Source organism: Epinephelus fuscoguttatus, linkage group LG4 (genome assembly GCF_011397635.1).
Source record: "Epinephelus fuscoguttatus linkage group LG4, E.fuscoguttatus.final_Chr_v1".
Taxonomy (NCBI): domain Eukaryota; kingdom Metazoa; phylum Chordata; class Actinopteri; order Perciformes; family Serranidae; genus Epinephelus; species Epinephelus fuscoguttatus.
This window is the reverse complement of record NC_064755.1, coordinates 18,854,641-18,998,819: the sequence shown is the minus strand read 5'-3', so window position 1 is coordinate 18,998,819 and position 144,179 is coordinate 18,854,641. Positions and strand designations below refer to the sequence as shown.

Below are 144,179 nucleotides of genomic sequence, written 5' to 3'. Positions count from 1 at the left end.
TAAAATGTAAATTCAGTCGGCACGAAAACTGTCAAAACGACCTTTTGGCTGTAGGCTACTTTTGTTTAAAAGCATTGCAGATTTATTTAATCTAACTGCTAAAAATGTAATTCATTTTTTGGTCTACAAACGGCTTGGATGAGCAGCCTGTGAGCAGGCAAGACTTCTACGCAACAGGCATTTCAGTGCACATGCATTGCCCCCTCAAAAGAAGGGCATATCTAAGCTCATCTTCTCATCATGTCAAGTGAGGCAATTATCATAGGGGGTGAAGACTGATGACTCTTGTATGGAGGCAGTCAGATGTTCCTATGCTTCCTCTGGATGAGCCATTCTTTGAGCCAAATATCTGAGTCACACAGACATCTATAATACACAGAAGTTGTCTGACATAAAACAATATTGACCTATAAGAGGAGGAAATACTGTGAGGTGTGCAAGAAACCAACACAATCATGTTCAAATATTTGTTTTTTTATAAGACGTAAGGCCCGACTTTGTTAATTAAAAGCACGGATGCAGGCAGATGAACAAGCTTCTCGCTTTGGCTCATTCAGGCCTATTTTTGTTAATTTCCTGACATATTACTAAGCAGTGGAGGTGGACCATTGCCACATTTGTGAAAGGACTCTGATTATGAGCAATGTAGATACCAATTATCCAAAAATATTTACCCAAATTAAAAAAAAGAACAGTCAAGTTGCAGTTTCAGTTTACAGCCATGCCTCAAATATGAATGCTGCTGCAAAGAAGCTACATATTCTAAAACATGAATGCTTCACACATCTTCAAACCAGCAGCACAGATGATCTATATAATCGGCACAGTTTCCAGGTGGACACCTAAGATTAGTGCCACCAGTTCAGTGACTGACTAAATGTCTCCTCTTCTGTTCCTGAGTTATAATGTTAAATACTGACCAGAATCGTGTTTGCAGAATACTATGATGCCACAGGGAAGGTGACCTTTGACCTTTTGAATACAAAATGTCATCATGTCATTGTTTTATCCTCTTAGATATTTGTGTGAAATTTTGTTATATTTAGCGTAAAAATTCTTGAGTTATTAGTCATCGTTGAGTCCAAGTGGACGTTTGTGCCAAATTTGAAGAACATACCTCAGTGCACTCTTGAGATATCGCATTCACGAGAATATGACAGACAGACTGACAACCGAAAACATAATAGCTGTCTCTCCATTCAGGGTCTGCAGCCTCCGACAGCTGCATTGGACAACTGATTGCATCACATCGGTGTGACCAAGGCTGTCCTGTTTTGAAGCCTCCTTCAAATGTGACTGAGAAATGTGGCCTTCATTTGCAGAATTTGGAGGATGCAACAGATGAATCCTTCATGGCCCAGCCTATCCCAAGATGCATTGCACGCCAGTGACGTCTAACACACCACTGGCAGCAGTGGTGGCAAAAGATTACACGTTTACATGTAAGTACTTGGTTTCAACTCACTTGAATAGCTAACAATACAAATGTTATAAAACCCAAGAGGCCTTCAAACCTAAAACTTTTTTTCAAATAGCAGACTAATGTGACGTTAGTGATGCTTACTGATGTTGCTAGCTGGCTAGCTTGCTAATGTTAGCTACTTGAAGCCAGTTACAACCGTTGACTGTAAAGCCTTCACTTTCAAACTTAAAATGTTCAGAGATGACTCATTTTTGATGTTACCGAGGTTGTGACAATTTTGTAGATCAACTATACTTCATAAAACAGACATAAAGGTGAATAAATTTGGACCTGGTTGTTCACCCTGCTTGGTTTTCAGACAGTCGTGACTGTTGGCGGAGGCATAAAAAAGAAAAAAACAAACAAATATGTAGCACTGAATATGTAGTTCAAAGGTATACTATGCAGGATTCTCCGAATAAATGATAAATGGACTCATACAAAAGTTATTTCTCTCAACCATAATGACGTGTATGGCGGTGTATTTATCTGCAGAGACCATGCCCTTTGCCTGTAGTTTATTATTTTTTCTTATTTTCTTGTGTTTGTTTCCTGGGCACAGGTTAGGACTTTATGAAAAGGTAGAGAGGTGCCAAACCATCAGCAGCATACATCCAAAAAGAAGCTTTGAAAATTGTGAACACGAAGCTGGAAAAAAAGAGAGAGTGAATCTGGGGTTTGCTTTCACTCTACTTACTTTATTTTAACTTTACGATACTGTTGGTAGCTAACTGATAATTCCCACAGAGTATATCTTTAAGGATTTATATATGTCAACCTCAGAAGCAATCAGGATTTATAGATTTAAAGGAAAACTTCCATATCTTGCTTAGTTGGAGATTCGATACCACTCATGATGGTATGCTAAATATGAGGCTACATCCAGGAGCAAGCTAAGGTTAGCTTAGCAGAAAGGCAGCTAGGGGAAACAGCTAGCCTGGCTCTGTCTGAAGGAAACACACTCTAAAGCTCACTAACACATTTGGTTTGTCTGAACTGTGGAAAAAATGTGTAAAGATGACAAATGGCCATTTTATGTGGGCTGTGTGCAGAGCTATTTCTTGGTATGGACAAGATGACCTCCTGGAGGGGTGGTTTGTTATCTTCACACTGAGTGAGCTTTTGAGAAGGATGATAGAAGGATTTTTGTCACCTTTGGATGGAGCCAGGCTAGCTGTTTCCCCCAGCCTTTGTGCTAAGCTAACTTAGGTAGCTGCTGACTGTGGCTTCATGTTTACTGTACCATACATTCATGAGAATAGTCTTCTCATCTAACTCTCAGCACGAAAGTGAATTAATTTCCCAAACTTTTCAGTGATCGTTTCCTCTCACACCACTGGGATCTGCTCCCTATAGTGGATAAAACTAAAAATTTCTATTATCTTTCTGACTTTGAGAACCAAAATATCGTAATATTTGTGCTCTCCTTTTGTTTTCTTCAGGACTTAAAGACCACGTTGCAGTCACAGTTGTCTGAGCTCAGCTTGGAGGGCAACTGTTTGTTTGGACTGTTAATCATCATCGAGCTGTAAATGGCCACTCTGTTGTGTGAGGGGAATCTCAGAGAGTAATCTCACCATGCAGGACATAATCAGACACAAGGTTAATGAGAGTTTGATGGAAGCATATGCCACACACGCGGCAGTGGTATTGCACCATAATAACAGGGACGATGAGTTAATGGTGCAGGTCCAAAGGCAAACATAAACAAAACACAATCAAGAAAAATGTTGGGACAATATCAATTTACTTTAGCTCACTCAGTTGTCAATAACATCAGCCCCAAATGCCTGCCCAACTGTCTAATCCATCTGATGTGAGCGATACTTAAGGACGAGCACATGCTGTTGTGACGTCTCGTATCAAGCCTTGATTACTATTTTCTGTCACCTGGTCTGATACATGCATATTTGGTAGAATAAGTGGCATTACCTATCCCTACAACAGGATGACACTTGATGGTAAATCAAGCTTGACAGGAACGGGCCCTTCAGCTGAATGTGATGTGAGTCACTTCACTTCACTGCCTCCCAGTTTCCCATCATTCGGTGGGCTGTAGCCTACCTAAAGCCCAGCTGCGGGGATGCTCTGCTCATCCAGGCAGAAATTTAACAACATAATGACCAAACGCTCCAGACAGATTCCGTACTACTGTGTGCAACACTCAGAGGCACGCGATTGCATTTAAATTATTATTTACCAAAGGAGCAGTGTTGACTGTTATGGGTTTACTATCTATACAACATATTTGGCCTCGCTAATCACCGTGCATCAACAACTACACGACAACACCTGTGTCCTCCAGGGGGCAATACAGCAAGAGACACATCAAACCAGGCAGCCATGACACTTAGAGACAGCTCTGAAGCACAAATTAAAGAAGACAGCTTCATCTTGCTGCCTACCACACTGTGCTTAACAGTGACATTTATGATACAGTGAAACTGCAGTGCCATGCTCAGAATTTCACTTCTGAATGTAGCAAAGAGTAAAAATCAGCTTAGTGTAGCTTGAAGCAGTTCAGGGTATGTTTTAGGCTTCAGTCACAACACAGATCTACTGCACACTATCTACTACTGTACACAAACCATATTTTGAAAGACAAGTTGATTATATTCTTTATTTTGGAATTCTAATTTCAGTGTTTCTCCTAAATTTCTCCTAATTTAGTTTAATAGCCTCACAAAATCAAAGTACACCATCAGGTACCCAGTCCACTGGCACTTGAGTGATTTATACTTCTGCATCAAATCAACACCATATGTAGATGTAGAGCCCACACCGCAACCCACACAGTAGTCTGTCGTGCACCTGCCTATAAATACACCTTGCGGCGACGCAGACCTCCTGTCTGCTTTTTGTAAATTGAAACCATTTCCCTCAGTGGAAACAAAGCTTTTCTTTACTTTAATTTCACAGATAAGAAACAATCAATTGTGAAGACAGTAAAGCCTCACAGATTTATCCTGGCTTCATTTGAGCAGAGGAAATCTCTGCTGGTTGCTAGGCTGATTTATACAATAGGCTTATGCTAATAACATTGGTTTGTTATATTTGTTTGGAAAACGTGTTTATTATAAGACAGCTGATTTGTTGGTGAACCTTGTGAGTTGTAATTGAGCTGAATTTTGTAACGTTACCTTTGTTAAATGTTGCTGTTGTCTCTGGCTTCGTATGAGTAGAGGAAAAGTCCACTAGCTGCTAGGCTAATTTATACAATGTAAAATGCCATAGGCTTGTGCTAAAAACATTAGCATGTTGTATTTGTGGGGAAAATGTGTCCAGCAAGAGACAAGTGCTTTGTCTGTGAATGCTACAGGTTATAGTGGAGCTAATTTGTGTGCTTCTATTTAACATTGTCTCTATTAAGCCATGTTTAATGTAATCAACTAAATCAACTAATCTTTACTTAATCTTAATTAATCAACTAAACTTTACAGCACTTCACAGAAACCCCAATGCCGACTAGTGTTCTGGAGGTGTAACTGCAGAGTGTCACAGACTCACTAAGTGTAAATGCTCACGCCGTAGGCCACACGTGTAGGCTATGGCGTAGAGCTGACACACAAGTACAGATCCAGCTTAATGTGTACTTGACCCTTGGACTTTGAACAATGTCCAGACCAGATGCTTAACGTGTTCATTGACAGTTTTATTGGACTTGTTTGTTGATTTTAGTATTGTTTCATTTGTGTATCATCACATCAATAAAGCAAGGCATCTCCTGATCAATGAGATCAGTATTTAAGCTATCAGGAAAACAGAAGATATATATATATTTTTTTTTTTTAATAAATGAATACTGTACGGTATGTCTCTGCTTTGTTACTGCTGCAATCAATACATATTTTGGGGGGGGGGGGGTCACTTTTGATCCCCAGTGAACTGTGTGTAATTACATTTTCACTTCTGATTTATCCATTTATCGACTTGTACTTATGACAAGTCCAGAAGGAGTTTGCACTGACAACCAGTGTGGCCACAGTATAATGATGTATTTTCTATACAGCTCCTTAATGTGACTCTTGTTCTTGTTGTTTAACTGGAATGATCTTCTTTCTTTCCTTGTGTTATATAATTGTTGAGAAAGGAGAGGACCAATACCCCACAGGAACTCTTTCATGGCTTACCTTTAAAGCAATGTCAATAGTAATTACTGAGAAGGCTTATCTTTAGCCACTGCATCATTGTCCTTCACAGGAATCGGTGTCAGCTGCCCCTCTGCCAATTAATAGAAGCAAACACCAACATCAATTATTCAGCTGGCGCATCATGATCAAGAGTTCTGTTGTATTCATACTGCACCAAACTATCCTGGTCTTAATTGAGTTAAGAATCTGAGGCACATTCACGCTCAATGAACCGTCATACACTGAAGAATACAAGAAATGCGTGCTGTAGTTTGTTTGTGGCTTATAATAATTCATGAATGCAAATGTAGATATCCCAAAGGGGGAATACTTTAAGATTATTTGTAAACTGATACAAAGGAAGTGTATTTGTAAGCTCTTTCCTGAAGCCAGTCAGCCATTTGTAGTGACTCCAAAAACTCAAGCCAGTTTGCAAATGATCAAGAGTGCACTGTCAGAGGAGGCAAACCAGGAAAATGCTTGGGGCCTCAAAAATGTGGGTAAAGGGGCCTTCAATGCCCACTCTTATTGGAAAATTTTGCAATGACAACTATAACCCCCCTTCAACCTCCCATAAAGGTACTTTACATTACTGCATCTCTGCTGCCCCGATTACCCCCTAAATGGGGCTCCTTGTAGCTACGGTGTGACAGCCGGATATGGTTAGTTAGCTACCTGTAACTGTCATACATGAAACATTAGGTGTAACTGTCAAGGCAATGAAATGGAGCCTAGATGGGCTTCTTTGCCTGGGGCCCCCCAGAGTCTCGGATCTCCACTGCAAATGATCAAAATTATTCTCTATCCCCATGTAAGGATCTGAAGCCACAGAGTACCCACAGCTTCATTCCCCCCTCATAGGAAGGATGAGGGCACCTGCTCTGCACTGATTACAAACTCTCCTCCACTGATCTCTGCATTCACTCCGGACAAATCCAGCATTATAATATTTGGCTTGCTAGAAACCATCTCTTTGATCTCAGCGCTTGCTGTTGCAATGGGAGAGCAGTCGTGTGCCTTAAATCCTTCAGGCTGTGCTCGGAAAATGATGGTGAGCGTGACAAATTTATGTACTAATCCAGGTAGGTCTGCCTAAATAACAGTAATGTGAATTTCAAAGTGAGCTTATCAATATATCAGCAAACCGTTTCGACTATAAAACAGTGATTGGGTGTTGCGTCTTAGCTGCCAGAGTAGTGCTGAGTTTTCACCTGGGATCGTAAATTTGATAAGATCGCACACAAAGAGATTCCGTAAATCTTTTAGAAATATCTCAAATCATTTCTCTTGTGAAGAACAAACCGGTCATTTTAATCTTGCAAAGTAATATTATGATAAGTGAAGGGCAAAAATACTTTCTTTTCTTTTCCCACCTGAGTAGCTGTGCAACATTAAAGTGTGCGTGTCAGCACCTTTCCAGATAGTAGCCCCATGTAAATGTATAATTACAGAAATAGTATTTGACTGCCATCAAGTCCTCTGAGGCCAGCATTAATCCCAGAGATCAATGTTTCCTCGCCCAGATATGCAGAGCACAGCAATCCATCTGTCAGCTCGGCCACCTTATCAGTCTACAGGGAGAGGAACCATCGATAATTACCTCCTCCCACCAACATAATACAGACATTTTCAGGGGGAAATTCACACTCGGTTGTACTTAGCTTGACAACTGTTAGTGACTTGTCTGACAAAGAAAAAGCTGCTGTAATGAATTTCTTCATATGTTAAACTCAAGCTGAGATCATTTTTATGACCGTTGTCATGGTTCAGAACTCACTATATCGTGGCTATTACATTTATGTGTATTACTACTGTGTCCACCATCTGGTAGTGCTGCACCCTCCTATTTGAATGCTGAATTTCAGCTCTGCAGAGGCGAAAACTGAAAAAATGACATCAAGTTAGCAAAAAAAAAACGCAAAGCCTTATAAAGATTTACACTTTAACCATCCCATATTTTTGTGTCTATGCATTTAACATGCATATCACACACATCAGTTACTTTTTTTTCTTTGCATAGTGAGTCTTCAGGGTGCTGGGGACTTGTTAGAGGAATGAGACAATCATGGTTAACTAATGGGCAAGGGTGAACCAAAGCGTGAAGAGGCTCCATTTGGCACTGATTGCCCTCTGACAAACTAACTCCCTTCATATCCTGTGCCATTGTGAAACTGATGAGCTATGTCTGTAATCGGCTCCAGTGATTGGAGAAAACTGCGTTGAGGGAAAGTGTGGCCTTGATTTGGATAGGCAGCGACAGCTGGACAGAACTCAGCGTTGGTACACGCGCTAGGGATGGTGGTCTACTTGTGTTTCTCTTGGCAGCAGCAGCACTTTGTGCGTCGGGTTTACAGGGGTGTAACTGAGCCTTACACAAACATTAATGACCAAGCTGGAAGGACACTGAAACACATTTCTGCTGGAACCGAACGTTGCAACACCATGCCAAAACGGGACTAAAAATGTTCTTGCTCAGATGTCTCATAGGAGAGAGATTACCATAGTTAAATCCAAAATAATTGTTCTACAGCAACTGTAAGTACATAAGGACATGAACACAACTGGGGAAGGAGAAAATTATTTTTTTCCTCTGGCAAGTGACAGGAACAAAGTGTGGGAAACAAGAATCAGTTAATGAAACAGCTAATCATGTCAGAGACTCTGTGGATTCATGGCAAAATGGCAAAGAACAGTATTTGATATGTAATAAGCACAAAGCCAAACACATTTCAAAAATATCCCTGTGTGTGCACTATGTGGTATGTTAGGATTCAGAATGAGACTCTCAGAGCAAACCTCTATTTGCTTTGTAAAGATAGAGTGAAGTAATGGCATCCTGAGCAGAGAATGAAGCCATGTGGGTCATGTACAGTAATGTGAGTTTCTCTTTGGTTTGTTGTGATAAACAGGTCTTGACTCGCATGCATGTTAGTGCATGTGTGTATCCCACTGGCTAACTCATCGCCGCTGCTTTGAACTGCACTCATACAGCGATTACCACTGATATCAGGATGGGGTTGTCACAGAAGTGTAGCACCCACCATCATGGTTCCCCTCTTGGTAACACCGTTAGCTATGTCAGCACTGTTGCCATTGTTCAACACTGTTTATGGAGTTAGCTCTGTTAGCTGCTAGCTGCCAGTTCAGCAACTTCCAACTTGAGAACCATGTCCAGACCACTTATACGCTCTGAATTTCGCAGAGAGCCCCTTTGAAAGTAGGCTACTACCTTACTACACATTTCAAATATTTTGGTACCCTGTGGAGATTTTGAGGACTCGTGGCATTATGGAGCAATATCTAAAATAACTGTAAATCCCTGATAAGTTGTACCTTACGTTCTGTAGCCCCTCTCTAGTGGCTCTCTGTGGCTTTGAGAAAAAAATAAAAATAAAAATAAATAAAATACTGGTTAATTATTATTATTATTTTTTTTACATTTTAATTTGTATTTATGTAGTTTATTTATTTTTATTATTTAGTTTTTATTGCATTCTGTAACTGTAAAAATGTGTAGCCTTTGCACTTAAATTAAAAAAAAAAAGAGCTTTAAATAGTCTTGAGTAAAAGGAAAAAGGAAAATGCAGAATTTAATAGTGGGCAGACAGATTCTTTCACCACCAATGCTGCAAAGTTAAAGTAGCAAATAATCATTAACAGCCCACTACAGGAGCCATATTGTGGTAAAACATATTTTTGGATGCTTATTTAGACCTATTTTTATTGTCAATAGGCCAATTTAGATTTAATACATCATAAAGCTCAAATATGTTTTGTGGCTCCAGCCAGATTTTTTAGGATTATTTTTGGCCAAAAATGGCTCCTCTGGTAGTTCAGGTTGCTGACCCCTGTACTAAGGCAAGCATTACTTATACATTTTGTGGTCTGTGCAAGCTATACAAGACAAAATGAGGAAGAACAGAAGCACTGGAATTTGAGCCACAATAGGGACACAGACTCCAGTTTGTAGGTTTTAGTGACTATAAGGTTGTTTTGCTGTCAGCTAATATACCTCAAATGCATTTGTTTAAAGTGGTTTTATGATACTGTCAGATCTTAGTCAGACAGTTCTCAGTAATTCAGTGCATCTGTAAAGTTTGCTAATTTTGTCTAGCCTGTTGTCTACTTGGACAGTGACACAGACACGATTGCCAAGCTCTGTTTGTGCCTGACTGGACATACACCTACCTGTGGCTGCTCCTGTCCAGATCTTCACAGGCAGGTGAGGACTTCTCTACAGGCTCTGGGCACTATATTGTGTGGCGAGTGTCATATCCAATAATGGCATCCTGGCTCACACTCTGCTGAAGCATTGAAAGGAAACAGACTTTGGCTTTGTTCACCGTCGGTCAGAGCTGCCTCAGTTTGCCCATCGCGCTCTCCCAAAACCTTTGCATATTGTGTGCTGTCCTTTTATGAACAGCCAGTGCTGCCACTTGAGCAGACATTGGTCGAAGCAAACAGTTCAGTCCAGGGCCAGCACATTTTCTCCGCGAGACCAGACCTCCTCTCTGAACTGGGGAGTGGATGTGTTTGGTCAGGAAACACAAGTGTTCTATCACCCAGAATACCTGATTGTCCCAGTCTGTTCAAAGCCTGGGCCACATCCTTCACCGTTCAGGTGATGCCACAACTGACCCCAGTTCAGATTAGCTATAAACTGAAAGAGCAGTGTTTTCCATTGCAGCCAACTGTTTTGGCAGAGGAGCTGGACTTTGCTTCGGTTCAGGCAGGGCTTTTGCAGCCCAGACGGTTGGCATTTGTGCAGTCACTGTTGACAGTACAAGAGGGCAGAGCAGGTATATTTCTGTTGTCGCATACATTTTATTGGAATTTCCAAAAATGGGACAAGGGACAATACAGATTAACACGTGTTTCCATCAGAGAGTCTAACAAGGTTATGTAGGAATGAGTAATCAAATAAGCACCAGTAACTCGTCTTTGAACGTTGCGCCACTTTATTAATGCATTCTGTGAAATACAGCATTCATGATATATGAATTGGTGAGTAAGCAGTGGCACCTGTGAGGTGTGTAACAGGTGGATAAATGCTGTGTGTGCTGTGTCTACACTACAAGAAATCTAACCATGGCCTCATTTATTTAAAAAAAAATCTATTTCAATCTCACTTCAGCACATCTTCTCTTTATCACTATGCCAACTTTTCTATCTCAGTTAAGCATATGAACTTTATATGAACCTGATGTTTACCTTCAGATTTTTTTTTTCTGGCTCAAATTCAAGATGTGAATAAAAATAGTGGATGGGAACTCAGGTAGCGCTGACTATAACGCACCTCCTGCTACTACAGATGCCTGCAGTGTTTAACAACTTTTGCTCTGCTGACTTTACCCTTGATAGAAATGTGTTAAAAAAAAGTAATTCTGCAAAGCCTTGTGCACATCAGGGACATAATGGCTCTGATTGCAATACCCTTTGTACTTGCTGTCATTATTCAAATGGCAGCAGATAGCAGTCATTTTGATTGCCCAAAGTGCTACATGGTTATTACTTGAGAAGTTGGTGCCTTATCTAGCACGGTGTTATCTTTACAAGTATAGCAAACTGTGAAAGAATGACAATCTGAACCTTAAAATCAGAAAAAATGAGATAACCACATATGACTAAATGAAAATTCTGGTTTATCTGGTGATTGCAGTAACAACCTGTAAAACTGTAAGGCAGATATAATTCATTTACTTTGTCGACAGAGATTAGTAACTAGCCACTGAGTTCTGGTCCCATATTTTTGCACTAATGCTGAGGCAGCAGGTCTTCAGATTCTTTCAAGAAATGATTTCAACTGGGCTCACTTCCATTAATGAAGAGAACTTAGAAATGATAAGTGTACCTGTACATATATGCATATCTCACACAGTCAACTTATGCATCTGAATGAAAATTGTTTTTTTCAACTTTAGTTCAGCACCTTTTTTTATTGATGAATGCCAAGGTTGCTGAGATATTATGTAAAATAAAATTAAAGAAAGAAAGAAATGTCTAATACTACAGACTTACGCATGAATATTGGTGCCACATGTGCAACCACCACCCAATTCACCATCCTCACTTGCTGCTGTGCTACATTGTGTCTCAATCCAAATACCCGGACTTTACCGCACTTGCATACTCGCGGATTTTGTGGGCGCATTTCCGGGAAGTCCGGGAATGCTGAGGGCTGTCAAGATCCACAATTCATTCAGTCCACAAGGGGCCTCAATAAGATTTCTGCAGACTTCCAGAGCATCCACTTGGGGTGCAGATTTCACCAGACTTCACTGATTTAATAACCCATAATTCATTGCGATACGGATGTGACGTTGTGTTTTTTTCTCAATTGCCGAAAAATATATAAAATAGTTATTGATAGTTAAGGTGCTTGCACATGATTGCCGATTTGCCGACGCCGCAGCGCTTGCCATCGGCTTAAACCAACACTGATCTCTCCTCCATCTTGCAGTCGGATCTTTAAATTTTTCCGCGCCCTGTCTCCGCCCCCACTCCCCCGCCTGCGTTCTCCTGTAAAATCATTGACTCTACATGAAAAGGTCAGCATCAAATGGAGTCGAAGTTCAACAAAACTGAACTTTTGTCGCCCAGTCAAAAACGCCGGTGAAGCCCACAAAGTGACGCCGAAGTCGAAAAGTACCCCAACGTCAGCGTTAACGCCAGCTTCCATAGGAAAACAATGGCACAGTGGGCATCAAGAGATTTTTAAAGCTAGTCATGTGCAAGCGCCTTTAGGCCAATTAAAATGTTACTTGAATTGTGACACCAGAAATGTTATTCAACCTCATTACAAATATATGTTGTATGTAGAGGGAATGAAAATGCATTTAATTATTGTACCCTATCAGGCTGTGCAGTGTAATAGGCTGAAGAATTGACCGAAAAACAACAAAAGAAGGTCTTCTAATGTCAGTAATATCCAGTTCTCAAGTTACAGTATAGTCCTGTCCTGTTTGAACAGGTGTAGCCTATATGTTATATAGAGATGTATGAATACATTTTTGTTCAGTTTCAATGAAGGCTATACATGGGATTTATATCTGCAGGAACAGATGAGTATGTCGGTGAAGATTCTCAGTCATCCAGGTCATGGTAATCATAAGTGCTATATTGTGGGCAACAATTCAAGAAACACAAGTCCTGTTGCCTACGATATAGCACTTATGGCAGATGAGTGGGCACTATTCATCAACCTATATGACATATATGTATATTACAGCAGCAACAGTTGAACGTTTCCATGGCAACAAATAAAACAGTCTCAAGGGCTGTCCATCTTGCAGACTCTGCCCTCGTAGACTTAACATGAAGATGATAAATACATCACACTACGTACAACTGAAGTCTGCAAGGGCTCACTTCACAAGTCCAGAGGGTGGGCATTTGGATGCTGATTTTTTTGGCCATACAGTTGCTTATTTACACATCCAACAGATATGGAGCATCATCAGCATTCAGCTATGGTGAGGTCACTTTAAGGGAAATATCTTGCTTTTCAGCTGCAGAGTACGTCCACCAGCTAGTTGCTGCTGTCTGGTGCTGGACAAGAAGATAACAGCGAGTTTATCAGATTTTTGGGGGGCTGAAAACGGCTGTCTGCTGTATTAGAAGATTGATGAGAGCGGTGAGACCGAACCATGGATTGTGGGTCGTAAAACTAAAGTCAGGTGATAATTCTTTATGGCTTGTTCACTACGAGTGACCCCTTTCACATTACAGATAGACATTCAATTCGTTTTAAGAATAAAAAGTATTGATTAGGGCAGCGTTAAATTTCTAACTAAATGTGAATGAGAGAGAAATTCTAAATTATGGACATGTGATAACACACAGCAGGTTGAACCATGCTTTAGGTAGTGTTTTATTGAAGAAAGTCGTGTTATGAAAGTCATTACAGAAACTGCACCGGGACAGTTTGAACTGCACAAACCTTTATTTAATTCCAGGGGTGATGTGCATTTATGTGTTTCAGAGGCTACAGCAGTGCGCAGTGCTAGAGGGTCTCTGTCTGTGACCCAGTCCCTCCAGAGTGCACTGGCCTAGCCTCGTCCTCCTGTCCTTTATAACAATGGGAAGGGTAATGGCCTCCCCAAGGCCTCCTCATTCAGCCTGATTGCGCTGCCAGCATCAGGCCAGCCATGCCATAAAACAATTAGCTCCATTTATCAACCTTACATCCACTATCTACAGGAGGGGGAAGTGAAGGTAGGAAGCGGAGGTGGAGAGAGAAAAGGGGGACCAGTTGGGCGGAAGACATGTGGAAGCGGAGGAGATTTCAATGGGAAAGATAGGCATCGGCTCTCATTTCATTTGTTGATTGTTTCTAGCTGCTTAATTCCGCCTCGAAATGTCATTACGTCTGCTTTGATAAAAATATCTTCAAATGTTTATGAGGACGTATTGAATTATCCTGAATGACTGCCACGGCAACAAGCTTTCACCTTTTGAAAAATTAAGATTTGAACAAAACCTGAGTCGGTATTAACAACCACTCACTTCTTCCTCGAATAAAAGCCTTTCAAAGACTGTAGCTCCGCTGCTGGAGCTCCACGAAATTAAAATTGTAAAACCTGACAAGCAGATGACAAACTGAAACATCACTGAAATGAAAGAAAAAAATACTATAATTGTATGCCCAAAAGCATCACAGCAGGCTCCAGCAGCAGGGTGGAATTCAACACTTCCTCCAACATATTCTTTTATATTTTCCTATTACTACTACTACTGCTATTTATTATTAATGTGGCACCGTGTGATGCATAAACATGGCAGCAATTCATTTTCCAATCCAGGGTAAATATCATTAAAAATCAGTCCTGAGCTTTGATGATTTCACTCAGCATCTGTGGCCATGTGCAAAAAGGTCGCGCACGCCTGCCAATATCCGAGTCATTAGATGAGGTCAGATGATGATCATACACAGGCTCCACACACAGCATGGCCACTTGTGCGGTTGCCAATAAGATTATGCTTGAATAGAAGGACAGAGTAAGTGTAAATAAAAATAAACATGTCACGAAAGATGAATAGCAGCCCGAGCCACCTTTTCACGGCGTGCCCCCCCCTAGAGAGATGTACGATGTAGCTGTTAAAGCAGAGGGAGAGTAGCAGAGTTTTTATTTCCCTTTTCTTTCATTTCTCTTGTGTAATAGATTGTACCTGTAGTTTCTCTGAGCGATTGTCCGGTTCACCCCTACATCTGTCATGTGTAGTGCGTCTCTATTAAATAGCTACTGTACAACAAGAGGGATGCTCTGCTAAGAAAGATGCTGGTACTTACTTGCACATAATTAAACAGCAGCGGCTTTGCCTATAAAAACCCATGAATGTCTTTTCTGTTTAGCTCCTTTTAAGAGGGCCAGTGTTTTATCAACACAGGTCCGTGTGAGGTGAAATAAAGCTCATTGCCAACACATGTATTATTAGAAAGTGGACTCTTCTCCAGACACTTACATCATGTTAACACGTGGATGGTGGTAATTATCCCACAGCAGAAATAGCAACTCATTACAAGAGTCATAAGAGGGCACAAGGTCTCCCGAAACATACCCAGTTGCCGTGCCCCCATAATCCTTAGCTCATCGTTGATGTCAGCAGGAAAGTAGTATATCTCTGGCCTTAAATCATGCCCTCTACTCCTCAAAGTCTTTAATTAAGTCCTGATCGTCCTGTCCTCCGTTCCCAGTATTAGTGTGTTTAATTTCCTGCTGTCATATCGCCTTCCCTTTTGGATATATTATTCATCAAGCCTCTCCACTTCTCAGTGTTTCTCGGGGCAGCGAGGCTGCCGCTACAGGATGACTGCTGATTTCGATCCATCGGCTCGACCATTAAGGACGGCTTAAAACCATAATTCCTGGAGATATTACTCTCAGGTTCAAATGTCAACATTTAGATAAGAGCCCGGTTGATTCGGCTCCTGTGGTGGATGAGGGATGAAGTCCTAAATGCCTGCTGTCCTGTGTTTGTGTTTTCATTAGCGGTGGCTTCAGTGTATTCCCACAGCAAATAATGTCAGTGGGAAAAAAAAGAGGACGTGAGTTGCAAGAGCAGTGGGAGTTTTAAAATAGCAAAATATGAAGTCAGGATTTCACAGATGACTCAGCTGAAAGTACAAGCGACTATTCATCTTTAGTCCCTGTGCCCAGTAGTCTGCCTACAGTGGCCCACAAGTCCACATTCATCACTTTTGTGCTTGGGTGATGAGTCAAAGTAGAACTAGAGCAGGCTATCCGCTGAAGTCGCCCTCTTACATGGATTGCTGTTGGTGAATCTCACCGATTTTTCTTTTTCCATTTTCTCTCTGACAAACACTGCAGAAGCATCTCTGTCCGCTCAGAGAACCAATCAAGTGTGGCAACCGGCCACCCACTACAGTGACAAGCACAGAATGAAAAACACTGTAGACCATGACACATAGAGTTAGGTGCCACACGTCAACAGGTTGTCTTATCGCTGCGCTTTGGACCATGAGCACTTGAGTGAAATGGGCAGAGAGGCTCTCCACTGTGAGATGAGTGGAGGAGACGGTGTTGCTTCTGATCTGGTTGGGTGGCTGAATACTGAGGAGCCACGGCCGAAGTGGAAGCTCGTGGGTCAACACGCCCGCCCAATTTTACAGTTGAGGTGCGTTCGTCGCCATCGATGCTGGTGGCCACGGCAATGCTCCAAATAGAGCGTCACTTGAGTGGCACTCCAAGCCACAGAATGTGGCGGAATGTGGGCGCTGGAGTAAGTGGTGTTTTTTTTTTTCTTCTTGTCTAGTTTTGGTCCCTATCCTTTGTTGTTATCGCCGAGGCGTTTGTTCAGCCATCACAGCAACATGACTTGACACAGGAATTCTATTGTAATGTCTCACTGTGACAGGTTTATAGATGAAAAGTGGGATGAAGAAAATGAGGCCGATCCAGACCTAAAAAGTAGAAAATCTACAGAGAGAGAAAGAACTATTGGAAAAATAATCATAAATGGTAAATTAGTTTGGCTTACATCACATTCATTTGCTTATATACTAATAACATATCTGGGCAGAATTTACTCCCATTTTAAATCTACTGTATCACTGTATCTTCTGAAGGATGTAAATAAAATCACATTATGGTAAAACTTGATCAATCCGAATGCTTAAGATTACTTGTATATATTTTGTCTTCTCCTTGTGGTCCATTACAAAGCAAATTTAACCCTTTCACGTATAGTGGTCACTACAGTGGACAGCTATTTAAAAGCTAAAGTTGCATTTAAGTCACTACAGTGGACCTTAGAGCGTCATGCCATACACTGCCACCCACTGGCCAGGTGTTGTCAGTGCAACACAAATCTCTCAAAACCAAGATGGCAAAAAATGTTGTGCCCCTCGAGAATATCTTGCCAGTCCTTCTATAATAAGAGACCCTGGCAGGTAAATAGAATCTGGAGAAATCAAGTAACATCTAAGGGGTAATTCAGTTGTTAAACTCTCCGAATATTGATTGTATGATCTGAGGAAATTGCAATTAATTATCTGTTTGTTAAACTGGGCATCATGCATCACCGGCTATATTTCAACTACAATTAATAGTATGACTGCAACTTTGTTGTTCTTGAAAATACCTCATCTGCAGTGACTTTTTTTTTTGACAGGCAGAGGGGAGAAGCTCAGGAGTCAGGAGCAAAATTGAATGCTTTTGCATGGCATTCAGCAGTATTAGAATTGTTTAAAAAATGTGAACACACTAGTTTATAAGCATTAAAATATATATTTTTAGAGTGATGTATATCATTTCTTTTATAGTTTATATTTTTTTAGTTTAAAACTTAGACGCATGCTGTCTAGCTGTCTACCCGAGTGGACATGTGAAAAACTCCTCTTGAAACTCTTGAAAAGTGCATGGTTAAAAAAATTAACTTCAATTTTTTTTTTCATGCCTAAGGAGGAATAAGAATGCTTGACTAAGGTCGTAATAATTCATCCATGAAAGGAATTGGAAAGTGGTATAAAATTATGAGAAAAAAAGAAACTTTAAGTTGCTGGCACATTTTGATAAGCAGCTAATAGCGCCCATAACACCTGATATATATCATGTCAAGCCAGAATCCTATGTGAAAAGGGTTATCTAGACAAATTTTGCTGGCAAACCAAACTTGAGTGCAGTCCAAACTCCACACAGCAGACACTTTAGTATTAAGACATCAGCCTGAAGTCTAATATTATGCCCCTCTACTGCAGCTGGACATGTGGGAGAGGCAGATGTGATTCAAGATGGTTCTGTAGTTGCTTTTGTTTTAAACTTGCAATCAGACCTGTATAATTATGTAATAATAGCCAATAATATTGAACATGTGGGTATTAATTTTGGATGGAATTTAGTTGATTCATAATGAGTTAGTCAGACTGTCCCTTTTTCATTCAGTGGCTATTATTTTGAATTGCAAATCTCATTCATGCTCCAGCCTGCAAAAAAATGCATAAATTATTGAACACTTGCACACACCTGCACACTTCAACTGACAGATTTATTTTCTCTACGCTTAAATCTAAATTAAAGTCATTTTTACAAATAATAAAAAATAATAATCAGCCCTATTAATCATGCAGGGTTTTAGCCCAAGGCCTGTGATGGAATGGCAGCAAAAAACCTCACATGACTAAAGATTTTGATGGTGACAAATGTGAGGGTAAAAATCATTATTGCTGCGTCTGTATTGAATTTGTTGGCTGCATGGGCTGACAGTGTCAGCAGTGATTCTCATAATAAGTAGATGTTGGGTCATGGTGTATTTCCATTTGTACACAAGATCAAAGTAGCCTGCATGCTGTTGTGCAACACTGAACCAAACCACTCAGGCAAATACATACTGTAGGCTTTTGAATTGATTAAAATCCTCTATAAGCCATGATCTTGAATTTTGAGGCAGTGCAGAAAACACGTCCAACTCCATTTCTGGAAAGGAAACATGCCACATTATTACATGCACCATCTTAAATAATATTTAAGAGGCTGAAATGCCTAATAGTACTATTGGTTACAGTGATATTTTATGAAACAACAAAACATGAAAAGAAACCTACATCTTTTGCTTTTATGTTTGAACCTCTTGAGATTAAAACTTGATTTCAACATTTTGGATGTGACATCAGATCAAAGCACTGAGCATTAAAGCAATACTTCCGCATTTCGGGAAATATGTTATTCACTTTGTGGTGTTAGAGTTAGATGACAGCATCAATACTTCTCTCATTTTCTGTACAGTAAGTAAGGCTACAGCCAGACAATTTGCTGTTTTACTTCAGGTTACTATTTTGTAACCCTAGTTCTACCAGCACAGGCGGAGCCCTTTACTGAACTCTATATGTAATACTTTCCTCCAATCATGAGCACGTACTCACCCACTGAAATTTGGATAAAGATAGCTGGTCAGAGAGGACATGCCTACCTTGAATAAAATTACTGGAGCCCATATATAAGCTGGCATATGGCGCTGTGAGCCACCCTATACCCTACACCCAGTGTAGGCGCGACAGGTCCCTAGGTAGAGAGCTCTCCTTGTACTAATAGAACTAGGGTTACAATATCATAACCTTCATTCTGTTTCACACAGGCTCCGCCTTCTTTTGGACTTTATGGACATAACATCAACCTTACAGATCCTGACCAGTTAAAGGTTAGTAGCCAAATCGTTGTCGCTGAAGAGAACAGGATGGCTGATAGCATCATGTGCTGCCTTTTATGTGAGCTACACGTATATTTAGTTCGGTCAGTCCAGATTGGCAGGCTTTATTTATGCAAGTTTTAGTAAGTGAATGCCTGCTTGTGATTGGTTGAGAGTATTGCCATACAGTCTAGTAAAGGGGCGGAGCCTGTGTGAGATAGAACTTCCAGAAATGTCCACTGGTTGCCTGGGAAGTGGTCACAACCAAGAAAGAGTAGGACATGTAGCCATATTTACTCATTTTTCTTACTCTTAAGTTTTTGTATGGATTTAAAAAATGACCATTTTTAATTCTGTATGTTAATTAATGAGCTTTGGCGGTACTGTTGGGAGGATTTTGTTGCCTTCACAGAGAGTCAGGCTGGCTAGCTGTTTCTCCCTGTTTCAAGTCTTTATGCTAAGCTAATAACCAACCATCAGCTGTAGCTCCATATTTACCATCCAGGCATGCGTAGGTCTTCTCCCTCTTATCTGACTCTCAAAAAAGGTGAATAGGTGCATCTCCCAAAGTGTCAAATTCTGCTTTAAGGTGCCATGTGACTATGACTAACTAGAACTTAGACTTACAATCATAATATGCGCATAAAATGCAAGCCAAAATGCAAAATAAATGAATTCAATTGAAGCGATACCATGCAATACATCTGTATATAACTGTTACCAAACAGTACACAGGTATTGTGCTGAGAGTGCTGAATACAGGATTTTCAATGAGCTTACCTTGTGTAAGGACGTTGGTAATGTCCCAGTGCTTCGGGTCAGTGATGTGGACTCTTCACCCCCAGCCCCTGCTCAGTCAGCATTACTCTCCACACCTGACAGCTCGCAGGATCCGTGCCCTGGAAGTCCTGGCACCTGCCCCACGAGTGGCCTGTGGATGACAGCGAATGCTTGGAAAGGCCAGATTGAAATCACAGTGCACGGTGCCAGGCCTACTCTCTGTAAAGTCTACCCTGTTTTGTAGTGCCAACTTATTGTCACGCACCCAGGGGTCAGTGTTTCCTTTGTTGCCTCTGTGGTCCCCAACCTCATGCCGCCTACAGAGGCTACAGCTCTGTTAGCGGAAGCCCTGGTGACATCAGCTGGTATTTTTTGCCCACCCCGAGGCGCCCTCAGGTCGCCCTGCAATCCTTCACATTCCTGCAGGTTTGACACTTTCTTATATAAAGGCAATACATCAAGGGGAAGGATTTTCTGTCCAGTAAAAAGTTGGGCAGAGTGGCGAAGTGGAATACAAGATGGTGTGGAATGTGAAGAGAAATATAATGCTGATGGACAGATAAGGAGATTTTTTCTTTGTAGCGTTACAAAAAGGTCAGAATCTTCCATCAGTTATGTGTAATTAAGTGAGTATAAACACAGCTCTTGTGTGCAGTAAATTCAGTTCTAATTTTAAAAGCTAATTTTGCTACGCCATCGTATAACCATAATATCTATGGCAGATGTAAAATTTCCTTTCGTCAGATGATCTTAATTGATGCAATTGATTAAGTTTAATTGGTATATTAAGAATTAATATCTCACAGGGGAGAGAGACAGGACACATCTTACATATCATCTCTGTTTAAACCTTAACAGAGAGAGAAATTCTGCTCCATTCACGACACTGAGAAATCCAGAAATGAACCAAAAATGAAATTGCTCAAAACTTGGAAATGCTTGACAGTGATTGAGCTGGCTGAAATGGGCTTACACGGCACATTTGGTAATTTGCACACCTACCTGCTCTTCAGAGCAGCACAATTACAGAGTGTCTCGGGGGCCGTCAGTGCCCCGGCTGCACCCAAACCGCTTCCCTCTCCCAGTGCCCTGCTCGGCGACCGAGGTGCTAGCGTGAAATGGCTGTTAATTCCTTCTGCTATCTGTCCCGCACAGAGCCTGTTTTAAGCCTTCATATGAATCTTTTGCCTGCCGAAAAAATATAAGGAATAAGGAAATCAGAAAGTGAAAAAAAAAAAAAAAACAGAGTGAGCCACTAGAAATGAAAACATCAAACAAGTATGAAATGCAAAATAGCATGAACCTTGCATTTTCCCCCCATCAATGAGATTTAATGAGTATTCCACCTCCTGGCACCGACCACAGAGAAACAAACAGAATGAAGAAATAACAATTCAGAAAGAACTGATAAAAGACAATCACAACTGAGAAAGAGTTTGTCAGTAATGCTGCATGTTTGACTTCTCTCACTTTGCCAACGCTGCTTTTGTTCCAAGGTTTCATCAGGATCCTTGAGCTACGTCTTGTCAACTTGTAAAGACTATATGATGTGAGTGTTTGTGTAGATTCAGCCGTGAACATAGTCCGACCAGATCCACCTTGATCATTGCAAAGCTGTCTTGAATTTTATGACACTGAACGCAACTTTGATGTTGCCATTACCAGAAAGCTGTTCCAAGTTTTAACAGTCTTCTGTATGTGCCTTTGTAACCGAGCCACGCTGTATATTCTGCTGAAAAAGCAGTCAACTCTGAGTGATTGGTCAGCTGTAGAGGGGCTGCGATGGAAGCCCAGGCCTGACATGTTGGCTTACAGCAGCAGCATGCATATCAACACAGTGATATGATGGACATTGGCACCTGTCGTAACGTATTAGTCCACCTCCTGAAACTCTTCACTACTCTTTCTGGGTTTTTAGGTGCAAAGTACTCTGACTTCTTCTGAAATTCGGGTCGAGATGCTTATTTTAAATTCTGCACTTCGCTTTTGAGCCAGATAGCATGAGCATCAAATAAATAAAGATGTTCATGCACACAGGGTGGACACAATAAAGGGAATACCATAAACCCTGTGATTACTTTCAATAAGCTTTCACCCTTTGGTGTGTCTTCTTAGAAGCGACGGGTGTTCTTGCTCTGCGCTAGATTCTATTATAATGCTGTTTATTTTGTTCTCTCCCTCCAAGCTCACATCACCTATTACTTTCTGTGCATCTACCTAATTGTTATTGTTGTCACCCTCTGCTCAGCTGGAAGTGAATGAAAGCAAGGGATCGAAATGAGCAAAGTAAGAGCAGCCATTCCCCAGATGATGTTCCATAAAAGATGATTAGCAAGTTGATTGTATGAATAATGTATTCCGATGATGTGCAGTATTCAAATGAAGTCGGGGACCAGGGGGAACATTAAGCAAGCTCCTTCTTCTTCCTCTATTGCTGCCCAAATCACAAGGTCACAGGTCAAGACACTTCAACACACAATGTTCCATTTCACTTAACTCGCAAAGTATGTTCAGCGGGGAATAAAAAGAAGAAGAAGAAGAAATAGTGGAGGAAAATGATAAGGGTGAAAGAAAAATCTTTTTTCTAGTATTGTGCAGATAACTATAATGAATGGGTCTCTCCATCTCACACATTCTGGTCTGATTCATTTTAAATGCATTGCAGAATAAGCTTTTGCACTGGAGAATGATCACCTGTACCTCTATACTGCTTAGTGGGCAGGAGTGACTGATGTGGATGAGGAGTAGAGCCTCCTCCCTCCACATCATCTGTAGTTTGAAACTGCTGGGCAGCCTAATACACCTTCATTGAGTTTAATATTGTTAAAGGTATGTCACCTTTATTTGGAGCATGATTTTCTCTGTCATAGAAATATACTGGGAAGGTAAAAACAGGGTATTTTAAATTAAAAGACTGTGTTTTGTGTGTCGGTTGTCGCTTATTTTGCTTGAAATTATTAACAAGCTCCCAAAACATACCTCTGTGGGTGGAGGATGATAAGGGACTTTGAATGGTACGCTTGTTGCATGCGTGACAACAGCAGCTGAGGGCCACCATGACAGCAGCTGCATTGGGGGGAAATGACAGCGCTTTGTTTCCCTCTACTGGTTACAGGCGTAACCACCATCTGCACCATGCAGGCAACTTGGTATTTGCATGTCTATGTACATGTTTGGGCACACACTGTGATGTGAATGTGCGTTAGTGTATAATGGGTGAGGAATGCTACAGAAGATAAAGAATGAGACTGACAGAGAGATAGAAAATGAATGGCAGCGGAGGCGGGGGGAGGGACAGCAGCAAAGGTAAAGAAGCAAATGGTTTGTAAATGTTGTACTCACCAGCAGTTCATCTCAGCGGGTGATGGATGTATGACACTTGCCTTAAATAGAGTTGTTGGCAACAGAGCATAAGAGCTCGGCACAATGGATCAGTTGTGACAGAAATCATCTGCTGCTGGGTCACATTATCCAGGTAAGATACGTCAATAGTAAAAGGGGAAAAAAAAGAGTGGAGGAAGGAGTGTTTTCTCAGGGTAACACTACAGTCAGGCTTTGAAGGCTTGCTATGAAGCTCCTGCAGGGCTGTCGACTTTCATGGGACGGTTATGATGTTAATTGATAGGCTGATAGAGACAGACCAAAAGATAGAAGTCGACTTCCTGCTGAGTGCTCTGAGGTGCGATTCCCCATTTCCTATTGTCTCCCTTGAAATTTCGGCTCATCCCGGGGAGAGTGTCAGCGTCTCAGCGTGCAGTGAGCTGAGCTTTTTTTTTATTATTTTCAGATCTCAGTTGTTCTCCTGTTTGACTTGACGCCAAAGAGAGCACACAGGTCTTGGAGAATAGGTGGTCCTTGCTGTAAGGGTTGCCCTTGAAGGAAGTGTTTATGTGTGAACCCTTCTCTCCATTTTTTTTTTCCCCCTTACGGCTCAGAGAGCAGCACGTGCATTCCCAACATAAACACACACACACACACAACACACAGAGCTGCAGACAAATGTGCCACCCCAATGCGATGCGTGGATGCTGGAGTGGCTGTGTGAGGCCAAGGTCACGCAGTCTCATTCCTTTATTCCCATAATCCCCTGTGTTGGCTGGGTGAGAGGCCTGCTAATGGCTAGCACTCTCCGAAAGGGAACTACTGCGTTAACATAGACTCTAGAGACTCCCACAGCCCACAGCTCACCACCCTGCGTAAGGAGCATAACACACGGTCTATACAATCCATCAACATGGCTAATTAGGCCCCAACAAAATCCCTGAGAGAAGCATTAAGAGGGGAACCAGAGGTGTGGTAGTAGCACCACAGTTGAGATAATAAGAATACAATAAAGTCAGACTGCTGGGAAATTATCTGGCTTGTTTGAATCTATTATAGAAGCAGCATGGGTAACACACTTAATCCTGCAGAACTGCTGAAGTAACACGTCTTGACGAGGAATCCTTTCGAAGAGCTTCTTCAGTTTCATGTTTAAGGTTGCAAAAGCATTAGTCCTGAGAAAGATGAGCAATATAGACTGATGGTGGTGGTGGGGGATAAAGATTCAAGAGAAACTGCATGGACATTTGCATCCAATTAATCACACGCTATAATTGTCTGCTGAGAGCCTCTTCAGAAATCTTCATTTTATTTCTTTTCCGAAAGAGGAGACATTCAAAAAGTGAGAGAAACACATTGTTGCATATGAAAAGAACATGAGGATCAAACGGCAGAAGTCTGAAAACGACAAGACTTGTGGTCAGGATGGTGATGGTGAATAGGGCTTTGCCTTTAGTTCCGATGACCACAAGCCTGTACCTAATGTTAATCAGGTTACAAAAGCCTGTGTTTGAATGAGGCCAGTCCACAGAGACAGCAGGAGGGCGCCGGCAAAAACACTGCACTCAACTTTTGCCAGACACAGTTTGATCATCCTTAAAACTCAGCGGTCTGTTGCTCAAACTGGACTTCCTGGATCGTATTTCATGTTTCGCTGGTACTTGAAGCAACACCCTCCCACTCCCCAACCCCCGCTGTTTTAACCCAAGCTGTTTTTGGTCTGGACGCCGCTACATCTAACCAGTTGCCCAAATTTTTCATAAGCTGCTTGTGTATTTCACATAATGGACAGATAAGCATGACTTGTACTTTGATTTTGCAGGGCTGAATTACGCCATTATACACTCTTCTTTCTTAGGATTTGTAATTTCAAAAAAGTAGCTGTGTCATCCCACTGAATGTAACAGCATATTGTGCGACGGCGCTCAGTGTGGATGGATATACAAATAGCAAAGCAAAAGACATTTCTCAGATGCAGATTAACTACAGATTTGTCAATGTGATCTCAGCTGCGATACGATCAACAGTCATCTACATCTTAATCATCAACACTGGAGCATTGTGAGCCAAGTTTTTCCGAGTGCAGATCCTTATGTCCCCGCACGCTCATTGACAGCTCATCTCTCAGATTTCGCTGCGTTTTCTGATAAAAGACATGATCCGCATCAGTTGATGGATGTCCTTAAATTGAGGTGAGAGAGGAATTTAAGACTCTCTCGAATGGGACTGTCTCTCTGTTCCCTATTTTCAATCCCTCAGATCAACAATCTGTCCCCTAGGTAGGCGAGACCCAGGCAGGCAGCCGAGAAAATGGTTCAGATTAAAACGAGGTAATGGCACATTTGCTAGGCCCTTTGTGTGAGCCGCGCATGCAATTTAAGGGGCTGCCATACAGGACGAGTTAATATTTCATTGCACGCCAGGGAATGGGAATAGAGAGGGGGGAAAAAAATGCATATGTCTCATTTTCCAATCTGATTCGTCTCAGCAAATCAGCCTGAGTCAATGTCATTCCATAATGAACTCTCCTCCACTATTCGGAGCATTCTGCTGCCGTGCGGCTCCCTCCTTTCACACCCACTGAACGTGGAAAATATTTTGAGCTACTGCAAGGAGTTCTCTCTTTCTCTCTCCGTTGTCAGATTATAGGCGATTGTCCACCCCCCCCCCCCCCCCTTCTCTCTGTCGTCTTCCTTCCTTTCCTCTGTCACCACCCGTGAAAAAACCTGTTACTCCTCCCCTCCACCACACCCTTACTTCCTCCTCCACCCTGTGCTGGGTTAGAGATCGAGATGATGGAGGGAATGGGAGGTTTTGATTGACTAAGATGCTGAGATGTAATCTTGCGCAAGCTGAAATGTGAAGTGTGTGCTCGTGTGTGTGTGTGTGTGTGTGTGTGTGTGTGTGTGAGAAAGAGGGAGAGGCAAAAGGGCTGGGGCAATGTGTGATGCTCGGTTTATTGCATCGCAAGCTCATTTGTTTGTATTTTATACCTCATTTCGGCTCAGACGAGCCGGCTCCACATTCCGGCTGCGGGTGACCCAGTTTCACAACACTGTGCGACTCTCTCTGTCTCCCTCTCTCTCTCTAATAATATAACATTCCCCCTTTTAATACATTACTTTTAGTAAATACGCTGCACTTTGTGGATATGATTTAATGCAGTATACCTACAAACTAGTTCACTGAGAGGAAAATACAAACTCTGGCTATTCCACTGCGATAGTTTTTCCTCCGTCCCCTCAGGCAGAGCTATGCAGTGCGTTAGCATGTTAGTGCAGTGCGTGACACCACTCTGACAGCACTCTAAACATCAGAAGGACTAAAGCTCATCTGGGCTGTTAGGGATATAAACATGGGGTACTTAAACTTAGAGGATGACCTGTTTATGGGCACGAGGAGCATATACTGTAAGGGAGATAACATATGGGTAACACAACATTAACATAAACTCACCCTGTTTCTGTAGAAGATGGGTGTTTTCACTCATTTTTGCAGCATGGTGACACTGACAGTGAAAAACTGAGGCTACAAAGAACAGATCGACTTGTCTAATGCTAGTCAAAAAAACAGCACAGTAACAAGGATGTGTCTCTGAGGGGGAGCTGTAAAACACAGCTTAGTAAAGAGACTATCAGTAACATTAACTCACTAGCTTTATTCGGGTATTATCCGCTGTGTCGAGCCACAAAACCCGCGGTTCTGCATTACCTGCTGTGCCGCAGCTTTGTTCATCCTCCCCTAGGAGGTCCTGAAGATTTCCCCGTCCTCCAGGTGGACTGAGATAGTGTGAGAGTGAGCCTGCTGTTCCAGTCCAGGTGTAAGGAGGGCAGGTGGACAGGGGCGGGACTGCCGGGGGACTGCGGGGGGGGGGCAGAGAGGCTTAGTGGGTCACAGTGGGAAGGGTGGTGCAGCTCAATCATTCGCCTACCCTGAGGGCACCTCACAGCTACGCAGCTGTGAAAAGATTCAGGTGGGGAAATTCATCCCATATACATAAAGCCTTGTGATAGAGCGTGCAGAGCACACACCGCACATATACAGTATCCATGCATGGAACCAAGACATGCACACAACAAGGACTGACATATTTTATAAACTAAACACAAATCCTCACTGCGGTGCTCTCTCCTCCACACGTGCGTCGCTTTGTCCACGGTCCATACATGTCCTCCATATCCTCGCCCCCATTCATTTCCCAACTGCTCCCAGCGCCTGCAGCGGGGCTGGGTAGTGGCTGGCCCGTGCCATCCATTATTCCTAGGCAGGAGTGCATTAAAGATTCATCTCTGCAGCTCAACCTCAAAGGAAAGACTATGACCCCTGGTATAGCTGCTGAATTATGGAGACCGCCAATAAAGTTGTTTGCCTTTGATCTCATTCTGAGCTTTCTCCCTCCCAGGTGAACGTGGACAGGTGAACACATGGACACACGCAGACACACACAAACAAAGTGCTGTCATACACTCTATATTCCATTTCTGCTCACTCTCGCCTCTTCTCTTTCTCTCTCTTACAAAACACAAATTTGCACTCATATGTTCTTGATATTCCATTTTCACTCGGTACTCCCCACCTTCCCTGCCATTCAGCCTCGGTTTTTTTGTCCCTCGCAAGCACACAAAGATACACACAGAAGCACACAAGAGAGAAAAAAAAGAAGCCTGCAAACAAAAGCATATCTCTGAGAAGATGATGATGAAACAATTATGTGTAAACAGTCTTGCTTGTCCCTTCCCTGCATACCAAGTGACTGTCTGGTGCTATAAATTTCGCCCCCTTGCCATCAACCACAATCTCTGCCTCCCCTCCTACCAAAGCTAAAAGTGGCTTGCAGCTCCAGTGGCAGTGGCGGAAACACATTCGCTCACACATGCTCATTGTTTATATTTAATCGATGTCGAGTGGAGGGTCCTGTGCAAAATGGCTGTCATTTGTCAAGTATTAATAATTCAGTCACACAAGCACAAACACGCAGGAGAGGAACCGCACGCAGGAAAGCGCACACGCGCTCCCACGCTGGATTGTGTGAAGTGCCACCTCACCTGAAGGTGAATACTCACACTCAGCTCTCATTCTCGTCTTCAGACAGCTCCTGTTGTTTACAGCCTTGTGGTTATGGTAGAGTCAGGAATAGAGGACTCTGCAGCAAGCCGCAGAGAGACGGGGATATAAGACAGTTGTATGTAGCAGTTTCAGTGGAAGCCAAACATGAACACAGAGGGATCCTTGAACTGTGTCGTCAGTCAAGGCGTGGTCAGAGGTCATTTTTATCATGGTTAATAGGTGGTTGTCCTGGTGAGCATAATGGGACATTAGCTTTCTTCTTAATAGGTTCACGAGACACACACACACACACGGGGAAAGACTGTGTGTAGCCTTGAAGAGAGAGAATGATAGGTGAAGGTGGGGTTGTGTGTGTGTGTGTGTGTGTGTGTGTTGGAGATGTCCCATTATCTACGTACCTTGTGTCCCACCCTGGACCCAATTATAAATCTGGGCTGACCTGGACTGTAGTCACAAGGAGAACACGGGGAAGGACAGAGACGTGGAAGCTGTGGTTAAATCAAGCTTGTTTCACCTTACTCCTGCACACCCATGTGTATGTGTGCATGTGTGTGTGTGTGTGTGTGTGTCTCTATAGACACACACCAGACAGGCCAGTCTTTGTATCTTCCTTATGTGTTGATGGATTTTGTAAAGATTGTTACAAAGGATACAGGTGTACAGCAGCAAAAAAAAAAAAAAAAACAAGGATTCCAGGTTGATTAATGAGGTGTGACCAGCCCTCAGTGTTGTGTTCTTATGGAGTGAATGTTTTTTCTCAGGGGATTTACAGGTGAAAAAAGCACACACACGTGCACACACACACATTGAGAGTGTATAACTCCCTGCGGTGTTCTTTGCCAGCCTTTTGAAAGTGCACATGTTGACTGGAGACCACTAATGGTGTGTTGTTGCCATACAGAGGTGTCGCACCTCTGATTTAGGAAGTGGAAGACTACATTCCCGACATAAGACAAATTCCGAGTGGCAGCTTCTCCGGTCAAGGGCAGGTACGTTTTGGAGGACACCAGGTGGAAGACGAGGGGCATTAGGTGTCTGCAGTGGGAGCGACAGGGAAGGGGCAGCGAATAAGGAATGTGGAGAGCGACAAAGACAGAGTGCAGAGGAAGTGATGGCCAAGTAATGTTGCGTTTGCACATCAGGAAAAAAAACAAGGTGATAAAAAGAGCAGTGTTTCTCAAAGAGAGGTAACTTCCCAGCGCCGGGGGAATTAGAAGTTGTTTCCATGCGGGTGTTGACTTTTTCCTCTTGAAGGTCGCCGAAAAGGTGCATATTAGAAAAAGCACACACTCTCAAAGTTAACTTCTATAATCGCATAATGAGCAACAGCACGGCCTCAAATAAAGTCTGGTATATTCAATAAAACATGATTTATTCATTGTATTCCCCCGGGGAGTGCCACAAAGACGACGTGTTATAATCACTTATCTCAGCCTAACGCACATTACTTATAGAAACCAACACAGATGCATTTTTCTAGAGCATGTAGATGGGATGCCGGGTCTGAAATGACATACTATTCTCTGCTCTTGATATCATAATAGGTGAATCATATTTCATGTGCAGCCAATTGTGCGCTGCGCCTTTATCTGCGAGTATTATAATATATCAACCATCCAAAAAGCATTCACGTCATGCCTGTAATACTGAAGGCGCAGGGACCGCTGATGTGTGAAATAAAGGACAGCTTGACAGCACTTGAGCCGTCCCGTACGACCCATGCGGAATCGTCCACATTAGAAGACAATGGAATTCTCAGTGAGAGTGAAACGCTGTACATCACAGTCCTCAATGTCACAATGAGAGAGAGACGAAGGGTAATAAATCATTCCAGACTTGTGTGACCCTTTGACATAATCACTGTCTTAAGTTCATCATCTCAGCCACTTTTGTAACCCTAAGTTACCCCTTATATTTACCTGTGGAGGCAGCCGGCTGTCAGACACGAGCTATACGGGAAGAAATGCTACCTTAATAACTGATTTTAGCACAGTCACAACTTGAACTTTAATAGCTGACATATTATATGTCATGCGTTGCAGGATAGAATAAATTACCAGTCTAGTGTGTTCATCTCAGATGACTGATTATTACATGCAGCAGACATGAAACATACATCCAAGCTTTCAGATGCAAATTATTCGCTCAAACAGTCACAGATCATCATTACTGAGACAACTGAAACAGACATGTGGCATGATTTAATTTTAATCAGAGAGTAGCTGCATCACACCAGCATATCATGCAGAAATCCTTCCCATTGCTACTCCGGGCTCAGTCGGGGTTATTACCACTATTCTTAATAGTCTGTTAAAAGTCTGTTGTTTGAATCAGCAGTTTACCTAATGTAATTGGGGTCATGCTGAAGTGCAGGTAAATAGGAACCCAAAGCTAGCCAAGCAGTGTTTAATGTTTCATATAAATGTACCCTTGGAATGGTTTACAAGAAGTCTGTTGAATATGGTTTGATGGATTGAGATTTTACAGTACTTCGCATTTGTGTGCGTGAGGGGAATCGAGTGAGGTGAGGCAGCAATGTCACGGTCAAGGTCATAAACAAAGCTTCCAATGCATATTCTTATTGGAGGCCGTTTTCTTTCCTGCCACCTTCCCCCCCCTTCTGTTTCCTCTAACATCCAATTCTGCACAGCCATATGGCTGTCATAATCATATTAAATATATATAGAGAGAGTTAGATATTTGTACTTTATTTTGCATGTGAATGTGTTAACGTGTGTGTGAGTACATGCAGAATAGTGTAGAATGCATGTACTGTGAGTGCATATACGTGTGTGTTTGTGCAGAGCATTTGTGCATTCATGTGCATGAACATATGTGTGTTTGAGTTGTCAAGGCCTACAAGAGATGTTCCTCCAGGGTGCCATTTTATCTCACACCTGTTCTATCTCCCTCATAGTTCTCTCTTTATTCAGCCGCCTAATCTGCAGAGATGCTACTAAGCACACATATCTTATTTGATTCCTGCAGGGCACAGCTACCCCGATCGGTGCCTTTGATAGAAGCATCTCCTTGGCAATCAGATAAGGCAAATGTTGCTGTATAGTCAGCTGAGCCAAACTCAGCCAATCACCAACAACCTGCACTCTCTGCCTAATGACCATCACGCCAAACGCAGAAACAGGCCATACAGAGAAAGAACCGCGCTGGAGATCCTTGTCACCACCTTACCCCTGCTAATTATGTTTGTTTTGTTATGATACAAATTAATTGTTGTTATTTCCAGATTCTTAACACAGTCCAAGATAATGACTTGCTATTAGGCGAGGAGACAAAAACAACCGCGTAATTAAACATTTTCAGGTCAGTGTGCCAACACTGCCCCATGATGCCTCGCTTCTGAACTCATTCGCTTATGAACACCATCTCTGAGGCTGTGAGTTATTGCTTTCACACTGGCGAATTTCATAGTATCCATAATATATATCCTCTAACTGCTCTCCTAAATTATATTTTTAGCATTTTCCCAAAGGATCTAACCTTTGACTATTCCTTCTCACCCAGAGTCAGACCCCTGCTTACAGGCATAGATTTAAATAGGAGTTAAAACATGACAGAGACTGATATGCAGCTATGTATTCATCTAGTCCACACACACCCAAGCACACACCAGAAATCAATACATAACTGCATTAGGCTTGGCATCAGTGCTAAGAGGAATGAAAGCAAGAGTTTAGTGGCAGTAAACAGAAAAAAATCACAAAAATAATGATATCCCCAAAAGATCCAGGCCACATGGAAACATTACTTTACTCATACTATTACTTTTAAATTGCAGACACTCAAAATGGATAACTGTTAAAACCCCAACTATCTACATGTTAACATAATGTATTGAACTGAGCTCTGATGTAATAAGAGCTCCGTCCCGCACTGAGTGAACAGGCATGCAGGGCATTCTATGTCATTTATATTCAAATTCCAGTCTGAATCTGCAGTAACATGAAATTGAACCAATCCTGAATGCACATGCTGTAATCACACATCACTATAACTCACGCCTACGCTTGTGGATTGCATCCTTTCCCTTCTCTGTGCTCTCAGACAAAGAAAAGGATAGGGATTTCTATAACTAATTTATTGTGTGAAAGGATGACATTTTGATTTTTAATGAGATTTTCATTACTACAGTATGTGCATCATCATCACATGAATGCAGTTAATGATACAGACCCATGAAATACTGAAATATCAGTGAAAAGATTCACATATTTTAGTCAAATACCAAGTTGAAATTGTCTTTGTAAAGCTCTGCAAAGGTATTCTGCAAGTGCATGAAAGAATTCGGACATTAAATGAGATTAATTAAACACATACTCATTGCTTAAGTGGATTCAAACAGATATAGCCAACAATGGCTACATCTCAACACCAGACACAGTCACTTGTTTCAGCACTGAACTATAAAACCAAGAGATGAGCTGAGAAAAGAAAGCCTCCTCTCTTAAATGCTCCTGACACCAGTTCACTTCTGTGCCTCAGTAGGACCCTCAAACCAATGAGACTGAACCAAATTGCCACAGTTCAACAAAACTTCAACACTTATTTGAACACTGAGGGAAAAGCACAGAGTGAAAACGCTGTGCTATGCGGCCCTAAAAAAGACAGAACAGAGTGGCAGATTACCTGACTATAGAGAATGGCATTAAATACAGAACCACTTTGACAAAGCACAGAGTCAGCATGCACAGCCTGGCTGTGCAGCCCGGCTGATATAAGAAAACATGGCTCCCTACAGCACAGCAACTTAGCCAGCTGCAAAGAGAAAACAAGACAAAATATTTTAGCTAATTCATACACAAACATCTCCAGCTGTACTCTCAAGTGTGGTATAATTCCTGCAGTCTTTTCTCCTGTGAATTTTCATTCATATGCAACCAGTTTGCATCAGCCAAATGCATTTGGGTGAGACATAATGCCTCTCAGATTACATTTTTTATCAACTTATCAAACAAAATGGTCTCTCTTAGAATCATCTATCTGCAAAATCTTTCCCGCTGACGTTTATTGCTACAGAATCTGCACAGGGCTAATAAAACTTGATTAGCGTTAGGTTAATTTAATGCAACTAAAGCCTCTTGGTCAAGATTAGGGGCATGTCATAGTCAGTGTTACATCCTAAAAATATTAATGCCGACTTCCAGCATCAAAATGGATACAAACCTGTCCTATCAATTTAACACTTTTCCCTCATCTACCTCCCTGAACACCACACACAGCACTAAACTGTATGACCTTCACATTACTTTAAATGAATTCCTGGCATTGAATGTGTGAGAGAATTTAGTAAATTTGGAATGCAGATGAGTGACATATGTACACAATTAGTTCAATCAAGAAAGACTCATTCTGAGAGAAAGAATTTTTGGTAACACTTTACTTGAAGGTATCTACATAATGGTGACATGACACTGTCATTAAATTGTCATAAAAATTATGTACATGTCATAAACGTTTATGACTGCTGTCATGAAGTGTCATTCAGTTTTTTGTAATGACAAGTTGACATTGTTTGGGTTGTCTTGATTATGACAACTTGACATTAATCAAAGTGACATTACCAGAAGTTGTCTTTGTCATGACAAGTTGACATTAAAATTGTTTGGGATGTCCTTATAATGACAACTCGACATTAACCAGGATGGCATTACCAGTAGATGTCTTTGTCATACCAATTATAATCATTATGTTAACTTGTTATAAACAAAAGAGGTGCATTTCTTGTTAATATCAACTTGTCATGACAAAGACAACTTCTGATAATGTCACTTTGATTAATGTCATGTCATGTCACCCTTATGTAGATACCATCAAGTAAAGTGTTTCCGAATATTTATTTACATGTTCACATAAGTATGAGAAATGTGAAGGCGGTTAGACCCCATCGTGATGCCATCTATTCCAGGTGGGTGGTAAAGACATAGTAGATTAGGTAACCCTCCAGTGGAGTCTAGACACTGGTGGTGGTAATATTGGTTATGAGGATCTGGATGTGAAAAGGAGTGGGCTTTTGATAAGCTCATCCTGGGCTCTGGATAAGGCGACTGGAGATGAATGGGGTGGAGGAGGGTGTGAATGACAGCTCCTAAAATGAACGCCTAAAATGACAGCTGACAGGAGCAGAGAGGAGAACAGATTTAAAGTTTGGCAGCAACGACATGAATGGTTGAAGTAGATTGTGGCAAAGTTTGATTGGCTAACTGGGAGCAGGAAAACCCATAGTCAGCTGACTGAGCTTCATTTGGAGATATGGTTTAATTTTGTGGGTTAAATGTGAGAAAGGGACAGTTAACCCCCAAATCAAATATTTTCCTCTTACCTGTAGTGCTGTTTATCAGTCAAGATTGTTTTGGTCTCAGTTGCCAAGTGTTGGAGATATTGGCCGTAGAGATGTTTGCCTTCTCTTGAATGTAATGGAACTAGATGACACTCGGCTTGTGGTGCCAACAGCTCCAAAAAATACATTTGAAAAACTCAATGGCAATGTCTCTGTCCAGAAATCATGACCTGGTTTCTTAAAATAATCCACAGACCTTGCTATGAGCAGTTTCATGTTGGAAATGTTTTCGTTCTATCAAACTACACCCACCAATTGTATCACTGTGCAGAAGGATGCATGGATCTACAGCTAACTCACTGAGCACCACTGAGCTAGCTAACATTACAGCTTAAGACTACTTCACATTACACGATTTTCACCGCGATTCTGACGTCGCAGAGGATCTTGAGAGCCACCTTGGGTTGGAGGTGAGTCAGCAGATAGTCTGCCACGACGAGTCCTCATGTGTGAACAAGCCTACGAGCAAGCAGTCTGTGACTGGGACTGGATATCTGGCATGCTAGAAAACTGGAGATGCCAGACACGACTGAGAAAGAGCATCAGCCAATGAGAGGTGGGATTCGTCCCACGTCAGAACGCATGATGAGGGAAGAAATGTGAGGAGGACAAGCCGCAGGGTTGCCAGGTATGAGCCACGACTTTGGGCTTGTTGTTAAAGTGGAGTTGCTTATTTGGGCTTGCTCTCTAAACATCGCCTTTCTCTATATATATCCGTCTCATAAGTTATTCAAACGCATGATAGTATGTTGGACTGTAGTCGCTTCTTTTGGGCTTGTTTCCATAGCCCTGGTTGCTTGTTTCTCTCCCAAGATCTGGCAACACTGAACAAGCAACAACAATGCCTTTACAATGTGTCATCTCCAAATTAAAAAACGTAGTTTGGTGACATCACCGCCTTATCTGGGGCTCTGTCGGCGAGGGCTCAGTGGAGAAATCTTGTGGTGTGCACACACAGGACACTCAAAAGATTACGATAGTCTCCGCGACGCAAAATCAGGGTGAAAATCGTATAATGTGAACTAGCCTTTAGCCAAAAAAGACAGCATTAATGCTTACATCTCGCATTGTCACGAGCACGAGCCTCTGGTCCATGAGCAGATGCACGCTTCCTTCTGTGCAAGGATACCGTTTGTAGTATTGTAGGCAGGTGTAGTTTGGCAGAAAGTAGTTCCATGGTCTGTTGCTTACCTTAAGTAACCTGGTCGTGATTTCTAGAAAGAGACATCGCTACTGAGTTTCGGAAATCTATTTTTGGCTCTGTGAGCACTACAAGCCGATTGGCATCTAGTTCCACTACATTTGAGATAAGACATCTCTACATCTGATATCTCCAACACTCAAAGTCACACCAAAACTTTACTTAGATTGATAAACAGTGCTACAGGTCAGAGGGAAAATATGTATTTTTGATTTGAGGGTGAACTGTGCCTTTAACATTAAAATAAGTAAACAAACTGCATATCCTACGCGTAAATACTCTTTCTGTTTATACTTTGTGAGCATTCTGATGGATTTAAAGTTATTTAAAAATGAAGTAAACATCGCATTGCAGTCTCATATTGTGTTCTGTAACAGTTGACACACAACACTGTAAATAAGCACTTTCCAATTAAATACATTTGCAGGTTTTGAATGTGGGTGCTCTTTGATTCCTGCAGAGAAAAACAGACATTTTCACAATGAGAAAAAAAGCCTGCTGATGCATACAAAGCCCAAAACAAAGCCTTGCGTGAAGCACACAGCCCTTGGGTGAAGTAATGGCTTTAGCCCCTTCACAATAGAAACATCATATCCAAATGTCATGGAACATGTGGCGTGTGAGGAGGCTTTCCTCTAAACCCCAGTGACCTGGATGTTATCTTGTACACAACTGGTAGGCTGCCCTTCAAGGAGCACATCAATGAGTAAATATGTGGCTTCCCAGAAAAGAAAACATAATCCCTGAGTTTGAAGCTGAAGAGGCCTGATTACTTTTGTTGCTCTGTGGATTCTTTGTACGAGCGTTGGCTGTGAGTCTCCCCCCTGGAGACATGAGGGGGACATCAGAAAGCACAGCGCCTGTCATCTTACATCCGTCCTCTTCATCCCCTTCCCCCTGTCATTGACGATTGCATCAGGGATAATGACTCTCACAGGGACCCTTTACAGGAACGTGGTCATTACGCAGATATGGTGGAAGAAGCCCAAATACAGCAACCCATACGGTGGTTAACAATACGCCACAGAGAGGCAGCTGAAAGAGAACAAGATCTGCCACCAGTTGTGTAACGCAGTGCATCATTCCCTCACCCTTTTCCCCTTTGCCATCACTATTACACATCATGGAGAAAGGAGATTTGAAGGGAAAAATAACTGCATCAGTCATTCATCCTCCGCAGATACACAGAACACATAGCTCGTTAAATCCCTCCACCAGCCCTTTTACAGCATTTGCATTCATAAATCAGCGGGAGGACTGCGAATAGCCTCCATTCCCTTATTTATTATTTTCCCAGCTACTTGAATGCTTCCATCTGGATGCGAGGGTCAAGACATCAACAACATTATGTAAAAAAAAAAAAAAAAAAGAGTCAACATATGCATAAAAGCACAGCAGCTGCTTATGATGTTCTGGTTCTAGCAGATGGCTCTTGGCCATTCTTCTCCCTGGATCAAACTGCTGTACACACTTATAGCTGCTGGAAGACAAGCCTTTTTTAAATAAAAAGAAACAAAGCTTAAGACGGGCTATCTCTCCGCAGCACTGTGAACACAGCAAACATCATTATTGGCCAGACTGTGCAAACTGCCAAGTACTCTGACTGCAGTGGAACACAACCTTAAACAAAGTAAAGCTCAGAGAGCGAAAATCACTGTTTGGAGACTTATGACTAAGAATTCTGAGGGTTTTGGTGGACAGAATCAATCAGTGTTGTGTTTACATTAAATTTTCAGTCACATTTTTAAATCTTTTTAAATGTACATAATGCAAATATCATAAGGCACTATTATAATCTACCATGCAGCACAGCCACAGGTGGACAATCTTACAATAATGACAAAATCCCAGCTTGCATGAAGAATGCATCAGTCTGGCATTAACGCTGATTTACCGCCGCCATCTCTTAATGTCATAAAGCCTCTCTTTCATTACGTCTCTCTCTTACCCCACCCTCCGCCTCCCTTTTTCTCTCATACGACTAACACAGTCCGCATTCTGCTGCTGCTGCTCAAAAGTTGCAGCATGCACCACAGGCAAGGCTGTGCCACTTACATTCAGGTTTATAGTCTTGGTTTTATTATACACCTCCCCATAAGGCAGCCCTCAGAGACGATGACACCCCAGACACCTATTTAAAGGGCTTGGTGAGCTGCAGATGACGGAGCCTGGGCAGTGGCAGGTTGTCATCTGCAGGCCTTGTCTCTGTTTATGGGCTGTTAGAGCGTTTTGAACCGCAGGGTCAGCCTTGTTGCCGAGGCACCATAACACTCCATAGGCAGACCACAAAATGAACAAAAATAAATCCTAATGAACCTCTTTAAGCCCTCTTGTCCGTCCGTAGGCTAGGAGCACCATGTGTAAAGAGATAATGCAAGGGGACAGGGGGAGAAGTGCGCTGCCAGCAGGGACAATGAGAACGGGCAGAGGGGCTGTCACTGCTTTGCAAAGCCTGGTGATCATCCACAGAGGTGACAGATACTGAGGAGGTGATAGTTTACTGATGCTCGCATCACAGGGAAATGCTGTTTGTTTGTATAAGCATCGAATGTGTGTGGGTGGGTGAGTGGACTTATCCATCTATGCTCAAACTTGTGTCAAACAAACACCCTTAGCTGTTACATAATGGCCAGTCAATAAACTACAAAGGATTCATAAACACCACAAACGATCGTTTGAAGTCAGCTTCATTTTTCTTGAGCTCGGACTCCTCCTGTCAGCATAGAAACTTCAAATTAGCAAACTCCCACCAACTTCTTTTATCTAACCTCTCTGTGATCAGCATTCAGACCTTAAATTCAGCCCTTTATCCAGTTTTTACCGCTCCGGTCTCACTCTGCTTATTATTCCCCGAGCATCAGAAAGCCTCTGCTGAGAGGGAAGACGGGCAACATGCAACTCAAGGGAATGAGGAAACGCATCTCAGCGGCAGGAATGAGGAAGTTAAGATTTGCTGTAACTGCTGATATGATGGATGCGATTAAGGGGAAATCTTGCAGTGTTTTTACTGTAGGCACGTAGGAGGTTGCTGACTCCACCTGGCACCAAATCTCGATTTAGGAAATCTGCCAGGGCACAGGCTCAATTATTTCCGACCTGTCATCCTTCTTCTACCTCTGGACATCCACCCCCAACGCAGAGGAGGCTGTGATCCCTTTTCAGCTCTGCACAGACAGACACCCACATAAGCTTAATTGCGGATTGAAGCCACTATGAAGCCGACCATGTTGTGTTTTATCATTATGTGAGGAGATGTTGTACTAGATTACTGTTTAAGGTAAATTCTGTGAACTCATCAGCGTGTTGTTTAGAGGGGCTTCGGCACCATCTGGACAACAAAAGAGAAAAATTGAATATATTAAGTCTTAATCACCCTCTATTGTAACCTTCATTTCTTTTCATTCTCGCTTCATTGTATTAGAGAGTCATTTCATCGCCCCCTTGAGTTAAGAGCGCAATAGTCGCAGCTCTATGACTACACCTCAGCTGCACCTCCGCCACCATCATCTCCCTCCACCTTTATCTCTCAGCCTCTATCAGAGAACATGTGGACAGAGGCTCAGTGAAAGAGGGCACAGAGAACAGGCAGGCTGAGGAGGGAGGTAATTTCTGCTGTCTCACCTCAGCGCTTTCCTCATTCGACTCTGATTAGCTCCAATAATGTATCTCAGACTTTTCAGCTGTTCAAAAGGATGGGGGCTGAAAGGAAGTGAGCGAGAGGGCCAAGATGGTGAAGAATACGTCCCCTCCCTCACAGCTCTTCCACACCATTAATCTTTCTCTTCTCGCTGTCGTCTCGAGAAAGTGATTATGGTGACTTAATTGTATTTGAGGAGCTTCTCTACATTGTATATATTTTTCCTTTTAAGAGGACTTGTCAAACTTTGGAAATGTAGATTAGCAGCATTCCTCCTCGGGGATGACATTTATAAGAAAATGGATATGTTTTTGGGATAGATTTGGTGACTGCGTGGATTCAATTAACTATATGAAGAGAAGTGAGGACATTTGCTTTCAGATGCTTTTGATTAATGTGTCAGATGTTTTTAGGTTTTATCATTTACACTAAAACATTAAGGTTTTCTTATTATTTCTTATTCCAAGCAAAGCACTGTTGTATCTGTGAGCATAAAATAAATTGCCTCCTGTAAAATCGTCAAAGCCTGGGGGAACTGCAGATTTGGGTGATAATTCTCTGTAGGTTCATCACTACCAGTGATATAATTCTAACTACAAAAATTCAAGTATAGGTTCCTTTTTTGAAAAGTTTGAATGGGCTTAGGTGGATGTGACATTTACATAATAGGGTACTGTAAACAAGCCAAGTTAGCCGCCCAAGCTAATGGCTAACCACGCTAACAACTGAAATAAGTAACATCTTTGCCAACACTGGATATAAAACAAAAGCCACATACTATATTTTATTAAGATGCTGTGTGTTGTAAATTTACCACTTATACGCAGAAGGCAAGATGTAGTGTAATCTCAGAACTTGTATGCGCAAAGCCACTCTTCCTCTGAGCAGCTGCCTCTGACTACTCAAACTCACACTGGGTCTGGGTCTGCAGCTGCCTGTGCCAATGAGCAGCGTAAACACGAAGAGGGCTCCTTCTACAGCTAAATCTGGGGACCCAAATGTCCCCAGAAAGACACTGCACACTCGACTTGAGCACTTGGTGGACTGATGATTTGAATGTTCGACTTACAGGAGTCAGTCTTAAAGCAAACTATGGGCAAATTGAGATTTGACCTGATGATGACGCTGCATAAAAGTCAGAGTTATGATTGGGGCATGGTATGTGTGTCGTGGCAATCTATCCAATACTGATACCTAAAAATGTCAATCACTGTTGTGGCACTAGAGGGAATCATTGACTGGGAACAGTGATTGCCTTCACAAATTTCCAGCAGATAAGTAAAAACTGTGACCTACTGCTGGTGCTGGGTCTCAGGAAAACTTGAATGTCTGTGAAAAAAAATCATGGCAATCCAACAGTTGCTGAGATATTTAACCCATTTAAGCCCACCGGCAACAATAGTTGCCAAAGTGTATGCTTGTCATTTTCCACTTAAAAATACATTTCTAAATACTATACATGTTTTATATATCAATGATATGTGAGTAGACACCTTAGAAAATCATATTAAGAAAAAAAAACAAGTTTCCACATACTTCCTGTCACATGGTGTTGTTGAGTTCCTGACCCATCTTACTGAGGGCATGGCGACAACAAACCCCCACAAGTAAAGGTGATTTTCATATTATAATAATAGTTTTTTTTGTTGACATATATATATCTACTTAATCATGGAAGTCTCTAGAATCATCCAAACAACAAAAATATTACATTGGATGTATAGTTTTTTCTGTATGCAATCATTTGTCCAAGCGGCAACTATTGTTGCCGGTGGGCACATACCTTGTCAGTAGATAATAATGTTAGCTAACATTACCAACATTACAAAGGGCTAATATTTGGTAACAATACAGTTTTTGATAGTGTTAGCTTTAACATTTGGTAACCAACATTACTAGTGTTTGGTAGCTAGTGCTAACTAACTACCTAGCTAACTAACTAGCTAGCTATTAGCGCTGCCAATGTTAGCGCTGACTGTGTTGCACTGTGTGGTAGATTAGAAGGACTGAATGATGTCAAATACAGGGAGAACATCTTTAACACTGTTGTACATGAACAGGGATATAGAATTGGAATTGTTTGGTAAAAAATATCCATTTCAAATTGCGTTAATTTCACAAAATGGTGGCCCCCAGTGGCCATGGGAGCAAACTCTTTCATGTTTTCCACAGAGATAAACCAGGAGGATTAGAGAGGTATACTTTGGCAGAGGTTTTGGACATCCTTGATGCAGATGATCCCTCTGCAAAAATCACAAGCATTTCAGTTGTGCCAGAGTCTGAGAATAATGCCCGCGAAACAGACTGTGACAGCGATTTTTCTGATGATAATGATAACCTCTGATCCCAAACACCTACCATCTAGGCTGGTCAAAGGAGACTGCTTTGTGTCTGATGGTGACATGCAACTACCCATCATTGATGATGGACAAGAACCTGAGTAGCTATGTTTCCATCCAAAAGTGATTTGAACAGGGGCGTTTCTTGGGACTGAGAACATTGGGGGCTGAGCCCAGAACCTTATAGGGAAGTCTAGGGGATCCTACCTGGGAAAAAAGCTCTATGCTTTCTTGAGCCTTATTGCGTCTTGTCTACAGCCAAATACTGCCAACATGTACTTCAAAATGTGTCAAAATAAAATTATATTATATTGATAGAAACAGGATGATGCACTTATAGATAACACAGGAATTAAAGCCAAAAAAATAAATATTTTGTAAATATTTTGACTGAAGCCAAGTCATATTCCCCCTCAATTTCTAAAAAAATGTTAGAGGTTACATGATTTGCGATTTTTAGTTTGCTTTTTTTTTTTAACACCAGACCATGTGAAAAAGTTGAGTGATGATGCCTACAGACTATATCAGGAGCCATATTTTCCCCAAAAAATGCACATTACATGAGTCAGTTTAAGGCAAAATGAGATAGAGGTGCTCGGCAGCGCTCGTCAGCCCTTCGGAAGTCGTCGGGAGTTTTATTGTGAAAGCTCAGCTTTCACGATAAAAAGAAAAAGGCCAACACTTCAACCCACACAGCAACGTTAGAAGGACATAACAACAGTTACGTAGTTGTGTGCGGTATCTTTGGTAACTTATGTGAGAAAAATATCACTGAATTTATGTGTGGGAAAAGTCGCCAGCCGTACCGAGCCTTCAGGGATTTTTAGCCCGCCTAAGAGCGTCTATCACCGGGGAGGACTGTCCCGCAGCTCCGCCGGCACGCCCCCCTAACACTACACGTTTCACATAATTTTGAAGGAATAAACAGAATTTAAATTATTCATTTACCTGTTTCTGGTAACGGCTCCCCGGAGACGTGAGCCTCAGCCGAGTCAGCCTCCTTGTTTTTGAAAAAACGTCTTATATCCATGATCTTTCGTGTTGTTGCTAAAACGTCTCCCTCCAGCGCGCCAACTGTTTAGATACCGGAAGAGCCTGGTGACGCGAGGCTATCAGCCAATAAAACACGGATGCTTCACGCAACCGCTCTCTCTGATTAACCAGTCTCGACGTCATCCTGTGTTGCATTCACTGAAAATGGAAAACTACAACTTCTTTAGTGGCTCGTTAATGTACAGTTATCATTATTTCTTCTGAAGCTGAATTATCCGGGGCTTAAGAAAAAACGTTTGGGGCTAAAGCCCCGGATGCCCAGGCCAGGCAACGCCACTGGATTTGAATCATTGGGAAATGCGCATTAAAAGAAATATGAATCCTGTGTGTTTCCATTAAATGTACGGATTTTGGTGAAAACTACAACTCGCACGAGTTTTCCGCAGAACCAAAAACAAAACAAGTCTTGCATTCTTCTTCTTCTACGTTTTTTGGTGGTTGGCAACCAGCTTGTAAATGCATTACTGCCTTATGAAGGCTAGAAATGTTCTCATTTTGTCCTCTGTCCACACAAGTCTTGTGTTGTTGTTTTCCGCAATGTTTTTGCCTTGTGAGTGAACCAGAAACACCAGAAGTAGTTGGGGTGAAAGTGCACTACGTCAGACTTAATTCGAACATAACTTTTTCCATCCTCCGTTTTGCGAATCAAAATTTTTTTCTCATCAACCAAAACCCAGCTATAGTGAGTGTATTTTAGTTTGTGCAAATCAGAGGATTTTGATTCAAATTTTGGCATTTCCAAGTTTTTTTGATGACAAAATTCATGAATTAAATTGTTCTCAGACTTGTTTTAAATAAAAAAAAGTCTTTCTCAATAAAGACAGCTGAATTACATGTTGTTTTTTGTGCTCTAATTCACTTTTCACCATTAGAGGGGTAGATACAAGGTATGTGCCCACCAGCAACTATAGTTGCCGAACATTCAAATGAGATTTTCTAGAACAGAGAGCACAAAATGGAGGAAATAACTTTAGAACATGTTCATATGGGACTCAGTTAACATGACTATATGCATAAAAACATTGAGAAAAATTTGGGCACAAATGGGTTAAGTCTTAACCAAAGAGCTGGACTGACCAATGACACCTATGAAAGAAGCTGCGCTTTCACTTCGGCATGATTCATGGCCGGTTGCCATTGACCAGCAGTGTCAGGGGGATACGCGGCAGCACAAGAGTGAAAGTTAAGGCAGCAAAGGTCTGAGTAGCGTGGGCGGGAGAGGTCGTGGATGGGTCCAACAACCGCCAACTTTCACCCGTGTTCACTTCCCGTAAGATTGTAAAGCCAAACCCTGTTCTTTTTTCCTGAACCCAACCATGTGCTTTCGTTGCCTACACCCAGTGGTGTAGTGGAGGGTATACTCAGGTATACAGGGTATACCCACTTCTTTTTCTATCCAGTTACAGTATCCCCACCTACAGTATCAGCTAAAAAGCCATTGTATTAGCCTATAGGAGAGTATGCCCACTTCCTCATCAGTAATCTACCTAGTAGTACACCCACCTCATCAACTACCACTATACCACTGCCTACACCCAACCACGTGTGTGTTATTAAAGGAAAAAGACGTCAACTCGCAGTGTTGTACCGACATAGTGTGTTTATTTTGACAGAGACTGCATGCGTGGTAAATTTCCTGTGAAAATGGAATTGTATTTTGGAAAAACACAATGCATGTATCAAGCAGAACACGACATCCCAAAGTGTCAACAACCAACACACCCAGGGTACCTTGCATGTCATATCTGGACATGGAAAGTCCATGACCAAATATCGTTATGTGAGGAAGTCGGAGTGAGAATGTGTTGCCATTCCCATACCTAGAACCATGCCATTAGCTACCAGTTTACAACTTTTAACACCTCTGTTTTTTTGTTTTTTTTCTTGATTTAACCATGAAATGTCATGTAGGAGATCCCAAATACCAAATACCCACTGACTTCCCATACAATGTTATTGTGCATGCAAACACTGCAACCTTTATCGATCAAGACAAAGTCGGCGAGCGGGCCTTTTGGAACAACAATGATTAACAATCATTATTTATAAAGGCAAAGATTAGAAGTCTAAAAGTCTCTGTAGACTTCAAGATTTAGATCCATACACAGCTCGTTACCTTCTCCTTTTCTATAGACGTCTCTCTCACAGGCTGAGCAGTGTGCACACTCTCTCATGTAATTAGTTCACTCCACCATTAAAAAGTTTTTAGTGATTCTTTTTAACATTTTAGTGGTTACCATGCAAGGCTGATTATCAAGAGAACTGATTTACAGAGAAACATGAATCTACAGGGCTAAATTTTTCTAATTCACAGTATGAAAATATAAAAGCCCTAATGCAACAGTAGGTAGAGCCTCCTGAATGTAGCTATGGAACACTCAAACAGTATGTTGAATGTCAATGTTAATGCAAGAGAAAAAGACTGTTCTCTCCTGGACAATTTGCAGTCACATACCACTCCCCTTAGCAAATGGTCTCGGAGCGGACGCAACGTACAAAAACACATGCAACCCGCACAACGTCCGTAGGATACCCACTGGTCATCAAGCACTGTCTCTTTCCTTCAGCTTAGACAAAAGCTTGTGACATGTTCATTAAGCAGCAGGGATCCCATTACTGCACTCAACAGCCTCCCTGTCACAATGCTCACACGTAATTAGTTACACATGCAGCCTCAGGAATGCTAATTGTTGCTCTCCTCCCCTCACTCACTCATTTCTTTCTATACCGTTTCTCACATCCTCCTTCTTTCCCCTCGTTTGTTCGCTCCGCAGGTGGCATAGTGTGCCACTTTTCGACTGTCAAAGTTGTTCAGAAAAGCTTTCAAATTACAGTTTAAATTTCCCTGCTGAGAACCTATTAACTTCATAATGGAGACAGAAAGAGAGAAAGAGTGAGACAAAAAGAAAGGGAAAGGTAGGGATGGCAGGCTGGAGGGCTTTAGACATTATTCACTTTTAGAAACCAAATGTGTTATTCACATGTCCTGGAACAACACTCCTTTTATCCCTCTCCTCATCACTTTCTGTTTGCCTCTCGCTCTATCATCCATCGCTGGCTGCTTGCGTGGGGGAATAGGTTAGCAAATAGTGTAGGCTATACTGAGGAGGTGATGGTCAGTAGGAGGGGTCACTGTAATTGCAGCTCTTCAGTCTTTTAAGTATCGGCAGTTATTGACAGATACTAAATCCAGTCCTGTGTTAAAATTATCTTTTCTGTTTTGTCTATTTGTTTTTGCCTGGAAACACATCATTAAGTTATAGTGTGCAAACTGGACTCATTTATGAATTTATTGTTTGTCTGTTTGTCTCCGTAAAATCCCACTTGGTGCTGTCTGCAGCCACTGCTTTCATCTCTGCTAATTGATTCTTAATGAACAGTGATGAACTATAGCAGTGTAACACAGATCAGGGAAAAAACTCAATAGACACAAAAATAGCTCTATTACTGGGGGAATAAGTGCTACTTTTACTTAGGAGCTCATTTTTATTGCCGTATTTATAGACCGTTTCAACCTTGACAACACAAACATTCTTAATGGGTCCCTTCGTATTTCTTGTTGTTAGAATGTTTGACTGACATCAGCTGACAGGGAATAAAGCATGGACTCAAGCTGTTGTCGCAATGGTATTATATCACCACTTTCAGCGGACTTTCACATGTAAATATGACATGCTAGGTAACCTTCTGCATGTGTTGTTGACATTCTGGGATGGCATGTCAATTTACACTTGTTACATGCGTTGTGTTTTGTCAAAATACACTTTCATCTTCACAGAAAATGTACAGTGTTAGTTTGATACATGCAGACTATTTTTATTTTTTCAAAATAATCTTACAACATCAGTAAAACACCTTGTTTTTATGTTTATTTCCTTGTGTGACAAAAGCACATGAATAGGGTGAGAAAAAAAACCCATCATGGTTTAGATTAAAACTCACATGGGAACTGAACAGCGGGCTCCTGGGTGAAAGTCTGGGGTTTTTGGACCCATCCACTTCCTCTCCCATCTGCCCTATAGGGACTTTCCAGCTCTTTATATAGTTGAAGAAGGAGTCTTTCTGACAAGAGATCAATCTGCAGCCTTTGCAGGACTTTATTGAAGACACAAATACAAACTTCACATACCACAACAATGAGATAGCCCCATAGAGCAGTTCACCGAACATTCTCATACTCCTTCTCAGATAAACATCGTACCTAAGTTTCCGTGTGTGTGTATGTGTGTGGGTGTAATTTACTGCCGTTTCTAGAACTTGCACTTATTTTATCTTAATACTTGGCGCTTTACCACATCTTGTTCCTAGCAACGACATCTGTTTCCCATCACAGTGTTCACCAGGTCACCTTGTTCTAAGATTTCTCCCCAGAGTTAGACTAATCAGGGTTGCTTAATTTTAGTAACATGTTTTGCTTCTAACTTGACCTTAAGGGTCAAGTATATGTAGGCCTTTTCACCAACACAATATTATGTTGTTGCCAGGGCGTTACAAGCTGGCAAACTTTGTGTGTTGATGTATGACGGCAAAATCACTTAGTAGTGATGGGATTTCTCGTTCACTTGTGAGAGCCGGTTATTTGGCTCTCATTCACTTTGAAGAGCCGGTTCAAAGACGCTGTTCATTTGTTCGTTTTTGTTTTGTGTGTGTGTGTGTGTGTGTGTGTGTGTGTGTGTGTGTGCGTGTGTGTGTGTGTGTGTGTGTGTGTGTGTGTGTGGGGGGGGGGGGTGTTAGTCGCATTGCTGATTTATCGCATCACGTGATCTGGTTATTGTAACGTGGACCCAGAATAGACTCCGCAGATATAAAGTTTGGTGTAGCCATAGCAACGCCCTTTATAAACAACAAGCACAAGCAAGTGCTAATGGATAGTGGGTTAGCTTTAGTGATGTGATGTTCACGAACGAGCCGAGTCTTTCAGCCGGCTCTTTGTAGTGAACGAGTGAGAAGCCGCACTGTCTTTCTCCCTCACAAACTAGTACTACTACTACTCTCTCTCAACTTGTTACGGATCAAATAATCTGAAATGAATGGATACAGAGTAAATTAAAGCAAAAAACTAAGAAATTAGGAACTGGCTCGTTCACTCTAAAGAGCCAGTTCACTCGTTCACTTCAAAGAGCCGGTTCAAAGATTTGGCTCGTTCGCGAACGTCACATCACTATCACTTACAAAGCGTCATTATTTGAAGAGTTCAGAATGGATACGGACTGAACAGTCTGTAGAGCAGTGGTTCTGACATGGTGGGCCATGATGCCCATCCGGGTGCGCCTTGGGATTTTGTGATAACCACACATTATTGATGCAATATTCAACTGGGCCTGTACAAAAAGTTATGAATTAATTTTTAATTGGGTGTATCAGTACGGTATGCAAATCCATTTCCTAATAAAGAGGCAAACTCTTGCTAAAAATTTTATTTAATTTAAAAAACCTTCAAGGGAAAACAATGTGAGGCCATACACGCATGTGTCTTTTAACTGTGTAACACATCAAAAGCCCTGATTGGCAGCCAGTGTGAGGGATGATAACAGTTAAAAGGAGAAAGCCATGATTTGGACAATGGATCGCTTTATTGTACGGAGCAAATTACAACAAAACACCAGCAAAGACGACCTACCACCGAAAGAAAAGAGAAAAAAACCTGTCTGTAGACAGTGCTATCCTCATGTAGGTCTACTGTGTTTTAGCTAGCATTAGTATCCAACCTGTTACTGTCAGCAAATGTATGTGTAGCACATTGCAACATTACAGCTGCTGAAAACATTAAAGACATAATCAACAGGCTGTACAGGTATATATTTTAGTGACAGGCAGTGTGAGAGGCGAGGGAAAATGTAGTCCTAGTCCGGGTGTATAACATAAAGAGACAATTTCATACCAAAGAGACCAACTTTGGAAGATATTTGATTTGGCTAACCCAGACTATTGAAAACTCATCAGCTTCAGTTTCACTACAGAATGCAATGGATTTTGTCCCCCATCTGTCACACTGGAGTCACACTAGGAAGGGATCACTTGAGAGCCATATGGGCAGGTGGAATGATAATGGCTACCAATAACTCTTACAATGGAGATGTGGGTACAGGTATTATATTGTCGACTTGAAATCTGAACCTAACCTTTAAACATGTGGAGTCGGGCTTCCAGGTCCCCAGATGGGACTTAAGTGCCCACAAGGCAACTGTGTGAACAGATTTCCTACAATATGATAAATACCACTCCTACTACTCACAGAAGCCAAAACTCATGCTCCCCTACTTTCACTTTCACCAATAGAATATGACAGACTACGAATATTACACCTCATTATCATGGGAACCTGCTGATTTCTGATTTTATTTCCTTGTGTTCATGTCCACCTGTAAAGAGTGTGAGACTATGCTTCAGTATAGCAGCAGCTAGAACTCAGCAGGAAAGGGTCAAAATTGATTCATCTGCCCTCCAACATGTGGTTTCCCTGAATTATCATAATACTAGGATCATATGCACCCAGCGAGGGGTATCTAGTAATCTGAGGAAAAGGTTGATAGCTCTGAAGGGACTACAGCTAATTCACTAAGACCAGAATATCAGCCCCCTGCTTACACAGGTGGTTTGCTGATAGTGTGGCTCAACCTTTAGAGCCGGTACTCACATGATATTTCCCTTCAACAACTGATCTTTCTAAATTTAGCTGCTCGTCAAGTTTCATTTACTTCTTGATTGGTGACAACCTGTACCAAATAAGGTGGGGTTTTTTATGAGGGGTGGACAAAGATGACATGCATACTGTATGTTTCCATGGCAACTGCTATATCCATAAGCCTTGCCAACGCCCGACTAATTACACAATCAGGCAGCTCATGTACTTTAATGTCCGTTGCACTGCCACTCTCTTTTCAGCACTGATTTCATCAAAGTGGTGGCCAGTATCCTTGCATTGCACTCGCTCTTGTAGGAGTATTGGCAGATTTTAGCTTGCAGATTGTCTATCAAGATCTAGAAGTGCTGTACTGACCAGCATCTCAGCCTTGTACCCTCTAATTAAGCTGGTCTCTTACAAGTTTCAAATGTAAATCCTATTCAGTTTCATTCTCTCCAGTAACCTTCAGTTATTTTAAATACTGGGTTGTACAAATAAAACCTTATATTAAAAGACTTTTGATTTTAGTCAGCAAAATCTCTTTTTTAAAAGCATTTGTACCATAATAAATGATCTATTTGAAAAAAGGTAAATTAAATGAATATATTATTACCATACATATTGACTGATACAGTATGTATGTAGCAACATATTCTCACTCCTGTCACATATCCAGATAGGACGTGAAAGGTATTCTGGATGTGTTGGTTGCTGACATTCTGGGTTGCCGTGTCAAGTTATGCGTGTTACATGCAGTGTCTTCTTTAAAAATACACTATCATTTTCACAGGAAATTTACCATTTACGTACTGCCTCTTTCAAAATAAACACACTGTGTCTGTACAACAATGTGAATTGACTTTTTTTTTTTTTTTCCTCCAGCAACTAATGCATGTGGTTAGGTTTAGGCAACACTGAGACCAGTTTGGTAGTTCTAGTAGTTCAGATGAAGACAACATTCAGTTATTATTTGTCGATCTTTTTTGTATAAGATCAAATGATTCATGGCCCAGCACATCTGTATTAACAATGAATAATGATTTCCAGATAGTTAGAGTACCTCTGTTACTGTACTTATATGAAAGAAAATATGAAGTCAAGTTGCCCAGTCGTAGAATAATTTGCTGTTATGTCTTTGATTGCCCTGAGATACTAATTCTCTAAGCACTCTACTTTTTCAGTTAATCCACTTCAGCCATGGCAGTTTAAGACCCAACAATGAAATGCGAAATGAGGATAAGAGCCAGTAGTCATTGGCCAAGTCCTAACATAGTTATGTATTAATTAGAAAGCATGCAGCAGCATGGTTTTGTTCTGTGCCCAGACAGTTCCTCTTCTAAAAGAAATATTTCTCTTCTCCTGGGGAGAGAGAGGAAAGTTCAGCTATTTAAAAACACGTATTCCCAGTTTGATATTGTCCCACTGCTGTTTTGCTGGTATGGGTGTCAGCGCTAATGGACTGACGTGTATTGTGAGTATGTGTTTCGCCAATCTTTTGGTCATGGTGTTAAAATTTTAGTTCTGCTCTGGTCAATGTTTTTTATGGGCTCATACTGAGGTACTGAGCTTTAATGCAGAACCAATAACACTTTGAAGTAATGGTTCAACATTTTGGAAATGTATGTTTATTCACCTCCCACATTCACCCTAACCCTTCTTGTAGAGTAACAGTAGATGTGATGATTGATAGCACCTGGACCAGTCTGGATCAGAGCATTCAGCAGAGAAAAAGTGCAGCACAAACCACCGCATAAAACCATAAGGTGTTGTTTTCACACTTTGGCTTTTGTAGTGTAATTATAATAATGTGTTTATTGGTAGGCTTTTTGCCTTTGGAGAGAGCCAGACTTGCTGTTCCCCCGTTTCCAGTCTTTATGGTAAGCTAAGCTAATAGCCCGCTGATTGTATCGTCATATTCCACGGACAGATCTACACTCTGCCCACTGCAACGAAAACCCCATTAACACCAGCTAACATCTGGCTTTTGTATTTAATGGTGAAGGTTACAATGTGCAATCTACAATGACTCTGCAGTAGTCACGGGTATTTATCGGCTTTGGCTCGGATCAGCATTGATGGAAACACAACAGCCAAGTGGACATGCTCATTTTAGCCCCTTTACTGGAGAAATCAAAATCTCTCCCTAAGCAGCACTTGACCATGTATCCAAAGTTAGTCAGTACCAAATCTGAATTAGAGACTGAATAAGTAAAATATATATATAAAAAAAGTAACCACCATAACATTTTCACTGGTCTCCATGCTGCTTTACTGTTTACTAACCTGTTTTCCAGCCCATCCATGACTTCCAACGCAACACACCAGTAAAAAAAACCAGAAAGGCATACTCGTCTGCTGTGGAGCCATGCATATGGCTTTCATCTACTGGCAATGGAAAGGAGCCTGTCGCCTATTTTTAGCAGGTGTATCATGTTTAAAAAAAAAAAACTGCATACACGCGCAAATTTTTGTGACATCACCTACTGGTTTGTCGATTTCTATTTCATAGCCTTGAGTTTGGCATTTTGGAAGTCTCCATCTTTGACTTCTGGAGTCAGAGGTGAGCATATTTGAATTTAAGAGTAGAGCTGTGGAGGGTAGTGCTGTGTTGTACGCGAACGAATCATTCAAAAGAACAAATCTGTTGAGTGAACGCACTGAACTGAATCACTTCCAGAACTGATTCGTTTATTTCTCAGTTCAGTTGAGCTCAGCAGAGAGTGTGCAGACTGGGAGTGGAACTGCCAATTCGGTCCGTGCGAACAATGATTCACTCGCAAGTCGCGAGACAGCCAGGGTGCAGGGAGGGACGAATCACAGGGTGAACGAATCACTGGGTGAACCTATTGTTTTAACAGACTTTGTTTCCAGATAAACAAACTTAAAACGTTAGGCTGGCCAGTAATGAGACTCACCAGTGTAGGGCAGACGCAGCAGCAGCTCAGCTGTGTATCAGTTCAGTGAGTCGAACTATGCAGTATACAGTCAGGGCTCCTCCCACCAAGCACTGAACAATTCGGTGAACAAATCTTTTGAACAAATCATTTTGAACTGATTCTAGTGTTTCAGTAACATCAAAAGAACTGCTTTGCCCATCACTAGTGGAGGAGCGAGGGGTGGAACTTACTGAGAGCTCAAGGACACTATTGGCAGGCAGCCTGTCACTCACAGTGGTCACGCTCTTAATAATGCATTACTTTAAGTCTTAATTAAATGTAAATGTGTGAGATATATAAAAATTCCCTCCCCATGCAGTTGTCATGAACAGGGAAATTAGCCATAAAAATCAAAATGGTTGTGTGTACCAGGCTGTAAACATATTGATTTCTGCTGTGAAGTTTAGCATTTTAATACGGGGGTGTACGAAGAGTGACTCACTTTTGGGGCCAGCCTCAAGTGGCCACTTGAGGAACTGCAGTCAGCGTTTGCTTCATTTTCTTGATCTAACTTTCAGCAAGAGTGAGAATAAAAGCATTTTTTCCTCATATTTATTCATCCAGCAGATTACATTAGGGTTTATTCGGAGTCAGACTTTTTGGCTACTTCACAAATAATCTAACCTTCGCTGTCTTTTTCTCTCTGTTTTGCTCTCTGCCAACTCCTGAGTTAAACATCAGGCCCTTTAGCTGCTAAATATTCGACAATGTTCCTCAGCTAGCTGCAAAATTTGTCTGTCTGCTTTTGGGGAATATACAGTGAGTTTCAGAGCTTTTTTGCTGTAAACAGCTGTCTGCATATTTAACTCATAAGCGCGACGAGAGGGAACCAAAACAGTAAAGTTGAAGGATGCAAAACCAAAACAATCAGTCAGTGTTGATAGCTCCGCTCTGTAGAGCTGAGGGGAACTGCAAAGTCAAGTGATAATTATCTGTGGGTTTGTCACTGCGCGCAACCCCTTTCAATTAGTTTGATCCACTGGTGATGCAGAAATATAAACTAGTGCAGCTATAATAATTGTTACTTAGAGGTACAAAGTGCAAACATCACACAGTTATACGTTGGCAACAAAAATACATTCTTAGCAAATAACTGATTGTAGTTATGAGCAGGGTTTACGAGATGCTCCTGTAATACAACACTGTGCTTTCTTGCTGGGGGTTACAGCCTCAGCGTAGGTTTCAGTGTCTTACTTTAAAAGACAGCCTGTTTCATTGATGTATTGTAGCTGCAGTAGTGTCAGAAACTGAGACTATCAGTCATTGATGTCCAGGATTAACTGTGTTGGTGGTACATCTCTGAGATGTGTTAATTGAAACACAGGGGGCTGCTACCAGCTCTGGCAAAGCCATAGTGCAGTAGTGTGTCACAACAAACTGGTCCTGCACTGACCCTCTTCCTCGTCTCTCATCTCTCCTCCTCTCTCATGTATCCTTCTTGCACCTCTGTGATATTTCCCTCAGGAGCTGGTGCAGTATGTAGGTTACTGTAACCTATATGGGTAGCGCCATCCATTGGCATCGCAGTCAGTAGCTGTCAGGAAGCAAGTTTCATCGCCTACATATTCTCATGTCACATCTGTGTTGTTCACTCATCACATAACCTTGCTCTCAGAGATCCCCAGCAGTATGTGAGACAACAGTGTCACCTACGGGCGGAGGAGAGATCCGCACTCCACCTCATCAAGTGCAATGCAGCTCCTGGACACTGTGCAGGTGAAAAGTTCTTTTTTACATCATTCATGCCACGCTCTGGGACTCCTGCACCTGGACACGTCGCTTGTGAGACACGCACAACCGGTGTTTCTCCTCGCCGAGTGATTAAAACAGCCAGCCAGATGACAAGCAAACAGACACGGCGGAGTTCAAAAGAACAAGAAAGGAAGAGGATTGTGAATAATTAATTTTTTCTGTTGCACTTCTCATTACTGTAATTACACAGCCATTGTTCTTTGACAGGGAAGAAATGTGAAATTGCAATTTAGGCAGTGAAATTGTCATTTGTAGCAGTAATTGACACTAATAAAATGATTTTTCCGTCTTTCCCCTTGGATCATATGCTAATCAAAATGTGAAGTATTAAAAAAGACACTAACGGGCGTGATAAGCAGCTAATGAAAGAGGGGAGGCAAGTGGGACAGTAATAGACATACTCCCGCTAATAAGTTCCTGTTCATTAGAGCATGCAAACTGTACCCTCCTCCTGTCTTGTCTGTTTCTTCTGACTGACAGCTTTGACAGCCTCTCCTGTCAAAGGGAAACTTTTGACCGCATTCTCAAATAAAGCATTAATATTTCACAGCACCACTAAGCAAGTTATAAGCCTCTTTATAAATGGATCAGTAGTGTACTATTATTGGAGGGTGACATAAGCCTCTACTTGACTCTCTATTTAAAAATAGATGACACTGTCTATAATGCCAGCATTTTGATGACATTTTCTGTGTCTGGGAGGATGTCTTCACTGCCTCTCACGATGTTGGTAGGCTGACTCACACAGTTGATATGACAGACTTTGATCTCTCCCACTCCCCTCCCTCCCTCCCTCCCTCTCCCTTTTGCTATTCCCCCAGTGGACCTCTGCATATGTCGACCCACATCCACCCTGAAAAAGCTGAACGAAGATCCATGAAATGAGATGCCAAATACTCAGCTCTCCTTGTGACATGGCAAAAAAAAGGAAAGTGTGATAGGGAGAGAACAAAAAAAAAAAAAAAAAAAAAAAGTTGAGAAGCACCATTGGCCATAATGAGAAGTGTGTGACTTCAGTTCACCGGTGATGGGCGTATTAATCTTACTGCAATAAAATCTGGTCAGGCATTCACAGTGGGACGGCACACCAAACGCGGCTTAGGTCCCAAATTACACCCTGGAGGCCTTTTACCCTTTAAAAAGAGGATGGGAAACTGCTGCAAAATAATCCAGAAAATAGCACCTGGGTTACAAATAGGCAGCAGACGGGCTGCGGGGAGGGCTTGAGGCGACTTATCCGTAACCTGTGCAGGTAGGACGGTGTCAGGGAGTCGCAGGGAGATCAGGAGTGGTGGGTTTTTACCATTAGGGCTGTAGCGATCTGGCGTGCGTGGGGAGATGAGGGGAACTCTCAGAGATAATCATGCTAACACTGAGTTCCCTCATTACCTCTGAGGCTGAGCTGCGGGCAGGAGTCCAAGTCACACACACACACGGTCAGAGAGAGAGAGTGAGAGCTTCCAAAGTGAGCTCAGCGTGAACTGTGGAGAGCACAGAACTAAGCCAGAATGTTGATCACAGGGATCTGTGGAATGAGGAGAGGCCATTAATGTCAGCCTCTTGAGGTGATTAAATATTAAGGCTTGGAAGTGATTTTATATGATTGCTCCTGATTGATCCATGTTATATAAGAGCAAAATTAATTGAGTTTATTTGTTCGGCATCACCTCTTGTTTCCCCTCCACAGAACTCTAGGCTTTGAGAGAAACCTGACATACTTTCTCAGTGAGTTCTCCCTGCTCCAGCCTATTATACAGTTCAACCCTGCTCAAAGTCACTTCAATTATCAACATGATACTGTTAGTGCCTCTGGTCCCAAGAGGTATTGTAGTAGTACAAGGCTACAGATCACATTTAGATCTCAGATCAAAGATGTTACAATTTGCCCAAACCCTAATTGGCGTCAAGCAAAAATAGAACGTTTGAACTCCCTCTGATCGCTGTCAGTATAGGGCAACAGCGGATATGAAGGGTGACAAAGTTCAGTAAAAATGCTCTTTTGACACATTTGCATGGATACTGTTCATATAATCTATGTTGTTTTTGATTTGGATAGACATGCTCTGTGTTTGACTGGTGCGAAGTGGAGAAAAAAAACATAACAGGACAAACAAGTTTTGAGGAATTTGCAAGAAAGAGGTAATCACCTTCACATTCTCTTTCTTTATTAGTGCGGCTGTGAAGCATGAACTGCCTGATTTGAATGGAAACACGATTTTATCTTTTGGGGAACAATATCGGCATTGACTTAGCTCTGTGTGACATGTCCTCTACAGTATTTGATGTCCCTCTCAAAGACAGCACATCTTGTGAATGTCACAGAGGGAAATGCACAGTACCTTTAGCATATATGAACACTGGCAAAAAAAATGCACACATATTAAAGCTGCTTTTGATTCCCCACTCTTTGTTTTGTGATGCTCGCCGGGATTTGTGGGACGCATACCAAAGCTAATTGTCATCTGTCAGTCTCCACTCAGACACCTGCGGATCACCGCGTGTCGGCGGAAGCTATTTTAAAGCTTGATCAAAGCCTGATGTGAGTGCGACAAGGCGAGGTCATCCATAGCTCTAAGTGAAACTAAAATAAGCTCGTCCTAAATAGTGATCATCCCTCAAACGGGCGCAAAGAGCGCATTTAATTTGCAAATTCAAAGCTGAAAGAGGCCACTGTGTTAGGAGACAAATTAAAGACATTTGTAAATGTGTAACCCCGATGCTGCGTTCCTCTTACAGTCCTTTCAGGCACACAGACACACTAATGTTTTTCCAGCATGCAGTTTCCAGCGACTTTCAGAAAGGAAAAAAGGAACAAAGTCTCGCAGGGCCTCTTACCTAAACTGTCAGCACCTCGTTCATCATGATGAAATAAGGAAAACAAATGTTGTGCAACATAACGACACAGGGGAAATTTTCTCTGAAGGTTAAACACTATTTTAAGCAACTATATGAACAATGACTTTAAGCAATTTAACGCTCCCTCCATGGGCTGTGGAGTGTGTTTGGATCCATGCCTGTGTATATGGCCCCTCATGAGTGTGTGTTTTTCTGCTTGAGCGAGTGTGTGTTTGAGAGAGCAAGTGAGAGTATTTTACGGTGCCAATAGGAAAATAAAAGTTATGTGAGGTGTGTGTGTGTGTGTGTGTGGGTGTGCATTATGCAAATACCTGCCTGGTATGAGCCTGTACAGGTAGCCAATTGGTGCGGTATAAGGAAGTTAGGAGGATAAAAAAGCTATTGTGGTGGGGCAGTACCTAGTGTGGCTGCATGCTTTCATCTGTTAATTAAAGGCTTTGGGAAGCAAAAGGACTCACCTCGTCTCACTGTAAGCACTGGTCCTCCAGAGTATTGGAATCTCCTGGAATTAGTATTGATCTCTATTCAGGGTGTTGTGAGTGAATCTACGTGAGACGTCTATCAGGCCTCGTCTGACCCCATTCTACTGCTCTGGTAAGCTGTCATACTGGTGCTGGGCAGCCAGTGGGGCTTTTCAAAATGACTCAACACAGCAGGAGCAAACTGAGAGCTGCTCTAATACGCTTAGTGTGTTTTGATACCATTTGATTGTATATGTATTGTGATTTTTGTTTATGTTTTTATCTGGCTTTTAACCGGCTCTGTTCAGGGCGTCTGTGCAGGTGTGGGAATTTAAACGTCCAGCTGTCTCACATGTATCTTGTGTTATTGCAAGACAGCCAGGGTATGATTATCTGTGCAATCACACTGAGCAGCATCAAAAGTTTTAAGAAAATTAGAGACCTTGAATGGTGCTCACAAACTGGCCCATTTACCCTCACTGGATATTTCTTTGCTGCATTTACTGAGAGGATATCAAATTCCAAAAAAAAAAAAAAAAAAAAAAAGTTTGTGTAATGCTATGCAAAATAATGCATTAACTTTAATATATTTCCCTGTACTCACTTTTTCAGTACACTTTCACACTGTCAACACTGCACCTCCTCACTGTGTTTCAGCTGGTGTCGCAGGGAGGTTGCATATTTAATGCCATGGCATCAACCTCGCTATAGGTTAGTTCCACAAGCCATACTTTACAGTATTTAGGTAAAATAGGCAAAAACAGTTTGGTTAAATACTATCATGAGGCTGCAATGACTGACATGATGATTGTGCGAACTTCTTTAGATAAGCGTTGCTTATCTCCGAACATCATCACATAGCATATGTAGTGATGTGATTTTTCACCATGGCTTGGCCAACGGGATATCGATCCATAACCATGACTACGTCTTTGTCTCTTTTTCTTTTGCGCTGCTACATGATTGTTGTATTGACAGAAAGTACCTGCTGTCTTGTTGATAAGATACCTGCTTGGCAGCAGCAGACAGCGGCGAGGGTTAACACACAGCATAAGGTGTTTGAGCAGCTTTGGCAGATTGTCAGCTGAGGAGCTGATCTACCTTGGCATGACGGCGTGTGTCACCTGTCTCCTGGGGAAATCTCATTCGGGGGCTCTTGACTTTAGGTTGTTATAAAAACTGATTTGCCAGATCTTGAAGGAGCCTCGGCCACCTGTCTGTATGTGTGTCACATTTGTGTTAGGCTGGCAGCGCAGTATCTACTGTTGGAACGTGTGACAGGGCTCGGTGTAATTTTGTTTACAGCCTGCCATAAAGGTGTGACCAAGATCTTCCAGGTAACAGGTGCAATGTGGGTCACTGTGTAAAGAAATGGAGTCATTGTGCAGCCATGTGAAACAGGTGTACCCACCTTAGGCAAAGCTAACCTTTGACAGCTTGATTACATTATATAACAACTCTCAATATAAAACAACTGTCATCATAGACAGTGAATTAATATCATGTTTAAAGCACGTGTAAAGGCAAATTAAGTTCACTTCCTAAAGCTAGAAAGCTTTGTTTAAATCCACAGTGTAGAACAAAGAATGTGTGGCATTCCTGGAGCACAGTTAATAGCTAAACTACAGTAAGTAATAGTCTGGCATGTCATGTCTCATGTCCCAAACATTCAGAGTCCATTACCACATAACAGAGTAACATAAAACCAAATATTGTGTCAGGCATGACTCAGCTCTGCCAAAATATCTGACAAGCTTTATTTACATGTGATGCAAATCTACTTGCAGTTAAATTTGAAACATGCTTTTTATTTACCTCTATGTATGTATACAGCGCTAAGTGCAAAATGTGAAGCATAAAAAGGGAGTGCAGTGGTGACTGGCGATGAAATAAGCAGCTGTAATTATGTAAAATCAACGTGGAAATATAATAACACCAGTATCTTAAACAACAGCAGCATGTAAGTTTATGTTACTTAAAGGCATTTTAAGCATTTGCTGAGGTGAAGACAGCACAAGCAGTCCAAAACAAATATGATTACAGAAGTGACAAACAGATGAAATGGTTTCACACCGTTTAACCAGCAAATAGGCCTCTATTATAACATAAAACCCACTGATCTATTCGTCTGTCATATTTGTATGTCTAACAGACAGCTTACACAACCCATAAACTGTGTTGACATAAAATTCCTTTGTGTAACTACTTGTTAGTGACCTTAAATGGCTTATTATGAATACATTTAATTTAATGAATAAACCATTTTTACACAGTTTAAGTGTTGTAATCCTTCAGATTTCAGGCCTGGTTACATTGTTCATGACAAACACATTGCCTTTCCCATGGCTGCTTAATGATAAAATCCACCTTCTCATATTTCAATGTGTAGCAGGGCTGTAGTATTTCCTGTTTGCGTTAGCAGAAATGTAATAAAGCTCTCACTGTGTAAAGACAGCAATCAGTAAACAATGAAGCAGATAGTGAGATAAGATTGGATTACGTGCACGCACCGCTTTTATGTGAATCCCTCTTATTTAGGTAGTCAGTCTGAATCCAGCAAGTAAATGGCGGACCCTGCCACTAGCAATCAAAACTGTTATATTGAGAAATAAGTAAGCTTTGGTTTCATGAAATCTTTTATTTATTCTTTTATCTATATTTGATCATATCTTTAATGTTCAGTTGAGTTAAACAAGCTGTTTATTATTATCTTAATATATCTTAGTACTATATAATGACGAAAACTCTGTCTGTGGGTCTGTGTGTGTTTCTGTTCCACGTTTTTCTCCTCACTGACTTGGTCAATCCATGTGAAATTAGGCACAGTGGTAGAGAGTCATGGGAGGATGAGAATGAAGCAATATTACATCAATTGGCCAAAGGGGGGCGCTATAGCAACCGATTGAAATTGCAAACTTTGAATGGGCATATCTCATGCCCCGTATGTCGTAGAGACATGAAACTTTGCACAGAGATGCCTCTCCTCATGAGGAACAAATTTGCCCCAAGAACCCATAACTTCCGGTGCTATAGATTTTCCACCATTTTGAATTTTTTTGAAAAACACTTAAAATTGATCTCTTCTTAGGAAGTTTGACCGATCTGCATGAAACTCAGTGAACATAATCTAGGGACCAATATCTAAAGTTCCCTCTTGGCAAACATTGGAAAACTTTCTAAAACTGAGCTTCTATAAGGCAATGACTTTAACTATCTGCCTATCAACGTGCTACCTCAACTACTAATGTACAGTTTTAGCCCACTAACTATCCCACTATTGGCAATGGTACTACTGTACTTTCAATAAAGCAAACGTACTATCAAATTCACAAAAACTTTTTAATGGGTTCAGATGACTATTTAATCTGCAATTTCCTATGACCTGTATCCCAAACACACACCATGTGAAACTGTACGTGGGCAACTGTGCACTCAATGGGTATGGACTAGTATCTTATATATTATGAGGGTATTTTTTAATATCTGGAGTTAAATCACAATGTGACCCTCAGAATATTTCAAGCATAGTTGTTTTGTGTGTCCCTAAAGCAGGAAAGACTGTTATTTCATTTTCAATTGATCCGCACAGTAAATTGCTCCTCTCCTGCCTCAGCCTCTGGGCCATGGTACATCAGAGTGTAGCAGCTACAACATGAGTGTAACTCCATCCACCACCCTGGACAGCCAACTGACCACTACCTGGGGCCCCACAAACTCCTACTCTGATGGTGAGGCTCGTGACCAACGCTAACACGCTCTTAACGAAGCTTACTGTATGCCTTATTGGCATTATGAATGCACTCCTCACTGACGTAAATCACTTAATTAAATTGTCTGAATTAAATTCTAAAACGCCTCAAGAAAGTATGTTAATTTGTTCTGCTGTAGGATTCTGATTGCTCTCTGTTCAACAATCCAGTTTTCTCACTGGTTATGAAGTTGCGATGCAAAATGAAAATCATTCAACAATTAGCGACTGATGTATTGCTCACCTGGTGAGCCCCGAGCTCTGAGACACAAGGCATGAATTAGAGATTCCCGACTGAGAAGTAGCTCAACAGCTCTTTCAGTAAACTGCACTGCAGATTAATTATTGACAAATACCTTCAGCGGAGGAATTTATGTTTCCCCTTCAGAGGCATATTTGCATTAAAGCAAAATAAATCCACCGATGTAGACAAACGCGTCACTTATGCCTGTCTACATGTCTGTCTCCAGTTTCGATGGTGATGTCTGGTTACACGAGTCGCCTGTGGCCTCGTGACACCCAGCCTCAGTTCTGGAGTAAGTACCAGGTGTGGGAGTGGCTGCAGCAGGTCATGGACATGCACCAGATCGATGCCTCCAGCATTCCCTTCCAAAACTTTGATATGGACGGCCAACAGCTCTGCAGCCTGAGCTACCAGGACTTCATCCATGCTGCCGGCAGCGTGGGACCCATTCTCTTCCACAGCATCACAGAGCTCAAGTGGAGCGGTGCGTCTGAGAGAAGGGGGGGGGTGGGGGGCTGAAGGGGGAGGGAGGATGATTAGTCCCAATAAAAGAGAACCCGGGCGATGCAAGTTGGGTCTAGCACTGTGTGGTGCTGTAGAGGGGGCGAGAGACTGCTTAAAGCGAAGGAGATGATGGATTTGTTGTTTGCTCTTGCGAGAGTAGGTCTCCTAACAAAGCACAGAGGGGGTGTGAAGCTGAGAAACAAGCTGGCTCATCCGCTGTTTTTTAATTAGAGTTTGAGGGTTATTGTAAAGAAACAGGAGTTCATAGGCTCAGGGCTTCACCTTTGGGCTTTAAACTATTATGTGAAGAATGTAGCTTAGAGGAAATTAAGGCGATAAATATTCTTGGGCAATGTTGTGTTGATGAAAGACATCAGCATATCATAGTTTATCTAGCGTCTACGGTTAATGGCATTTCAAAACAACAGTGATGGCAGGAGACCAGGCACAACAGGTTTAACCTCCAGGTGACAGGGACATTGAAGGTGAACCGAAGCAGAGCACAATGCTGCTATTGTTCCTGCAAGCTGCAAGAAAGCAGCTCAGTTTCTTGGGGAAAGAAGTTACATTTTTACACATCAAAAATCATTGTGATACCTGGGTATAATTAGCACAAAAAAACTTGAGGCCTTGAGTAGTAATGGGTAACTGTGGGAATTTTAGGCGTCAGATTTCCCATATTCCTTCTCGTAAAAGAATCTTTGTTGCTACTTCTCTGTTTCTCTGCTGTTTTTTTCTGAGGAACAGATAATTTTTCAGCCAATATGAATAAGGAAGTAATACATGTTTTGGCTCTGTTGGTACTGATAATACAAAAACATCCTGTTTTAGGCTGTGGGAGTAAAAGTATCTGCATATGCCATAAAGACACACATCAGGTTCCTTGAAAACCAGCTAAAACAGTCTGCATCACAGTGTAACATGTGATATAGTGTCCCACAGAGGCTCTCAAGACTCTCAGCAAGGATCTGGTTCACAGCTCACAATGAATGTGACAGTTAATAATCATGTTGCGCAACACTAACAATTTAAATTCCCTGATTTGATTTTTTTAAATTCACTTCCTTATTCCTTCTCATCCCTGCACAGGGCAGTACCATGTGGAAATAGGGCAACTGGAACTCAAACCAGAACGTAAGAGTCTCTCAGACAAGTTGTTCGTCAAGAAAATAAAATGTCAGCAGAGATAGGCTCAGATAAATCTTATGTCCTTACACTTATCTTTTTCCCCCTATATAGTAGACTTCTCCTGTCCATTTCCAGACGTCAGCTATCCACCTGGAGGTAGTGTAAATATATCATTTCTGCTCATACTTCATTTGATATGGATCAAGACAAATAAATGAAATGCTTTCCTCTGTTATCTTAGAAATCTACGATCCTTCAATTCACTCCCTCGCTCCTGTTGCCTCTCCCACTCCTTCCAGCCCTGGTGAGGAATTCATGATATAGACTGCACAACACGAGTATTACAAGTGAAAAAAAATACATAAAAGGATTCAACAGTGATTTGATTTGTTTCTTACAGATATCAAAAGGTCTTTCAATCGTCAGGTCAAAAAACACAGTAAGTAATATCAATGCATCTTTACATTTTAATATCATTTTCCCCCCCGGAACATATGTTTACTGCTACCATTCAACCTACTTTCTCTCCTGACAGACCCAAGGGGCACCCACTTGTGGGAGTTCATCAGAGACATTCTGCTGAACCCAGAGCGAAACCCGGGGCTGATCAAATGGGAGGATCGGACAGAGGGGGTTTTCCGCTTCCTTAAGTCAGAGGCAGTGGCGCAGTTATGGGGCAAGAAGAAGAATAACAGCAGCATGACTTACGAGAAACTAAGCCGGGCAATGAGGTACACCTGCAGCTCTCACACACACTACATGTAGTTACACACATACAAACCCAGACAGTAAGTTATCACCCACTGGAGGAAAATATGTTGCAGATGCCATTTTGCAATCACCTAAAAGTCATCATTTCATTTAGCTCTCATTGATTTTAAAGGTCCAGTGTGTGGGAGTTAAGGTCATCTATTGGCAAACATTATATATAATGGTATTCATTCATTTATAATCACCTGAAAGTAAGAATTGTTGTGTTTATGTTACCTGAGAATGAGCCGTTTAAATATCTACATGAGGGTCCTCTTCCACGTAGTCCACCAGGTTGTTTCTACAGTAGCTCAGAATGGACAAATCAAACATTGGCTTTAGATTGGGCCATTTGCATTTTTGCATTGTTGAACTGGCCACTAGTTTTACTTCACACTTTGGACATAGCAGAAGTTTCAGTTCTACTAGATGCCAATCCGACACACTAGACCAGGGGTGGGCAACCTGTGGCTCCAGAGCTTCATGTGGCTCTTTAGCCACTCTCTTGTGGCTCCCTGTGACTTTAAAAAAATAAAATCATATGAGAATGCATTCTCACTCTGACATCATCATCATCGACGTTTGATCATGGACGTGAAAGGTACCCTGGGTGCGTTGGTGTTGATGCCGTGTCAAGTTCTGCCTGTTACATGCATTGTCTTCTTTTAAAATGCACTTCTGTTTTCACAGGAAATTTAACGTTTACATACGGTCTCTTTCAAAATAAAACACACTACGTCAGTACAACACTGCAAATTGACGTTTTTTGTTTTTTGTCCAACAACAAATGCAAGTGGTTAGCTTTAGAAAAAATGAATAGGGTTTGGCTTCGGAATCTTACATGATGCAAACACCGCTCTCCCAGGTGAGGTCGCTGTTTGTTGGTCCCGTCCACCACACTTCCCACCCGCCCCACTTGGACTTTCACCGCCTTAATTTTCACTCTTGCCCACTCGCTTTTCCCCCGATGCCGTCGAGCACCATTAAACTACAATGGTGACCGGCCGTGTATCATACTGACGTTAAAGGATGACTTTTTTTTTTGCCAGTGTCTGATGCCACAAGTCACTGCCCATGCACCAGATGTCGACGACTTCAGAGTGAGACCAAGTTTTGGTTTTTTTAATGTGTAGCCTATACACATAATTAAAAAATAAAAAAAGTTTTTTGTCAACTACATCTACAGCCTGGCACATTTTCCTCTAAATGTTGCTGAGGTCATGTCTAATGAACCTCAGTAGTGGTGGCTAATTTTGAATCTCCCTAGCAAGGCTAGATATGGACTCCAAATCCAAAAATACAACAGTCTTGGAGGAAAATGGAAGCATTAATAATTGGTGGACAGATTAATTTGCTTCACCACCAACTCTTACCACATGGAGACACAGGATCAGTGATGTTCAAATTAACTCGTACACAGAGATGCCTGTAAACAGAAGTGGTTCTCTCTTTATATTTGAATATAATAAACCTTTATTATGGGGCTTTTTTGTTTTTATGTACTTGGCTTTAAATCTGACATCCCATCTGGCTTAACAGTTATGTATATATTAACTTTTGGAGATGTACACCAAAATGTTCCTTAAAACACTTGACGATTTTGGTCAACAATGGCTCATTTGACAGTAAAGGTTGCTGACCCCTGCACTAGACTTTCAATGTGCTGTATTCAGCAGACACTGTGGCCTCTAAGTGCTGCCATAGGTTGATACGTTTTCTTTTTCTTCATGCAACTTTTTCCTCCGTGAGAGTGATCTGCAAAATGAAGTTTCTGCACTTTCAACACAATGAACACACCGCATGCACACACAGGTTTTCTTTACTGTGGCAACAGCTTGTAAAATCTATGATGAGGAAGACATTTCACACTGCATTGTTCCTAATCCAGTTTACTTAAGCAGCTTATAATGCCGTTGCTACTGAAACAGTTACAACTAGGAATTTTCCTTTGAAACAACCTCAAATGCTTATAGGTGAAATCATTTAGAGTTATCTAAAACCAGTGAACTCAACCCTTTAAAACACATATTTCTCAGTGCTGATTACCTAAAGTAAAATGAACTGCTCTATGTTTTCTGCCGAATGAACTGAAATAGCCTTCTTCCTCAGAAAATCTTCCTGGCTTCTGCAATAGTCACAGCTTTACATTCAAATGAGCTAATCTAATGAGCTTAATTTCATTGTAGCGCAAACCACTGGGAACTACAAAATGTGCCCGCAGGTATTGTCACTGTGACCACAAAGCTGATTTTCTATTTGCTGTGGTGCAGCAGAAGGATTTGCAGCTTGATGGCATCACCAAACAGATCGCTTCTCTCTGTTATGAATAACAAAAGCAAAGAAATAACAACCAAACTAACTTAGTTTCCTTTCATTCAGATTTCTGTGATTGAATTTAGAGGAAATTGAAAACACATTTTGGAATGAAAATGGCATTTAGCGAACAATGGACACACTGAGGGAACATGTAACTCTGTTGGCAAAGTTGCCATCCATTTCATGACAACATTAAATTTGAAAAAAAAAAAAAAACTTCAAGTGAAATTGATGCTCTGTCTTCATACTTTCATAACATATTGGTTTAAAAACACATAATACAGTTAAAGTAATTTTGTTGAAGGCAGTAACTTTAATCTAATTGCTTATAAAAACAGAATAATTACTTAATTCAGATTACTTCTACTGAATGGAGGGAAACGCACAATATATTTCAGTTTTTGGAAGACAAGCATTACATATGATGAAAGGAATTAAAAAAAATAAGGCTTGCTAATCTTTATATTTTTGTTATTGTCCACAAATCCCTTGAAAAGACAAAAACCAAGCGTGTGTTCATCCTTGTGTTTATGTCTTCAGCAGCCTGTCTTTGGTTCCCATTGGTTCAAAATGGGTACTGAATATTTATCAATGTACCATAGAACTTCAAATAAAAGCCTCGTCCCTCCATTGTGACATTAGTAAGTGTCACATTTATCTTGCAAGTGTTCTCTTCTTCAATGTTTTACTTCCTGGATTTTTCCCGCATGGAAATTCTAACTAATCACGAGCAGCCTTCTCGTACAAGGCATTTTAGTCGGTCTGCTTGTAAATGATGCTGTGAGAACACAAACCAACTCTAGGCAATAATGCAACTTTGTAACAAAATTAGTCCCTGATTAGGACCAAAGCTAGACAGCTCTAGGTCTGAAAGCACCCACAGACGTCTGGTCTAGTGCCCATCTAGTTCATTTTTATAAAACTTCTTTGGATGTATAAAACAGGTTTGTTGGCGACCCGCTGGAGCTAACATTAGTTAGCTGCTTAGATCACAGATACAAATATAAATGTTTAAACTTCTGTCAATATGGACATATTGCATATATTGTTAGCTTGGTAAGATTGTCAATTGTTCAGTTTATCTTAGAGAAACCATGAGCACCAAAGAATACCGCAACTCATTCAGATTTACCCGCTTAAGAGAGATGCAAAAAAAGTGGTGACTTCTTCATAATCGATACGTTATTAAAAACTACTTCAAACAAGTAACCTTCACACTGGTTTAAATAAACAATATGATCGTATTTCCCATCTTTGCAGTGCAGTAGTACTATATGGAAAAAAAGCCTGTCTCATATAGCCCCAGAATCGGGCCAAGTCAGCTGGCCCAATTCTGGCTGCTGATGCTGCCGTCACTGGGCTCTTATCAGAAATGACCTGGCCCAGCATCGGCCCAAACTCGTCATTCCCGATGAAGTTAGCCAGGCCTCTTACTGTTGCCTGACTTGGCTGAGATGAATGATGTATGAATGATGCCCTAGAATCGGGCCAAATCAGCTGGCCTGAGTCTGGCTGCTGAAACTGCCATCACTGGGCCGTTATCAGAAATTATGTGGCCAAGCATCGGCCCAAACTTGGCATTCTGAATGAAATTAGCCAGGTTGCATCTGGTTGTTTGACTCGGCTGAGACTCAGTATTAGTTCATTGATTAAAGCAAATATTAGCCCAGGCTATCAATTGAATTTTTACAGTATTTATGTATTTATTTATTCATTCAAAAAAAAAATTGAAAAGAAATGGACTACAACAGCTGAGTGATGTCGAAACCTTGAGAGGGACTATTTTTAACTGTGATGGTTCAGGACGATTCATTAAGGAACATGTCACTGGCTCATTGATGTATTTTTTTTTATTTCAGGCTTTAGATACACAACCACTACTTGTTAGTAAGATTGATTTATTAGTGATTTTGGTGTTTTTATGGGATTAATAGTCACAACATGTAATATATGACCAGATTTATTCTTTAAAGAAAAAAAATCTGTTCATTTTGCACAATAGTTGTAATTGATCTGATTCAGATTTATTAGACATAAAAATCTAAAGGTAAAAACAACCATGAATAATTTAATTAGTCAGACTGTGCTTTTACATAGTCTTTATGATTTCGGACAGCTGATCTGTGATGAATTCACTTTGAATCTGACAGTGTTCATCTCTCCTCTGTAACAGATATTACTACAAAAGAGAAATCCTAGAGCGAGTAGACGGGCGCAGACTGGTTTACAAGTTTGGAAGGAACGCGCGAGGATGGAGGGAGTCAGACAAGTGACAATTTCATTAATTTATGTTTCCTTTGATGTCGAACGCAAATGTGATGTTTTATTGTAGTTTTTATTGATCGTGTTTTATAGAGATATGTTTAAACTGTTTACACATTGTTGACGAGGAGTCTGTTTGTATTGTTTTTTCCTTTAAACTCATCCCTTTGTTGTGACACTGCACTGAGATGTTCCTTACTGTGCCTTATTAAAAAAAAAAAAAAAAAAAAAAGTAGCTTATTGTTCCAGCCTGACAGCGGTCAAACCTCACACACTTGTGTTTACGTAACATCTCACTGAGGAGAAGGATATCAAAACTGCCAAATGCAGGCATAAAACATTATGAATTCTGTTTTTGTTTTTACATTTTCGTCAGATGCTACAACTCCCAAAGGAGCACGTGTTGATAGCATTCAAAACATAGGTTGTAAACAGATGTATGTTTTTGACACTGATACTGTGAAGTGTCCTTTGGGAAAGAAATCACTGCAGGAAAAAACACCAAATTAAATAAAATAATATTCCTGAAGCGCAATTCAGCTATGAAGCGCAAGAATGCATAAACAAGTGATACATATTTGCATAAGAATGGTTTGTTTCATTTGGTTCATTTCATTGAGCTGTAAAGAAAGTTTGTACATGTTTCTTAATGTTTGATACAAATAAAGCTTGCTTTGTTTTTAGTTTATGAAAGTCATTTTTTTAGGATTGTATGTACCCCAGACGCAAACTGGCCAATCATAACGTAGCATCTGGCCCGCTCAATCCAGGGTCTGACAACAACAATCGTTTCAGATTTCCTTCATTTTCAGGCTAAGCAGCATGTGCACACATTCAGTAGGCTATATCTTCAGTAGCTAGCAAGCTAACCCTACACTTTTAAGGATCTGATTTTTGGTTTTGGAACAGGGAAGAAACGTATATCTCCTTCAAACCTCTCCAGGTAACAAGTGTCATTAATGTCACGACGTGCCCCCGGCACAACATTTAGCTCCAAATCTACAAAACCAGCCTGAAAATGATGGAAATCAGTAACACCATTCATCTGCACACACTGCGATGACACAGAACTGGTTGAACTTTCCCTTTATATTCATTGCCTTCTGTGTCGATCAGCAGTGATGTGGTGGTTCACTTTTACACTGTGATCTGTAGCCTATAGTTAGGCTTTAGCTTCTAACTATCTGTGTCTTTTTAACCTGTTGTTGCTGCTGAGTTAAAAACAAAGACCAGTTATTCCGATCAATCATATCAATCAGCATTTTGAGTTCAAGCTCCCACCCAAATTTCAGCTGTTCTTCTCCACAGTGTGACTCAGATCCAATCCTCAGTCCCACTGGATCTGTTACAAGCTTGACTTTGAAAAGCCATGCACTCTGAGGTCATTTCTCTTTTATCATGACACTGTGAAATGCCACACAGTTAATTGCTCACCGGCGCTTGCCACAGCTGCCCCAGCTGGTTCCTGCAGGCAGCAGACGAAATGATTTGCCCCTTGATGGTCGACGAGATAAAAGCAACGTCAATATAAGGCTCCATTCTTTGGCCTGTGTTCACAAGCAAATTTTGGTCTAATCTTCCCTCTGATTTATCTGGCCCTTGTAGCCCTTCTTTACATAGCGTGGCGTTGATTGACGCCGTGTACGGTTATTATCTCTCCTTACAGTTTTAAAATCTGCCCACTGCACCGCCACCACTGCAGCTTTCTTGCCACTCTCTGCTCTCACACACACACATCAGTGTCACTAACCAACAGTGTCACGACGCTGGAGGAAACTGGAGGAAATTACACCACATGTCATTATCAAGAGGTAGACATCAATCTTGTAGTATCAGACCTGATGGAAACAACTAAAAGAGCATTTCTTCCTGGCAGCAGGAAACCATCTCTGATTAGGGGAGTTTGCTGTAATTTTGTTTCCCCATTGACGACTGGATGAAATAAAGAAAATTGCGAGCGCAGAGACGATATAGCCAGTGACTGCTCCTGATTGGGTTGAGATAATAGCTACTGATTACCATTGTTATATTAGCATACATGAAACAAGCAAGCGACACGAATTGAAGTGCATATCCCATCATATTCCATTGTTTAGAGTCTGTGTTGTTACATAAAATCACACTTTGTTGTTCGTCTGGAGCGGCACTTATCGTGGCCCATATTGTGCACTTTTAATTTGAAACAAAATCAAACACGGCTAATTATTCAGCAAAACAAATGTTGTAATCATAAGTGGCATGTGTTTTATATGCTTAAATAGTGGCAGCAATGAAGCAAAGTGCAACTGTTAAGCATCATGAATGAGAGTTGTGTGTGATGTACCTTTTACCTCAGATGCTTCCAAACCATGAGACGCTGTAAACACAGCACAAAGAGATGAGCATCTAATCATCGGAGGCGCAGGCAGACGTCTGAAATGTGGCCTCAGTTACACTTGTGAATAATGTGGATGCTGCTGTGAGCTGTGATAGGGGGACATGTTTGATGTGATGTGAGTGAAGATAAGTAAACAGTTAGGCAAATTGTCTAGACTGATCTAACCCCTGCAGCACAGACAGACAGCAGCTTGATTTCCCTAACACACTGCAGCCCCTGTGAATGCAAACCCAGGCTTTACATACTCTCAGTGTGTGAGAAACCATGACGGCCACTCACAGTTGATTCAAATCAGACATCAGTGCCCTTTAATAGGCAGTGATAGTGAATGTGAGGTGTGTGTGTGTGTGATTCACTGATGCCCATGACTTCCCCACTTCTTGAGAATCAGCCACACATGGGTGAATATAATGTGTCATTTGGGAAAGCACCGTCAAACCAGCGTAACAAGTATTTGCAACACTCAGTTGTAGGGCACTCGTGGCATGCAGGCACCAATGTCATGTAGGCGAAAATGCGCCCAAACCGGTTGTAATTGATCCGGGAAGGAACAAACAAACACACAAATGCAGCTGGGAAGAGATATTTAATCTGTGCGAGTCACTTCAGCAGTGAGTGGTTTCATTGCACACTGACTGTCATGATAAGAATAGTGCAACTGTCTAGGAAGACAGGCGACAAAATGTAGGTAAAGTTTATTTTGCCTCCCGCAGATGAAACAATGGCTGCCTTTGTTTTGCCAAAAAAAAAAGGTATCCATCCACAAGTGCCTTTATCTCTCATTGTCAGAAAATTATTTTCAGATTTGAATGAGCCACGCAAGGGCTATTTTATTATTTAAAAGCGAGTGCATTAATTCAATCAGATAGATGCTGGCAGAAGAACAGGGAAGTGATAAAAGATAGGCAGAGCATGGGCACAGAGACAGCCAGCTGGGATTTTGTGTCTGTGTCCCATGCCTGCTCAGTGGGGCTATTGTGTTCTCTCAGCAGATACACAGCCTCGGCTTATCAGGGCCCCTTATCATTTTCTCTTCACACTCAAATGGACCTGTGAGGCATTCAGCCCAAACTGTGAGTTGGACAGATTAGAACTGAGTCACTGATGCAGCTTTACTTTGTTTGGGTGCAGGGGGTGAAGGGGGGGCTGTGTCGCAGTTCACCGCCCAGTTAGTAATAACGCACTGCTTTGTGATCTTATGACAGAAAAAGTAGGTGAGTGAAGGGAGGATTTCAAAAGAGGCAAACAATCGAACCACTCCTGCACTCACATGAAACAAAGACCAGCTCTGATGTCACAGTCACTAATGTAAGTGTGAGTTACAGTCAGGTCTGCAGTTCTGATGAGACAAAAAACAAAACAAGGAAGTATTCATGACAATGCAAAGACGAATTGTTATGAAGCCAATTTCCTGCTCAAATTTTTGGACTTTCCATCAATGTTTGTTTCCTGATTCACTTCTGACCATTAGATCACAAAATAATTTCCTTGTTTGCACAAACAAACATGTAGGCTCATGCTCATATGCATCTTTTACATACAAACGTAAAAGTTCCCGTTTAATGTGGAAAATTACAAATGCAAAAAGATTTTTGACGAATGCACATGTGACTAAGAGAAATTCATATTAAGAAAATATGTGTCATGGGACAGATGCATTTCTCTCAGTTACTCAGAGATTATTGGGACTGGACCGACCAAATTTTTCTACATTAAAGTTATATCTGTCTGCTGATTACACATACCATTTGAAGATGATTACATATAACATATTGTTTGCAATGTTTATTTGAATGGAAGACAGTTACATGTACAATATGACACAGGGACTGTTGCAACATGGCCAAAATACATTGAATTTCACGTATTATCTTTTGCTTAATTCTTAATAAGCAAAGTATTCTGAAAGGAATAATGCACTGAAGTACAATACTATTATAATATTGTGTATTTATACAATACTATTATAGTATTATTTATCTATTCAGTATTATTAATCATGTATGGATGGGTAAAAACTGAGATTCTTTGAATTGGACCAAAAGTAGCATGTTTGGAGGCCTCAGCAAGCACTTTAAAACTAATATTACTAACTTGGGAGTGGATTTAAAGTCAGATTTAAATTTTAATTCTCATTTTAACAGGGTCATCAAAACATACCTTTTCTTAGTCTTCAGATCATTGCCAGAGTCAGACTTTTTTGAACCCAGACAGATGCCAAAATACTCACTCATGCTTTCATTACCAGCTGTTTAGGCTCTTGCAATTCCCTTTTTACTGGACTACACAAAAGGTCAATAAGAAAACTACAGCCAGTCCAGATTGCTGCAGCCACAGTGTTGGCAAAAACGAGGAAAAGGGATCACATCACCTCACTGCTGAAGTCTCTACACTGGATTTTGAAGTTCTTTTACTTGTTTATAAAGCTTTAAATGACCTCGCCCCTCAATTCATCAGAGATCTTCTATCATTTTACGTCCCAGCCAGATCGCTAAGGTCCTCCACTGCTTCACTATTATATGTTCCTCATGTGTCCCATTAACATACTGGTGAGAGTGCCTTCTGTTCTCTCACCCCCCTAAACTGTGGAATTTACTGCCTCTGGATATTACGATGGCAAGCTCTCTCTGCGTTTTTAAACATAAATTAAAGACCTGTCTAGTCTGGCTTTTAATTTGGGGTAACATAACAGTCTTGATTTTTGTTTTTCATCTTGTTTTATCTCCAGTTTATTCATTCATTCATCTTCTAACCACTTCATCCTCTTGAGGGTCGCGGGGGGGCTGGAGCCTATCCCAGCTGACATCGGGCGAGAGGCAGGGTACACCCTGGACAGGTCGCCAGACTATCACAGGGCTGACACATAGAGACAGACAACCATTCACACTCACATTCACACCTATGGACAATTTAGAGTTATCAATTAACCTAGTCCCCAATCTGCATGTCTTTGGACTGTGGAAGCCGGAGTGCCCGGAGAGAACCCACGCTGACACGGGGAGAACATGCAAACTCCACACAGAAGGGCTCCCACGCCCGGGATCGAACCGGCAACCCTCTTGCTGTGAGGCGAGAGTGCTAACCACCACACACCGTGCCGCCCCTTCCTGTTTATTTTTATGCTATTTATTTTTTTTACTTTTTTTTTATTCCATGGACTATAAATCATCATTTCTGTTAGTTTGTTCTGTTTTGTTTGGTTTGCTTTTTTAATATTTTAATATCTTATCGTAATTTCCTAGTCTTGCAAAATTTTATGTATAGTTGTGATATCCTTCAGAGTGTGTCCATGTCATTCCAGTTTTGCCATGTGAAGCAATTTGGGCTGCATGTTTGTATGAAAGTTGCTATATAGATAAAGCTGAGATGAGTTAATCAAATAACAGTTACTGAGTTTTGTTTGTGGGTAATCCCTCTGTTATTAAACCTCACTCATGGCATGCTGAAAACAATCAGAATAAAATTTTTAGGCCTGCTTTCATGTGATTTGTTTGGTGTGTGATAAATAATAATGGCTTATTATTTAGCTTCCAATGGACCATTTTAATAATAAGCCTACATTAATATGAAATGATGAAATAATCACATTGTTACATAAACTCCATTATGTGCCGCACAGTGACTTGTGCATGTATAAATATAGGCCATACATTTTAATCTTATTTGTATTTTTTTAATGGCAACTTAATGCCCATGTGACAGACAGTAGTTCACAGTTTTATATATTACATGTGCACATAGTAAAATACTGTTGTGTGGTCTCTTTTGAAAAGGCTGCTTAGATTGGGGACGTTTGCAACAAGTGGCAGAACATCATGTGCTAGCTACACACAGATTTGGACACATATTAACCACTAAGAAGTCAACAAAACAATAATTTAAAAGTAAGTATTGATTGATTAAGTATTGATTAGCCCATACATGAGATCAGGACAGTATGATAAGTACGCAGCTCCTGAAAAAAATACTTTCATGTCTCCAAACAATTTTTTTTTTCAGCAAATGCAGCAGCAAGTTTTGAATGTGTCTTCTGTCTCCCTGGTGGAGGCAAAGTTCTAATAGATCATCTGCAGGATGAACATCATAAGAGCTGTTGCAACAGTTCCCAGTCTCCCCTAATTTTTATTTTTTTTTAATACATTTCATTAGATCGCAGTAATTTCATGTCTTGACCTGAATCTTAATCTCATTCTAGCATTGACGCCATCACCACCACCACCACAACAAATGAGGTTAAATTAAATGTCACAAGACTTTGTCTGACGTTTTCTAATTCCAGTTGTCACAGGGAGTCTGAACAACGAAATAACACTGTGTTTATAACAGTGTTTTATATCAGTTTAATTAGTATCAGTTCCTTTTTCTCATTCAATGATCTGAAATAAGTTTTACATTACATTACATTCACACGTTTTTAACCACAGATCTTGTACAGGAGTATTTCAGATTCTCCCCAGCAGAGAGCAGTAAATCAGTCAGCGGCGGGATTTCCACCAGTTTTGAACGCAACAGTACAACAGCTTGAAGGCCCTCGAAGGACCCAAAAGAGTAACTTATTGTCAGCCTGCTCGTTTATCACTAAATAAATACATAATACAATTTCTTTGCAAATGATATGTGTGACAAACCATTGCACATGTTTAAAGTTTTTTTTAAATCGATAATTTTTTATAAGATTAAATATTTTTTTTTGTTCATGCCATCCCTCTCCCCTTCCCGCTGTTTTGCCGTCAGGCATTGTGGTGGGCACGTCTCTGACGGAGGACGACAACATGGCGGCTTCCTTGCGTCTGGGTCGTCAAGGGATTTTATTTGGCCTTAGATTATCCCACTATAATAAATGTCTCTGGGCGACACATCCATGGCAGGAGCATGTCAGACACTTCTTTCGGTCACCCTGGATCCTCGGTGAGTGTTGACAGTGTGATATAACGGTGTGTGTTGTCCTCCGCCGTGATGGCAGCCGCTGACATTTACTATCACCGCTTTCTATTTCCATTGGTAGCTCAAAGGTGACTTCGTTAACGTTTTTCATATCGTGACAGTTAATGACATTGATGTTAAATAAGCGGGCTGGTATACTGCAGTCTAGCCTTTATAGTGAGGGTTGTATATGACCTCAGATGACCTAAATGCACCAGTAGCTGTCTTCATCTTCTCCAGGACAGCCGTTAGAAAGCAACATAACGTTAGCCAGCCTGTGATTAAAGAAAAGCAATATACAACACATCTGAATTGATGTCATCCAGCGAGACACGATACGTAATAAGATATAAAGGTGCAAATGTAGCCACAGTGACACATCCCACTTGATACAACGAGGTAACAACAAGATAGATAAAAAGATATCCAAGCTAGCTTTCCAGTTTTAGTGAAATCATCTGTTAAATCGCGTTTTGTAGTTGTTTTGTGTAACTGCCATGTTGAATTTGAATTAGGTTACATACAATTTGCAACCTGCACCGAGCAGCATGGAAGTTTCACCATGTAAAGCCAGCTTAACTTTTGAATGATGGGAAGATTTACAGTGTGAAAGGATTCATTATGAGGACAGTCAGTGTCTCTAACAGTGTAAAACCGATATATCTAACAATGATACCGACCTCCCAGAGGAAAGGTAAAATTTTTCTAATTCACCTAGACATAACTAAGGTCAATATAAGATCAGTATAAGATTTTGACCATTTTCCCATACTAACTAAATTCAGCTCCTGAGAAATAGCCTTCCTCTGTCTCAGCCTGAACCTAATATAAGATTTTAAAACGCTTTTCTTCCTCTCTCGCTGAAGTCATCTTTATTTGTCCGACACAATCAGCTCTTGAGATAACAAAAAGAAAACTTTTTTATTATTATTATATTATATATTATTGGCTCATAAATGAGCCTGTACAATTGAAGAAATTTGTACTTGTGATCAGTTTCACGTCTCAACTCTGTGTACTTATCCGAAACTATCCATTCTTACAGTTAAGAAACCTCAGTGACGCCTTGAGCACTGCGAAACAACTGCTCCTGATTTATTCTTTTGTCCTTATTTCTCCTAAGGTGAGGGATGGGGTAGGAGAAACAGATCAGAATTGTGTAACCTCCAATTAAGAAGCTGATTTATTTCTGATTAGACAAAGAAAAGACTATTGTGAGCGTCAAAATTGTCCTCTGAGTTAGACTAAGCTCGATTATGATTTTTTGAATTCTTCAAGTTGCAGTGGATGTGAACATTGAGCAAACAGCAACAGAAAGTTGTTTATATTGGGTTCTGTTCAAGTTTAACAGCTTTGATTACAGCATCTTTTTTGTCACATGATAAAGCTGCAGGTTATAGGTGCCACAGGCTAAGTTGTGCAAGAAGCCTCGACAAATGATCACATTCTGGCTTTCTTTGTCAGAAGCTTTTATCAGTCCAGGTTGTAACCAGGGTTTTTCACCAATGCATCAGTTTCTCCTTATGACATCTATCAGTCTGGTGGCTAAAAGAGTTTCGATCCCACCTGTGATCATGGGTGAATTATAAGATGATGGGCCCATGGACAGAGATATGCAAAAGGCCCCACCACTTCTGGCAAAATATGCAAATATAAAAAGCGTTTTCAAGGAAGCAAAAAAAAAAAAGAAAAAACAGTGCCTAATGGAGTAACAATAGAAGTATGATAAGAGTACAGTCTGAAAACTATTGACAAAGTTTTCCTATGGGTACATAATTTAGAGTTGAAAAAAGGTAATAAATTGCAATATATTTTATCGCTGTACTCATTATTTTGCAACATATTTAAAATCCCAATAGTATTGTATCGTTACCTAAGTATCGTGATAATATTGTATCGTGGATCCTCTGGTTCTGATCCTCTGATTTGCCCCCCTATGTTGTGATGGTGTTGCTTTTTTTTGTGTGGTCATTTTGTCTCCCTTTGAGGTCATTTGGTGTCTCTTTTGGTCATTGTGTGGTTATTTTGTCCCTTTTTTGCAGTTAGTTTGTGTCTCTTTGCAGTTCCTCTGCGTCTCTTTGTGGTCTTCTGTCTCTTTGTGGTTATTTTGAGTCTCTTCCTGATCAGTACCTGTTAATTTCAGCAACATTTTGCAAGTGAAGGCCAATTGGGCCCCTGACACTTTAAGCTCCTGGGCCTGTGCCCATTAAGCCCGTTTAATAATCCATCCATGCCTGTGGTTTCTCACACTTACAAGAGTGTGCCCAGTTCGTTTATGGTAAAATCAAATACAGTTTATGGAAGAAATATATGACCAATAAGATACATGCATGTCCAAAACTGAAATGCCCTTTTCACAGCAGACTTGTCATGGTAGGAAATCACAGGTGTTAGCCTACTTATACCATTAACAGGAATAGTTAGTAATGTGCAACATAATTGAGATGGATGATGTCGTATTTAGTAATCCCACCTGCTGCTGTCTGTGGCCTTGGTAGCTTACACCGGGCTGCATGTCACAGCTGTATTAAATAAAGTGTGTGCATGATGTACTGAAGGTAACTGAGGGTTGGGAAGTAACAGACAGTTCCACAAAATAATCAGCATAGCGACTGGCTCATAGATCCAGAAATGATGTTGAAATAGCTACTTAGCAGCTATTTAACACCATTTAGCAGTTTATTACTTCAGTTTTAGGGAGTGGACCAGTCAACTCACTGCTTGGCAGGTAGCCATTATTCACCACCAGTAATAGGCACAGGGAAAGAGTCCAGGGCAGAAATAATTGGTCGTTGGAAGGAACTAAAGGATGATGTGAGGGGGATGTTGAGAACCAAGAGTAGCTGTGTGAATCTTTAATAGGTTTTCTTTCAACTTGGCTTTTATTTATGAACACCGGATTGATGATGTGCTGCTTGTGATTTTAGTTGCCAATAGATCTTTTTTTATCGCAGGCAGTTTAACATGTAAAGCAGGCAAAGTACTGGTGTAAGTAATCACATTAATGATGGCTCCATTCCAAACTGTGCCAGTAAGCAAACATGCACAGTCACCTAGTTCCCGTAACTGGCATCAATGGAATGCAGCATCATTGATGTTATTAACTGCACCTGTGCCTCTTTTGGTATGACAGAGTGTGTGCCAAGAAAATGGTCAATTACTTATGAAAGCAATGCAGCTCTGGGACAAAAGGTTATACATACAAATAAACAGGCAGATATTGCCTTATTTAATTTTCAGATCCTGAAAGTAAAAGATGATATAACAAAACTGTTGATACTACTGGAATATACAGTACAGGCCAAAAGTTTGGACACACCTTCTCATTCAATGTGTTTTCTTTATTTTCATGACTATTTACATTGTAGATTCTCACTGAAGGCATCAAAACTATGAATGAACACATGTGGAGTTATGTACTTAACAAAAAAAGGTGAAATAACTGAAAACATGTTTTATATTCTAGTTTCTTCAAAATAGCCACCCTTTGCTCTGATTACTGCTTTGCACACTCTTGGCATTCTCTCCATGAGCTTCAAGAGGTAGTCACCTGAAATGGTTTTCCAACAGTCTTGAAGGAGTTCCCAGAGGTGTTTAGCACTTGTTGGCCCCTTTGCCTTCACTCTGTGGTCCAGCTCACCCCAAACCATCTCGATTGGGTTCAGGTCCGGTGACTGTGGAGGCCAGGTTATCTGCCGCAGCACTCCATCACTCTCCTTCTTGGTCAAATAGCCCTTACACAGCCTGGAGGTGTGTTTGGGGTCATTGTCCTGTTGAAAAATAAATGATCGTCCAACTAAACGCAAACCGGATGGGATGGCATGTCGCTGCAGGATGCTGTGGTATCCATGCTTGTTCAGTGTACCTTCAATTTTGAATAAATCCCCAACAGTGTCACCAGCAAAACACCCCCACACCATCACACCTCCTCCTCCATGCTTCACAGTGGGAACCAGGCATGTGGAATCCATCCGTTCACCTTTTCTGCGTCTCACAAAGACACGCGGTTGGAACCAAAGATCTCAAATTTGGACTCATCAGACCAAAGCACAGATTTCCACTGGTCTAATGTCCATTCCTTGTGTTTCTTGGCCCAAACAAATCTCTTCTGCTTGTTGCCTCTCCTTAGCAGTGGTTTCCTAGCAGCTATTTGACCATGAAGGCCTGATTCGCGCAGTCTCCTCTTAACAGTTGTTCTAGAGATGGGTCTGCTGCTAGAACTCTGTGTGGCATTCATCTGCTCTCTGATCTGAGCTGCTGTTAACTTGCGATTTCTGAGGCTGGTGACTCGGATGAACTTATCCTCAGAAGCAGAGGTGACTCTTGGTCTTCCTTTCCTGAGTCGGTCCTCATGTGTGCCAGTTTCGTTGTAGCGCTTGATGGTTTTTGCGACTCCACTTGGGGACACATTTAAAGTTTTTGCAATTTTCCAGACTGACTGACCTTCATTTCTTAAAGTAATGATGGCCACTCGTTTTTCTTTAGTTAGCTGATTGGTTCTTGCCATAATATGAATTTTAAGAGTTGTCCAATAGGGCTGTCGGCTGTGTATTAACCTGACTTCTGCACAACACAACTGATGGTCCCAACCCCATTGATAAAGCAAGAAATTCCACTAATTAACCCTGATAAGGCACACCTGTGAAGTGGAAACCATTTCAGGTGACTACCTCTTGAAGCTCATGGAGAGAATACCAAGAGTGTGCAAAGCAGTAATCAGAGCAAAGGGTGGCTATTTTGAAGAAACTAGAATATAAAACATGTTTTCAGTTATTTCACCTTTTTTTGTTAAGTACATAACTCCACATGTGTTCATTCATAGTTTTGATGCCTTCAGTGAGAATCTACAATGTAAATATTCATGAAAATAAAGAAAACACATTGAATGAGAAGGTGTGTCCAAACTTTTGGCCTGTACTGTACACTGGTCAAAAAATTAAGGAAACACTTGAAAGTGAAAGTGACAACAGGTGCAATGGAGAGGCAAAAGAAAGACCCCCAAAACAGGGAATGGTTTTCATGTGGTGGCCACAGACAGTTGCTCTTTCCTTATCCTTCCTGATTCGACTCTTCTGTAGTTTTGTGTTCTGCTAGTGTCCTTGTCACTGCTGGTAGCATGAGGTGGTACCTGCAGCCCAATCAGGTTGCACAGGTAGTCCAGCTCCTCCAGGATGGAACATCTATACGTGCGGTCACAAGAAGGTTTGCTGTGTCTCCCAGCACAGTCTCAGGAGCATGGAGGAGATACCAGGAGATCGGCCGTTGCACGAGGAGAGCTGAACAGGGCCGTACAAGCGCATCAACCCAGCAGCAGGGCTGGTATCTGCTGCTTTGTGTGAGGAGGAACAGGAGGAGCACTGCCAGAGCCCTACAAAATGGCCTCCAGCAGGCTGCTGGTGTGCATGTTTCTGACCAAACTGTCAGAAACAGACTCCATGAGGGTGGCATGAGGGTCCAACGTCCTCTAGTGGGACCTGTGCTCACAGCCCAGCATCTCGAAGCTCGATTGGCATTCACCAGAGAACACCAGAAATGGCAGGTCAGCCATTGGTGCTCTGCTCTGTTCACAGATGAGAGCAGGTTCACACTGAGCACATGTGACAGATGTGTCAGAGTCTGGAGAAGTCATGGTGAACATTATGCTGTCTGTAACATCATCTAGCATGACCGCTTTGGCGGTGGATCATTGATGGTCTGGGGAGACATATCCTTTGAGGGTCGCACAGACCTCCATGTCATAGCAAACTGTACCCTGACTGCGGTTAGGTACTGGGATGAAATCCTCAGAGCGACTGTCAGCTCTTACACTGGTGCAGTGGACCCAGGGTTCCTCCTGGTGCAGGACAATGCCCGGCCTCATGTGGCCAGAGTGTGTAGGCAGTTCCTGGATGATGAAGGCATTGATGCTATCAACTGGCCCTCTCGTACCCCTGACCTTAATCCAACTGAGCACCTTTGAGATATCATGTATCAGTGCATCCGACACCGGCAAGTACCACTACAGACTGTCCAGGAGCTCACTGATTCCCTGATCCAGGTCTGGGAGGAGATTCCCCAGGACACTATCTGCCGACTCATCAGGAGCATGCCCAGACGTTGTCGGGAGTGCATACAGGCACGCAGGGGCCATACACACTACTGAGTCACAATATTATTATATTATTGCTGTGATCAAATTCACGCAAGTTGGATCAGTTTGTGATTTCAATTTTTTATTTTGATTTTCAGTGTGATTTTTGAATCCAGCCCTCAGTGTGTTGATGATTTTGGTTTCCATTGACTGTTGTTACGTCATTTTGTTTTCAACAGATTTAACAATGTACATCAGTAAACTTCAACTTAAATAATATGTTTATCAAGCAGTGGCAATTGCTCTAAGACTGCAAGGGAAGCTCAGCTTCCCCTAAAATGTCAAAAAATAAGTGGTCAGTTATGTACTGTTGTGTTTAAATTTCATTGACTAAGTATGCGCTAGAACGCGTTCAACTTTTGTTCAGAATCAGCTACTTATCACAGGTCACTGACGCGACTTTCTTCTCATTCATTCCCGTAGCATCACAGTGCATTAAACAGTGGAAGCTCAGCGTCCAAAGACTTCAGTGGGGAAGCATAGAGTGGGTTGTTCCACTGCAGCGAAAAAAGACAGTCATTGGATAAATGCTCAGTTTTGTCCCACCCATCGGACGCTCAGTGTCTCTGGGGGTCTACGGGCAGTGGGCTGGCCTGGACGCTGGGCTTCTGCATGATGATTGGATGATCTGTCTGAGGCTGAATCCCTTTTTGATTGACAGCGAAATGAGCGAATCAGCGATCTTGAAATATAAACCACCACCGGAGCATTTTTCAAGTTTCATTCCGTTGTTCCGAGTTGATCTAGAGACTTTTCCAATCCTCTTAGTGACTTTTTGTTTGTTAAAAATGACTAGCGACAAATCTAGCATCTTTTTCTGGTGTTACTGGAGACTGTACTCGTGTTTGGAGACTCTATTTTCTGTCGCTCTGCAGTTACTGTCCCCGACGAGCAGCGGGTGCTGCTGTGAGCACCTCCACTGTCCCAAAGCACTCACAGGCGGTCACACTAGCCTCGCGCAGCAGCCCCAGAGGGTAGAATTTACGTATAAATAAACGGACACATTTTATGATGTAGGCCGAAAATGAGCTTCCCCTCCTTGAAAGACCAGCAGCCGCCACTGTTATCAAGATCTGATGTGTGATCCATGTGTGCCCCATTCTCGGAACCCATCGGCTGTATTCGGTGTCTGACTTCCGGCAGACGGCGATACAGCCTCTGGGGGCAGACCCCCGATTTTTTGGCATTCCGGTTTGATTTGGGCGGAGGAGGCAAATTTCCGTTTCTGACTTCCGTTTATGTATAAGTAAATATGCTGAACCACTGCAATGGATTCAGAGTTTGCAGTGACGCCAATTATGTTCCGCCTCATTAGTTCACTGCACGGACTGTTTAACCTGGCAACAACTGCAGCCGGCTCAAACCTGATTGGTCAATATCATGCGGACTACAAACAGCCTACAACCAGAAACCAGGGCTCTTCCACTCTTCTTCCAAAGGCAAGATCTCCGTTCACTGACTCACTGAATGTAGAGTCTGTATATAGAGACTAAGTGTTCCCTAACTTTTTGAGCAGTGTATTGGCCTTCCTTCCACATGTAGGCAAGTTTTGTAACATCCTCAAATATCCAGCAGATGGCAGCAACACACAACATGAAAAGAGACCACACAGGATTTTAATTTTAATTGACTGATGTTTTATTGCCATGAGGCAGAGGCAGCAAATCCTACATGGTCTCTAAAAAAAGACTTTTTATAACTGTCTCTTTGATATACTTTACTTTAAGTATGTTTTACTTTATTAAATTTTGAAATAGTTTGGATAAAAAGTGTGATGATCCAGTCATGGAGGACACTTTTCAGGATTTTGTATTGGATTGATTATAAAAGTATAATTGGAAGACCCATAATGATAGTTCAACTTTTTGATCTTATGTTTATTCCAGTAATTTTATTTAGTTCTTATGGTGAATATCTAAGAAACCCATGCCTATATAAGCCTATATATAATTGGTGTCGACACATATCGCTTATGAATTTATGAAACAATTTCAGTAGCCATTTTCTGCAGTATTGATACACCGATACCAGCTGCGGTTTCTTGCTCTTCCTTAATGTTAATTTTTAGTATAGTTATTCTGCTCGTCTGTGCTACAAACCAAGAAAATAAAAGTTCTCGTCATGTTAGCTTTGCTATGTTTATCTCAAACCGTGTGCCCTAAATTTAAATATCTCCCCGTAATATCAAAAATGATATTGAACATCGACATTTTTCAAGGTAATATATGGAAGTTAGAAATTCCAGTATTGTGACAACACTATGAACACATAAATGTCTGCATTGTGTGAGCAGTTCATATAGAGCATATAGAGTACACTAAACACAGGGGTGTTCCTTCTGTCTAAGCAATACACTTGATTGTTCTTATCTGTAGCACTGCAGGCTAGTTGTAGCATAGCAGTGATGCCTATAGCAGCCCAGAAACTCAGTGTCCACCACAGTGCTGTGAGCCAGTTGACCCCTGACCCTCTGAGTGACTGCAGCTGGTGACAGTAGGAGGTTTTGATGGTCGCTCAAAGGCCCACAAGAGTACAAGCGCCTCTGCAGCCTCTGGTGCCCTGTCAGCAAGGATCATAATTACACAAGTGACCTGCAGCTTTCTTCTGTCATAGTGGCACTGTCTCTTCCTGTGCCCGCCCGGCTGCTTGAGTTGACCATGTTGGAGCCTCCGAGGCCTTCTGGGCGTGTTGCTTGATTTATATGACACGCTCATAGCCCAGTTGATGCTGACAGACCTGGCTATAGGAAGGTTCTGAATGTGATTTTTATGGAAATATTTCTGCTGTGGCCTGAGCTTGAGTATGTCTGATGTAAATGTTATGTTCTTTTTCCATCCTGTAGGTGTCAGCCCACTCAAAGTGCAGATGCCAGCTCTGTCCCCCACCATGGAGGAGGGAAACATAGTCAAATGGCTGAAGAAGGAAGGTAAAAGAAACACATTTGCCAGCTCTCACTGCCACACTTTTCCTGCTTCACTTCTCCTAACTAACCTGCTGAACAGTCAGTCCAAATGTGTGTAATTTTCCCAGTAACACCTTCTGCTCATCAAATCAAAAAGCTCAGCATTTCTTTCCCCCCACAACGATGGACCAGCGGCAGCACCAATCATTTACCGGATGACATCAGATTGCTATGTAAGGCAGAGGACTGAGCGCTGGAAGCACCTGAGGGCCTTTGGTGGTTAATTTGCTCAAGAAAACACGGCAGTCACTATTCATCACTGCTTAGCAACTCTGCTCAGCCAGGCGCCTCAGCCACACTCTCTCATTTATCAGGAGGCAGCATGCTGAATTCTGATTGGCCGCTCTGCTGTGTTGCCATGTGCGTCTGTGACTCGGGGTGAGCTATTTACATGTGTATGTAAGTTCGAAAGGGAAAGAGGGAAAGATGAATTCTCAGTGACAAGAGAAACACAGCTGGGATGCGACTCTTCTACCCTTAAATTCATCATAGGGTTTAAGAGAGCTTTCAAAAATGATTTAATATGATGGTAATGGGATTAATCAGTCTACAACAGAACCTCAGCTGAAGAGGTGTGTTATTTTTATAGTGTAGAACACCTGTTTAACCTAAATAAAACCATCTTGTGGGAATGCTTAAAGATGTTTTCCCACAAATATCAATTCAACATGTTATTGTAGATATATGTGCAAGTGATGTATAATAACATAGCCCTGGCCTGCATATAATATCTTTTTTGCTATTATGCCCATTGCCTTTTTGTTAGAGAGCAGAGGGGAAAAGGCTTGAGGTCACCTGTTTAATCTTTAATGTTGCACATCACACCTAACCCCTTGGGTCACGCGGTGTTAAAGCCTCATACAAATCCAATTTTGACTCCACTACTGCTTGCTCTCAGGGGCTTCCGACGTCAATACTCCCTCTGCTCTTTCAACCTGCCCCTCACCCATCCTCATCCACATCCTACAATTGCCTTGACCCGAGCTGTTCCTCCTTTTCCTTTCCCACGCATCTCTCTTCCTTAAACATATCCTACAAACTCCTTCTGTAAATTGAGGCTTTACAAGATAGCATTTTGCCTTTGTCATAGCGCTGCCCTTGATTTTACTATTCTTCGCTACATGGCCAGGTGAAGCACCCTCTTACAGCTTTTTCAGCCAGAAGATAGAAATGTGCCCAGATGTCACATCCATGACCCCTTGACCTTTATCCCATATACCTTACCTCCTCCTCCTCTGAAGATGATTCAGTCATCCCGTGCCTTGACTTCCTGCATGAAATAGATTGACTGCGAGGGCTAAAGGCTACAAATAGCTGTGGACTGCAATGTAACCAAAACATTCTTTATCTTCAACATTAAACTATTGATTTCTAACAAGCATTTCCTGTATGACTGACATCAGTAGTTCTTCTTCAACCAAGGGGACGTTAAGGTCCATTTGTCACTGAAAGCCCCATTAGAGTTGTTGTACAAAACAGGTGTGGCACAAAATGGATATCAGAGCATGGCAGAACCGAACCAGCGGCTCCTTATTTGCCATCCTCTCTCACTGCTAAGCAGATACTAATATATTCCAGCTCTCTCATGGGGTGGACCAGTGGGAATCTACTGGGATTCCAGGGAAAGGCAAAGATCTCGCCTTCTTTTCGACACGCCGCGTTCCCGTATCTCACATTCTTTCCCATGAAACATTGATTAGGCTCTCCGTTTGATATATAGGGCAAAGCCCAAGCAGATATTTCTCTTGCACAACCTTTTTTTTTGTCCCTTGCGCGGAATGCTTTCGTTTTTACGGCAACTAATTTGTTCTCAGCGTGTGCGAAGCCCCCAGTGAAAGAGCAGTTGTTTTGAACATGCTGCTGGTGATCATGATTCATGCAGTTCCAGTTCTAGCTAAGATGAGTCATTTGCATTTTCACTAAGGTCAACAACCCCTGTTTAATGAACAGCTTGTTTGGAAATTAGGTGCTTAAGATTTTAGATAAATGTTGTATTGTTAAGCTGTAATAAATGTATTTTATTATAATTTTTGGATGTTTGTTTGTTTATTAAGATCCTCATTAGCTTTTGCATTGCAGCTATTGTTCTTGGGGTTTATACAGTTACATGGTGGCAATACAAAATATATGTTAACACTACAGTACACTAAATAAAACATCATAATAGGGCTACAACAATTAGTCGACTAATCGATGACTAATCGACTATTAAAAACAACAGTGACTGTTTTAGTAGTCGACTGATTGGTTTGAGTCATTTGAGTCAAAAGTACTATAAAAGTATCCCATAATAGTCTTCTTGCAGCTTCTTATGTTCAAATATTGGCAGCTTTACACACTCTCCCATGACGGTGAACTAAAACCCTTTGGCGTGAGTACAAAACAAGACATAAGATGACATAATTTTGGGGTTTGGGAGAGACAGGCCGACGTTTTAACACATTTTAACACATTTATTCGATAAAACGATTAGTCGACTAATCGAAGAAATAATCTGCACATTAGTTGACAGTGAAAATAATCGTTAGTTGCAGCCCTACATCATAATGCACATCCACCGTGAATGAAACAGTTACAGTTGACGTGAAATGCTGTTTTCCCCCTGATTTTAAAGGCTGCATTTGTTTCTGTTTGTCTTAATGTTCGCCTTAACCTACTTGGACGTGAAATCGATTATTATTTATAAAAAATCTCATTGTGTTAATATTTTCTGAGTAAAAAACAAAAAACTAAACTTGTCTCCCAGTCCCACCATTGTTGAATAGCTTTTGAGGAAATGTTGAAATATCAAGATATATATTGTGTATCGAGATATAGCATTAAAATATTGGGATATATCGCCCAACCCTAATCCGACTGAATCCATCATAATCTAACAGATACATGTCATTATTTAACATGCAATGGAATAGGATGCCTATTAAGCGAAGAATACTCTGTAATTAATAAAGTTTCCTGTTAAGTAATTTACTTTTAGCAGTTTTTTTAAGCCACATATATCATTTTGTTGTATGATATGACTTGAAAGTGAATTCCATTCTTGTGTTTCTGCTCTTTTGCAGGTGAGGCGGTGGCAGCCGGCGATGCCCTTTGTGAGATTGAGACTGACAAGGCTGTTGTTACCATGGAGTCTAATGATGATGGCATCATGGCAAAGATACTGGTGAGTGAGCTGAAACACACATAACCCACTACAGGAGATGCTTAGATGAGGGAGTACAGGTATACTTACCTGTGAAAGCAGCAGGTTGCGGGAGTATTTAAACGTGTTTATAAGTGTATGTCTGCAGCACCAGTGCTTCCTTAGTTTTCTGTTATTATGTCCTCAACTATGTAAAGTCAGCGATTTGCAGTAATTATGGCTATGTTTTTTTTAAATGACTTTATATGCACGTAGGATATAGTCCTGTTAATATTTAAGTGTGAATGTTTCAGGGTTCCCTCGTCGCCTATGCTAATTGGCTACGCTTGTTAAATCTCTTCTCCTTATACACTGACGGCAAAGCTTTGACGAGGTGTCATCAGTGACAGATACTTCTCCCCCCCCCACTGCGCTGTTTGTCAGACGAATTTTTAATAGGCTGCCAAAGACGGAGTGATCACTTTTCTTTCATCAGTACTCCACCACATGTTCGACCCCCTGAACAGACAGATGAAGATGTTTTATCTACTTGTGCTTTCAGACTTAAATGTGAGAGAGCTGAATGCAGTTATGTGAAGTAGGAGGGAGGAGGAGGATTTCCTAGTGGTTCAAGCAAGATCTCAGTTCACTTTTTTTAGCTTCCCTATTTTAAAAACTGACGGGACCGCGGTGAGGTATTGCTGTGTTTGTTCCTGAGCATGCATACAAAACATAAACCCCTGCTCCATGTCACAGAGAGTGCCTCATCTAATAACCCAACCTGCTCCCTTGCCATGTAATTTTGCTCACGTTGTGGCGACGCCCGAGTGGAGCAGGGTTTAATTAGCTGATGTGTCTGTTTGTGCAACCTTAACCAAAAAAAAAAAAACAAATACACTGCCAGTCTGCACCAGCAGATGCACATCACAAATGAGCACACAGATGCGTTGTTCATGAACAATACACACTCGTTTCTTGTGTACATGCACAAACATAGCAACGGCTAAATTAATCAATTAATTATCACAGGGACAGGTGTCAATATAAATTACAGGATTATAGCTCCTTTTATTTCACTTGCTTACATTCTTCCACATTCCCTCACTCCATCCTTGTCTTTGCCACTGAGGGGATGAGGTAGTTTCCATAGCAACCACCCAAGAATTGGGGGTAGGGGCTTTAAAGCTGAAGCTGGCAGAGAAAGATGGTCTGCATTAGATAAGCCCCCTAGCTCTCTCTCTTTCTCTCTGTCTCTCCCTCTATGTGTATAGTTAATAAAAACAGCAGCTAGTGGCAGTATTTCAGAGATTTGTGCATTCTTACATGGCGTTGACAATGTGGCATCCACTTTGTCTGGGTCAGAGTGTATCCGCCCTTACTGGTGTAACTGGGGCTCGCCAAGCACCCACTCGGTTTCTAATTTAGAGGCAACCATAATTACCTGCCTGTGGCCAAATGCCTGGACAGGCTGCAGTAGACGTGGGACCTCCTGCGCTCCACAGGGGTTATTTATGGGGTCAAGCACCGCTATAGCCCCCCTACCAATTTCCAACCATGGCTCTTGATGGGTGAAAGAGCAGGGGAAAGATTCAGCGTATATTGGGATGGGGATGTTGGGGGTAGGAGCACCAGCACCATGAACACAGATTACTGTATCTCATCATACTCTTACTGCCTTGCTCCACCCTGACCCGAGGGCTTCAATCTGAAAATCAGCCCTGGGTGCAATCAATCATGGCTTGTAGGAAGTGACTTGTATGCGTTTGCAGATACGTGTTATAGCTGCTCTGTGTGTAGATGTGATGAAAGATTACTGAGCTTTAAATGGGGAATACTGGTCTAGAAATGTATCGATGGGTAAATAAGTAGATAAAACCATCAACATAAACCATATACCACCAATAAAATCACAGTAATTCAGTTCTGTGTGCGGTGGTTTATGCTGATGATTTCATCCGAGATGTTCCTGCAGCCAACTAGCACCTGATCCCTGAGACTGGCTGTGCAGTGGGAGTTCTGGCTACATCAGAAGGTTGATGAATGTTGGCGATTGATATAATGAAATACATGGCAGAAAGGACTGATTGATAGATATGTGAAAAGATGGATAAATTGACGAAGATACCCCAACACATTCTGCAGTGCTAACCACTCACTTTCCTATATATCACTCCCTTTCCCCTCCTCTCTTCATCTCCACATCGTGTCACGAAAGGGATCAATTTAAACAGCTATGTGTCCTCTAAATCAGTGGTAGTATAAATCACTTTGTAACTGTGCACCACTCTCAGGTCAAAATGGGGGAAAAGTCTGTGTCTTTTGTCTGCTCCAGAGTTTCAAAATGAGAGTAGCAAAAAGGCTGAATTCAATTAGTTCATATTTTCCTTCAAGAAGGGCCAGCAGTGCACTGGGGAAAGTGGCTGGGATTGAGGTGACACACTAAAGAGAAAAGAGAGAGTGGAGTGCAATTGGAAATATGGACTAGAAAAGGGAAAATTACCTGTGATAAAGGTTACTTGAAAGTTCAAACCCAGAATGTAATGCTGTGGGTATATGGTTAGAAATCTAAACAAACATGATGTGCAGAAGAAATGACATGACTCCTGATTTGCAGCTTGAATTGTGTGTTTTTTTTCTTCTGTGTGAGATTACATTGGACTGGCAGACTGTTACTTCTAAGACAAAGGACGGGGCTGCAATCCTCTTTGTGTGATATCTGTCATGCTCTATTGATCAGAGACAAACCCCTGCTCACTCCCTCAACAAGATCTGTCTCTGTTTCTCTGTTCATTTTTAGGCTAACACCTAGTGCAACACTATACAATAAGGGGCTGGTTTGTACCTTCGACTGTACACTGTTAGATCTAACACCCCTGTGACAACTCGCTTACAACCCTGGAATAATCATGTTTTATGGAATCTGCATCACAAGCTGTACAGTTACATCAGCAAACAATCTTAATTAATGAAAGTAAAAAGGGATGTTGATAATTGTCCAGGTCGAGCTTATTGTTAATGAGCTGTTTAAAGTCTCAGGGGGCTTTTATGGCTGTATGATAACAGTTTGGAGATAAGTAGGTTAAACCTCGTAAATGGTCCAGTCTGACTTTGTAATATCATTAGCGTAGCTGATGGGCTTTGGAGAGGTCCCTGAAGAGCCCTATTTGAGATCTGTTAGACTTTTCACAGTGAGGATGTTGCCATAGGAAAGGTCGAAGACTGGATCAGGCCAGCATGCTAAACCCATTTTCGTCACGCATCACAGAAAGGAGGGCCACAACATGAACATCAAAGATCACGCATTACCAAATTATCTGATTCTGAAATTGTCTACCATTCACGTAAAAAATGTTATTAACTACATGCGCCTTTTTTTTTTTTTTTTGCAAAATAGCACAAAATGCACTATGTAATCTACTTTTTAGTTAATAATCTGACTATACTCAGTCAATATTAACCACTTTACCACTGAAAAATTGTATCTGGCCCAAGGTATGTGGTTAAGTCTTGGGTCCCTGTGATAAAAGAAACGATTTTTCATGCTCTAGATTAAATGTTTCTTCTGATTTGACATGCTCGCAATCCATTGATCAATCAATTTTCAACCACTTATCCGAAGCCGGGTCGCGGGGCAGCAGGCTGAGCAAAGTATTCCAGATGCCCCTCTCCCCAGCAACGCTTTCCAGCTCCTCCTGGGGTCACCTGAGGCGTCCCCAGGCCAGACGAGATGTGTCATACCATGTTCTGGGTCTGCCCGGGGCCTCCTACCAGTTGGACATGCCTGGAACACCTTTAACAGGAGGTGCCCAAGAGGCATCCTGATCAGATGCCAGAACCACCTCAACTGACCCCTTTCGAAGGAGCAGCGGCTCTACTCCGAGCTCCCTCCAGATGTCCGAGGTCCTTACCCTATCTCTAAGGCTGAGCCCAGCCACCCTTCTGAGAAAATTTATTTCAGCTGCTTCTATCCACAACCTCACTCTGTCATTACCCAGAACTCATGACCGTAGGTGAGGGTTGGGACGTAGATGGACCAGTAGATTGAAAGCTTTGCCTTCCAGCTCAATTCTGAGATCATCAAACCTGACCTCTTCCTCCCCTATGCTGCACCTTGAGATCCTGGTCCAGGTGGGGGCATTGCGCAGCCTTTGGGGCTGCTAAACCTGCACAAATAAGATAAAAAGAAACCGTGTAATTCCCAAAGCACCTGCAAAGGGTGAAATGTACCCCCGACTGTGCTGGCAAGCATATAGCGTCTTGATGCTCATGTGCTATTTACACGTGTTTAAATTCGGTAATATTGGCACAAAATTTGCCCGTTTTTATACAAATGAGCATCACTGCAAAAACAAGGCAGTTAACAAGGATCAACGCCAATAGCCACACGCAGTTACAGTGATATTATTAGCATCTCTTTAGAGAGTTGTGGTGGTAACTGAACCATATTTATAAGTGGTGTCACACTTGAATTCCTTGGCTGAAGTTTTGAGGAATGCCTCTGCACCTTGTTGGTCAGGAACCGTAGCTCGCGGACTGAAAATTTCAGTTTTTCTTTTTCTCTCTGCCATTGTTGTGCCTACTGTGTGAGGCATTACTGGGAGTATTTCTACACAAATGAGGGGTTTTAGTGAGGCTGGCTGGCACTGGAGGTAAATGAAAAAAGATGTTGCATTGAAGAACGGCTCAGGAGGCTGAAGTCCATGCAGAAAAATGTGGGTTTTATTAAACAAAAATCACAGTGAAAGAGAGGAGAGGAACAAAAGTATGGGGAAATTAACAAAGAGCAAAGAAGATGAAAAATAACTGGAATAACACAGCCTAACCACAAGCTGCCACTGACAACTCCCCTTTAGTCTGTGCCCAAGTGGCTTTATATAACCCTTCATGGCCCCACCCTAACTGAACTAACCCACTGTATGAGGGTTACCTAACTGTGCTAAACCACTGCATGGAGGCAGAGAGGGGAAATTATACAGAACCTGATTTTAACAGGAAAATAGAAAACATGTAAATGCCAACAATATTAAGGTGAGCAATTATTTATATACTCTTCTGCCAGCACCCACAATAACACTGTTAAAAAGAAGGAAAATCATTATTACAATACATTACCAAGGTTAATAGACACTGCAAAAACAAGCACATAAACCTGGTTAATGTAACCCTTTTTAATTTGACATTTAATGGATTAAAGTAGAGTGAAGCTAACTAATTGATGGCTTCACCCTCTGTCAAACTATGCACAGGTGGCCTGATGGAGCCTGATGACAGTGATTACTGTTGGGAATCTGGGCTTGTGAAAAGGTTTCAAGGAAACCTTTTCACTCTGTGTTCTCGGTATAAAGGCAACATTTATACCTCGCCACGTGGATAATTGCAATCAGACGCAAAAAGAGGGGCAAATTGCACTCCTGTTTGTGCTGTAGTATCATTAAGGCAGTATCTTTTGTAATTGGGACCATGATACAGGGCAGATAGCTGTTGCACATGATGCACAGTTCATGGTGCCATTCTCTGTGAATTCACCCCAGAATGTTGAAACCATTGCAGAAGCTGAGGTGTGAGCATCATTTATAAATTCCATAGGTTTCAGTGTGTTCTATAGCCATTTGATGGCAGTGTTGAGCCCCACACCACTACAGCGTCCAAAGCATCTGTTTATGCAACTGCTGTTTACAGTGCATGTGTTTTTACTGTGAGAAAGTGCTAAGGTGGCAGAGAGGTGTGCTATGAAACAGCTCTTGGTCTCTCTGATGCAGTTTGTGTTTAAAATGTGGCGTATACTCTATGTTGTCATGTTTTTTTTAAAAATTTCCTCTTTAGTGAGAAATGGATCTATGTTATTACACTTCATTGGAACTGTTTTCTAATGTCTAATTAAGTGTAAAATGCTGACTGGTCCTCAACTTATGACTTGTAAACTGCATGTCCATGTTTTGTGAGTATACATCTCATCACACTGTCTAAATTTACTCTGATCTAGAATATGACACCAGTGGAATAAATATTTGACAGCATTTCCCTCAGGGTCAAACACTCCAAATAAATTGTCAACCTGAGAGGTTGTGGGCGGAGCTTAGGACAGAGAGTCAGCTGCAAAACAGCATTTAATCACAAGCGAACAAGTAATTGTGTGGTGCACCATTTTATTAGGCTGCCAGTCATCCTGTACTTGTAAATGTATTTACTCATAGATTTTACAAACATATCTTGGATAGTTGCACATCTATTCGATCCAGTTGTCCAAATTAATTCCTGTATTCTGTATAATGTGCTATTTTATTTGTCAAATTTTGTTGATAAACTGGTGCCAGAATCATGTCACATTTGCTCATGACTATCCTCTATTTACTGGAATTATTCAGCTTAGTAGCAGTCAGACCATTTCCTAATTTTTGACTACTAAATGACACGTGCACATGCTGGTATGTGTGTGTTGAAGCACTTTATTTTACAATAAATAAATGTTGTATATCACAGATCCTGTCTTTTGGTCTCTTCAGGGCTATGTTTTCCTCTTCAGTTTCACACAGATATATTAATGGCTGTCATAACAGCCTATCACATGTCACAGCGCTGCTTGTGTCATGATACCACAGCTATTGTGCGTAATTCATTGCGTCTCTAGTCTCTATCATGTGGAAAAACCCCTTTGGGACTTCCAAGAAGGATCTCTGTGGAAATTTACAGGAGTCTGGATTTCCCAGAGAGGCCCTACATTTGCCCTCATCCATCACCTCCTACAGCAGTTCTGTGTTAATCACACATCAGACCTATTGTCTAAGGTTCACACTTTTGTCATTCCTATGTTTTACAACCCGGGGTGTCGTTTTGTGTTGCCAACTATTGTACATATAGGTTAGTGTAGCTTTGTGCTGACGACCATTACAAAAGTAGTAGGTGTACATTGAAGTAGCCCTGAAAGAAACATGAAGTGCAGCTCTTTCTACCAGTGAGCACAGGTGTTCATATATTCTGCTCTTTCCAGTTAAGTGGGTTTGGTTATTGGAGTGCTGTTTTTGATTTTGCAAGCCTGCTAGAGGGAGGGGGTTGGGGTGGAGTGTGTCGATAACTATAGACATACCACAGTGCTTTCGATTTGTACCATTTTACTGTGAAATGATACCTTATTTTTTCATTTGCTTAGTTGTTAGAATTTGCAGATTATCTCTTGGCTGATCAGGATGATTGAATACGACAGCACAGTTTTGTTCATTTGTCAGCCGTTCCTCCCTCCCTCCTTCTTCTTCCTCTTCTTCTTTTTCTCTCCTTGTATCGAGCCACACGTTAAAGAGGCAACTCTCCAAGTGGATACCTTTTGAAAAGAGATGAAGTGCAGCAGCCCAGCCCTGTGTATTGTGCCTGGCCTTTCATTTAAACTGATCAATATTGACTGAAGAACAACACCTTGCACAGCTTGGGGAGAGTAGCGTTAGCCTCGCAGTGGATTTGGATTACTCTGGAACAAGATAATGAATCAATAGTTGACAGCTTTGAACAGCATGAATACGCATCCATGGCACTCTAAGAGCCTATTCCTGCACAGCTGGGTCTTTGTATGATTTGCGAAGTTAATAGAGCGAGAAAATGGACGATGGAAAGAGATGCGAATTGTGCTTCTTTTTTTTTTTTGTTTTGAAAAGGTCCCCTAATAATGGTTGTCAAAATATTTATCTGTTCAATGACTGCTGTTTTTTTTAATCTTTACTTCAAAATTGTTCAAGAGACCTTTCCCTTTATTCCAGCAAACTCAGCTGAGCTGAAGCGACTGAACCAGTTTTGCTAATGAACTTCTCCCCTTACTGTAACGTGCCTCTCTCACCCTCTTTACAGATGGAGGAGGGAAGTCGCAACGTGCGCCTGGGCACTCTCATTGCCCTCATGGTGGAGGAAGGGCAGGACTGGAAGCAGGTTGAGATCCCCCCTCCAGATGCTGCAGCTCCATCTGCGGCTCCACCTGCTACAGAAGCAGCCGCTGCCCCAGTTGTGCCCCCTCCTGCGCCTGCTCCTTCTCCAGCTCCTCCCCCAAAACCAGCCACGTCAGGACCGTGAGTGTCACTTTACTTGTTTTCAGCTGCTGAAATAACACACCGTATAGATTAATCAAATGAATAACCCCTCTAGAGTGATTACAGGTCTTTGCACTCGCCTCCCTGTCTAATGTGGCCATAATGGAGGGTCACATCTTTTGGGCATCAGCAGTTGTGTTGACATTTAAACTTAAAATGTAGCCTTCCTGTTTGTTATATTCGTTTACCCCCTGATGAACTTAATGTGAACTAAAGCTCATCCTCCTTTGTTCAGTATGCAGTCATGCTGGTTTCAGGTCTTACAGTATCTACCACCCTTCAGCATGTTGGACCCGATGATCCCTCTCTGTTCACATTCCCAAATGTGTTGGATCCCACCAGCATTGTTTACACAATAAATGATCTTGCGTAAAAGCAAAAAAGCTGCCACAGAACAAACAGGCGCTGTTTGTTATGCAAACATTTTACGCTGAGCCAGTCCACATTTTCAGATTTGTGCCTTGGCTGCATCAGCCTGACAGGGGTGAAAGATGAGCGGTGGATTCCTTGTGCAGCAAGCATGATGATCAGGCGATAGATACAGGCGCGGGCTATATTTAGGCAGTCAGGTCAAGTAGAACTAAAACTGTGAAAAAGATGGCATCTGAAGTAAGCATGAGGTCCTTTCCCATGTTTTATAAATATAGGGTCAGTGCCAGGATACTTTAAAGCGGGACGGGGATGCTTCAGTTAACGCTTTGCTTGACCAGGACTTGTGCTGTGTCTCAAATCGGGTATTTCTGTACTTATACTTGATATTTTGAGTGCAGGCGTGTGTTCACATTGAGAAGCATGGTGCACCAATAACGATCAAAAAGTTGAGTGTGGAAAGTTGGACACTTCTCACCCTGAATGATCAACATGTTACCTACATAGCGGAAGGTACGAGACCTCAAACTTGTGAAATGTCAGCCGACTTCCACTGCTTACACCAAAGCCATGTCCAAATATGCATGTGTATTTTTCATTGCCATTAAACTGTTGTTGGATATAAGCCATCAGTTTGTTTATTGGGTTAATTCTGTACTTATCTGGTACTATTACAGTGACACAGATGCTAATATTAGCTTATCATCAGGCATTGACGTTACATGGATTGTGGCATGAGCTATACAATCTTTGGCTGCAGGTTACATTTGGTGTGTATGCATGTTAAATTCTTCACTGTAGAAGATTGCAGTATCAGATTTTCTGGTCAGATGCTTGACAAGCTGTAAATATTTGCAAAATACAGCAGCTGTCATCAATTCAGCTGATGATAGAGCCAGCAAGCATCAGCCACAGACATTCATAGATATAGAAACGTACTTTGAAAGCACATTCATTTGTAATACAATAATTAAATTAATACACAACATGTAAAGTGAGCAAACAAACATATAGCATGAGTACGTTTTGGCAAGAGACAATCATGAGTTAAAAGGTGCCAGATCTTTTACGCAATGGCCATGTTTGATTTGAGACAACACCACCCTATCAAAATCAACACACTAAGTACTAAGTATGTGATTTGAGACATGGCATTGGTTTATTGTGTGCCCATTCTTCCCTGATGGACTTAAACACTTAAATGAATAAAAATAGGGTTTAACATTTTCAATAATTAAAACAAACAGGATTAATCTTGGTTCTTTAAATCAAATGTATAAGGGTTGAAACTTCAGCTATTCTAAAACTGTCTTTCTCTCTCTCTCTCTCTCTCTTCGTTGTCCAGGTTACGTCTGAGTCCAGCAGCAAGACACATCCTGGACACCCATGGTGTAGACCCCAAATTGGCCACACCCACTGGACCAAGAGGACTTATCACCAAGGAGTGAGTATGGGTGAATGGGTTAGCTCTAAGGCCCGTTAAGGCCTTCCTAATGAATGATACAGAACCTCCCTGATTACATAACAAACGGTCAGTGTGAGGTTGTAAAGAGCTAAACTGTTTGACTTCTTCATGATAGAAAATTGATGTGGGGGCGGAAGCTGTAATGATTATAAAACTGCTATAAACGTATTCACATCATCATGAACATACAGTTATTAACCACAGTAAGTACTTAAACCTTATCAGTTTATCGCTGAGTTCCTTCCTGCGGGGGTGGGACGGGTGAGGAGAAGTGATAAGTCAGCTGTAGATGCTTGTTTGGCATTGCATCAGGCCTAAGGTCACAGATTGGAAGGGTCCCCTTGTGGCCATCATAACACTGCGTTATCTCTGGAGATAAGAGGTGTCACTCAGAGCGAGGCAGGTTACAGCCACAGTGTGGGCAGTGTGACTGAAAATGAAAAATGCGGGAGGGACTAGACAAGTGAAAACTGACTAAGAGGTGGTTAGGATTTCGCTTTAATCCTGTTATGTAGTGAATTCACACTACAAAAAAACTGCACACACACACATGCACACACAGCTCTAATGGTTACCTGCTGTCAGTAGGGACCTGATTGAATGCTCTCGTTACCCACCTAACACCCTGCAGGGGAATCTCATTAAGCAACTTTGGTCGCCATAGCAACCCAGTATCCAGGACTGACTGGTGACCATAGAAACGCAGAGCATATGTTTTCTGGGATATGCATCTTAGACAGTTTGAAGCTTCATAAACCAGTAAAGCATGATAACTCATAGAAATTCAAGGCCTTTTCTGTTTGTCCATACCTTGTTGCCAATGTGGCAAAGAATGGCTCATTTAAATCAGGATCTATAATATAACCACTATGATTTATATGTTTACAAACACCTGTCTTGTCAGTCCCAATAACGAGTGTGTTAACAGTTGAGAGAGTGTCTCGTATGCACCCTTATTTAGCCAGTCGTGTTGTTTCTCCTAAGTCTGCCAGCTGAAAATGACACATCAGCTCTTAAGATGCAAAGTTTTAAATAACCGTCAGGAAACACAGATGAGAAAAGGCTTCTTTTTCGTCTCTTGTTCTTTTGGCATCAAGCTGTAAGTACTTGTCAAGGTTAATGAACATGGAGATGCTCTTTGCCGTGCGCATGTCAACATGATTTCCAGGTTTTGAAGTTTAAATTGTTGAATTAGTAATGCGGTTTTGATTTTATCCCAATTATTTGATCTGGCACGCTCGCTCAGTTACCGCTCTTCAAGCCATTTGTTGGACTCGAGATTTGCATGAATGGCTCGCCAATACACTTACTGACACCTAGGCTAGCTAATGAGCACAGGAAATCTTCAGAAAGGAAGGCTGATGCTGAAAGAAAGCAGAGGAACGTTCTGCAGGAGATGAAAGACTCCAGTGCCGAGAGGTTTACCAAAAATTAGTGCCTGAATGATATGCTGTTTCAGTTTCAGTTTGCTGGCCGAGCCACAGTAAAAAAAAAAAAAAAAAAGAGTTTGCTTTAAAGGTACTGTCTATCATGGGAATGAAAGGTATATTACTGCTCTTTTTTCATGTGGCTTTTCTGCGTGGAAAAAACAGTGAATGTTAGGGTGTTAAATGAATACATAACTTCAGGAATGGACGCTGATGGATACAAATTTTTATTAATTGGGAAAACCTGCCAATAAATCTATAGGGTACCCAATATAATTGCATAAAGGAAACATCCTTTAAAACGTTCACTAAGATCGAACTATAGAGGTATAGAAGTATGAGCTGTTGTGAGCCATGTTGGAACCAAATCTCCTCGGTCAGAATAGTTTCACATAAGCTTAGCTCCTTCAAGAAGAGGGCAGGACAGACCCGATTTCCCTTCCATTGTCCTTCAGTGCATCAGATAAGGCTGAAGCCAGGGAAAGGTACCCCTCCCGTTCCACCCTCTGCTCTAGTGGGGCCCCTCTATAGTGGGCATGAATAACAAGAGGTCACGCTACTCAGGGATGAGATCATAGCATGTTACATAATCCACAGTGAGCTTTAAATACAGATTGGGCACAAAGAAACTCTTACTACTGTTTACTCACCTTATCTTTCATCACTGTCTTAAATAGCAAAGTAAGCCAAGGGCATAGTGGTGAGTAAAGGTTTCAGTGATTTTTATCTCACCGCAGGCCAGACCACTAGTTTGTTCCTACAGATGAAATAACTGTAGCGTGTAAGTGCGGGCAAAACGCAGCCCTTTATGTGGAAAGGATGACAGTTAAGAAAATCCATGACACATGTGTATTTAATTCAATGTAAAATGCTATAACTTCATAAACAACTATTGTTTCACTGCTATGGCGCTGTATACATTCGTTATGGTTTAATTATTAAGCATGACATATTACATTAGTTAAAGCAGGCTTAGCATTTTGAAATTTCAACAAGGGATGCTTGTAAGCTGCCAATGTAGCTTATTCACCTTGTGATCAGTAGGAAGGGTTGTTTTGTGGTTGTGCTGTTAATTTTTAAAATAATTAAGTCTATCTTAAAAGTAAATATTCAGTGCTTGCATATCTATTTGAAGCTTCCTATGCAACATATCTAACATGAATATATGTGTTTAAGTGCTGCTTCCTGTTAAGTTTATAATGAAAACTCACAAAAAGGGTTTAATAGCTACATGGGCTGGCTCAAAAGAGTAGTTTCGTTTGACCTTGACCATCGGAGGTATTCATTACTAAAGACAGGTTTTCGTGATCCCTGACTCTCTGGCATGTACAGCGCCAGAGCTGCCCTTCAGCCTCAGTTGAAATTTCAAACTCTTCACTCAATCAGATTACACAAAGAACCTATGTAAAACCCATACATACATATAGAAAGTTACAGGTTAAGCATTATGGAACCATTTTGACTTACACCTAATGCTGTTAAAAAGGAATGTTACTGTCTTATAGTGGTGAGTTTGTCATATTGTATCCCATTGTTTGACTGCAAAACTATTCCACTGTTTGTGCCAACGTCCTCATGGGTACAGTGATGATTTGGACCCATTTTCCCATTATCGTGGGTGTACTTACTGTGAAAATCTGGTTCTTCTCAGTTTCTTTTACTCAAGTCACCATCTTCTCTTAATGTTCTTAGAAGAAGACCAATCAGACAACAGCAGTGTCCTCTTTTACACTGGACTCAGTTTCAGCTATAATTGCCTGTTCAAATTGCCTGAAAGATTCTTCTTACATTAGATATGTTTTCATGTGATTAAAAAGGCCGACCACACACTAGTCCAGTGGAGCTGCTCCCATGACAACAGCACCCTTTCTCCCGTCGTCGCCTGTCCTAGGTGGCAGTAGAAGACAAAGTTTATTCATGTGTGTGCTTTGTGTGTTTGTGTTTGTGTGTGTGCGTGTGTGTGTGTGTGTGTGTGTGTGTGTGTGTGTGTTTGTGCTGCTTCGCTCCCTTTTTAATATTCTACTCACCCTCTCCCAGTCTTTCTTTCAGAGGCTCCTTTGCCTTGGCTGTCAGTAGGGGTGTAAATGGTCAGTGTGAAAACCACATGCCAACCAGCTACACAAACGGTATCTATGGCGTCATCACCAAGTGTCCACTGTAGGCTGCTGTTGACTTGACTTACTCTTGATTTTTTGGGGGGGATTTTTCTAATACATCCTTCACTGAAAAATATAGAAGGTTTTGCAAAACTAACTCAGCTCAGTTTACTTTTTGTTTTTTTACTTGTAATGTTGTTCATTTTTATAATCTTCCTGTGTTTAAATACTATGTCACATTAAACCTCTTGGCTGCTTTTTTTTTTTTTTTTTTTTTTCATATTGTGGTCTGTAATCGTTTAACGTCAATGTGGTCTTCTCAGGTTAGCTGGGGGATTTCCAAGTTGTCTCAGTTCCTCCACAAACAAATACTCCTACCAGCAAGAGAGAGAGGGAGGAGCTAGTGTGCTAGGGGAAATAAAAAAGATACAGCTTGGGAGAGGGACATGGAGAAAATAGCTGCGGGGCCCAGACTGTTCCCGGCTACACGTTTAGGTCAGAGGCAGCTGGTCCAGACAAAAGGCTGGATGTGTGTGGGTAGGTGGACTCCAGTGCACTGAACTGGAGCCAGAGTGCTTCAAGCAGGTGCACCTGATACCTGCCTCTTATGCTGCTAAGAACAAAATTAATGGTTTGGGGAAAAAAATCCAGGGCAGATCTTTCAGTACATTATGATTCCCTCCTTCTTTACCTTTCAATTTCCTCTGTCAGCATTGTGACCTAGTCCATATTGTCACTTCCTCCACTACCTTTATGAAACAGCAGTAATTTGATGCATTAGAAATATACAGTATGTGGAAAATATAGTAATGGAAGAGACCTTATTCAGACAAATGTTCTCACTAAAAGGAAACTGATTTACTTCTAATAAAAGAGTTATGATTCTGGCTTCTCAAAGCTTGAATCCCTCAAAGCTGGCTGTGGGATGATGTGTGAGTGAGGAATTCACCCTCATCTGAGAAGTTTGTCTTTTAATGATGCGGCAAAACACTATGTGTCTGCAAAAAGAATAATTAGTCTGTGCTATTTTATTGTAGTGCCTGAGGAAAAAGATGCTGCTTGAATAGTAGGGATGCCAGTGGGAAAGATAATGAAGCCAAGGTTTTGAATAACCTTGTCCCTTGCTGCAGCTGACACCTGATCCCGCCTGGCCTTATCCTGATGGGGTTTGTTTGTGACTGGCAAATGATTCTCAGGACGCCCATCCACCGGAGGATGACCGAAAGTTACCCTTCTTTACAAGCCTGACACAAATACAAACCAGATAGAACTAGCAGAGTGCTACATACAAGCTCGCCACATGGGAGCGTGGGTGAATAATATATTATTGTACTAATAAGCTATGCCAGTATAATTTCATTAATAATGGTTTAAGCAATTTTTTTTTAATGTGGAAAGAAATTTTGTGTGATTTAGTTTTTCATAGTAAAAATCAGGCAATCATTAATACATTTCAGAAATAAAGAAAAACAGGATGAAAAAAATTGCCAGGGGCTTGAAAAAGCATAGTTCATCTGTGCACCGGGGCAAACTGGGAGTTCACATGTGCGCTTCAATAACGATGGATCCAAATAAAATTGGCACAAAAGCATCATTGCAGGCTGCAAAATATTTGGCAAGAAGCAGGAAGCTATTTGTTCCTATGTAAATGTTTGTGAATGAACATGTGTTAACATCTTGAATATTTAATCTCATCCAGACATAATGTTCGGAGCCAATGCCCTAGCGTGTTGAGTGTTGAAGCTTGTCAGTGTGTGTTGACTGCCATGGTGCTTGATTTACAGCTTGTTGCCCTTTTATTTCCTCCTCCTCCCCCTTTATTTCCATAATAGAAAAGCAAGCGGCTTACTAACAAGGGTAGCTCGACAGTTACTCCTGTGTACTGAGGAATAAAACAGTGTGTAAAGCATGCCAACCTAAATGTACATTTACACAGGAATTACCATATGGTCATCACCAATGCAGACGGGTAACCAGAAAGTGGGCAGTTATGTTCAGGTTTCTGGTCAGTCTTGTGTCAGAGAATAACAACATTACAACAACATCTTATTGTACACAAATATCAAAATGATTGTATAGAACATTACTTACGTATATCTATTTTTGTCTGTTTCTACTTTAACAGAGATGCACTGAATCTCCTGAAGAAGTCTCCTGCCCCCAAAGCAACCCCAGCCATGGCTGCCCCACCTGCCCCAAGTCCTGTCCCCACTCCAGCAGCTATACCTCCGCCTCCAGGCAGCAGACCCAACATACCTCCTCTCTCTGTACCAGGGAAACCAGGAGCACCGGTGAGCACTCCTCACACCATATCTTTCTTTCTCACAGACACACTTAAGGCCAATTCATAGTTTTAACAACCATGTAGGGCCTGCAAGGGCCTGCTTTGATCCACATGATGTAAATGTTGCCATCCACTCATGTCCGCGGGAGCTCCAATCTCTTGTTACACACTCCAGTCCAGTCCAAAACATTGTACTCAAGTTAACTTGAGCTGCAGCACTGCAGGTAAAGTTTTAAGTGTCCTCTTAGTTTCAGTTTTAACCAGTGTTGGCAGTCAGAGGATGGTAAGCTTACCTTCCAGCCCTCCTGTTTACTGCTGGGGACTGACGCAGACCCTCTATTGTGCTGTTAATGCAACACTGCAGACATTCAGTATACACATTAGCCCTGTTTCCACCAAACACTTTCGGTATGGTACCTTTGGAACCAAAAGTAACCCTTCAGACATGGTACCTAGACCACAGCGTCTCCACCGCAAACAGTATGTGGGCAGGGTTGTTGTCACTCACTGCTCCGTCCATACCGGTGACACAGATGGAAGTCTGCACCTTGTTTATCATCCACAGAACGGGGTTGCACGCCAACATTTTCTGAACAAAAGAAAACAGGGTGCAGTGAGAGTCTCTCTTGATTAGATTAGTTTGTGCATTTAGTCCTTCTCAGGCAAGCTCAGGGGTTTAGTGTTGCCGGAGCCCACAGAAACAACACTCCACAACGCTTTTTTTTTTCCTCCGAGTCAGGATTGGGATATGGATTCAAGTCGTCAACTCATGCATTGAGTAACATTTCAAGTTAACGTCCCACCTTAAAAGTTGCAGTCAGCCCAGTGAATTATGCTATTTTTCCTCTCCGCCTACAGCTGCTGCGAGAGCCAGCAAAACATCCTTTCATTTTATAGCTACAGTCTACTAATACAGTCTAACTAACTTTCCACGTTGTGAACAGTGCCGACATAAACCTCAAAACCAGCCACAACTCGGCTCTGAGTAGAGTGACTGTCCACTTTTGTCCAGTCAATGGACTGCAGTGTTCACAGCTCCACCTTTTAGTACCAGATCCGTGTGCTAGGTACCCCAACAGAAGGGTGACCGAAAATGGGGAAGGTCCATAACGGTTCCATTGGTACCATCCACAACTTTTCACAGTGGAAACTGAAAAAATTGTACCGCTCAGTGGAAACAGGGCTATAGTCTGTTTTGTGGTGGTGCTAAGAAACTACTAGATATTATTAGCCACAGACACTTAATGACCCAGCTTTTGTTAAAGCTTAATTGGATTGATGAATGATCACCTAATAGTATTCCATGACTGCAGTTGGCATTGTAACTCTTCTAGTCTTGTTTCTTTATGTTTTTGTTTGCCTGTGGTCACATAGAAAAGGGTCACTGATTTTGTAGTTACAGTCCTGTAGTCACATATTAGATAACGATAATTTATTTTGTTTGAATACCACAAGCATTGTAACCAAGAGATTTGATTTCAATTTTCATATTCCATTGTTGTTCTTTTGCACCATTATCAATTTTAGTCCTCATGAATGTGTATCCTGCAAGATATGACCTATAGGTGTCAAAGACTGTGTCTACAAATAACCTGATGCACACATTTTTTACACAATCGTTCACTCCTGACCAATCATTAACTCATTGTTAGAAGCTTGTCAATAACATCTTTACATTGTCAAGCACATGCATTTTTCGAGTGATTGATGGCAGCCGACCATCGTTCTATTTCTTGTCCCTGTTGTCTCTCTCAAAATGCCTTGTCCTTCTCCTTGTTCAATTATTGACCTCCCCTTCCCTCCACTTGTCATCCTCAGGGCACTTTCACAGAGATCCCAGCCACAAATGTCCGCCGTGTGATTGCTCAAAGACTAACGCAATCGAAGACCACCATCCCCCACGCGTACGCCTCAGTTGACTGTGACATGGCTGCCGTCATGAACCTCCGTAAACACTTGGCCAAAGGTAACAATACACAACTTTGTTGGAGTGTGTTTCTTTACATGCACATGTTAGTGTCATGTCCCTCAGTGAATGTCTGACAGTAACATTTGGAAGGAGACGTCCATGAAGATGTGGATTTCAGGGTTTTCACATGACTGCTCATTTGACAAGGAGGACAGTCTGTTGCACTGAAAAAAGCTCTGGTACATGTCGTCTCATGGTGGTGAGGTACCTCTGGTTCAAGCCGAATCTCTCTCCGCATGTGTCTAAGGACAAACCAGACATGTTGTGGGTGGGAGTTCACATGTTGTGTGGGTCGTGAAGAGGGTATAAATGTGGTTGATTCAGACCCAGAAGCGCAACACCTCCAGAGGGCCAAATGGTACGTTATGGGATCTTGGAAACATCCATATCTGACACTGATCAGATCTTCTTCGCACATCACATTGTACAGCTGATAAGACAGCGACAATTAGTCATACACATAACTCTAATCTAAAATTTCTCCCGTTTGACTAACAGGATGTCTGCGTCTGCTAGCTTGAAATAACTTGCACCATTTCAGAAAGCGATATCAGTGACAAAATGTGATAGAAAAGGAAGCTGTTTTCATTCATAACAGTGAGGTTTCATTCATATAGTTGTCCCTTTGTGCTGAGTAAAGTACTCTACCAGAGTAATCATCTCTAGTTCAAAGTGTTTCAAATGGATTCTTTTAGAGCGCCGGCTCTTTGGTGCACTCTGCGTTATATAATGACAGTATTCAAGATAAAGAACAGCATTAAAAGACTGTGGAAAAGCATTAAAGGCCTGTGGAGGAAATGGATATGTGTGAGGGCAGTGGAAGGCAGTGGAAAATAGCTCGGTCCATCTGTACAGTATCAGTAAGGCAGGTACTGTTTGGATTGAGAGCTTGACTGATCGAATAATAAGCAGAAGCAGAGCCTCGCAGTGTCCTCAGCAAGTTTAGCAAAGCTGCTCTTTTACTTTATCAGCCTCACAGACTTCCCTAGCAACTGTAACTGAGCTAACCGCAGCTTCTTGTGCAACAGCCATCAGTGTGTGTGTGTGTGTGTGTGTGTGTGTGTGTGTGTGTGTGTGTGTGTGTTTTAAGGTGAAGGGAGGTTTACACTACAAATAGAGAAAGGGAACAGTGTTCATGTGTCACAACAGTCGCAGCCAAGAAAATATTAATCATTAACGGCTGCTTTTTATGCAGTCCTAGAATTTTGCTTTTTTTCACCAGGAAGATTCAAAATCTCTTTTTCAAGGGAGTCCTGGCCAAGACAGCAGCATGAAGACTTTCACACAAACTATAAAATACAACTTATGCTTGCTTTTGGCTTTTTTTTTTTTGTTGATAAAGCGAGAGTGCTTCGTCAGTTTCCTATTTTTAAACATTTAGTTTAACACACTAGCACATAATTGGCTTTATTTAGCTTAACTTTGCCCAGCTGTCACACAAACAGTAAATCTCTCCGGGTGCTGTCTCTGCGATGGAGGAAATGGGACGGCCATTCCAGACCTATTAGCGAGGTTGTGTGTGTACCGAGGGATTCTCTCCCCGGTTGTTTTTGCGGACTCTCATTGTTCGGGAGCAGCGCGATTTCACGGTTAGCTCGTTAATCATCCCGCTCACAGCATTCATAACTGTCTGGTACTGCACTAATGGACGCTAGTACAAGTTGGCAGCGATGCCAGGCCGAGCCCGCCCGGCCCCACTGGTGTCACACACCACGGGGAGGGGAGCGGAGCAAATGCTAGTGACTGAGAGGGACTGATTCTGATCAGCTGGAGTGTAGGTCAGCAGGATAAAAGAGATATAGGGGGTGGTTTTTTTTCCACTGAGGGAATTTGTAGTATCACTCATGTGACATTTGAGAAAGAGCAGGTGTTTTACAGCAATCATGCCCGTATGTCCATTTGCTCACAGTCTGTTTCTCATTTGTCTTTTCAGAACAGATCAAAGTGTCTGTTAATGATTTCATTATCAAGGCAGCTGCTGTTACACTGAAAGTAAGTATTGTTCAGAGTCCCTTCTTTTGTCGTCGTTTGTTGGTTTAACCTCTTCATCTTTATTTATTCATCCATTAACCATGACTACATGTATGAAGCACATGGTTATTCAACTTATGTGCCTACAAGTATCTGGTGTGTTATGTCTTTCAGTGCTTAACAAAGCCCACGCACACACACACACAGCTATCTGTAGATCATACTGTAAATGATTTCAAAGGCTCCATCATTTGGTCTCTAAATTTTACATTACTTCAGCAACAAAGGTCACTCTGTTGTCGGCGTCGCCGGCTCATTCAGATGATGAATCTACTGGTAGCTTTGCCATTATAAGACAAGATCAAGTGTTTACTCAGAGACTGTTCATTGTGTTCCTTTTTCCTGTCAGTCGATGGAAATTGTGGGGAAACTCTCAGGAATTCACCCGTTGCTCTGAGCAGTTTTAGAAAACACAAAATAAACGCTGTAAATAAAGATGCTGTTGTTAATGGAAAAAAAAAACAGATGCAGCCCTCTGGTGATTTAATTATTTCAACCAGGAATGTCTCAGTAGCATCTGATAAGAACAGCCTGTTATCTGCTTCTCCTATATTCTTATCACTTATCAGTTGAATATCAGTGAGTAAATGTGTCGGCCTTTAGCCTTAACATGTGCAAGACATCATGGGTGTTGGACATTGTACCATGTACGCTGTAGGAATATATGTATGAAACGCTGCTATGTGAGGATAAAGTAACAGCTGCAGAACCTGGCTGTTTGGTGCGTGTGTTACAGTAAATGTGAGGCATGTGGAACATGAATGTGTACATTTTCCCAGTCCATGCCGCCATTTGGTCAGAATACCTCTTTGGATTGGCTTCTGCACTAAACTGAGCAAAGTGATGGACTTGTGTAACACTGTAACATCAGAAACTTGCCAAAAGCAGCTGTGCTTTGGCCCAAGTTGACCCTAAGTACATTAGAAGGTGGCATATGAGGCCACTTATATAAACTGGTGTGCACTGGCAAGTGTTCTGCTTTGCTTTTTCTGGGCAGATGAAACTTTTCCTGTGTCCTCCATACCTCAAGTATTTAGCAGATATTTTATAATTGAGGTTCCACCACAGCAGATTCATCAGGATCAAGATTAATTCGATTTATATCAGATTATTTATGCGTAGATATCTAGCGCAGTAAATCTGTATCTAGATTTGCTGGCCTGATAGCAAGAGTATACAGCCACCACCAAATTGATTACTGATTTTCCTACATTTGCTGTACTATAATGTTTTTTTTGACCATCATTATAATTGATTTATTTGCATGTTAGCAGCCACATTGTAGAAAATTACAGATTTTTGGTACTCTATCAGACTGTGATTTGTTCCTCCACACTCATGAACTGAATAGAAGCACAGTTTCAAAGCCTGAGGGCTTTGTTTCTCTATTTTTGCTTGTTAATTTTCACTGTTAAGATCTGTTAAAACCTGGGCTGACCTCTGACTTTCTATCTCAGGAGATGCCAGAAGTGAATGTGACCTGGTCTGGTGATGGACCCCGTGCACTTGATTCGATCCACATTTCAATGGCCGTGGCAACTGACAAAGGCCTCATTACCCCCATCATCAGGGACGCTGCAAACAAAGGAGTCCAGGAGATCTCCGCAAATGCTAAGGTAAATATATTATTATAAACCATTATGTTATGATATTTAACGAGGCAGCCTTGTTGTGAGTGTTGTGTCGTAAAGCCGTCTGCTTAAGCGAGGGGACTTTTCTCACGCTTGCCTCGCTGTTGGTAGATTTTAACTTCAAGCTGCGGGGGCGTTCGGTGTATCACTTCAGGTGAAGACTTGGAGTTTTGCTGTTGATTTGTATGTGGGAATAGATAAGGGATTTGAGACTTGACTGCAGCCCAACTGTATGGGAAAAACAAACTCTGTGGGCATCTGTAGAGTTGTGCTCACCTTCTGGCTAGAACTTTGTTGCATATTAAGTTGTTTTTTTCTCTGTTATCCATCAGATCATGTAACAGGAGGTGCATTTCCATCCACCTGTTTTTATGCACATGTCCAATTTGCATATAAAAAACGGAATGGAAACACCAGCAGTTCAAAAAAATGGCAGTATCACAAAAAATAGTTTTTACAATCAGGGAAGGCAGAAAAGTTGGTGAATCGATAAATGGTGAATGCAGCTGAAACAAAGCTTTTATTTACTTGTATTTCACAGATAAGAAACAATAAGTTGTGAAGACAATAAAGCCTCCAAAAATAGCATTTCAAGTCAAGTGTGTGATTTATTCTGGTTTCATATGAGTAGAGGAAATATCTGCTAGTAGCTAGGCTAAGTTACACAGTGTAAAATGCCATAGGCTTGTGCTAATAATGTTAGCATGATGTATTTGTTTGGAAAACGTGTTTAGTACAAGACAGTTGTCTTGTCAGTGAACCCTGTGAGTTGTAATGGTAATTGTAATGGTTGTAATTGTTAAATGTTGCTGTTGTCTCTGGCTTCTTATGAGTAGAGGACAAGTCCGCTAGTCACTAGGCTAATTTAAACAATGTAAAATGCCATAGGCTTGTGCTAAAAACATTAGCATGTTGTGTTTGGGGGAAAATGTGTCCAACAAAAGACAAAGCTGATTTTGTGTTTGAAATTGTCGCTAATAAGTCATGTTTGATGGGTTTTGGGTGTGTTTTGAATCACCTCAGCTTTACAACATTTTACAGAAACCCTGCTGCCAACTAGTGTTTTGGAGGTGTAACTGCAGAGTGACACAGACACACCACCGCACAAGTATAAATGCTCACAACGGGGTAGGCTATGGCGTAGACTCTGCATAGAGCTGACGCACAACTATCAAATCCTGCTTTATTCAGCAGTGGTGTAATGGCACCTGACTTGAGAATTAGCGCCACCTACTGTTTATCTCATTAAACCAACTCCCAATATTGGCGTAACAGAAGTGGATCGAAAAGGGCATAAATTTGCATTTTCTTTTGCTGACAATCTGGAAGTTAGGTTAAACTTTTCCGTGTGTTTGGATGGAAGCCTGTCTATTGTCAGATCATCTGAATAAATCTGTAAATAACTGATTAAATTTGGGATAGTTTGATTTTTGGGCTGTTACGCTCTAGGACTCAGCTGTCACTGGCCACAGATGGAGCACAAAGCAACAATGGTCAGCCCTCTCTGCCGCTCACAGTCAGCAGCTGGGGACCGGCATTTATTCGCAAACAGATGAAATTTTTCTCTCAAAATCTGATATGCATGTGCAGACACACACTCGATGATTAGTCTCAGTCTCTTTTTCATTAAAGACGTATACACAGATCAAAAAGATGAATTTCTCAAGATGAGGGTAATGAGCGTAATGTCTCTCACCAGCAGTGACTGGCTGTAAATGAACAGGGCTCATATTTATGCCTGATATGTCTCAGTGAATTTGATCTAACAGCTGTTAGCAGCAAAATATAGAAGACTCGTGACTGTTGCCGTTAAACACAAAACAGTGTTTTTAAATGTGGAAGACTGCCTCTATACCTAATGACACAATATTAGCCCGAACAGTGTTGACATCACATTTCAGTCTCAGCAGCACTAACAGTGTCAGTAATACCAGCGGTAGCAACTATAATAATTGTTGCAGTTGGGTGGCTGAACTGCAGTATTAGTATGATTGTATTTGTACTAGTGACAGTACCAATTTCAGCTTGGCAGGGGCAAGAATACGTGTGGTAGTTTGGGGAAATACACAGTGTCATTGTGAGAGTTGTTTAGGGAAGGAGTGGGTGAGTGTGTAATTAGGTTTAAGACAGACTTCTACATACTTCTATTCTTGCATTGATGACTATGCTGTAATCCATTCCAGGCAGATCTTGCAATATATGTGGTTGCCTCAGCCCTGTAGGTGTTGTCTGTCTGTCTGGACAGACATCTCAGCACGCTCATGTCAATACTGCGTTAGCAGAACTAGCTGTTAATATAATGCCCCAGTGTGGGTGGAAATGATGTGTTGCCTCAACATGTGGTTGTATAAATTAGTATGTAATTACAGTTCAACACACTGTGCCCAATTTACAGGGTTGTGTTTCACTAACCCTTTTTGAGTGCATTATATATTTACATTTGTACTATCTTTCAAGTGTTAAGGTGTTTGTGCAGTTTAGTTGATAATCGTGCCATCCAGTTAAATGGGTATTTTGGTATTTGTTATCATTGTACAGTAAATGTCCTGCATTATGCATTAAGATCATGTTAGCTTCATTTTTATTGTATAGTATAATTCAGAGTTAGGATTGCAGCTCTGCACAGTGGTGCAGTAGTTAAAATTGTTGCCTCACAGCAACAGGGTTCCAGGTTTGGTCTCAAGATATGGGGTTGAGGTGCCCTTCTGTGCAGAGTTTGCATGTTATCCCGGTGTCAGCGTGGGTTTTCTCCAGGTACTCTGGCTACCTCTCACGGTCCAAAATAATGAAAGTTAGGTTAATTGGTGACTGTATGTGTCAGCATAGTCTGGCGACAGCAAGAGGTGTTTTTATCCTCCTCCTAAGAGGATAAGCGGTCACAGAGACGGAATAAATCTCTAGGAGATTAAGACAGAATGTTTTGTATTGGATCTTCTTTTTCTGGCGTATGTCCTTAGACCTTCAGCTCCGTTGAGGCAAGCCAGTCCAGTGTTTCATCGTCCAGGTCAGTTAGACCACGATTGCCATTTGGTGGCTGGTGTTTGGGGCAGCTGATTGAGGGTTGAGAATAGGAACGTCTGTTGGGTCTTCAATGTAGTGGTGGAGCCTTGATTAGGGATGGGAATTGATAGGATTTTATTGATATCAATGCCATTATCGATTCTGCTTATCGATCTGATTCTTTATCGATTCCCTTATTGATTCCTCCTGCGAATTAATGATATCACCTCCTGTTGTTTGTAACCCAATACATCTGCTATCAGAACGTTTTATTATGAACCTTAAAGCCATGGTCTAGTTTAGAAAGTTGATGAGAAAGATTTGAAAAAGGCATCCCCAGCCTGAGTGTGTCAACACCACGCAGCTAGTGCAGCTAACTCAGGTGAGGCAGCTAACACAGCTAGCCCAGCATATTATTACAACAAATAGCGTGCAAATCAACTCAACTGGCCTCATCTTACCATCCTTGGTGTTCCCATGAAATCCGACAACAGGAGCGGGGATGCGCCGAGGCTCCACAACTGGCTAGCAGCTTCAGGGAGGCTAACAACAACAGCTCCCCGCCCGCCGTCCACCTGGATCGGGGATGCGCCGAAGCTCCACAGTGAGCTAGCAGCGTGAAGTGAAGCTACGGCTTTGACCGCTTCTGTCTCTCCGCCATTACGTCGTCTTTGTTGTTGAACGGGCTGCTGACTGACGAGCGTCATAATGAAAAGAATCGATAAGGGAATCGTTAAGCATAAAGGCTAATGATGTCAATGAATTGGACCAGTTGGAACCGGTTCTTAGCAGGAACCGGTTCTCGATTCCCATCCCTAGCCTTGATGGTTCCGTTGGTCCCTCCATCTGACCCAGGCAGTCTTGGAGGTATCAGATGGTATTTTACGGAGCAGTTCTTGAGCGTTTGTGGCAAAGGGGCGCTGGGACTTGACACGAGAGTGCTGCAGTGTCTCCGTAGTGATCTTGTGGAGGAGGTGGGATTCACTCGTCTGTGCTTTTCGAGCGAGGGCCAGCGAGGCTGCTTCTCGTCTGACCTCGGCTAGAGCGATAGCAGCGAGGACAGGCAGTTGGTATTGGATAATGCAAAAATTGTCAGTTACTGTTTATCCTCCTGTCATTTTCCAGCAGTCCAGTTATCTAGTTATGTGAATCCAGTTATTTTGTGATGTTATGTTGCTCAAAAACTTCTCTATACCATTTTCTAGTGAGTCTAGTTGTAATTTTTGTTTGAAGAAAAGTTTGCTTCAAGTTGTTGATCAGGCTTATGAGACCCAGAGGAAAAAAAGCATTCTTTATGTATGTTGTTCTTATTAAACAATTTTGATGACTTCTAGTCAGATCACTGCAGGGGAACATCGAAACACTAGTGCACATACACATACAACAGCTACTGTAAAGCACAGGCACTGACACTGTGTACATTTCAGTCCACTTAAGCCTTCAAAATGAGCTTCGCCACCCACTGCTATTCAGTTTACTTATGCTGCTGGCTTGAGTTTAATCTGCATTTATCAGTCCTTATTGGTCTCAAATTAAAATCAACATGTGGTTTGCATGAAGCGTAGAGAGGTCGCTGCTGGCTATTGATGTGATGGAGTGGAGTATCAGGCTGTTTTTTTGCACTAAGAGCTCTTATCTCAAATGTGCCCACCGTATCCCACCATGTCTCACAACCACAGTGAGTCATTCTCGACTTTCTGTGTTGGTTAAGTCTCCACATTAACCTTTAACAACATTTCCATTTGAATAAAGTTCATGTTGAATAAAGACATGGTAGCAATCCAGCAGTCTCAGCTGAGAGAAAGAGCTTGGAAAAAAAAAGAGAAGTTCAACGATAGCTTTTCAACAGTAGCCTCGTTATTTCAGCAAGGTCTGTAGTATAATGAAGCCTATATTTTAACAGATTTAAGAGCTCGTACTTGATCTCTAGAATCACATAAATGCTTCTTAGTTAAAGTCGGGTGGATCGCGTGCTTGCACACATCCCCTCAGCAGAGACAATACCGTCAACACACTTTGTTCTTCATTGACAGATATTTTGTTTTCTCCAGGGTTGTCACTCTCATTCATGCAATGATAGAACATGAATTCGCAGAACCTGGCTGCAGCAATATGTTAGTTTTCCTTGCCAGATGCCTCATCTTGCGTTCTGGGTGTTGTCAATTCCCTTTCTTCATTTTAGAAAGGCACAGTCTGATAGTTCCCATTTAGCTCAGCGCTTGCTATTGGGCATTTAATAATTTTTTTTTTTTTTTTTTTTTTGGATCATGATATTTGAAAGTTGATCCCTGTGGCCTTTCACCGAAAAGTCTGAATGGTATAAAACTGGCTGAAAACGTGTTTCCATAAACATATTTTAAATTCTAAATTTGATAAAATGTCCTCAATTACGTAACAAAGTTTTTATGTTTCGTTGCTGTGGTTTTTGCCTTTGTTGAAAAAGATGATGTGATAAATGGGATACTGGAATGCCTTTGCCAAATAAATTCTGATGTAATGGACTTTTAACTCACATGACTGATCAGCTGTTTCCGCTTGGGCCGTCTTCACAGATCATGCATTTATTTGTCTTCGCCTCTGGGCAGCATGAAACACCTAACGGAAAGTAATTCCAGAAGACCTTTGTCTGTTATGTCTAGTAGATGCGATTCATAACCTCTACTTCATTTACTCTTTTTACCGGCGGATTACAGCTATGTTTAAAGTGTAGCCTAAACTGCCAGCTTTCAACGAAACAACACTTTGAGGAGCCTGGTTTATTGGCTTGCAAACCAGTTAATGGAAACACTCATAATTTGCTTTTTTTTTTTTTTTTGGTCAATATTTTAATATTTGAAACGTTTGTCTAAAATTTGCTTGACGATTGAATGGAAATACGGTTTGAGAGGCTTGCAGTACTTCAGGAGAATTGCTCTGTTATGTCTAGTTGACTAGTTCGGATGGACAAAGCTTGAGCTACTGTCAGTACAACAGAACTTCTAGAATGCAATGGCATTAATTAGTATAACTGGTTTATTAGTATTTATTGGTGTCTAACTTTACAGGAAAATAGGTCCATTTGGTCTTTATAGTTATTTAGCACCACTTTTATCCAGATTGAAGTATCTCAATAAGTATTAGATTGATGGTAAAAGTGTACAGACATGCATGGTCCTCAGAGGATGAATTCTAATGACTTTGCTGATCCCCAGACTTTTCCAGTTGCACCACCAGCAAGTCCTAATTTTCACTTATCTTGTAAAAATTTCATCTCAAGATGAGTTTTGATTAGCGATTTGAACTGAGTGAGGTCGGTGCAGTCTCGAATGTGTTTGGGGAGAGTGCTCCAGAGGGAGGGGACACCCATGGAGAAGGCTCTGTCACTTTAGGTTCGGTGCTTGGTCCTGAGTGGTAGAGTCAGGGGGTTGGCAATGGGTGAGTAGACAGGCAGCAGAGTTCTGGATGTATTGCAGTTTATTTAGGACATTGGATGGTGTACCGTAAAGAATGCTGTTACAATAGTTAATTCTGGCTGTTATGAAGGCGTGGGCATTATAGACAGGCTGTATAGATATTCATGGTATCCAGAGGATGAATCCTGCTGACTTCAGTGATCCCCTGACTTTCCCTTTAACATCTAGCCAACACAGCATGTGCTTATGTCTTTATTTACATGGACATATCAGGAGCTCTCTTAACACCTCATGTTTACATCACATAGCAGGTGTACTTTTCTATATCTTCATGCCAAGAGTTTGATTGACATGTAATGTTTCCACAGGCACTGGCCCAGAAGGCTCGAGATGGGAAACTTCTACCTGAGGAGTACCAGGGAGGCTCATTCAGGTAAACCTAAGACATACGTCATGTTATAGGGAAAGACGAGGCATATGGAAAGACACAACATTTAAACTTCATTTCAGCCCCCCCCCCCCCACTCTCCAGTATAACTCTGTCTTTCTCAATTGTATAAACTGACTTGTCCGTGGGAACAGAGGCCCTTTCATCTCTTTAACACCTAACTCTATCTCACAATTTCCTTTCGTAGCTCAGCAGCGAGATAGCCATCATAAATTTCCGCTATTATGACTTAAATCCGGTTTCACAGATAGTCAATATATTATGCATATTCTACATTTCATGCGGGCCTGAACTGAATGTGGCCTTGGGCGACAAGTATCATCAGTTACTGTGCCATCAATTGCTGAAAAGTGGAAGGGAGGCTTTTCAACTCATTAGAATTAATGGTGTCATTTAGACATAAATGGGGTTTCTGTGTCAGGCAGGAGCGATGAATTCCTATGGAGATGCAGTCCTCTTTGTCCTCCTGAGGATATATGTGTACGCCCTTCCTCTATTCGTTTTTCCATCCCCCTGAGCTCAGATTCTCATTAAGGCAAACAGCAAACTGCCCTCGGGTCAGTCTTGTTCACCATACACAACATTTAGGGAGAGACTTGCCGACTGCTGCTGCTGCTGCTGCTGTATTAATCTTTACCGATCAGCGCTCTATTCTTTAACATAAGATGTTCACGGCCAATTATATTTATCGACTTAATTCACCCTCTCATTTTTTACTGACTCGCTGTAAGAGGTTTTGCATCAAGACGCTGCGTTCAGAGCCTCCATGATGCTTGCTTAGTTGATTTTTATGCATTTTCTCCCCCGCTGAGCTTGACTAATGATGTAATATGTCTACTGTCTCCTCTCTCTTCCCATCCCGTCCTCCCTCCCTTCTCCTTCTCTCTCCCTGACAGCATTTCTAACCTAGGGATGTTTGGTATCAGCGGCTTCATCGCCGTGATCAACCCTCCTCAGTCGTGCATCCTCGCCGTGGGGACCTCCAGGGCCGAGCTGCGACTGTGCGAGGAAGACCAGACCCTGCGCACCCAGCAGCTGATGACAGTTACACTGTCCAGTGATGGACGACTAGTGGATGACGAATTGGCTGCACGGTTTCTAGATAAATTCCGCGCCAACTTAGAACAACCACAACGCATGGCCCTAGCCTGAAAAAACAAAAGTGGGATATCTGTACAGGAGTGATTGGAGGGACAAAACAAGTAACGCCTGCATGGCAAAGCCAGTCTTGTGCTTTCACACGCAGAGAGCTCTTAAAAAGTAAGTAGTACACAAGTAGGCGTGTACGTAGTTTAAACTTGTTTGTGTGGCTTGCTTCTGACAGATAAGCACCTGGCTTTGTGATGGAGGGGTTAAACGGGGCTTCTGTTAGAGTGGTTTCAGATTCTGGCAGTGGTGCCAAATATTACCGAGACAGAAAAACGGGGTGCGTCCCACATACTGTAGTAGGGGTGGTTGTTCTGTCACAGCAGTGTTGTATATATTATAAAGTGGTTATTCCAGTTTATGTTCTGGTTTTCAGTCCCAGTTCACAGACTCTGTGTCACTATAAATACAAATGCAGCTTGTACTGTAAAAACAGATATTTATCTCTGAACATCGGTGGCAATGCAGTTTCTGATCAGGGTAAACCCACACAAACCATTTCCTGTTGTTACAGAAATCAAACAGAATTCAAGAACTGAATTAATTCTTCTTGTCAGTACATTTTAACTTATTTAAAAACAAATGTTGTGACATCCCTGAAAACTTTATCTTCCAAGTCCACGTGTATACAAATTAAATACAATAACCATTTAGGGTTTTGGTTTCCTCAGATGCCAATAAAACACAATGTTCAACCTTGAAATGCGTGTGCGCCTCATTAAAACATGTTTCTCTCCACCTTCACGCACACAGTGAAATCACAGATGTGTGTCTGCCTGTTTCTGTTTAATTAGAATCTAAAGAGATTGCATAATAATTATTTCATAGAAGCCAATTAGGATAATGTGCTGGGCTTAGTATACAGGTCAGTCTCTGTTGGCAGATGTTTATCTTTGCTGTAAGCGTGGGCAGAACAGCTGTTTACATGTGTATCAGCACCAGTCGAGCAGAGCTTATCCTAGATACACGTTAGTGGGGTTTTTTTTCTGACATAAAGGAAGAAGCTGCTGAGATAGGGAAAGTTGTCTCATGTCTCCGGCTTATATTTACATTTACACACCACACATTACTACAAGGGCGGCATCTACGCTCAGATGTGTGCAGTTAACGCAGTTGGACAAGGCGAAGACCTTCCTCTTAAGTCACCTTTGAATTCACGGCTCCTCTCTATGTGCTGCTGATTTACAAGATGGGTTTTCTACATTTTTAATTCAGGATATTAATGACCTAGGGTGAGTTGTGGATTATGCTGGTAGCAATGAAAGAAAAGAGGTACAGGAACTGCATTCATATTTAATGCTATTACAGCCGGGGCCACAGTGAAAATCTCTGTCTGATAGTAACTCCCAAGAACTGCCTTTCCCCCGACTGTTCTTCTTTTACTGTAACCTGTCATGCACTTAACCACTTTCAACAACTGTGGAGCAAGGACATTTTGTTCTGTGGTTGCTGTGGAATCAGATGTGCGCGTTCTGCATTGAGGCATTGAGGAAGGACTGGTACAGGCAGTGTACATGGGGACGGGGGGAGGTTAACAGGCAATTGGCAGAGTGCAGCTGTTTTCTACAGTATGCCCACTGTTCTGCTGGCCATTTGCAGACACACACATGCACCTTCTGCGGTGCTAGTTACCACGGTGATGGAGGGTACATTCAAATAAAAAGTGAGGACAGGACAAAAACGTTGCCCTTTAACATTTAAGCTTGAGTCATAGTCACAGTGACACAATATGGAGAAGCGTCAGCGTTGCGCTCTTTCAGTTTTTTGTTTTTCTGTCACGTCTCTCTAATTGTTCCAGATTCGATAAGCATGAAATGTCACTATAAACATGTCTTTTTCCATCATTCACACCTGGATTTGTTAGACAACATTTGCTCTTTTAATATTTGTGAATCTTTCAGTGTGGTAAGTTACACCATATGCCGTCATCTGACATCACCTCCACACAGCTTCAGACAGACTAGCCCCCTTCTTCCACTTATCTCCTCCTTATTGAATATAAATGTGTTATTACCCAGTGAGCCGTGCTCATAATCCCACCACTACACTGTGCACACCTTCACCAGCTGCTGGGGAGAGATACAGTAGCTTCCCCGGATCAACCGAAGATCAAGTCAAATGCAGAAGTTCAAACAACTGCTCAAGAAGGCAAAGCCAATGTGTCAGCTGCCATCACAGCACATAAACAAGCACATTAACATGGTGGGAAGTGAACATATTCAAATAAACACAAGAAGTTTGTGCTCTAAAAAAAAAATAAATAAATAAATAAGTAAATAAATAAATAAATAAGAAGGGATCAGCACTCAGTGAATAACCTCCTAAGCCCTACGACAAACTATTATGGCAAGGCTTAACTATACAGACCAATGAGCAGTGATAACTAACATGTCTTTGGGGTCATCGGGTGGGAACCTCCTTTCACCGGTGTTTCGTCTAGTTGGTCCCACGACACCTCCAGGAGGCTAGACAGTGATCTCTGGCGTCCCAGAGACACTCCCCTAATGCCAGGTCTCACTGCTCCCCACACTAACCGAACAACCTCCTTTACCTTACCTATATTACCACAGAGGAGGTAGACCCAGGGAGGGAAGCCTTGTTAGGCTATCACACTCCCCCGCCGGGTTAGGCTGTACAGTCTACCTCCCCAAGACGAGCCCTCACAACAATGACACCTCCAGGAGGCTAGACAGTGATCTCAGCCCAAACAGAACAGCACTGCCACCTTCAACCAAACCCAGGCTCCGTTTATGCGAGCTCCAGGCAGAAGCAATGCTGATACTACCTTTACTAGCACATTCACCATACTCTATTTCACACGCTACATAGCATAACTACAATGTAAGCTAAAGTTAAAGGAGATAAATGAACTCACAGGATCAGCAAACACACTCACTTTGCAGCATGGTCTCAAACAAAATGGATTCAGATAGGCCACTCCCACACTTAAATAACCTTCCTCTTCCTGGATTTCCTCCTTACATACACATGGCTTTCTCAGCCCAAACAGCACTGCCATCTTCAACCAAACCCAGGCTCCATACATGCGAGCTCCAGGCAGAAGCAATGCTGATACTAGCTTTCCTGTCACATTCACCATACTCTATTTCACACACTACATAGCATAACTACAATATAAGCTAAAGTTAAAGGAGCTAACTGGACTTACAGGATCAGCAAGCACACTCACCTTGCCGCATGGCCTCAAACAAAATGGATTCCAATAGGCCACTCCCACACTTCCTCTTCCTGGATTTCTCCTGACAGGAAGTGGATCTCTCCACCTGATCTCAAGGAGTTATGTGCCCTGCTTAGTAGTTCCCCTGCTGGCCCCCTGACATTATTTCTTCTGTAATAGATAAACTGGCTGCATTTAATTGCTTCATCTGACATTTCCCTCACTGTCTTCCTCAAACTCTGTCCCCGCCTCCGAGTTCCCAGGAGTGAGACAGTTGATCTTGCTATGAATCCCCTACACCCCACTTCCACTGGACAAATCCTGGTCTTCCATCCTCGCTGCTCAGCTTCTGCTCCTAAGTCTGCATATCTAAGCTTTTTTCTTTCATATGCTTCTTCCACTGAGTCTTCCCAAGGAACTGTCAGCTCGATGAAATAAACTATCTGTTGACTCACTGACCACAACACTAAGTCAGGCCTCTGCCTGGTACAGACTATTTCCTGAGGAACAACAAGCTTTCCCCCTAAATCTACTTGCATTTCCCAATCACAAGCACCTTCTAGGCGGCCACACCTTTGCCTCCTCACTAACTTATCCCTTCTGTATTTCTCTCCCTCACGGACAAACTGAATTACTAAACTCCTATCCTTAACACCTTCTGAATTCACCTGTCTTCGTTTCCCTTCAATGCCTGCAGCTAAACATTTCAACACCTGATTATGTCGCCATGTATATCGGCCTTGTGACAAGCTAACTTTGCAACCTGACAAAATATGCTTTAAAGTTGCGATGCGTGAACACAATGGGCATGACGGGTCCTCATTTACCCACAGTTTTAGGTTCTGGGGGGTTGGTAAGACATCGTATGTAGCCCCTATCAGGAATCTAATACGATTCTCCTCCATACTCCACAGGTCCCTCCAACTAAGCTTCCTCTTCTCTACACTTTCCCAATTCAACCACTGTCCCTGTTTAGCCTGGGCCACTACCTTTGCACCCTTACTATCTCTTCCTGTCTGCGTATCTGTTCTACAACCAGCTTTCTTTTATCTTTGAGGCCTGCTGTATTCCATACCGGTTTACCTGAGCCAAGCCCCAGGCCTCCCCGGCCAAACTGAACATTACCTACAATCTCTGCATGTCTAAGAGCTGCCTCTGCCTCCTGAACTGCCGATCTTGGGTTCCACTTCCTCCCCTTGGTTGGATTTGGAACCACACTCCTAACTACCACATCCTTACTCCCAGCTAACAAGAGCTCTGTCCTGACCTTGGTACATTTAAATTCCTCTGTTAAACTAGTTACTGGCAGCTGAAGTATCCCTTTTCCATACAATGCAACACTATTTAGGCATCTAGGAGCGCCCAACCACTTCCTAATGTAGGAGCTAACCAACCTTTCAATTCTCCACAACAGTTATTGGAATTTCATAAATTGACAGTGGCCATATTAACCTAGGATATAGCCCAAATTGCAAACACCACAACTTCAACTTTCCTGGAAGTTCTGATTTATCTATTCTATCCAATCCTTCAGCCACATCTTTTCTAAATTTCACCACCTGTTCCTTATCATTCAACTCTACATTGTACAACCTACCTAAGCTCTTTACTGACTTTTCCCTAATTGTTGGGATGTCTCGTCATCTATGACAAACTTCCTATCACTTAATTTCCCTCTACATATCGAGATGCTTCTAGATTTACTAGGCTTGATTTTCATGCTGGCCCACTTGAGGTTCTTATTTACCTTCTCTAGTAGCCTCTTTGTACATGGCATTGTTGTGGTCACCAGTGTCATGTCATCCATGTAAGCCCTAACTGGTGGAAGATGCAACCCATTCTGCCATCTCTCCCCACCTACCACCCACTTAGAAGCCCTGATGATTACTTCCATTGCCATAGTAAATGCTAACGGAGAAATTGTACACCCTGCCATGATGCCTATTTCTAGCCTCTGCCAACCTGTTGTGAAACCTGCTGTACTTAGACACAACCTAATATCCTGAAAGTATGCTTTCACTAAGTTAACAACTACCTGTGGCACTCTGAAGTAGTCAAACGCACTCCAAATGAGGCTGTGCGGAACTGAACCAAATGCATTTGCAAGATCTAAAAATACTACGTGTAGGTCCCTTTTGTTAATCTTCGCTGCCTGAATCTGGTGCCAGATCATGCTAGTATGCTCTAAACACATATTGTGTGTGTATACAATATGTGTATGTACTTTGAGTTTCTTAGCACATTTAGATGAGGTGGTAGATCTGTTACCCCAGCAACACTGACAGGAAAACAGTAATACAGTGCCTAGAGCTGGTAATGTTTTTTTTATAAATGCTGATTAGTTGTCTCATGGTCTTGTGCTACACTCAGCACTACAGTCTTGTGTAATAAGATGTTTGTGTTGGCCTCCTTGTGACATTGGTATGCAATATCCTCCAGGCCTAATATTTATGACGAAATCGCCTATTTTCACTGCTGATGCAATATCACTTTTCTCTTCTTATATGGTTGGTGCCGTTTGTCAGAAATGGTGAAATCATATTCCTTTATTAGACCTTGCTGCATTTCACATTTCGCTGCCAGCTTGACAACTGCTGCGACTGTTAAGCAGAGCAGTTGAACAATGCCCTTCCAAATATCAGCACTGCGAATGCAGCGAAACAGATTCTGACATTTCCTTGGCTTTCCTGCCAAAGTCTGACATTTACTCCTCTGACTTGCCGCCTGCCAATCTCTGCCCGGCAATCTTGTTATGTGTAACAGCTGGGGAAGAGAGCCACCAGACAGAAGGAATCAGATTTGCTCCCGCTGAGGTTTTGATGAACTGTGCGCGGGGTCTTGAAGATAGTGCGGGGGATCGCGCTGGCGTGTAGGTCAGACTCATGGACACGCAGCATGGTTGCAGAGAGCTGGAGGCAGTTGCTATGGAGACCAAAGTGGGCGAGTGTGTACTTGTGTTGTGCTGATATTTGGATGTCCTTCAGATGCGTCGTCTGACAAATGCGTCGGTCCGAATTGCAGAAGTGGTCCAAATTCCATGTTGAAAGGGTTTTGACAATCCAATGAGGGGCTTGGAGCGCCTCTTGATGTGGAAAAAAAAACCCAGGGTGGGGGGGTGTGGTGCAGTCCACCAGTCAGCACCCCACCCTCTCCTTAAGCTTCCATCCATCCCCTCCCAGTGCTCCTGGGCAGCATCAAAGCTTGGAATCATTTATACATTAACAGTCATGAGGCGTTCAAATGAAATCAAATAGATTTTGAATGGATTTCGTCGTCTCAGAGAGGATACTTTGTTGTGGAGGATAAAATAAGGATCAGTGATGAATTATTCCCCACTTACAAATTTAAACTCGATGATGGTATCAGACACCAATAATAATGACCCATTTTAGTCTGTTTAGTCTCTCAGGAGTCTCTCCCTGTCCCTTTTTTGGTGTCTCATACGCACACAGAGAGACACATATTTCCCTGTGTGAACAGGCTTTGTGAATGATCACCAGGGTTGGTGAGAGGCTCGCTCTCATCCACATTATCTCACGCTCAAGTTTGTTCAACCATTGTTGACAGGATTTCCTCTGGTCTCCCCGTTTTCCCTTACTACCAGCACTTCTCTATTCAGTTGTCTTTTAACGGCGATGCAGACTTGTGGGACTGTGGGTTCCACTATATTTAGACTGTTATGTCATTTCATAGGAACACTCAACTTAGAGCATCCTGTTGCGTGAAAGGAAATATGTGTGTAAGTTATCGAGAAACTGAGTGGCATTTGCAAACACCTGTGAGATTACCGTGCATTACAATCGCCGCACTGACTGTGAGTCCCACCCACCCCAATATGGGATGACACAAGACATTCCATATGGCTATACAACATTCTGTGACACTCACTGTCCAAACACGCCCGCTCTGCTGTCCCAGCGCCCAAACACAAGCGAGGCCCTTGCTTTGTTGTTGTTGCACAAAGCCCAGCCTTTTGAAGCAGTCCAGTCATGCTCCCGTGACGCCGGGATAACTCATCCAGCCTGAGACACTGCGGGGTGAGGCAGAGCTCGTCCACTGGCCAAAGATACACAACAAGGACACACTCCTCATGACCTCCCTCACCTCCCAGAGATGCCCCAGTACATAGATCGACTTCTGAATGCCTCTCAGTAGCTCCAGACAACAGGAAGCTCTGACAGGAAGTTGTTAGAAACATCTGTCTAAGAGACCACCAAGAGGTCACGTGTTGGTCCTGGGATGGATCAGATTAAAATGTGTGCAAACTTAATGCTGTCTTTGTCACCAGCTGATATTTTACAATTATAACTGCACACCATGTAGTTCTCGTTATTACACCACATCTGTGCGAACGCTCATACTCGCTGGATGTTTACACAGTGAATGATGGATTTAGTCTCTCTACTCTGGACGTATAAGGACATCTTGCGATCTCTTCCAGTCGCAAAACCAGTGGCTGCACTGGTCGGAGGGAAAAAGGCACGTTACCTAACAGGAATGCTGAAGAGGTGCCATTACTTGGCCATTACCACAAGGGTTCCCAGCCACAAGGGCGTCTGCTAAGAGCATATGTGTGTGTCCTCAATGAATGACTATCATGGAATTTTTTTTTTCCATTTGCTGGATGCGTATTGGTTGACTCAGCAGTCTGATGTTTAATTTAGGCTTTAGTCATGCCCAGCGTACAGCTGTTCGCCTCCTGTGTTTTTTTCTTTTTTATGCAGCTGTAACGTCATACAGCAGAGATAGCCAGACAATAATCCTGAAACCTTGGTTAACTGTTTGGTGACAGACAAAGACACTTCACACTTAAATAAGACATAAGATCGTCCTAGTAACTGGGTCATGATCATGTTCACTCAAGCCCTTAAACGTAAGGAGTTCAGCTGAGGTGAACAAGTTTATTTTACCTCTACAGTCTGACAGTGATTGAGAGCTTTGTGCATTCCATCGAGCTCAAGTGTTGACCGTATCACTCTTTTTTTTTCAGTCTAGCCTACATGGGACAGTGTGTATGTTCAGCAGTTTGAAAAGAGATTTATCAATCACAGCAAATGTTACACATTCACCCAACTATTCATTAAAGGTGTGGATCGTCTTTGCAGTTTGTCTCAGCGTCTCTCCAGAGAGAGAAACTAGGACAGACATTGTTCCGAGAGGGAAACGAAACGAAGGAAGGCTGGATAATCATTTGTCTTCAGAGTCTCTCTGTCACTCTGTTTCTTTCTCCGTCTCACAACATTTTTCATTAACTGATCCGTCTGGATTTCACTGACACTCTCTAACTGTTGTTATTCTCAGTTGTACCTGTATTAGACTGGACAATAAATCACCTTTAATTTTCATGTATTTGCATTAGTATTTATCATATTGATCACATCTGGCAGTGGAAACTTTATTTATGTTACACATGTACATGCGGAAATTCAATGTGGTTTATGTGAAAAAAGCAAAAGCATGAGTCAAATACATCTTTACATGCTTGTTTCATTGCTGTTATTGCCTCAGATAAACTATAAACAGGTTTCACCATGGCAACAGTCTAAAACAGGAAGCGACTTGTAGCTGAAGGGTGGAAAGTGTGAATCTGTCTGACTCTGTTTTCTTTTTGACCTTTATTTCTTGGGTGAAATCATGGGCGGGTGTGAATTCAGACATCAGACAAGTGTTTTAATCTGTGCGTGAAATCATAGCCAGCAGTCAGTGTGGGATTTTTTTTTTTTTTTTTAATTCATATAATGTGTTCTCCCAGCTACATCTAAACATTCTCCAATTAAATTGTTGTCTTTGCATTTACCAAGGAGCATTAATCTCTGTTTTTCACGGCCACGTGTAAGACCACTTTACATAATTGCTCTAATCAGTGGTTTGTTCCCAACCCGGAGCTCAGTAAAGACTAAAGGAAGTCCAGGGACTAGTCCTGGCCTAAAGGGAGTGCATTGTTCTCAGTGTCTTCATTATTGTTCTGCAGTGAGTCCCACGTGTTCCTTTTTCCTGCATGTTTATTTATTATTAGCTGTGTTATGGAGGTTTGGGACTCTGATGGTAGTCTTCACATTCAGGTGTTTACTGACATTCTGGGACACCATGTCAACATATGCCTGTTACATGCATTGTCTCCTTTCAAAATACACTTTTGTTTTCACAAGTAATTTAATGTTTACATACAGTCTCTTTCAAAATAAAAGCACTCTGTCAGTGAAACACAGCAAATTGATGAAATAACGCACGTGGTTGGGTTTAGGAAAAAAGACCAGAGCTTGGCTTTATAGTATTATGGAATGCAAACACAGCTCTCCCAGTTGTAAGTTGATGTTTGTTGGACCCATGTACCGCCCGTCCCGCCCACCCTACTCGGACTTTCGTTGCCTTAATTTCGTTTGTGTCCTGCCACGCTTGCCCCCGACTCCCCTGAGCACCATTAAACTATAATGCCGACTGGCCACGTATCATGCAGAAATTAAAGGACGGCTTTTTTTGTCAGTGTCCGACGCTGCAAGTGATTGCCCAAGCGCCAGATTTAGATGACTTTGGAGTGAGCCTAGTGCCACCATGAGGTTAACATTTGTAGTTTTGAGTTGAATATCAGCAACTATGAGACGGAATATGAAATGTGGACATTCATTAGCCACTCTGATTTTTTTGTAATCATTATAGTCATCACATCACTTTTCGTTTAGTGTTATCGCTAGGTCAGTTTGTCCAGTACTTTAGTTTTTTATAACTAAATACCTGAAAAACCAAGTCCCACCTGCCTCAGCTAAGCTTTGTGTGTAGTGTAGTAACTTTAGCACGCTAACACACTGAACGAAGATGATGAACATGGTCAGCATGTAAGTCATTTTAAGAATGTTAGCATGTTGACGTTAATATTTAGCTCAAGTCATTATTGTGCCCGTATGTACAGCCTCAAGGCAGGGTCATACACAAGTGAATGCAGGCCAGCGACTATCGTCTGCCAAAGCGATATTAGTGCTGAATGTGGGCAGGGCCTTAAATAACGGAAACAGAAAACTAGCTTGCTAGCAAGTGTAGGCTAATAAATACCACGAAACATGACGTTATTGGTGCATTGTGCATTTTTTTATGCCCCAAGCCTGTTGCCAGACTCACTGCCAGCCAGATAGAATCCGAAATTTGGGCAGTAGTAATTTTTCATGGCCAGTATCAGACAACATTTGGTGGTTAATCACGCTAACAATCTCCTCCACACATACTTGTTTGCTATTGGTTGAGGCTGCGACTTCTGATCAGAGTTAACCAATGTTGAACTCCACGAGATGTGAAGATGCAAATTTCCTTCCTACGGAAATGAATGTTTTATTTACCCCTCTTCTCGCACTGAATGGAAGTAAACAGGAAGTGAGTATTTGCCAATGTTGACATCACTCAGGCGTGAGAATGCCCTTGGTGTATAACTTCATTTACACTTCCTGTGCTTCACAGCTGAGGTGTGTAAAAAGTTTCCGGTTGAAAAGCATATGGACCCAAAGTATCTGCAATCTGTGCTGCTGTGACTTTTTGTTTACCCATCACTCTAATCATCCCTATTTATCCCATCCGCATATATGTTAAATGAGCTGGAAATGCTGTGATTTAAGTGCCATAAGCTTTTGAGCTGAGTGTAATAATAACTGTTACCTGATCACATCTGTTTATTTAAGTGTTGTCACCATGACTACAAAGTTACTGCTCATGCTGAGCCATCGGACTTTCTCAAGGGATGGTTGTTAAGGAAGTCACAAAATTACAGACCAGCAGTCACAAGTCTTATCACAGCTGTTTATTTGAGATATTGCACAATCACAGGCAGACAACAATAGCATGCAAACAATACAAGCTCACAGGGGAGATTACGGAAACCTGAGATCACTCCATCCGTCGCCCCGTGGAGTGAAATGTTAAGTCCGAGTTAAGAGTGGCAGCACATTTCTCATGATGGAAGTGAGAAAGGAAGTTGCCGATAGCATTAAGCATGGTTCTGTGCCAGGGGGCTTCTTAGCTTGAAGCATAACTGGAACAGATTTCTTTCTTTCTTATGTGTAGGAGACAGAGGTTTAAGTATGCAGCTCTTTCCACTGATGAACTTATGTATGTCTGTCAATCAGTGCAATAAGGTCAAAAACAGATGTTAGACACTGAGAAACGTGTGCAACATCTCAGAGTTTTCTATCGGTGTTTCAGATCTCCAAAAACTTGGACGGTGAGGTGTGTCTCTGTGAAATGGATGTGACCTCTTTCAATCGGCGGCACAGGATCACACCGAGACATACTGCGAGAGAGAAAGACGGAGAGCGCGAGGGAGCAGAGACAAGAAAATCGGATGAATTGAAAATGGAGTGAGGAGTGAACAAAAGACCAGATGGGCTCTCAGAAACTGTTGCTGTCATGAACATGAAAAGAGGAAGAGGGGTGGGCAGAGAGCGGGGAGATGGGGAGGGAAGGAGGGAGACGAGAGGATAAGCAGCCAGGCAGAGGGAGAGAGAAGAGATCACCTTCTTCTTAACCATTAATAAATGTAGAGGCAGGAAGAGAGAAAAAGCAGAAGAGGGAAAGGGAAGGCTGTGTGAGGTGGGGCGGGAGGGGAGGTGGGGCAAGTGTGGGAGAGGCAGAAGGGTGTGTGCTCACATGAACCACTCTTGCCCTTCTGCGTGTGTGTGTGCCACTAGTCTCTGTGTCTTTTCGGGCAGAGAATAGAAAAGTTGGGGCAAAGTCTGAGTCAGCTCCAGCAGCTACCAGACACTCACAGCAACTCCCATCCACAGTGACAGGTTTCTTCTCTCTCTCTCTCTCTCTCTCTCTCTCTCTCTCTCTGTGTCTCTCTCTCCTTTTTTTTTTACTGCTCTCTCATTCACTCACTCTCTCCCTCTTTCACACACACACACACACACACTCACACCACCCGTCACTCCTGGCAGAGGGAAGACAGGACCACAGGAGAACTGTTACACACCTTTACTCCCAGCTTACTCACCCAGACACCGCCAGACGCTTTGCCCAGGATGTGGACGCTTCTCTTGGGGGTCACCTTTGGATTACTGGCCTCCTCCAGGTCGGAACAACTTCAAGGTGAGGGGACTGTGCCTTCGCCCAGCGGCTGGCTCTTTGTTTGGGGATTTTTTTTGGTCTTTTTTTTTTTTACCTTATTCTGCCTAAATTGTGCCTGGCTGACTGGCACTCCTTTGTTTTCAGATTTCAGGACCAGACTGTGTTGTTATTTTTTTTTTCCCTTCTTGAGCCTTGTTGAGAATTTGAGTGAGCGTTCATGTGAAGAGAAGACAGTGAAAGAAAGAGGCTGTGCTCTGCTGCTGCTGCTGCTGCTGCTTGTAGAATGGATGAGTGGATGCCGGCAAAGAGAGCGTGTGCTACACCAGCACAGACAGGCTTACGTCTGGCAGTCTGAGACTCCTGACAGACACAAAGGAGACAGGCGCTCTTGCTCACTCTCTGTCTAACACACATTCACACGCGGGGAAGTGAACCTTATTTATCAGGGTTTCAGATGATCAGTGTAGCTTTAACAAGCAGTCCTTCTTTTCAGGTAGCAGAAATAGAGAAGGGTTTTTCCCCCCTTCTTTGCTGTGCTGATACAGCTGGAGTCTGTGCTGCCACGCTTATTCTCTTACACAAAGGATGTTCAGCAATCGCTCCAGCTTTTCCCCCCCTCAATCTTACCCTCTTTTCTCTTTGTCTCTGTCTCACACATGTGCTTTCGGTGTAAGGTTTTGATTGGATTTGTTGCTCGGAGCGATATATATCTCTGGAGGTGAAGTTGGTTCTGAATCAAACAGGTCTGGGTTCGTCTGGCTTGTTCCCTGAGGAGGTGGTAGTGGGGTCGTTCACAAAGACTCCCTCTGGCACTGCGCCAAAGTACAACAAGCATCAAGCTATAAATTTGACCAGTATTTAAAGGCAAATAAGAGACTGCCCTAACAGCTTCTATGCGCACCGTATGTGGGAAGGAAGAGGAAAGCGGATAGAGCCTCTTACCTCCCGAGTGCCTCAACATGTGTTTGCGCCCTTAAGGCACCTTGTGTGCTGAGGAGTTGTGAGGTTTTGTGTGTGTGTTTGTACATGCGTCTCTGTGTCTGAGTGTTGAGAGTAATTGGTGTCTGGCTAGAAATGTCCCGCAGTGGTTACATCTCGTCCTTGTCCAGACGTTGTATTTGAACCTTGAACCTGTGGCTGCGTTTCACCTGAAGCACATCATTAGGAGCAGCACTCATGGACTTGTGGCCTGGATGAGATTTATAGGGAGTTTTTATGATACTGAATGTATGCCTACCAATGGCATCTGTGAGAATGTATGATTCTACAAAAGATGTTTGGGGAAAAAAAACAGTAACTTGACTTATGACTCGCATCTCTGCAGCAGTGAATGAAAATGCCTTAAAGGTAATAAAATATCAAATAAGTTTCCCCCCTAGAACTTAATTAAATTAATTTCATCCATTTAAATTCATACGTAACTGCATGACCTCTGCAAGAAGTGCAATAAAAACCCAATTTAGCATGATTTAGATTTATCACAGCACTTCAATGATTCAGTTGATCGTGAGAGTGTAAAGACTTATCTGTGATGACCTTACAAATCTGATAATTTGTTAATTTCTTAAGTGATTTACCTATGATGATCTGATGAATAGAATGAAACACTTCAAGATTTCTCAGTAACTTTATCTGATGTGAACGCCTAGTGCTCTTGTCTCTTTAGAGTTTCCTATATAGATAAGTGTCCACTTACTGCGATAACAGACTGGCTGTAAGTCTGAGTTTTGCTTCCTCTGTGCAGAGGATTAGTCTCCTCCTCTCTCTATCACACACACACAAACTCAAATGCATGCACTTGGGCCAACCTGACCGCTGGACTTCCTGCAAATGTGGCCATATTTGCCTCCTTGGCGCAACGACCCCTCCTGCATGCACCGGCGTCGTGTTTCAAGGTGAGGGGTGGTCAGGGGCCCCGTGGACTAGGACTGGGCCCTGACAAAGAGGGCTTGTGCCTGTACAGGCTCTGAGTACCATCTCCTGCCACCTGAGACTCCCAGACACGTGTTTGCCTTCTCTACCAAATGTACCCTTCTCTGCAAATCAACCACCCTGAAGCCGAATGGACCTGCACCAAAATTTTATATAACTCCTCTCCTCCTTGAATTCTCTATACAAAGTGCCTTTGACATTGACCAAACTGGTCCTAAATATGCAGTGGTTCTCATATTCCAGATTTCGACTATCTCATTGTCTGCTGTTAAACCCTTTAATTACTTTTTAAAATCTTTTTGTGAGTTTCATGACCCTCCTGACCCACAGTCCTCCCTGTCTACTTGGCCTCCTCATATACACTTAAGTCTTTGTGTCCATGGGAAAAACTGCTCAGAAAGAGCTCTGTAATGTACACACATCTTCCTGCACGAGGCAGTGATTTCCAAACTCGGTGTATCATCAGGCGTAGCAGCAGATTATACTGGATCCATACATGTTAGGATGTAAAGGAAAAGGTTCCTTTTTCCTTAGCTTTACAAACAAGATACTGTGCAGACTAGATGTAGATGAAAATAACGCGACTTTCACTGCAGAGGAATAGTTTGACGTTTTGGTAAATAAAGTCATTTGTTTTTCTTCCAAAAATTACACGAGAAGATCGATACCACTTTTGCGCCTGTGTTTAAGTGTGGAGCTAGAGCAAAGGGGCAATTAGCTTAGTGCTAGCATAGAAAATGGAGGCAGAGGCTAATAGCTAATTTGGGGAAGTCCAAAGTTTCTTTTACATTTCTGTTTGTGTAAGGATTAAACAAACACGATAGGCTATATGCTCATAGTTAGCCTCAGATGTGCTGTTGAAGGGAGAGAGCAGGCGTAGATGTCCCCGCTTGTTTCCAGACTGTGTGCTAAGCTATGCTAAGCTATGCTAACCACCTCCCAGCTCCCAGCAAGAAAGTTTAAAAAATCCTAAATCCTGTCCAAAATCCTAAAAACTATTTCTTTGACAGGAAAAACATTAATTAAAAACCTTGCATGCACAAACAGAAGACAGGTTATTCATGAAAATATGTGCACAGTATCATGGATAACTGCTTTTTTTGTTTGGTAAAATATCACAGTTTGACAAGTAAGAGTGTCAACAAAACCTGGACATTCTACTGAACTGTCAGGAACATTTTCAAGTCCAAAGTGTCCTTTACCTGCGAATGTGAATGTTTGAAAAGAACGCTGGAGGTCAAATTTCTTATCGCAGATCATCTATTTGGATTCATTGAAAGCTTCTTTTTAATTTAGTGGAGAGCTTTAAGGCCTCTGTTTATTAAAAAAAAGCAAAAGGGAGGTAAAAAATTGCACATGCCTGTTCTGTATGAAAGAAGGCTGCTTTCAGCCTGTTTATAATGGGTGGAGGTGCGCGGAGACAGAAGGTGAGAAAGGAAAGAGCACGTTGGAGAGGAGATCAGATAGCGAGAGTCCTTCTTGTGACCTTCAGGTAATGTTGTGACACGTGAACGTGTGTGTACGTGCATGCACAAACACATTTGCACCGTATCTCATGTTTCATCTGTCCCACTGGCCCAGTGGACCTTTGTTGTGACCAGGACGGGGAAAGACATGCCTGCTGACAGGGCAACTTCACTCAAGTGTGATAATGCAGGACACTGGAGCATTGTGGGAGTGAAGGTCTAGCTGGCTGATGAACTGTGGCTAAAAGGATGTTACAGTAGTAGTGGGATGTATACAGTAGGCTCTCTGTTCTAGCACGAGGTTCCTGCACCCATGAGCACTTAAGATGAACGAGAACATTCTCAGTGAGGTGTTACTGTGGAAAACAAGAGGAAAGAGAAAAATGCAGATTATAAATAAGCCGATGTTTTGTTGTTTTCCTACTGAGGATTCTTGCTCTCTTGCTGGGCTCCACGCTGTGTCGCAACTCTACAAAGGTTATGACTCAAGAAATGATCAGCCAACGTTCTGTGTGTTTGCACACCTGCATGCAGGGGGTAATTTGTACTTTATTGCTGGCATAGAAAAAACAAACAGGGTAATGAGAGAAAACAAGAGAAATGGAGAGGGGGTGGAGGGGAGAGAAAGTGAAGTGAGAGCAGAGAGTCGAGCTTGTCTATTACTTCTAGAGCAGCTGGAGGTTTTGGCAAGATGCTGCATTAAAGCTCCCTTTCTCTCGCGTTCTGCACACCCAGACTTTGCAGTATCCTTGGTTTCAACTCTATTAGGTGACAATGGAGCCTTTGGGGGAGTCAGTAGCTTGGCATCGCAGGCTTCTCAACTGTATAAAGACACCCATGACCATTCGCTCTGCATACTAATGCCTGTGCCTCAGATTCATGTCAGCCTCCTTTTCAGCTCGCTGATGGTAAGCGGTGCTCCTTTTGATCTCTCTGGGCAGGTTTGCAAGGCTGGGACTGTTGTCTTGTTTTTCACCCCTTTACTTTCAGGGACACTGTGCCATGTGTTGAGGTTTCTTCAGTTGTTTGTGTGTGTGTGTGTGTGTAAGAGAGAGGGAGGGAGAGAAGCAAACTGAAACTGCCTCACAAAACAAGTGTTGGCACTTACTCTTGTTGTCCAACTGCCACTAACAGCAGAGAGCTCAACTTCCTGCTGCTGCTAGCGCTCTGTTTACTCATAACAGCCAGTGGAAAATAGGGGGGGTTAATTATATCTAATCTTTATGAAGTCAGCTTTCTCCACAGCACAGTGATAAACATGGCCACTACATAACAAATAGCAATTTTGCAACTTTCCTTAATGCTAGTCTTCACTTAAAGTTGAGGTGTACCTCCAGTTGGGATATAAATAGCTGGCTCTAGTTTTCAGGCAAAACCAATATATATGAGCTTGTGTTATCTCGATATTTTTTTATTTTATTTTATTTTTTATTATTTTTATTTCCTTTCTTGCATTTGCATGCCTCGATGGAACGGTCAAGCTCAGAAATCAGAGACAGTTTTATCGTCTGTTGGGTCTTCTGATTTGGTGCATAGCAATATATACTGTACAAAAGTCGAGAGACACAATTTAAAATAGAAAAAAATGAATAGAGAATATGGAAAAATATTTTAAAAAATGTAAAAATATATCTCGTCAGGATGTAGCCAGAGGAAGCTGTAGAGTTGGTGGTTAGACAGTGCACCTTCCTCTTCGCTCAGGCTAGATGAACAATTTGTGATTATGAAGCATCTGATTACTATGTGGGCACACGCTGTACAATGTAATGCAATCTGATACAGCACCAACACAACACTGGGTTGATTTAATATCTCTCTGAGGCAGTAAAGCTTCACAACGTATTGTGGGATAATTGTATAAGATAAATATTGTACAGGCATTGCTCTTAATTGGGCTATTGCCAAGTAGCTACGTATATTAGTGTGAGGGAGCAGGTTTTACAAGTTTTTAAAATTGCTAAGTTACAGCTGAAAAGGGACAAAAGTTAAGTTGTAATGTTAAGTATAATGACGAAAACTCTGTCTGTGTGTGTCTCTGTTCCATGTTTTTCTCCTCACTGACTTGGTCAATCCATGTGAAATTTGGCACAGTGGTAGAGGGTCATGGGAGGATGCGAATGAAGCAATATTACATCAATTGGCCAAAGGGGGGCGCTATAGCAACCAATTGAAATTGCAAACTTTGAATGGGCATATCTCATGTCCCATATGTCGTAGAGACATGAAACTTTGCACAGAGATGCCTCTCCTCATGAGGAACAAATTTGCCTCAAGAACCCATAACTTCCAGTTATATAGATGTTCCGCCATTTTGAATTTTTTGAAAAACACTTCAATCACACAATCTCTTCCTAGGAAGTTTGACTGATCTGCATGAAACTGGGTGAACATAATCTAGGGACCAATATCTAAAGTTCCCTCTTGGCAAAAGTTGGAAAACTTTCTAAAACTGAGCTTCTATAAGGCAATGAATATTGCGGAGGGCGTGGCTCATCACATAAAGGTGTATAACATCTCAAGGGTTTCACTGATCACCATGCAACTTTGTAGGCATATGAGCACACATAATCTGAGGGGACCCCTCCATTATTGACCCCATCAAACAAAATGGGGGCGCTAGAGAGCTAATTTCTTATCTAGGCCTAACTGCCATATCGATTTTTACTAAACTTGGCAGATATGTAGAACAGGACGCATCAAGGTGACTGGAGAAATTTAACTCTAATTGGCAACTGGGTGGCGCTATAACAACAGAAAAATGCTTAAAAATGGCTAAAATGCGACCGATCGCTGTGGCTCCCCCTGTAATTTTTCTAATTTTTGGTATGACTAAGTCATATGCTGTGTTCAATGGGTATGGACTAGTATTTTAATATTGTGCTTTACCATGACTTCTTCATCTAACTTTGGTCTTCTCCAACTTTTGTTTTCCTCTGAATCATCCAAGTGAGAAACCATAGGGCCAAAGAAACCAAGTTTCTTGTGTAAGTCTTGTGGAGTACTTTTGACACAGTTCTTACAAACCCTATAGCTGCTGGCTTGAGCTGTACTGTGTATTGGTCCTTCAGGAGGCTTGTGAATCTATACGAATTTCAGTAAGTGCAGCTGTAAACTGAAATAAGTTGACATGGTTGTTACTTTATTTGTTCAAAAACTGTGCACCAGGTGTGACTACAAGGGTTCCTATCTGCTCGGCTTCACCGCAGGAAGCTCAGCCATCAAAAACGACACCATATGCCATGTGTGCTGTTTTCCTGTACAAAGTGCGGTGTTGCTGCTGGGTGACTTTGCATGAGACATCTTTCACGTCCGTGCATCCGTCGCCATGGTAGCACATTTAAACAAGCATCAAACAGTGCAGGTATTGTTTCTTCTGTGCATGAACATTACAGATTCCTATAAGATATCAGTGGTGTTTGTGGTAGAGGATTCTCCTTTTGATTTCACTTCTGCAAATGAGTCTCGCATTTTACATGTAACCATAAAGGAAATTAAAACCACAGACACCGTGCAGTTTACTGCAGTGGAGATTTTATTTTGTGAGTATGAGTATGGGTGTTGTCGTGCCTGTTTTTGTCACTTGAGTCGGAACTATCTGTTAAGCCTCCACAGAATGACCCCATCAGTTTCCTGATCACATTTTTACTGATGATAATTTCCCATAAAACATGCAAAGATGATATTTTGATGTTATGTCACATCATGGAGATTAGATGCTTTTCAAAACAGCTTTCAGTTGAGTTCCACTAAACTGTTGTGGGAGGGGTAACCATGCAAAGATCACAATACACAGTCAGATGTACAGACAGTCTGGTGAATATTCAGGGTGAAGGATGACTGTCCAGTGTTGCGAGACTTTTCCCCAGGTGGTGTCTCTGTCTTTCATTCTCAATGCAAATGATCACCTGCTCGTGTCAGGAAAATCTCCAGGTGTTTAAAATCTGAAATCTATTTTCTTGCCATTACAATAATTCCATTCTTTTTGTAATGGACATATGGCTCTTTGAAAGCGAACTACATGTGTACACAAACACATGCTGCCTGTTCATCTGCTCATTCTCAGGGCATACTTTGCATTTTTGTTTTCATTTCAACAGGGGAGACTCATTTCCCTGAGGTTTCTCCTTTAGTCAAGCAAACTTAAGCAAATATACCGAGCATCACATGTGAGACACACTGTCGGTGCAACATTTGGTAGCATTTTGTTTGGGCTAAACCTTTTGAGAAAGAGGTGGAAAGTGAAGTGAAACCTTTTTTTGTGATGATATAATAAAGTAGGCTTTTTATTTGTCAGGCATATAAAGCATTCGGCATAGTGTGTGTGTGTTTGCGTACCTTTGTCTATCCTTCCTTGTCTATAAGTGTTGTGTATACTCTTGCTGACACACTTTGTTTTGAACAAAGGAGACTTAACGAGACCTGGGGGCTAAACACTGTAGATGCTGCCTGTCTCATGATGCTTCTGTGCTTCTCTCCTAGTGAGATCATCTGGAAAAAAAAAGTCTCATGACTCGACACTTGAATAATGATGCAAAAGACACTGTATGTGAACAGTATAAAATTTCCTTATACGTTTTAAGCACTCGTGCGTTCCATCACGTCTTAAATAAATCACTGCCTTCCTTCTGAAAGGAAGATTCTGAAAACCAATTATTACTGTTACTACAGCCTTTGGTTCCCTACTGTATTACATCATTTCAAAAGCAAAGTCTTTAGCCTATGCTCCATCTTGCTATCTGCATGTTGTCAACATGGTTTTGAGCTATTGTTGAGAGTTGAAGCATGAAAGTATCATGTCTATATCTAGATTTGTTCTTGACTGACTAGAATCATTTCCCATCTCATCCAAAAACACAGTACTTTCCCTCTAAAGTCCATATTTTAGACCATGGTCCCTTTTTACTGGCTAGAAATGATCTGGACTGCTGCAGTAAAAGAACATAATCAATGACAGACGCTGTAACCTGTAGTTACAGTGGCACACCCCAGGGTGACCAGATGGGGCCACTGAAAATCTTGGGGTGGCACACCACACCCAAACCAAAAGCCATCACTGAATTTCAGGAATTCTATGATGCTGTTCTAGTGGGCTAGTTGAAAACTATGTTAATATAAAGGTCAAGGAATCGCATTCTGCTGTACTTTGGTTTATCTTGGAGTTATTGGTACTAATTATCGGATGTGCATGGACTAATCAGAATCAGAAATACTTTATTGATGCCCAAGTTTAAATTGTGATTTGTTACAGAATAGAGAAGTATAAGAAGTAAGAATAAGTGTTTTAATGTGTGTACGTATCTGTATGTGGTAGGCAATTCATTATTCTTCAAATAGGCTTGTTGTCCTTTTCCTTTAAAATACAAATATGCAGCTTTAATTTGAAGAGATACATTGAAACAAAACATTTACTGGTAACAAACTACTCAAGTTCAAAAACATCACGGAGAAGCCTGAAGTTATCTTCTTTTATTTTCATAGGGGGGAGGTCAGTGGGGGAAGCAGCAATTGTATCAGGGTGGCTGGGGCCCCTCCTGGCCACCCCTTGGGGGCGCCACTGCTCCTGCCCCCATTTTCTGTACCTAAATGGTAATAAACTTATATAGACATTATATCTTTTCTTCTTTCCAAACAGTGAATTCCCGCAGTTGCAGTTATGCCGGGGTCTTTATGGCTGAGGGAGCAGGCCGTCACTCCCTGAACTCTGACATGGCTCAAAAGGTGTGTGAGCAGCTGGAGAGCGTCTTGGCGAGTCATGATCAAGTCCAGGTGGCCTATGATAAGAACATGCAAACATGCAGGTGAAACAACAAGCCTTTGTCTAATAATTATCTGTATTAATTGTTGTACACAAGAATTTTTTAAATCATTTCAATGCCTATTTTATAAAAGTGTGGACTGATTATTTATGATGAAACATTTGTGGACTCCAGATTCTCTAGGTCTTGCCTTAAGTTCAGCTCTACATCGTTCAATGATTCGGCTTTTGAATCTTCTTCAGTTCTAACACAGGGAATACTTTTACTCACAGCCAGACATCATGATTAAATCCCAAAATTGAACTTTAACTCTAAATGCACTGGGTCTCCATTATTGCACTTCACTGAGACATGTAAAACCAGAAAGAGGGAAGAAGGTCTTTCCATTTTACAGAACAGATCTTCCACTTCTGTCATGTGATAGAAATCACACAGACTTCCAACAAAGAAAACACCCATTTGTTCCTCAACTGACTTTGTATCTACTTCTCTAAACAAAGTGATTTACTTCATCTTTAATGATGATGTAATGTATTTATACGTGGCTGCTTACAGACAGACTGCATTCTCTATTAATAAATGCCTTAAAGTTCACTACAAATTGTTTTAAAATACATCTTCTAATAATATTGTTGTGTTCCATTCAGGTACGGCTGGATCAGCAATACGAGCATCGCCATCCTCAGACACACAGAGCATGAAAACTGCGCCAAGAACATGACTGGCCTCATTGTTCAGTCACATGTAGACCCTAGCGAACTCTTCGATGTCTACTGCTACGATGATAAAGGTGATTATGTCCACAGGAAATTGTCAGTTACACTTCAGTGCAGTCCAAAAACTAACACTCAAATCACTCAAGTGTCGTGTAAATTTGTATTGCACAGACCTGTTGTTATTTCCCCCTCCATTTTGGTAACATCTACTTCCTCTTTCCCCATGCGCCAGCTGGGCCTGAGGAGAACTGTACGAAAAAATTTGAAATAAGGGGAGACGTAGCCGCAGATGAAGCAGGTAGGTACAATATGTTGTTTTTATAAATCTTGTGCCCATTTATCACCATATATTCAAAGTTTAAATGCAAATACACAGCAAACGGAAACCAAAGCTGAAAAAAGATTGCAAGCAGTGCAGTCTGCCTCTATCATTAGATCTACTGAAAGACAAACAGAATGTCCAGGTTATGAAAGTCTATTCATATTTGGCACCTGTCAGAGAACTGACAAGAAACACATTTGAACAACTGTAAGCAAAGAAAATAAAATGAAATCTCTTGGACAACACGACTTTAAAAAAACAAAAGAGCTCTTTAACAATGCATAACCATCTTTATTCTTGTTCTTTAAGCCCCTACAACAGCAGAGGATCAGGAGGAAACCACTCCAAAAACCCGGCCTGAGGATGCCTCTGGTAGTGAGGGAAGTGACCCCACAGCATATCATGAAGATATGATGGAAACCACCCCGTCGGCCACCACTGTTGCCATAGAGCGGAGTGTGGATGAGCCGGAGGCTTCCACGGAGGGCCCCGGTGTAGAGGAAAACCCCTCTGGAGGGAGTGAGAATGGCAGCGTGGGATCCACTTTCACTCCTGGAGAGTTAGATCAGTCCACTGGATCTGGGATGCAACCACATGAGGAAGAAGGACCCGCCCCTACAACGACCCCTGTTGGAGAGCCAGAGGAAACACAGCCTCCCAGTGAAATGGAGCCAGAGGAAGGGAAAAAAGAGCCTGACGGAGAGACTGCCAGAACAGAGCGTAAGAGAAACACAAGCCAAAACATGTAACTGCCACAAATCAAAGCACAAGTAGAGTTGTGTGTATGGTTACAGGTCACAAAAGGTGTCAGGATTTGGGTGAAAAAGCAACAACTGACAATGTCATGCATCTCTGTGGTGCTAATAGTGTTCAGCTGTAGTGAAAACAGACAGAAGGAGTCTGATTTAACTCCGTAGTGATGTCTGGATTGCATTATATTGCAATGTTCTATTATTTGGACTACCCTCTGTGTATCTAAAATGTCATTGTAGAAAATGATACTTGAGTTAATTTATACTTAAAATGCACAGAGACAAAAAGCACATCCTGGCATCAGATGCAACAGGTTTTAGGAGGACTGAGGAAACTTTAAGAACACATGACGCCCCCTTGTGTTAGGTTGAGTTGTGGAGCAGATTTATCACAGTGATTTTGCCTCTATGTCCCTAAGGCATTACTACCAGGCTCAGCATATTCAACAAACACATCAAATGCCAAAAAAAAAAAAAGTGTGTTTTAAAGGACTTGAAACATCAAATTAGTTTGATTTTCAGACAAAAAAAAAAAAAAAAAAACAGGATTAGAAATAATTGGGATTAATATGTCAGTGAATGACCTCTTTCTGAGATGATCTAAATGTTTACTTATTCCTTTATTAACACACAGCCCCACGGAAGAATGATCGGGGACAGGTCCTGGCTCCTGAGCCTGAACAACAGGACAACAGCGGTTCATCCAGTGAGCAGCCACCTTACTGCACATATCTAACATCCTGATTGCAGTCAAATAAGATCATGCTGGGAAAAGTGCACACCGCTCCTTATTTGTCACTGACTCATGGCCTGTTATTTCTCCCTCCAGACTGGCTGGTAATCTTTTTAGTGATCGTGGCAGTCGCTGCTATTCTTCTCGTGTGCTTAGCTGTTGCCAAAAGAAAGAGGTATGACATTGATTGCTGTTTTTCTTTAATCCTACACTGCTACAGCTGTCGTGTGACATGTTTTGGACTAAATGTTTCCCCTTCTGTAAATAAAAATTGTGAAAAATTGCAACAGTCAGCGTTCCACATTTTGACATGTTTTGCTGCAGACTTGGGGATAGCAAATCAATACTGAATACATGTCTGAATGTGCTCTTGCAGCTGGTGTGGCAAACAGCAGACCCTGATGATCACAGCCAAAGACGGTGGTGAAGGCAACGGTGCTGCAGCATCAGCATCCAGCTCCCACGCCCATGAGAGGGAGCAGGAAATGGTGACCCTCATGAACAAGGAGAAGATCCAGGAGAATGGCAACACAGAGGAGTTCACCGTCATCACGCTAGAGGAGTCGCCAGATAAAGAGCAGCTGGCGTGAGAGAGGATGGTAGTAGAGCCAGGCAGGAGAGAGTAGGTGAGGATAGGGAGGGATGGAATCAGGAGATGGTTGGGATGGCTTGGGGCTCCAAACACTGGGGGGTAAAAACTGCTTTGGTGGTCAGCACTGGATGGACACTGAGTAAGGGTGGGTGTTATTAAGAGAGATTGTCCTACTGAGGTACAAATACTGTACTGGGTCTGAAGCTGTCGCCTCTCAGTGGGACCAGCGTGTGCAGCATTTTGTTTGTGTGGTATGCGAGGTTAGCTAGGACTGAATGGCGGTCAAAGAGTGTCATGCACGGTGGGGTGTCATGCAGGGTGTGTGAATGTGTGTTGTGTCTTTGTGTTTGTGAGCTGTACACCTTGTCAGGCTGGATAGACATGAGTTTTAAAGGGAGGGGGTGGCGAGGGTCTAATTTGTAAAGAACACATTGATGCAGATTATTCTCTTTTTTATAGTATTGGTGGATCCTAAATTAAAGGGCCATTCAGCCTAAATGGGAAATAATGAATCAATGATGAGAACTGGGTTATTTTATTTGAGATATACTGCAGATAGAAAAAAATAATTTTGAACAAAACAACCCTTGATGTTTCCCACATGTTTCATTTATTTGTTTGTTTGCTTACTGTTGTAACCTTGTGTATATTTCCGACATTGCCTGTGGACTGGAGATTTTTTTTTTTTTCAAGACAACTGTCACTACCTTAATTTATGCAGCTTTGATTCCCATTTTCTCGGTCTCTGTATATAAAGTATATGTTTTGGAAATGCCTTAGCAATAGCTTCCAGTGCTTTTTGTTGTTTGGTAGGAAGGGGCTTTGTATCCCTTTTTAAAATAAAGGAATGTGTCATTTTTTTGAGAGTTATTTAAATAGAAGAGTACCTCCGAGGTAAATTATTGTGAATGGATTTTGCTATAGTCGAAGTGGAGTGGATAATGTATGAATCAACTTGATGTATAGCATCCAAAACTGTGCAGCTGTGCACCATTGAAGTCGGTTAATATTTATATTGGGTTGGGAATGTGTTGATATGAAGTCCCTGATGTTATCCTGAGGATAAGTAGAATAATAAAGATGATGTACATACTATATACACAGTGTGTACATTGATTAAGGGGGAAAAAAAAAGAAAGAGCAAAAGAAACAATCGGGTGGATTAATAATAATTTTTTGAATGCAATACTTAAGCTCAATCGTAATGAAGAGAGTGACTGCAGCCTAGTGTTAGATGCTGAACTACATGGCACATATGATAATGGGGGGCCCGTGTGCTGTAAACGCATAGCAATGTAAAGGTTTCTTCATATGAAAGGGGCTGTGACAACGTCGTCTGTGTGCTCCTGAGGGGGGAGGGGGTGTGATGAATGAAGCTTGTGTGCTTGCCCAGGCCTCAATGTGCCAGTCTTTGTACATTTCACACATGTAAACAAAATGCTGCAGTTTTTCTACTGACCTTCTCATTGGTGAAATATATCATACATTGTGTCATATCAATATTATCCCCTGTGTGACAGCCAGTTTTTCCTGGTTCGTCGGTATGAAAACGCTGGATTACACACAGCGGCTGCAAGCTGATGTTTTTGTTTATGACTTGTTCCGTTTAATTTTTTCCTGCTTTTTGCTCTTATGATTCATTTTGAGGAGACGTAGCAAATGTACTTAGTGTAGTCAGGTTTTATGAGAAAATTAACAAAAGATGTCGCTGAAACGATTTGTAAAGTCATGAACGAAAATAAATGTGTATAGAAAGAGATGTGCAGGAATGTGGTGTTTTCACTCGCTGATTACTCTGTGTGTGTGGAGACAAAAAGGAGCGAGTGAATGGCATGACAGTGGGATGCGAGTGGTTACATTGCCCCCATGTTAGAGGAAGTGGGGTTTCCATGGCACCGGGGCCATGATGTGAGAACATGCTAACCCAGGAAACAAAGACTGAGATAAAGACAGCCATTTTAAAAGACTGAGATGGCATCTTTTTATACAGTGTTAAATTGCATGCAGTATAGTAAAGTTATCCTCACAGGCAAACATTTAAAGGAGTATAATTACTGCTTACTTAGAATACATGAAGTGTACATTATGCTCAGCCATTAAAGGAACACTTCACTCCCAAAATGATGATTTGTATATCAGTTACTCAGCTCATGTTACATTGAATTTGTGGAGAAAATGTAAATTTTCTCACATGCCTCCTCAGTGAACGGAGAATCCAGAAATAGAGAAAATTCTTGATGAATTAAAGTCATTGGGGTCCACATATAAAAACAGAA

At 41.8% G+C, this 144,179-nt stretch overlaps 3 protein-coding genes across 4 annotated transcripts; all 3 read left to right on the top strand.

Annotated features, from left to right (window-relative positions):
* Positions 1-57,555: 57,555 nt before the first annotated feature.
* On the top strand, positions 57,556-68,800 carry ehf (ets homologous factor). 2 transcript variants are annotated; one of them, XM_049574562.1, is made up of 9 exons: positions 57,556-57,749; positions 61,230-61,344; positions 61,835-62,092; positions 63,202-63,246; positions 63,352-63,396; positions 63,482-63,544; positions 63,641-63,679; positions 63,776-63,971; positions 68,480-68,800. In XM_049574562.1, exons 2-9 carry the CDS (start codon positions 61,269-61,271, stop codon positions 68,577-68,579), a joined length of 822 nt encoding a protein of 273 aa, XP_049430519.1. In that variant the 5' UTR covers positions 57,556-57,749; positions 61,230-61,268; the 3' UTR covers positions 68,580-68,800. The 2 variants fall into 2 exon arrangements, with proteins under 2 accessions (XP_049430519.1, XP_049430520.1); XM_049574563.1 differs by having other exon boundaries at positions 61,206-61,344.
* Positions 68,801-75,696: 6,896 nt separating this feature from the next.
* pdhx (pyruvate dehydrogenase complex component X) lies at positions 75,697-118,111 on the top strand. Its single transcript, XM_049574556.1, has 11 exons — positions 75,697-75,853; positions 84,841-84,924; positions 88,023-88,123; positions 95,915-96,129; positions 97,865-97,963; positions 103,633-103,798; positions 105,610-105,757; positions 107,694-107,752; positions 109,249-109,407; positions 116,183-116,247; positions 117,159-118,111. Exons 1-11 carry the CDS (start codon positions 75,718-75,720, stop codon positions 117,412-117,414), a joined length of 1,488 nt encoding a protein of 495 aa, XP_049430513.1. The 5' UTR covers positions 75,697-75,717; the 3' UTR covers positions 117,415-118,111.
* An 11,110-nt stretch (positions 118,112-129,221) lies between these two features.
* cd44b (CD44 molecule (Indian blood group) b) lies at positions 129,222-142,762 on the top strand. The gene is made up of 8 exons (XM_049574560.1): positions 129,222-129,655; positions 138,665-138,830; positions 139,436-139,578; positions 139,737-139,802; positions 140,136-140,546; positions 141,213-141,284; positions 141,408-141,486; positions 141,688-142,762. Exons 1-8 carry the CDS (start codon positions 129,589-129,591, stop codon positions 141,899-141,901), a joined length of 1,218 nt encoding a protein of 405 aa, XP_049430517.1. The 5' UTR covers positions 129,222-129,588; the 3' UTR covers positions 141,902-142,762.
* Positions 142,763-144,179: the final 1,417 nt, after the last annotated feature.

What these genes read in the sequence shown, in the direction of transcription:
- ehf (XM_049574562.1), top strand. Translation starts at nt 61,269, where the DNA reads ATGAGTGTAACTCCATCCACCACCCTGGACAGCCAACTGACCACTACC. An exon ending in CACAAACTCCTACTCTGATG is followed by an intron (nt 61,345 to 61,834) that starts GTGAGGCTCGTG and finishes GTCTGTCTCCAG; the next exon opens with TTTCGATGGTGATGTCTGGT. An exon ending in CACAGAGCTCAAGTGGAGCG is followed by an intron (nt 62,093 to 63,201) that starts GTGCGTCTGAGA and finishes ATCCCTGCACAG; the next exon opens with GGCAGTACCATGTGGAAATA.
- pdhx (XM_049574556.1), top strand. Translation starts at nt 75,718, where the DNA reads ATGGCGGCTTCCTTGCGTCTGGGTCGTCAAGGGATTTTATTTGGCCTT. An exon ending in TCGGTCACCCTGGATCCTCG is followed by an intron (nt 75,854 to 84,840) that starts GTGAGTGTTGAC and finishes TCCATCCTGTAG; the next exon opens with GTGTCAGCCCACTCAAAGTG. An exon ending in AGATCTCCGCAAATGCTAAG is followed by an intron (nt 109,408 to 116,182) that starts GTAAATATATTA and finishes ATGTTTCCACAG; the next exon opens with GCACTGGCCCAGAAGGCTCG.
- cd44b (XM_049574560.1), top strand. Translation starts at nt 129,589, where the DNA reads ATGTGGACGCTTCTCTTGGGGGTCACCTTTGGATTACTGGCCTCCTCC. An exon ending in CGTAGCCGCAGATGAAGCAG is followed by an intron (nt 139,803 to 140,135) that starts GTAGGTACAATA and finishes TTGTTCTTTAAG; the next exon opens with CCCCTACAACAGCAGAGGAT. An exon ending in AGAGACTGCCAGAACAGAGC is followed by an intron (nt 140,547 to 141,212) that starts GTAAGAGAAACA and finishes ATTAACACACAG; the next exon opens with CCCCACGGAAGAATGATCGG.